Here is a 121,896-nt window from a genome sequence, read left to right on the forward strand (position 1 = left end):
TGGAAGGCTGATGCAATCTTATTAAAGGCTGTGATATACAGCAACTATCCATCCAGCGACTATTAGCAACTTCTCACCAAGATGTGATTTATTATTATTATTATTATTTTTTTGGACGGACGGACGGACGGGGGGGGGAATTGAATAAAAAAAAAAAAAACACAGGATACAGGATTTGTATCTTAAACTCTAGGAAACCCAGTGACCCTTTCCTCGGAGTTCTGCATGATAATAGGGATGTGCTGCTGTTCAGTTACAGTCACACAGCCTTCTCCGTCACAGCTCAGCACAGTGATCTCTGAATGTGAGGGTAGAGGAAAATTCATATTGACCAAAGAAGGCACGTAAACCATTATACGAAGAGAATTAGACCATTCACTACCCATCTGCTACCCCTGACCACAAAAAAGCCTGCAATAGTATTACTACAAAAACTATGCTACACGTGTCCGCCGGAGGGGGTCAGGAAGTGTTTTGACACAATGGGGGAGCTTTATTAAAGGGTGTAAAATTTAGACTGGTGCAAACTGCCCACAACAACCAATCACAGCTCCTCTTTCCTTTCACCAGAGCTGGAAGCTGAGCTGTAATTGGTTGCTGTGGCCAGTTTGCACCAGTCTTCCCCATTTTGTGTAACTTCGATTGACTTTAATGGGATTTCCATAAGCAGCATAGCACAGTGAGCAGAGCTGTTTCTGTAACTTTAACATGTTTTCCTTGTTGTTCAGCGAACAGCAGAATGAATATATTTGGCAATAACAGCAATACATTACTATACATACATACACCATCACCTGTCCTTGGTCCCCCTTCATTGCTGCTCCTGCAAGGCTGTGAGCCCTGGGATAGGTGCGTATAACTTGTTTGTTATATATAAACCATCCCCTGCTGCCCTGCAATTTTGGATTTTGCCCAGACAACCCCTTTAAATGGGTATTCTGGAGCATCTATCTTTTTTATTTAACTATGCTTAGGGTGCACATTTAAAAAAAAAAAAAAAAACAGTCACACAAAAAAACACTATGCTTACCGTCCACCACCACCACCTCTCTGCTGGCCCCCGCAACTGCTTTCTGCTTAGGCTAGGTTCACACTGCGTTTTCAGCATCCGTTTAACGCATCCGTTTTTTGAAAAAAACGCATAAAAAACGGATTGCAAAAAACGGATTCATTTGTGTGCATCCGTTTTTCCATTGACTTCCATTATAAAAAAAAACGGATCCGTTTTTTTTGACGGACCAAAACAGACAAAAAAACGTTGCTGACCCTATTTTTCTGGACGTTAAAAAAAACGGATCCGTTAAACGGATGCTGAAAACGCAGTGTGAACCTAGCCTTAGCTAGTCAGTGGTTGCAGCTATGTTCTGTCTCTGCTACTGATTGGCTGAGCAGCTTGGCGCTTATGCAACACAGACACAAAGAAGTGTGGTACCTACACAGAGAGAGCTGTGGCGAAAGGGGGATTGAGAGGGGTAAAGATAGTTTTTTTTCCCCCAATTTAACTGCACCCTGATGACTGGTAATTCTCTCCAGACGACCCCTATAAAATTACACTATATCAGTTTAGGGCACCTATTGTTATATAACTAAAAAGAAGGGAGGGGGCAATCCACTGCTCTTCCTTCAGATTTAATGCTGGATTTCAACAGTAGAACGATATAAAAAGAACTACTAACCTTCTCTTTGATTTGCCAGGAACTTCCTTGTGGATACGGTCTCTTTTCCCACAGCAGAACCACCATTCCACGGGCTTGTAGTAAACTGGCACATACATCTCTTGTAAGTCTAGACACTCTTGAAAGTTGGCACAAGGAAAAACCATCAAGAAACCCTGCAACATGTTGCAGAACCTCATAAGGCAAACTACTAAAATGATCAACAAGTGGTCCTTGCGAAGTACTCCTTGTAGATTCAATGTCACTGGGTAAATGAGGTTGAACCCCAAAGGATTTCAAGTGTCTATCATGGATAATTTTTGATCCTTGTGTTGAAGGACAAAACCTACGTTGGGAATAAGTACATCCATAATAAGCTAATGGACACCTCTGTTCCATCCAGCCGTTTAGGCCTGCGTGAATATCGCCATGAACATTCTTAAAGTGAGAAGAAAACTCATCTCTTCTAAATAATTGTCCACATACAAATGTAAACATTGACCTCTGTTTCGTTTGGTATCTCGCAACACATTCAAGAACCAAGTCCAGACCAAGCGTCTGAAAGGGGCTAGGATTGGATAGTTGAGGATTGGCATGATCACAAGCAGAAGCTGAGGCTATCTCCCCTACCATGGTATTTGTTGCCAATATTGCAGAAGGAAATGAAAAAGTTTGTGTTCCAAAGTCAACGTGGTAACCATCTACATTTCGGCTGTCTGAAATCCCCCTACCACCAGGCGAATCCCCTAAACAAAATAACAAAGCAGCTGTGATTAGGTCGATACCATTCAGTCCCATCGGGTCTTCTTGAACTTCCAAGTCAGACGTGTCCACCGCTTTATTGTCCGTTCTGGCTTTGAACCAATAGGTATCAACCAAGAAAGGACGTCTTCCAAAAATGGCAACATTTCTCAATCCTTGTTCATCTTTTTTATCTAATATTTGTTCATTAGAACCATTTACGCATGGAGGAGGTGAGATTGCTTCGGCACTAGGCAAGGAACTACATTGACTGACAAGTTTTTCAACACCTTCAAAGGTAATGACAGCACCATTTTCATTAGGTCCCACAGTCAACATATTTTCTTTTCCCTGAGGAGCAAGTGTGCCGTCATCATGGAAACCGTTGCACAACACTGATACCTGGCTCACACTACCATCGTCATCACTTTCCAGCACATAACTACCATTGGTTCCTGGATAGAAATCACTTGAACCATTCTGATACTTTTGTTTTATGGAACTGCACGCTATTCCACTAGCTGCCCCATTGCTTTCATCATCATCTAATTCCTGATCCCTTATGGAATCATTTCTACAACTGTGGTCGGAGAGCTGGAAATTTTTGTTCATCTCACAACTTGCATCTCGTAGTCTTCCATTAAGCATTGCAATGTCCCTTGTGGCATTGTTTAGGATATCGAGAGCGGCAGCTAAACTTTTAGTGGTCTCCACTGTTGCTTGATAAAGTGCACTGTAGGAATCTTCATCACCGGATACACCATTTGTCATCACCTTCTCCTCCTCCTCCTCCTCTTCTCTTTTAATAGTTATTTGTTCAGGAGAATCAAGTTTTTCTGCATTTTTGGATATCATTGTCGCCACTTTAAGGGACTCTAAGAGCATCCTTTGATCTTGCAATGCTAGGGCCATATCTAGCTGTTCTACTTCATCAACGTCTTTGCTTAAATTTTCATATGATTTTCTATCTGCGTAGCTCACCGGCCACCTATTCCATTCCATAGTGCAGCAAACTACACTTGCAGGGCAGATCTGTAAATGTTCAGCTAGTTTATTACGGGTCATGACGAAAGGGCATCCAAAGCCACTGTTTAAGCAAGGTACTCTTTCTAGGGGACATAACATTCGATGTTCATCAGCTTTGCATGAGTGAAAGACTGCCCCGCAGACATGTGGACATCCTATCAGATCACAGGATATGCCAGTCTCTGGTCTTATCATACAGCGTCGACTGACACAACATGCACAATGTGAATGTTGATGTTCTTCATCCATGATGAGGCCAGGTCTACAATGGAAATAAGAAAAAAAAATTACTATTTTTAATGAAATGATTTACACTATATAACACCAATACAGCATAAATATGTGTTACAGGTACTGCAACCCAGCAAAGCAAACAGTCTATGCCTATGGGACCGAGACAGTGAAGAAAAGCCTCAAAGGCTGAACAGTATGGCAGGTTGCTACTCCAATCAAACCAAGGAACAAAGATGGTGGACTTGGGAACCTTCTTATAGTGACTGTTTAGTGGGCCGGGGTTGGGTGGTAATATAATTGAGAAGCTATACTTACCTATGAATATTAACCTTTCAGCGCAGCACCACCGCTCACAGTCACCCGACAGCCCACTCAGCTAATCAGTGATTGAGGGAGGACATCTCTGCAGTCACCAACTAGGTAGTTAGGAGTGGGTAGTTTCTGCCAGGTCATGACAACACAGAAACAGGAGAGAAAACTGGAGACTGGAGGTTGACAGTGAGCTGGGGGATGGGGAAGTATAGCTTTTTTTATTATGTTCCCACCACCCCCTGCCCACCCTGGATTTTTACATATTTCTGAAGTTCTCATTTAAATTTTATTACATTGCCAATTCTTCCATACTTTTAGAGACAGAGTGCACAATCACAAATGACATATAGGACTATGTAATAAAACCCCCACCTAGTAAGTGTGAAGTCCATCCAGAATAAAATGACTGCTTGGGAAAGAGGGTCTATCACTGCTGAACGCCTTAACTAAAGTGTACTTTAAAAAACTTCTGACATGTTATAGCCAAATATCAGGAGTTTGTATTGGTGGGGGTTCTAAAACCCCTGCCGCTCGCTAAAATGAAGGAGTAGATATGCTCAGCAATGTGCGCTCTTTGTCTTACTCCTCATGTAGCAGTTGATGGAATTATAAAGGAGTTTATAGCACTTGCAGTAGATGCAATTACCAGAAGTTCCATAAGCTCCACTATAATCCCATCCACTGATAGTTTACCAGTTAGAGCGGAGATGAAGGAGCAGAGATGCTAGACGCTAAAGTAGATAGACCGCTATTGGCAACAGGTCCTTTTTAAATAAGGGACTGGCTTATCATCCGGGGTCACTTTTGTTTGCTCCTCACAGAATCTGAACCTCTTTGGAAGAGATGTTTTCTAGGAAAGCTGATCCCCAGGAACAGGATGGTTCTAAGAAAACTATAAATAACATTGTTTCCTCAGAGATGTCCATGTTCATTAAACAGCTTCCATGAAGAGATCATAGTTTTTTGTTAAGTCATCTGAGCAAATGGTTCTAAAAGGGTATTTCCTACACTGAGCAGAGGCCTCTTCGTCCAGCTGCCTGACAACACCTCATGACAAGCAGCTTGTGTGTGTTTATACCAGGACAGGATTGTGCAACACATCAGTCACTAGCAGAGGACTAGAAATCTCCCATCACTCTCTGTGTGTATTCACATAGGCCTTAAAGGGAATTTATCACCTAGCCTTTTGTTTACTGATTAGAGTCAGATAATAAAACCTTTTCTATTCTGAGTCCTAATTCACACATCCGTTGTTCTGTCCGCAATTGTGGACAGAACATAAAACCAACGTTATTTTATGGGGGTGCGATCCATGCTGCAAAAAACCTGGACATGTTGTAATGCGGACCATTTCTCACTAGAGTAATAAAGTACACATTCGTAGTGTGGGCCGTGGCCCTGTGGTCGCGAACTGCACTACGGGTGTGTGAATGAGGCCTGACTGTCTTTTTATTTCACTTTTTGTGCATTGTTATGGGGGCTGCCATCTTGCCTAAGCTGTTGATAAAAGCATTTAGTGACGTGCTTTACAGCAAGGTTAATGGACATTGACAATATTACAAAAGTCTGTCCCCTTGAGATGAATGTGAAACATTAATGAGCATACTCTGCGATCTTTGAAGAGGTCATTCCACAGGGAGCTGTTATTGTCATATACTGGTGCTATCCACTGGTTTCACCGGCCACCACAATGCTGTACAGATCACTTTACAGCATCCTCCTATCATCATCATAGAACAGGAAGTCTCAGATTACAGAGGCTAGGCTAGCTTACAGAGCCCATTTTACAGCTTGGTTATTGGGCTGCACGGACCTCATTTAATAAAAAGTAATAAAGTTTCACTTACCTCTCCATGCTCCCTGGTGTCCTTCTGCCAGTTTCCTTCTGACTGGAGCCGCTTTTGAAGCTTCTACACTCGTCTCTAAAGTGATAGGCTGCTCAGTCAATAACTAGCTGCGGCACTGTCCCATCTCTGTCAGTGTTTGGCCAAGCAGCCTGTCACTTTAGAGACAGCTCTGGTCAGCAGGGAACTGGCAGGCATGAACAGGCAGGCGGACATTGGCAAAACGTGGACAGATAAGTACACATCTTTATTATTTTCTACATACTTTAATCAGCTATATTTTATAATATAGTAAAGTTAAAAAAAAAAAAAAAAAATCACCACCAAAAAGAATATAAAACATAACATTTGATTAGGTTACTTTGTCATGAGGTAATCTCATCTCAAAGTGATGGCATATTGTCAGGATGTACCTTCCTCTTATAATCAGTAGGGTCTTTGGCCCCTCGACAAATTCTGTGAATAAAGGGACCTCCTGAGTCTTTCCATGTACAGTGGGCATCACACTTACACAATTCAAGCGACTGAAATCAGATAGCCAGGACCACAATATGCTAGAGAAAATCCTTAATGTGCAGCACCCGCCTTATTGTTAGGATTAGGGGAGGTCCCAGAGGTTATTCCCTTTACCACATAAAAAAAAAAAAAAAAAAAAAAAAAAAAACACACACACAAAACCCATCACTTTTTATGAGCCATTAATAAAAGAAATAACATAATATATTACAGTTTATACTGTATGTATCACAATGCAGGCGCATGGACTGACCCGGGACCTAGTTCACCCCCCCAGACACAGCTGATGAGGTCTGCTCTACTTGAGAACACTTTTGGCTTCATGTATTGGACTTCTTGAGAGTTGTCAGGACAAGACCTCAAGAGTGTATTTAAGGACACGCCATCGCTAATCTCAGATTTCAGTATAGATCAAGCCGGCAGCAACAATGAAGTGACAAAGGACTAAACACGTTAGTAAAACTTTATTCTAATTAATCTGACCTAAATAAAGTGCAGATTATCAGAAGCATGAAAATCGGCTTATTTGTCATCACTTAAAGGGGGTGGATCATCTGATTTTTTTTATTTTTATTAAACCACATACTGTCTGGTCATACGTGCTTGTAAGCAGGTCCCTCATGCTGTAATGTCCGATTATGTACATACCACCAGAATTGTTAGAGGTTTTACAGGTTGCCACTGCTACACCGGAAAAGGCTAATAAAGGACATCCAGTTCACCCCCACTAATAACTGCACTACTGACCACCACAGACAGTCCATAAACTAAAGTCCACACACTGTCATTGGGGACCATCACCACTGCAAGGTCACCCTCCCTGTTGCACACTTAACATTAGGGCGGTCTAGGCACTGGGCACCAGCGATGATGAACGGGTGGAGGGGCAGAAGGTCTGGAAAAAGCAACAGTGCAGGAATAACCTAGCTGGAAGACGCCACAGGTCTTCACCAACCTTTGGCTTGGCTGTTGGCAAGAGATGTAAATCATACTACTACATAAACAAGCCAGGGGGTACACTAGACGGCGGACATGTACCAGTTATATGCACAAATATACTAAATTAATAACACCGTCTTCTGTCGGGCCTTAAAAGGAAAGCAACAAGATTTCCTGCACATTCGATTCTGGGCAGCGGACCAGCTACATTTCCAACAATGATAAACACGGCCAGCAAGGGGGGAGAAAAACCTTACAAGACAAACTCAGATTAGTGCTATGCAGTTATAGCCATAGCATAGTATAAACCTGCACTGAGGACAAAAGAGCCACCATAACAGGGCCACCAAGCTTCATACTAGAGAGGATACAGCGGGTCACAGTACAAACCACAGGGGAGAGTTATCAATGCTCTCCGTTGCCCATAGCAACCAATCACAGCTCTGCTTTCAAATATTAATGAGTGCCGTTAAAATGAAAGCGGAGCTGTGATTGGCTGCTATGGAGACAGACGCGTCCTAACTTTCCCCGGCTATAAAAAGGAGAGGTGAAATGTAGACGATAATTATGTGACAGAAGTCCATTCTGTAAGGAGTAGTGTAGTGTGCCCCTGTCAGTCTGCTGTAAGGATCAGTACAGTACAGAACGGCCAATGATTTACTGAGACATCTGAACATTCCTCCCTTTACCAGCCCTCCCTGCCATTTGTGGCTAGGACAGCTGCCGCTCACACTTGACCTGGGGTGCGGAGAGACGAGGATAAGGCGTGTATGCTGAGGCCCTGCTGCTTTCCAGAGTGACCAGCTGATGCACACAGGGGATTGTGCAGCAAGTGTTAAAGAGATACTCCGGGCTGGGGTCATTTTTTTTATTGTACGACCTGGGAGGGGGTGGATATCAAAGCTGCAGGTCACTTACCTGCCCAGTACCAGCATCGGGTCCCGGATCGCCGCCCCATTCTCCCGTCCGGCTGCCACTTACTGGTCTGAGCTGCGGCTTGAGACCTGACGTTTTAAGGCAGCTCGGCCATTTAGCGGTCGTAGCCGCGTTCCGCCTTGGCCACTAAATGGCTGAGCTGCCTTGAGATGTCACGTCTCAAGCCGCAGCTGAGACCAGGAAGCGTCAGCCGGACAGGAGAACGGGGTGGCCCGATCCGGGACCCGGCGCTGGTACCGGGGAGGTAACTGACAGGCGCCTTCTATATCCACCCCCTCCCCGGCCATAAAATAAAAATGACCCTAGCCTGGAGTACATCTTTAAGGCCCTATTAAACAAAGTGATTATCGGCCGTATTTGACCGATAACCGCTTTCTGGAATAAAAGGGCAACGATCACCTAACATGTACGATGTCAGCTGATCGTTGTTTGTCAATGTCTTTCAACATGTTGAAAGACAAATAAGCGCGACAGCAATTATCTGCTGCCATCGCTCCGTGCAATAGAGCGGCCAGACGATCTAACAATTGCCCAGGCAGACGCCCAGTGCTCGCTTTCTCTGAAGATCGCGCCGTGTAATAGTGGCTTTAGTCAACTTTCCTATGTAAGGATCCCTGCCAACAGAACCCCTTGACAGCGCCAATCAGTGACTGATCTTCTGTCCTCTGGATAGTTCATCAGTCCATTTTGCCTAGAAAACCCCTTTAAGTTATGTTACACTTGATCCTGCCGTTCACACAAATGGTGCTTTGACACACAACACTTACCTGAACACTGTTGCAGACTGAGGGTAGCTTCACACGTACCGACTCACAGCATTAATAACGCTGCAAGTCGGCTAGGTCCTGGCAGATCACTTTCACTACATACACACAGCGGTATGAACGACCGCTGCGTGTGTGTAATTTTGTCGGCCGCTTAACCCCTTCAGCTGCCTCCCAGCTCCCGCTCTGTATACATTACCTGTCCCTGCTGCACGGGGTACCGTCGTACTGCTCTCCCGCCTGGCCAATCAGTGGCTGCGGCAGGGCAACACACTGATTGGCCGGGCGGGAGAGCAGTACGCCGGAACCCGTGCAGCAAGGAGAGGTAATGTATACAGAGCGGGAGCGGAGCAGGAGCCAGGCGGCAGCTAAATGGGTTAAGCGGCCGGCAGAATTACATACACGCAGCGGTCGTGTATGTAGTGAAAGTGATCTGCCAGGACCTAGCCGACTCGCAGCGTTATTAACGCTGCAAGTCAGTAAGTGTGGGGCTACCCTAAGTGTCCTATTTTTCTTTTCTTCAGATTAACGATAATTATCGCCTATGAATTATTATTAATAATAAATTATAAATCAATTACAAATTGGACGACCTGAAATTGTTTACCATAATACATGGAACAATAGTCATTAGTTACATTAGTAATTACGATTGTTTGTCTACGAACAATTGTAATAAAAATTTATTTTTGTTGTGAAAACCTGTACTCTAGCTGTGTCCCTATGACAACACTTCCAGTAACCCATGGTCTATATAGCACATTTAGAGTCACGGCACAGCTGTCCATCTCTTCTCTCCCCTGAAAACTCTATCCCTGGAGGTCACATACTGCCAGTCCTTCTATAAAAGCCCCGTACAGGCCCTAAGTGATGCAAACCCAGTAAAAACATTTTCCTGGTGTCTCATGGGCAGAGAATAGATAGCACTGGCGTGTCTGATTTCAGAAGGCGGGTTTTTGTTAACAGTTTTCTAAAAATAACATTTTATTTTTGTTTCTTTTCTGCTTTATTGTAGCTAAACATAGTGCAGGGACTGGTGAAGGACTGAGGTGGTGAGCCTTGAATGAATGGGAGCAAAAGGAGTGTGATGCTATTTGCAAAAATAATTCAAACTAATGTAAATCGTAGGAAAAAAACTTCTGCTCTGCTTGCTTCTCAGGCTCCCAGCTCCCTAACATCAGCCAATCAGTGGGTGCGGTGGGGCAGTGCACTGATTGGCTGAGCGGGACACCAGGGAGGCGGGATAATGAAAAGCAAGCGGGAACGCAGCCAAGTTATGTGTTAGCCTGGCAGCTCTGGGTTAAGTGGGAAGAAACTTTACATACTTACAGCGAAATGAAAAATCTGCCATAGAAAATGACAGTATGGGGAATCACAGCGGATTTGCAGGATTAAATCCCCTGCGATTCAGTACGTGTGAAGCTACCCTAAAAAGGCTAGGTAGGGGACTGTAAATTGCAGAACGTAAAGGTGGCCAGTCACCTTTCATAACTGATGGCCAAGCGTTCAGCTGTCAAATCTCCCGCCCGCCTGTCCTCCCCATACACACTTCTGTGTTTTCTATAGCGAGGGTTAAGGGCCCTATTAAACCAACAGATTATCTAACAGATTTTTTTGAGCCAAAGCCAGGAATGGACTATAAACAGGGAACAGGTAATAAAGTAGAGACTAGATTTCTCCTCTTTTCACATCCATTTCAGGCTTTGGTTAAAAAAAAAATCTGTCAGATAATCTGTTGGTGTAATAGGGCCCTAAGACTCAGTGAAAGTGCTCTCGCTGCGGCTTATCTCTTTCTGAACAAAGGGGTCGGGCAGTGATTTTCCGTTACAGCCGACCCCTATCACCACCGACATCATCTGTTGGTGGTGGTGGTTCAGAACGACCCCATACATGCTAGACTGGTGACCAAAACAGCCGCAACAATAGTCTAAAGTGTATGGGGGCCTTAAGACACCTAGTGGCCAAGAGTTTAGAGCTTTTTTTTCTGGGGTAAGGATTTATTCTTGGTAAATAAAGCAGCGACAATTCAAAGTTGTTTTCCCACAAAAAGCGACCAAGTGGTAGAGCTTTTACTAACTGCAATGATATTGTGTTCCCTAAGGCTAAATGGAGCAGCGGATGGACGTGTGCGGCTGCTACACTCAACACAAAGCTGAATACTGTACATGGCTACCCTCCTGAGGTCCACTGACTTGAATGGAAATCAGATTGCATGCTTCAAACCCCCCTTGAACTATACAACATTCTAAAAGGGCAACTAAGATTGAACTAAACCATGTCATAGTGACATGTCTTACATTACAGAAACAAATAGCCTTCAGCTATTATCAGCTTTGCCCTGTTCAACCCTGAGATACATGCAGAGGTATATAACGTATACTGTACACTGCCATGCTCACTTTTTAGAGAAAAGCCGAACAAGGCTGCTCAGATGCAAAGGAGCCGACGGCTTCTGCCCCTTCGTTTCAGCATCTCATAACCTGGAGCACCACAGACATCTGACGTGTCGGAGGTTAGTTACCCTTTAATACCAGTCCCTGTGATCATGTGGGTGCAAATTGTCTGAGAACGCTAAATATTTACCTGCCTAATCTGCCCTAACCTCCGCTCTGCGTGTCCACGGGATGAGCAGCTTAACCTGAATAGTAATCCTTATTAGGTAAAGTCATTTTATTTCATGCCACTTACAATGGAATTTTGCTGAGCAAGTAGTGTAGTGTGTTATTAGGACGGCCACAATACCTTACTGTTTAAGAGGTGAGGATGCAAAAATCTATCAAAAGGTAAAAATTTGCAATTTACACTGATAAAGACCTGTTAATCATAGTTTTTTTAAAGGAGAAATCCAGCCATACCAAACATTTGTCAGCGGCAGAGACAGGGAAAAAAATGACCATCACTGATCTCTTACCTCTTCCAGTACTCGAGATACGCCGCCTTACTGACCAGGGGGGCCCCCGCCAAAAGTCTACTGAGTTGGGAGGACTGTAAGGACTGGCTGTACCGGCACATGGACAACCTGCTCGGCCAATCAGTGACTGCAGCGGCATCCCGTCCCAGTCACTGACTGGCTGAGTGGGCTGTCAATCAGCCGGGTCATGACATCGGCTAAGCAGAAGATCCCCCTTCCCCGTGCCCATGTTGTTTGGTATAGAATGCTACCCCTAGTGCGCCAAAGCCTTTCATTAGCATATGAAATAACCTACAAATAACCAAAAACTGTGCTGAGGATCAAGGTAATAAAAACACCTTCATCCTCAGCACTGTGCATAATAGGGACATACAAGCTGGTTAAATGTCACTAAGCTGCTGTTAGTTTTCCTTTAAATTGCGGGAATGTCTTCTGACAGGTCTCCATCAGTGAAAAACACCTATTTTTACCTTTATAGATTTTGCAGCCTCAACTCCTAAATAGTGGAGTTTCCCTTTAAATGGGAACACTATTAGAATCTTGTTCCCCTTAGCAAGCATTCATTATGGAGTCCTTCACATTCCCAAGAACGATCTCTGTAAGCAAAGAGCTTCCTAGGCTACATGTGAATGAGTTGTGGCAACTGGCTGGCATAGTTAAGATCAGTTTTCCCAGTCTTCTGTAGCTGTGCTGTAATAGAGATGGTCACTGGTCTGCCCCTAGAGAAAAAAGATGCACTGTGATTGCTTGCTACGGCCTACAAAGCCTGTGTTAGGAAAGCGGATGCCATTGGCTCCTACTCAGCAGCCCCTTTGACCCGGAATGCAAGCTGCTATTCAAGACTGGCTCTGGCAGACTCAACCCACCTGGTCAGGGTTTGGATGTACACCGATTTCTGGAACGAAAATGGGAGAAGCGCATGTCAAGATCTGCTGTTACCTCTTACCGGGTGCTCAGTCCATCAATAATTTCCCATAGAGTTCCATTATAAATATTGACAGACTGTCCTGCTGGCTGGGGATTGCATCGCGTTTCCGGATTATTTCCCCGGATATATTTTCTGATAAGAACAGGTGTCAGCAGTAAGACCCGCTCTGATCAATAATTATTGACGTCAGATAAAATATCAAACTTAAATTTTAGTAACATGTACTCTTTGAAGGGGCACGTCAGGTATAAATGTATCTATCTGGGGATGCACAGACAATGATAATCAATACTTACCTAACACGCTCTCCTTGGGTCTTCCTGTTACACATTCAGGTCCCCCCACTGAATGCTCTGGACGCTGCTTCAGAGATGGACTTGCCAGTGACAGCCCGATCAGCCATTTATTGATTAAAGTGGCAGCGCTCCGTGTATTGTGATTGGCTAAGCAGGCTGTGACTGCCTCAGAAGTAGTAGCCAAAGCGATCAGCGGGGGACCCGAAGGTGTCACAGGAGGACCCCTAGGAGCAGGTTAGGCAAATATGGGTTGTTTAGTTTCTATGTAGCTCCAGCAATATATAGAAGATTATGAATGCCCGGAGTTCCCTTTTATTAGGTTGCACAATTAATAAATCCTTGCAAACGCTCTGCAATCTAGAGCTGATCTCGCTGATCGTCGCTTGCTTGTGACGATGCGTCAGCCTTAATACAGACTCTGCACACATCTTATTCAGTTAGGGCCCTATAGCTGATGTACTGAGAACCCCGAGAACACAGATGAGTTGAGAGGTCAATCCTTCCTGGAGAACAGTAGATGAAAAGACCATGAATGTGCACTGGGCAGGGCTCTGAACGCCATGTGTCATCCTGTATTTGGTGTTGGCGGACTTGGTGGTTTTGTATATCTACATCAGTAGCGCTCACTCACTGATAAGTACGGAGCAAACAGAAAGACAATGATAAGTTTATTGTCCCTTCCATGATTCATACAGAAGGGGAGGATATGTGGCTATCCTGTGCTCTGCTAAAGGGGCCGATACACCTTCCATCACATCAGATCTCTAGAGGAGACTCAGGTGCTTTATACGGACAGCTGAAGCCGCTGCCAGACATTTGTATAAAGTCTATGGGGATCTTATTTCCCTCTATGGACCAACACAGTCTTCAGTCTATTTTTCACTCTACTTCAATGGGATCAAACCCATTCTTGTCTACCGGCCAATGCACCTGGCTGTAGACGCCACAGCCCATACATCTGCAGTGCAGGAGGCCTTAGGGTATGTTCAAACCACGGACATGTCTTTGGGCGGACGGCAGTTTGAGCTTGAACTGAATCAATGGGACAAGCAGAATTACAAGTCCTCGGCACAAACTCCTTGCCGATTCCGTAGTGTGAACATACCCTTAGGGACTGTGGTCATGCAGCTAGGTTTGCTTGTGTCTCTGTGGACGGGACATGTCCATCCATCAATGGGATCAGTCTCTATAGACCAGTGATGCAGCATTTAGCAGCAACGACTGGACAATGAGGTCGCAGCAACCAATCGTCTATGGATACCAAGGATGTCAGGGGCACAAACAATGGCACTAAGAGAGATTGCTGTCAGCTGCAGAAGAAAACAACCCATGATGCACTTCACCATGCTGGCTAGGTTTTCTCTCCTATTAAAGCATCTAGCTCTCGTCTATGGCAGCCTCAGGCCCAGACCACACAGACTTGTCACAGGACAACTGTTGTGTAACCTCTACAGCAACTGTGACACTGCAAATGCGTATAACAGAGAGTCCAGATCACAGGGAAGTCTCGATATAGTTACACAACACGGAGCAGAGCGCACAAGAGGGGACACGACACCGGGGGGGGGGGGGGGGGGGGCAGTCGGGGGCGCACAGGAAGGTACACGACACCCGGGGGGGGGAGCGCACAGGAGGGGACACAACACTGGGGGAGCGCACAGGAGGGGACACAACACTGGGAGGGGGAGGGGACACAACACTGGGAGGGGGGGGGGGGAGCACACAGTAGGGGACACGACACCCAGGGGGGGGGGGAGCGCACAGGTGGGGACACGACAACCAGGGGGGGGGGGGAGCGCACAGGAGGGGACACGACAACCAGGGGGGGGAGCGCACAGGAGGGGACACGACAACCAGGGGGGGGGGGGGGGGGGGGGGGGGAGCGCACAGGAGGGGACACGACACCCGGGGGGGGGGGGGGGGGGGAGCGCACAGGAGGGGACACGACACCCGGGGGGGGGGGAGCGCACAGGAGGGGACACGACACCCGGGGGGGGGGGGGGGGAGCGCACAGGAGGGGACACGACACCCGGGGGGGGGGGGGGGGGAGCGCACAGGAGGGGACACGACACCCAGGGGGGGGAGCGCACAGGAGGGGACACGACACCCAGGGGGGGGGAGCGCACAGGAGGGGACACGACACCCCGGGGGGGGGAGCGCACAGGAGGGGACACAACACTGGGGGGAGCACACAGGAGGGGACACAACACTGGGGGGAGCACACAGGAGGGGACACAACACTGGGGAGCACACAGGAGTGGACAGGGCACCCGGGGGGCACACAGGAGGGGACACGACACCCAGGGGGGGGGAGCGCACAGGAGGGGACACGACACCCAGGGGGGGGGAGCGCACAGGAGGGGACACGACACCCAGGGGGGAAGAGCGCACAGGAGGGGACACAACACTGGGGGGAGCACACAGGAGGGGACACAACACTGGGGGGAGCACACAGGAGGGGACACAACACTGGGGGGAGCACACAGGAGGGGACACAACACTGGGGAGCACACAGGAGTGGACAGGGCACCCGGGGGGCACACAGGAGGGGACACGACACCCAGGGGGGGGAGCGCACAGGAGGGGACACGACACCCAGGGGGGGGAGCGCACAGGAGGGGACACGACACCCAGGGGGGGGGAGCGCACAGGAGGGGACACGACACCCAGGGGGGAAGAGCGCACAGGAGGGGACACGACACCCAGGGGGGAAGAGCGCACAGGAGGGGACACAACACTGGGGGGAGCACACAGGAGGGGACACAACACTGGGGGGAGCACACAGGAGGGGACACAACACTGGGGGGAGCACACAGGAGGGGACAGGGCACCCGGGGAGCACACAGGAGGGGACAGGGCACCAGGGGAGCACACAGGAGGGGACACCAGGCTCTATCTATAAAGTCTTGCTGTACAATACAATCCCAGTCACCAGTAGTCTATAATGCAGATCTATAGGCCCGCAGCCTGTAGACAACTTCCAGTGACGTCACGGGTGCCCCATTATATATAAACAACGCCACAAAGTCCAGGCACAGACTCCGCCGTAGTGAAGTACAAGCGGCCTAGAGGTCTCACCTCGTCCCGCCTGGGCGCAGGGTACAGGAGCCGGGCACAGAAGCTGCGGCCTCCGCTGGTCTGGCCTCCTCCGTGCCGCCGCCTCGCCACTTCCTTATAAGCCCGAGCTGTGCGGTCACCGCTCCCCCTGCATCTGCTCAGCCCCGGCACTCGCTTCTCTCCCAGCTCTGTTTCTCCGTCGTCCTTCCCGTCGCTATGTCGTCATCACCAGCGTCACCGAATCTCCTCCCACTCCCCTTCGCCCTCCGAGTCTATCTCTATGGAGGGGGCGATGACGTCACGGCCTGCCCTCAGATGTCGCTCTGCAGGCGCTGGCGGCCATTTTATTGGCAGGAATGAGTGTGTGGCTTCTGCGTATTATTCTCACATCGTCACCCTGTGTGTATGGAATCAGATAGGAAATAATACCGGCACAGAAAGGACACGGGACATATATTAATAAGGGGATTTTATCATAACTATAAGGAAAACTTTTTTGCCCATAGCAACCAATCATATTGCAGCTTTTATTTACCTGGGTAGCCTGACAAATAAAAGCTGCTCTGTGATTGGTTTGCAGTGACGTTTCTGATAAATTATGCCCATTGGCATTTAAAGTGTGCCTGTTATAACTTTTAAAATCTAAATCAACAGTAGATGTGATATAAAGCAAGTTTGCAATTTACATTTATCAATCTGGTGTAACGTAGAATTGTCTTAGTTGCTCCTAGCAACCAGAATCCACTTTTCTTTTCTTACAGAAACTTCAGAAAATAAAAGGAGGAATCTGATTGGTTGCTGGGACAACTGGGCCAGTTCTACTTTACACTAGTTTGATAAATCTCCCCCAAGAAGTCTCAGTAACCTGCGCTCACTGAAGAAGATTATTTGATTGATGAATACATTGAGCCCTTCATGTGTTTATTCTCTTTTATTAGTCTTGGGCTGGTTGAAAAAAAGAGACTTAAGGCCCTATTCCACGGAACAATTATCGGCCATATTCGGCCGTTACGGCCGATAATCGTCCCGTGGAATTGACAGCAACGATGAGCCGACATCGTTCATGTCAGCTGATCGTTGCGTCGTTTGTCTTTCAAACATGTTGAAAGACAAACGACTGATACAGCAACAATCTGCTAGACACTTCTGTATCCTTTGGGATGCCCGAACGATCAGCGATCAACCGGGCAGCCCCCCCCCCCCCCCCCCCCCCCCCCCCCCCCCGCAGCTCAACGCAGGCCTTGGAATAGCGGCAGAAGTGAGCGGGGAATGAGAGGAAAACGAGCACTAATAGCGATCGTTTGCTCCTGTCAGTCGGCCCGTGGAATAGGGCCTTTAGGGTCCATTTACACAGAAAGATTATCTGACAGATCTGTCAAAGATTTGAAGCCAAAGCCAGGAAGAGAGTCGAAAAGAGGAGAAATCTCAGGCTTTCCTTTATGACCTGATCTCTGTTTATAGTCTGTTTTTGTCTTTGGCTTCAAATCTTTGGCAGATAATCTGTCAGATAATCTTTCTGTGTAAATAGACCCTTATGCTGGGTTTACACGGAACGATTATCGTGCGAATTTGCACAATATCGAATTTAAACGATAATCGTACGCAGCGAACGATCGCACGACGAGCGAGAAATCGTTCATTTTGATCTTTTAACTTGTTCTTAAATCGTCGTTCGCCGGGATTTGAAGACCTCCTACGCGAGCAGGTAACGTATGCTCGTGGCCGGGGCGGCGGGGGCGATCAGAGCGGCGACGGCGGCAATCAGAGCGGGGGGCGATCGGAGTGGCGGCGGGGGTGGCGATCGGAGCAGCGCGGGTGGCGATCGAAGCGGCGGGGGTGTCGATCGGAGCGGCGGGGGTGGCGATCGGAGCAGCGGGGGTGGCGATCGCAGCAGCGGTGGCGGGGGTGTCGATCGGGGCGGCGCGGGGGGGCGGGCTGCGGGTGCGCGATCGCAAAACGATTTTTCCGTACGATATATCGTACTGTCTAAACGCTGATCGTTGTTAAAAAAAAATCGTTACTTCGAAATCGTTAATTGTGCGATTGGGCCAATTATCGCTCCGTGTAAACTTAGCATTATGGTGCGTTTACACAGGCTGATTTATCTGACCAATTTTGGAAGCCAAAGTCAGGAATGGACTTGAAAAGACAGGGAATCTCAGTCTTTCCTTTATGACCTGCACCCTGTTTATAGTCTGTTTCTGGCTTTAGCTTCAAAAATCTGTCAGATAAATCTCTCTGTGTAAACACACCATAAGGCTATGTTCCCACACAGTATTTTGGTCAGTATTTTGCTAACAAAACCAGGAGTGGATTGGAAACACAAGATAGGCTCTGTTCACACACTGGTGAAATTGAGGGGATGGCCGTCATTTAATGGCAAATAATTGCCGTTATTTTAAAACAGCTGCCGTTTTTTGCCTGTTAAATGTCAGCCATCCACTTAATTTCAACAGTGTGTGAACATAGCCTTTCTGTGTTTCCAATGCACTCCTGGTTTTGGTAGAAAAATTTTGACCAAAAAATACTGTGTAGGAACATAGCCTAAATATGACAATAACACTAAGCGCTATTGTCTACCTCTTTCCATATCAGGAGTTCCCAGCACCATTCTGTGGACATTTCATATCTTATAAAGGATAATAAATAGATAGATTCATATCTTATAAAGGATTTCTTGGTGGTTTCTCCCCTGAATAATGCATGTTATTGTTGGTGGACAGTGCCTTAGGGGCGGGGCTTAACAGCTGTGGAACCTCATATCTCCACTAACATCACCAACGTAGGCCCCTCCGTGACATCATAGGTATCTAGGCTCCACCCCCACAGACCTTGGAATAGGCCGACCTAGAGGCCTAGTAGGCGGGGTCTATACGCCAATTACATCACATGGGGTGGGGCCTATGGCGCAGCTGGATTTTTGAGGGGACAGACATATAAAATGTCCGGAATATAAGCTTTAGAATGGTGCTGAGAACTGCTTATATGGAAGGGGGGTGACAGTATCACTTTAATTCAAAGACAAAACTTTCACCTATATCACCTGTAAAATATAACCGCCTTTTAGCCTAGGTTGGCATTCTCCATGTGACTGCGGTGCCGGGGTGGACACCTCATAAATGTGCCCAGTGGTGATCTGTTGTGGTCACATAACATGTATAGTCATGGCCAAAAGTTTTGAGAATAATACAAATATTAATTTTTACAAAGTCTACTGCTTCAGTTTTTAAAATTGCATTTTGCATATACTCCAGAATGTTATAAAGAGTGATCAGCTTAACAGCAATTACTTACAAAGTCAATATTTGCCTAGAAAATTAACTTTATCCCCCAAAACACTGCCTTAAAAGGACCAGCTAACAACGTTTCAGTGATTGCTCCATTAAGACAGGTGTGGGTGTTGATAAGGACAGGACTGGAGATCAATCTGTCATGATTAAGTAAGAATGACACCACTGGACACTTTAAAAGGAGGCTGGTGCTTGGCATCATTGTTTCTCTTCTGTTAACCATGGTTATCTCTAAAGAAACACGTGCAGTCATCATTGCACTGCACAAAAATGGCCTAACAGGGAAGAGTATCGCAGCTAGAAAGATTGCACCTCAGGCAACAATCTATCACATCATCAAGGAGAGAGGTTCTATTGTTGCCAAAAAGGCTCCAGGGCGCCCAAGAAAGACCAGCAAGCGCTAGGACCGTCTCTTAAAAGTGTTTCAGCTGTGGGATCGGGATACCAGCAGTGCAGAGCTTGCTCAGGAATGGCAGCAGGCAGGTGTGAGTGCATCTGCACGCACTGTGAGGGGGAGACTCTTGGAGCAAGGCCTGGTCTCAAGGAGGGCAGCAAAGAAGCCACTTCTCTCCAGAAAAAACACCAGGGACAGACTGATATTCTGCAAAAGGTACAGGGAGTGGACTGCTGAGGACTGGGGTAAAGTCATTTTCTCTGTTGAATCCCTTTTCCGATTGTTTGGGACATCTGGAAAACAGCTTATTCGGAGAAGACGAGGTGAGCGCTACCACCAATCTTGTCTCATGCCAACTGTAAAGCATCCTGAGACCATTCATGTGTGGGGTTGCTTCTCAGCCAAGGGAATCGGCTCTCTCACAGTCTTGCCTAAAAGCACAGCCATGAATAAAGAATGGTAACAGAATGTCCTCCAAGAGCAACTTCTCCCAACCGTCCAAGAGCAGTTTGGCGATCAACAATGCCTTTTCCAGCATGATGGACACCTTGTCATAAAGCAAAGGTCATAACTAAATGGCTCAGGGAACAAAACATAGAGATTTTGGGTCCATGGCTTGGAGACAGGCTCGGACTGGCCCACAGGGGAACAGGGGAATCCCCTGGTGGGCCCTACCCCTTGGTGGGCCCCTGGCAGGAGGTGGGCCTCCCAGACTGACTCTTTGTACCAGAGAATAAAAACATATTCTATGCTATAGAATCAAAGACAAATATATTTAAGGTACCATGTGTCTTCTTGACCTAACAGCATCTACCAGTGTCAGCAGTTTGGAACACGAATTACAGCTGACAGAAGTCTCGTAACAAATGATAGGCAGGCAGTGGAGTGTGGGAAGATAAAAAAGAAACTATACTCACCAGTCCCTGTGCCCCTGGATCGCTCTCTCTCCTACAGCTGCTGGAAGTCATTTTCGAGCAGGTTCTGTGTATGTCACGGCCCCAGCTCAATGTCACATACTCTCCTGATGGATTGCCTGCTCAGCCAGTCAATGACTGCAGCGATGTCCATGCTCAGTTAGTGATTGGCTGAGCAGACGATCCATAATCCAAGTATGTGATGTTGCAGCTGGAGGAGCTGTAGGAGGCCGGTGACTACTGGATATTATTAAGAAAGAGCTTCGGGGGCACAGGGATGGGTAAGTATATTTTCTTTATTATGTTCCTGCACCCTCCTGCCTACCTGAGACTTGTTAGTTTCATGGGATTTCTCCTTTCAAGAAACTTAAGTGGCACGTTATGCAGTTTACATAGAGTGACTGAAGAGTTACTAGTAGTGAGCTGGCATCGCTGGTCACATACACAGCTCTGTGCAAAGTCGCTATAGTAATGTGAAAGGTTTGGTGCTTGTTATATCTGGTATATGCAGGGTGGGCCCCTAGAACCAAATTCCCAGGTGGGCCCAAGGTACCCCAGTCTGACACTGGCCAGCTGGTGCTCCTCCTAAAATCCATAGGATAGGAGATATCAAGCTAAAAAAAAATCTTTTAAATCAACTGGTGTCAGAAAGTTATATGGATTCTTAATTTACTTCTACTAAAAACCCTCAAGCTTTCCAGTACTTATCAGCTGCTGAATGTCCTGCAGGAAGTAGTGTATTCTTTCCAGTCTGATACATTGCTCTCTGCTGCCACCTCTGGACAGAGGTAGCAGCAGATATCACTGTGTCAGATTGGAAAGAATACACCACTTCCTGCTGAACATACAGCAGCTAATAAGTACTGGAAGACGAGATTTTTTTGATAGAAGTAAATTACAAATTTCTGTCATCAGTTTATTTGAATTTTTTTTTTTCTGGAGTATCCCTTTAATACTGTGGACTATTTTACTTTTAGGGTAGCTTCACACACACCACATTGCAGCGGATCCGCAGCAGATACGCAGACTTGTTCTAAATAACTGAACACAGCATCAAATCTGCAGCGGATCTGCTGCAGATCCTGTACGTGTGAACGCACCCTTAAACAGCTTGACAACCTCTTTTGCACAGTCAATGCAGTTTCTCCATTGATTACCTACTTAGGTGGTGACCGATTTCCTATAAAAGCCTGGGTAATATAGTCCTACATGCCACCCATACTGTCTTTATTCTAGAGGATTTCCAGGTAGGGATCCCCTCCTTCTCTATTCATTTCAGCAGCTTTATTTATAATACTCTTTGGCCGCCCTTTCCACATACAATTACATCAGATTGTCAGCAGTCTCCTTCACGTTAACAAATCCGCCGTATATAACCTTATACCAGTGGATGCTAAACTGAGTGACTGGAAATGCTGGGAACTGTAGTGTATAGAAATGTTTGTGAACCACAAGTGTTCCTCCAAAAAGTTGGGAGGTATGGAGGAAGGGCATCATCATCATCATCATCATAAGATTTTACAGCAATGAAGCAGCTTTATCAATCTGCCAAAGACAAAACACAATCTGATTTGCCCATAGCAACCAATCACAGCTCACCTTTCATAGCTTAACAAGCTCTTATTAAAGCTGAGCTCTGATTGGTTGCTATGAGCCACATCAAACCATATTATTTAGTGATCTTAGTGTGGCCTAACCATAAGCTGTTTGCTTGTTCACAAGTGTGTTTAGTGACCTCTGCAGTAAAGTGCATCGCCAGTCATTAATGGGTTAATGCTTTATATGTGTTTACCTGCAGTAACCATAGCAACCGTGCACTTTGATGACAAGCGCTTATGTCATAAAGAAGGTTCCATAAAGCAATGCACCGCACCCTGATCAGTGCCATCTTGGATGTGCCAAAGGACCTTGAGCTTGACCACTTTACTGCCCTCTACCATTGATGCAATTTGGAGGTTCTAGCAGGGGAAAAGGGGTGGTCTGCTTTAGACTACCCCTTCATCAAGTCTCCACCTTCTTGAGAAGTGGACCTGGATCTGTGAAGGAGAAAAGATACAGCCGCCTAGCCACCAATAAGGTGACATATATCGCAGCCAGATTTCTCTCACATCCAGTTTATTATATTTATAGTATGGTATTACCCTCTAAGCCCAGGGGAGGGGCAACTCTCCAGCCATGGCTCCCTCGAGGTTTCCCCCACAGGGGGTTTTTCCTCGCCTGAGTGCTGGAGTGTGACTCTTTGTGAGTCGGGGGTCTGCCATTTTCAGAGTCATGTAATTTTAAATAAAATTTGGCCCCTTTGACACCTGATTACAATGTGTTGTGTCTTTATTTTGCGTTCTTTGGTTTAACTTATTATGCTTGGCAGTTGGGGATCCATCACATATAGCAGAGTCATAAAGCTGGACATCTGCCGGCTACACAGATCTATCACCTGCACAATGAGCGCAAGTAGGGTGGAGCAGTGGCTGGTGGAACTCCTGCTTGTATGTGCATATCCCTAGATTAAAGGCACACTCAAATCTTGAAGAAAAAACATGCATCACAAGGTTTATACCTACATCTACAAGGTTTGTCAAAAGTTTTTTTTCAAGTGACAATGTCACACCAATCACAGCATATAATAGCAACATGGACACCACCATAAATATATATCATATATACTCAACACAGTGGCTTGTGTCTGTGGGCAGCATAAGGGGCAAGGCAGAGTATTGCACCCCTTACACCCATACATGCAGGTGTGGGCTAGGTAGCTTCCCCCTCCCCCTGCAAAATCCACAGGATAGGGGATATTAAGCTGATTGGTGGGGGTCCCAGTGGTCACCAGAATGTGGGGAACGTGTCCCCCTCAAATAGTAGCGACATTGCTCCATTAATTCTCTGTAGGTCTTGTTATCCCTTATCCTGTGAATAACTTTGGGAGAGGGGTATGTTCTCATGTACTATATGGCTGGACCCAGTCTAGGCTTTTTTCAGAAGTATGGCATATGGCATTTTTTGGGGTTCAAAAACGCAGAGACCAGATGTTAGCAGATAGTCAATGGGGAAAAGCAAAACGCAATACCCATAGGACATTTTTCTGCTATGCTTTTTTTTTTGTGTGAAATCATAGCATGCTATATGTTTGGTATTTTGGAAATACAGTGGTACCTTGGTTTAAGAGTAACTTGGTTTAAGAGCATTTTGCAAGAAGAGCTCACAGTTTTTCAAAATTGTGACTTGGTTTAAGAGCATTGCTTTGGTTTAACAGCTCCTGGTATTGGGTGGGAGCGTGAGTGGGGGAGGGGCATGGCCTGCATAGTGGGGTCTGCAGCACAGTACTCTGACCCAGGAAGTCTCTCTCACCTTCCAATTTATAGCAGATCCACTTCAGGCTGGGGCTTGCATCAGGGGACAGGACTGTGGGGGTAATCTCTTTATAGCTTTAACCCCTCTCTCCCCGGACAGAGAGTGCTGCTATACTGTGTCCACATCTGCCCTGCTCATTCCTTCATGCTCCCTGCAGTCTCTATCAGTCCTTGTGTTTCCCATCCTGTCCATTCCTGCTTTAATGTGCTTGCACTCACACTCAGCTATACACACTGCTGCTATAATGTGCTTGCACTCACACTCAGCTATACACACTGCTGCTATAATGTGCTTGCACTCACACTCAGCTATACACACTGCTGCTATAATGATTATAAAATGATTTTTGGGGTGTGGAACCAATTGTCTACATTTCAATGATTTCAATGATTACAAGCACGGTCCCGGAACGAATTATGCAAGGCACCACTGTAATCCAAGGCACCACTGTATTGTCATGTCTATATGGAAATTATTGTTTTTCCCCCAGTTCTTCAACAGCAAACCTGGAATCACATGATAAAGAATCACATGACTAGTACTGAAAAAAAAAAAAAAAACACAGGTTAATTTATGCTTACAGTAATTTACACTAAATTGGGAGAAAAAGTGCCTGAAAAAAACACCAAAAAGCAGGAAAATGTGAACAGTCTTATTCTTAGTTCAGATTTATAGTGAATTCAGTAGAATTAAATGGGTACTCCGTCAAATTTTTTTCTTTCAAATCAGCTGGTGTCCGAAAGTTATAAAGATTTGTATTTCACTTTTATTTAAAAATCCAGTACTTATCAGCTGCTGTATATCCTGCAGGAAGTGGTGTATTCTCTCCAGTCTGACACAGTGCTTTCTGCTGCCACCTCTGTCCATGTCAGGAACTGTCCAGAGGAGGAGAGGTTTTCTATGGGGATGAGCTACTAGAGATGATCAAACAGGGCCGATGTTCAGGATCGTACGAACCTGAACCATCGGCATTTGACCCAGCTGCCTTCCCCTTCCGTGGGGAAGGTGGAGACAGTCCGCGTACTGCCTGGAAAACAGGGATACAGCCTATGTAATAGGCTGTATCCCCATTTTTCAGACGGTACTCGGCGGTAAATGAAAAATGAAAATTGCCTCTGTCCTTAAGGGGTTAAGGAAGCGCTACGAGGGAACGGGAATGGGTAAGTATACTTTCGTTATTATGTTCCCATACACCCCTGCCTGCCTGAGATTTATCAGTTTAACGGGACTTCTCCTTTCAAGAAACTTATTTGGCACGTTATACTGTTTACATAGAGTGACTGACGAGTTACTAGCAGTGAGCTAGCGTTACTAGCAGTGAGCTAGCATTACTGGTCACATACACAGCTGTGTGCAAAGTCACTATAGCAATGTGAAAGGTTTAGCTCTGGTTATATCTGGTATATGTAGGGTGGGCCCCTAGTATTAAATTCCCTGGTGGGCCCAAGGTACCCCAGTCCGACACTGCCTGGAAAACCCCAGTTCTTAATCCCTTTGAGAACTTGTGGTCAATCATCAAGAGATGGGTGGACAAACAAAAACCAACAAATTCTGACAAAATGCAAGCATTGATTGTGCAAGAATGGACTGCTATCAGTCAGGATTTGGTCCAGAAGTTGATTGAGAGCATGCCAGGGAGAATTGCAGAGGTCTTGAAGAAGAAGGGTCAACACTGCAAATATTGACTTGCTGCATTAACTCATTCTAACTGCCAATATAAGCTTTTGTTACTCATAATATGATTGCAATTATATTTCTGTATGTGATAAAAAACATCTGAAAAACACACATAAAAAAACAGAGGGCAGCAGATCATGTGAAAATATAATATTTGTGTCATTCTCAAAATTTTTGGCCATGACTGTATTCTGTTGACGAAATTGGAAATCCTCTTTACTAACACCACATATACACAGCAGACATGCAATAATAGGTAAGATGGATGTGTGACTATTTGCCATGACCTAAATTCCAACATATTTACGACTACATTTTATTGCTTGCCATATCTTTTTTTTTTTTTTAAGCACTAGTCCCTACCCGTCAGCATCCTCTGTGGAGATGATTGACAGGCAGAGAGACCGGTTAGTGGCTTTTTTGCCTGTCAATCATCCCCGCACTGCACCTAGACTGGCAGGGAGCAATGACTAGTCACAGCCAGCTCCCCGCCCAGATGACTTAGTTGCTTTTTCCCCCATGTAAATCTACTGCTGCAGCCATGGCTGGTATGCTCTATGAGCTGCACAGTAGATCTATACTGTGCTGCTGGGAACCGTATCAGCAGAATTCAGTGCTGATTGGTCCCCTTTAAAGCGTACCTATCATTTTAGCCAATGTCATGTCAGAGGTTTGTATCGTTCGGGGTCCGGGTGCCGAGATCCCCGCCAATCACTACAACGAATGGACAGACGTGTGCTCTGCCTCTTCACCTCTATCTCACTGTCTCATTCTACCAATCAGCGGGATTCTCAGCACCCGGACCCCAACCTATACAAACCTGTGACATGTCGCTAGGAAATGTCAGAAATTTGTTAAAATGTTGAAGTGTCACTGTCGTGAATTTTTTTTTTTTTGCAGAAATCAATAGTGCAGGCGATTTTAAGAAACTTTGTTATTGGGTTTATTAGCCGAAAAATGCATTTTTATCATGAAAAAGCAGTTTGAAGCTTCCCCCCCTGTCTTCATTGTTCTCCTATGGAGAGAGCTAAATAAAAGACCAAAACAGGACAACAAAGAGTTAATCTACAAATACATCACCCTCTATCTCCTCTGACAGTCACCACTGACCTCTCTGAGCTCTGATTGCAGCTGTCACCCAGCTCCGTGCCTGTAATCCTCTGCTTTCTGCTGTCAGCTAACCCCCTCCACCCTCCTCCCCCCTCCCCTCTGCCTAGAACAGACAGGGTTGTGTCTGATGCAACAAGTCACAATTTCCTGATTTTTTGCAGTGAATGGAAAAGAGGAGGGGGGGGGGTACTGGGAAAAGGCTTTTTAAATGCAGATAATGGCATATTTGGCTAATAAACCCAATTATAAAGTTTCTTAAAATCACCTGGACTATTGATTTCTACAAAAAATAAATAAATACGACAGTGACTCTTTAAGTACGCTTAAAAGAGATTTCACTGTACTTACCCATGCCATTCTGCCTTCATGTCCCTGGTCCTTGTTCCTCATAATCCTATGCAGGGCCGCCGATAGAGCAGTACAAGTGGTACTGCCGTATGGGGCCCGAACCCTAGGAGACATGGGGGGGGGGGCGCCGGCCACCGCCCCCCGTCCGCTACGCTAGGGGGGCCCGCACGGCCCCCTTGCCACCTGTTTTTGAGCATCCCGAGAAGCTGCGGCCGCGCAGCTTCTCGGGATGAACTGATTGTTTTGATGTTCCGCCCGCACATTGAGCGGGCGGAACATTAAAGCGATCAGAATACAGGAGAAGGACCTGTCAGCGTCCTCCTCCTGTATTCTCTCCCATAGGCTGCCGGCACTTCATACCAGCAGCCTATGGGAGGCCGGGACGTGACCTCTCCGGCAGGCGTGATCATGTGACGTCATCACGCCTGCCGGAAGTCCCGTCCCTGCGGCTCGCAAGATGGAGCCCGAAGAGGAGGAAGAGAGCTGCTGCCTGCAGCCACACAGCGCGGATTAGGTGAGTAGGATGTTTGTTTTTTTAGGGGCACCTCTGGGGGCATTATTAGCTCATGGGGGGCACCTCTGGGGGCATTATTAGCTCATGGGGGGCACCTCTGGGGGCATTATTAGTATATTGGGGGACCTCTGGGGGCATTATTAGTATATGGGGGCACCTCTGGGGGCATTATTAGTGTATGAGGGCACCTCTGGGGGCATTATCAGCTCATGGGGGGAAGCTCTGGGGGCATTATTAGTGTATGGGGGCACCTCTGGGGGCAGTATCAGCTCATGGTGGGCACCTCTGGGGGCATTATTAGTATATGGGGGGACCTCTGGGGGCATTATTAGTATATGGGGGCACCTCTGAGGGCATTATTAGTGTATGGGGGCACCTCTGGGGGCATTATTAGTGTATGGGGGCACCTCTGGGGGCATTATTAGTATATGGGGGCACCTCTGGGGGCATTATTAGTATATGGGGGCACCTCTGGGGGCATTATTAGTATATGGGGGCACCTCTGGGGGCATTATTAGTTCATGGGGGCACCTCTGGGGGCATTATTAGTTCATGGGGGCACCTCTGGGGGCATTATTAGTTCATGGGGGCACCTCCGGGGGCATTATTAGTATATGGGGGCACCTCTGGGGGCATTATTAGTATATGGGGGCACCTCTGGGGGCATTATTAGCTCATGGGGGGCACCTCTGGGGGCATTATTAGTATATGGGGGCACCTCTGGGGGCATTATTAGTTCATGGGGGCACCTCTGGGGGCATTATTAGTATATGGGGGCACCTCTGGGGGCATTATTAGCTCATGGGGGCACCCCTGGGGGCATTATTAGTATATGGGGGCGCCTCTGGGGGCATTATTAGTATATGGGGGCACCTCTGGGGGCATTATTAGCTCATGGGGGCACCTCTGGGGGCATTATTAAATCATGGGGGCATCTCTGGGGGCATTATTAGTGTATGGGGGTACCTCTAGGGGCACAGCAGGGAATCCTACATGCAGGGGGCACAGCAGGGAATCCTACATACAGGGGGCACAGCAGGGGATCCTACATATAGGGGGCACAGCAGGGGATCCTACATACAGGGGGCACAGCAGGGGATCCTACATACAGGGGGCATCCCACACAGCGCAGTTACTATGGGAGCCGACAGGGGGGAGAAAGGAAAGGAAGCTGCTAGAAATGTGCGGAGCCTAAATTGTTTGTCTCGCAGGTTCTGAAAAGATGAAACATATCTGGAAGAAATCATTATGGAGGTCTGGGCCGGATGGAGAGGAAAAGGGAAAGTGACGCCTCAGATCAAAGAAGACGTCACCTGTGAGTCACTGTATGACACTTTTCTTTTTTTGTAGAACATTATTTAGTAGGGGTGCCCCGAGGTGACAGCTACTGCATTATCTGTACTCAGAGATATCACTGTGTTATCTGTGGTGTTACATAGGACTGCAAGTGACATCTACATTATCTGTACTCAGAGATATCACTGTGTTATCTGTGGTGTTACATAGGACTGCAGGTGACTACTACATTATCTGTACTCAGAGATATCACTGTGTTATCTGTGCTGTTAAATAGGACTGCAGGTGAAATCTACTACATTATCTGTACTCAGAGATACCACTGTGTTATGTGGTGTTACATAGGACTGCATGTGATATCAGGTGATTTCTCCAGGTTGCAGAAGTTCAAACTTCATCGTGCCCTGGTGTGCTGGTGTCTGTATACATGTGTGCTGGTGTCTGTATGTGTGTATACATGTGTGCTGGTGTCTGTATACATGTGTGCTGGTGTCTGTGTGTGAGATCAATTCTAGAGAACTGACTCATATATCCCATTTTCCTCAGTGGCTTAAAATGTAACCTCTGTTATACAGTTATAAAATTGTAGAACCTAAATGTGAACAAGGTTCAATTCAAATAGACACTTACTTGTATAGCTGTCTCTTGTGCTCTGTATGCAGTGCATTATATTCACCCTTGCAACGTACAATTTATAGCGTGTCTACAAGCCCAGCGGGGCTCATTATGATGGAGACTAAAACTTATACAAGAGTGGGGTAGGGGTTCCCCTGTATTCAGAATGCTGTTGAGTGCTAGACAATGCCCTGTCTGGGATTATTGAATTTCGAGGGTCTATGCAGAGCAGGATAAAGACACCTCTGCTGCACAAACAGGATCTCCTAGAAAGCGTTCTCACCGCCATGTATTCGCTATCACTGGCTTGGGTGAGCTAAACTAGTCTGCCTGGGCGGGGGCGGGGGGGGAGTGATTTGTATATGCTCACTAACATGGAACAGCCTCATTATATTAGCCTTATCAACATATTCTATGTTAGTGAGCATACCGGGGGGGGGGGGGGGGGGATATTGGTGAACATATACAAATCAAACAGCCCCCCCAGACCCTCGAAACTCAACAGCATTCTGAATACAGGGGAACCCCTACCCCACTCTTGTATAAGTTTTAGTCTCCATCATAATGAGCCCCGCTGGGCTTGTAGACACGCTATAAATTGTACGTTGCAAGGCTGAATATAATGCACTGCATACAGAGCACAAGAGGCAGCTATACAAGTAAGTGTCTGTATGGTGACATTTAAATTGCACCTTGTTCACATTTAGTTTCTACAATTTTATAACTGTATAACAGAGGTTACATTTTAAGCCACTGGGGAAAATGGGGTATATGAGCCAGTTCTCTAGAATTGATCTGAACCAAATTATACCTCCCAGCAAGGCGTGGGGCGAACACACAATTTTTTTTTTTATTAATGTGGGAAGCCCAGACACTTTGGTTGTATGGGGCCCCGAAATTCCTGATGGCGGCCCTGATCCTATGACATCTATACAATGGAGGTTTGGTGCTGGGACCATGCTGATGTCACATAATCACATATAGCTGATAAACGAGAACGATCAAGACAAAAGGTGCAGGGATAGGAGAACCTGTAAGGTTTTACAATGACTAGACTAGACAGTATGTGTGCCGTCATCATGTGGTGCTTCTGTGCAGCAACATGTTATGCCAGGCAGTGGAATTCACCACACATATGATTTCCTTTGAATCAAAGAGAAATTATCTCTGTGTGTCTTTAAATTGGACCGGGCCAATTTCAATTTTTGGGTTTTCGTTTTTTCCTCCTTGTGCTTAAAAGGCCATAGCAGTTGCATTTTTTCACCTAGAAACCCACATGAGGCCTTATTTTTTGCACCACTAATTGTACTTTTGCATTACAGCGCAGACTCCAGCTGGTTCCGGATTAAAGGATCGCCTCTTCATGACTATGTCGCGGGGGGGGGGGGGGGGGGCGATCTGAAAGCTGCATCTGAAAACTTGATTAGCGGGCACTGCGATTAGACCATGGCCGCTAATCGCCGTGGCCCCGGGCTACATGCCGCGACGCGTGGCGCTGCTTTGAGGTTACCTAGGTGACCTTGGGATGTACAGGTACACCCAGGGTCGCCTAGGGGTTAAAGGGAACGCATAACCAAGAAAATGCCACCTAAGCTATCAACATCATGTTATAGAGCAGAAGGAGCTTAGCGGATTGATACAGTATATATCTTTATGGGAAAAGAGTCAGTATAAGTTGTTTCCATGCTAAAGACTCCAGTGCATTGAGTGACACCGCCCACTGGACTCCTTAACACAGACTGAGCAGGGATTTCACTCAACATGTTACAAGTTATACTGAATCTTTTGCACAAAGATATATATCAATCTGCTCAGTTCTTCCTGCTTTATAACATGATGATAGATTACATAGCATTTTCTTGGTGACAGAAGGAAAAATATCATCACGGTACTACCTACGAACCTATATATATACCTGTATATACGAACTTTCTGATATATACCCATAACGGCAGAGGTCTTCTAATTTCCCTCCATGACACCGTTTTTTGAGTAGTAAACATCTGAAGACAATATGTAAATTAGCCAGTTTGTTGCAATGGGGGTGTTTTCCTGCCCACCCACTCATACATCCCTTCCTACTCATGCATATTCATGTCTGTCCTCTAGCAGCCTCAGACTTGTGCGGTAAATGGTGGTTTTACACGGAACGATTTATCGTTCGAATTTGCACAATAACGGTCGAATTTGAACAATAATCATACGTGTAAACGCAGCGAACGATCAAGCAACGAGCCAGAAATCGTTCATTTTGATCTTTCAACAACTCAAATCGTCGTTGATCGTTCGCAAAAAATTCGCAGATTGTTCCATGTAAACAGTCTTTCAACGATTTCACCTATGTATGAGATAGGCTTAAGCGATCGCAAAACGATTTTTCCGTACGATGTATCGTTACGTGTAAACGCTGATCGTTATGAAAAAAACATTGTTCATTCTAAATCGTTAAGGCTGCGTTCACACTACGTATATTTCAGTCAGTATATGTATATTTCAGTCAGTATTGCGACCAAAACCAGGAGTGGATTAAAAACACAGAAAGGCTCTGTTCACACAATGTTGAAATTGAGTGGATGGCCGCCATTTAATGGCAAATATTTGCTGTTATTTTAGAACAACGGCTGTTATATTGAAATAATGGCCGTTATTTACTGTTATATGGCGGCCATCCACTCAATTTCATCATTGTGTGAACAGATCCTTTCTGTGTTTTTAATCCGCTCCTGGTTTTGGTTGAAATACTGAATGAAATATACTGACTGAAATATACGTAGTGTGAACGCAGCCTAATCGTGCGAATTATCGCTCCGTGTAAAAGTACCATAACACTGCCCCTACAAGTCTGGTTAGTGAAGGTAGGCAGAATCTGTTCCTGCTTTCAGCTGAGAAGTTCATACCATTGTATCCAGTCCTGGCAAAGTTCTGAGATCTAAAGACATCAGCACTAGCCCATAGTGCATACCACCGACTCTACAAAGAGGAGCAGAGACTGTTTTTCCCCATACATCAAGCTCCTGAACTACCTTAAAAGGTGATCCATACAGTACTCAGCGCAAATGTACATTTACGGGGGAATTTTTCATTGAGTTAGGGCTGTAGGGCTGATGACTTGATGTAAGGGAGTGCCAATCTGCTAAATCGGCGCTCGCTTACTGAGCCCATATATGGCCCAATAATTGTGCAGCAAGGGCTGTATATATATATATATATATATATATATATATATATTTATATATATACACGTCATTAGCGATATCCGTGCAGCCGTTGCCTGAAGCGACAGGCCGCTCAGCCAATCACCGGGACAGTGCCATAGCCAGTGATTGGCTGAGGGACCTGTCACTTATACAGTCATCATCCGGTGGCTGATGATTTTAGGTCAGCACCTAAAGATGCGATCAGCTGATTGTTCTCTTTATTACATGGAGCAATGATCTGCCAAATCGCCCTGATTCAGCAGATTATGGTAATGCCTATAGATCTCTGCCTTGTTAATGTAGTAAATGAGTGGCAATCCCTATAGTACTCTGCTCCATAAATGTAGTGAGTGAATAGCGATGCCTGTAGTACTCTGCCCTGTGAATGTAGTGAGTGAGCAGCAATGCATATAGAACTGTGCCCTGTGAATGTTGTGAGTAGCAATGCCGTACTCTGCCTTGTGAATGTAGTGACTGAGTGGTGATATCTATTGTACTCAGCCTTGTTAATGTAGTGTGTAATGCGGCAATGCATATGGTACTCTGCCCTGTAAATGGAGTGAGTGAGTAGTGATATCTATAGTATTCTGACTCGTCAATGTAGTGAGTGATGCGGCAATGCATATAATACTCCGCCCTATGAATGGAGTGAGTAGTGATATCTATAGTATTCTGATTCGTTAATGTAGTGAGTGATGCGACAATGCATACAGTATTCTGCCCTGTGAATGTAGTGAGCGGCAATACATAAAGTACTGTGCCCTGTGAATGGAGTGAGTAAGTGGCGATGCATATAGTACTTTGCCCCATGAATGTAGTGAGTGAGTAGCGATGCCTATAGTACTGTGCTCTGTAATTGGAGTGAGTGCGAGGCAATGCATATAGTACTGTGCTCTGCTCTGTGAATGTAGTGAGCATGAATGTAGTCAGTGAGTGGTGATATCTATAGTTCTCAGCCTTGTTAATGTAGTGAATGATGCAACAATGCCTATAGTACTCTGTCCTGTGAATGTAGTGAGTGAGCGGCGATGCATATAGTACTGTGCTCTGCTCTGTGAATGTAATGAGTGAGCGGCGATACATATAGTACTGTGCTCTGCTCTGTGAATGTAGTGAGTGAGCAGCGATGCATATAGTACTGTGCTCTGCTCTGTGAATGTAGTGAGTGAGCGGCGATGCATATAGTACTGTGTCCTTTGAATGGAGTGAGTGAGTAGCGAAGCATATAAAACTCTGCCTCGTGAATGGAGTGAGTGGTGATATCTATAGAACTCTGCCTCGTTAATAAACAGTCATGGCCAAAAGTTTTGAGAATGACACAAATATTATATTTTTACATGATCTGCTGCCCTCTGGTTTGTATGTGTGTTTGTCAGATGTTTTTATCACATACAGAAATATAATTGCAATCATATTATGAGTAACAAAAGCTTATATTGACAGTTAGAATGAGTTAATGCAGCAAGTGAATATTTGCAGTGTTGACCCTTCTTCTTCAGGACCTCTGCAATTCTCCCTGGCATGTTTTCAATCAACTTCTGGACCAAATCCTGGCTGATAGCCGTCCATTCTTGAACAATCAATGCTTGTATTTTGTCTGAATTTGTTGGTTTTTGTTTGTCCACCCGTCTCTTCATGATTGACCACAAGTTCTCAATGGGATTAAGATCTGGGGAGTTTTCAGGCCATGGACCCAAAATCTCTATGTTGAGCCATTTAGTTACCACCTTTGCTTTATGACAAGGTGCTCCATCATGCTGGAAAAGGCATTGTTGATCGCCAAACTGCTCTTGGACGGTTGGGAGAAATTGCTCTTGGAGGACATTCTGGTGCCATTTTTTATTCATGGCTGTGTTTTTAGGCAAGACTGTGAGAGAGCCGATTCCCTTGGCTGAGAAGCAACCCCACACATGAATGGTTTCAGGATGCTTTACAGTTGGCACGAGACAAGACTGGTGGTAGCGCTCACCTCGTCTTCTCCGAATAAGCTGTTTTCCAGATGTCCCAAACAATCGGAAAGGGGATTCATCAGAGAAAATGACTTTACCCCAGTCCTCTCCCTTTACCTTTTGCAGAATATCAGTCTGTCCCTGATGTTTTTTTAATGGAGAGAAGTGGCTTCTTTGCTGCCCTCCTTGAGACACTTTTAAGAGATGCATGTGTTTCTTTCAAGATAACCATGGTTAACAGAAGAGAAACAATGATGCCAAGCACCAGCCTCCTTTTGTGTTATTAGTGTGTTATTATCAATAAAAAGCCCCCTCCCCTAATAAAAATCAGAATCACCCCCCTTTTCCCATGTTATAAATAAAAATAGATAAATAAATAAACATGTTTGGTATCGCCGCATGTGTAATACCCCGAACTATTAATTAATCACATTCCTGATCTCGCACGGTAAATGGCGTAAGTGCAAAAAAATCCCAAAGTGCAAAATTGCGCATTTTTGGTAGCATCAAATCCAGAAAAATTGTAATAAAAAGCGATCAAAAAGTCGCATATGCGCAATCAAGGTACCAATAGAAAGATCACATCATGGCGCAAAAAATGACACCTCACACAGCCCCATAGACCAAAGGATAAAAGCGCTATAAGCCTGAGAATGGAGCGATTTTAAGGAACATATATTTGCTAACAATGGTTTGAATTTTTTACAGGCCATCAGATACAATAAAAGTTATACATGTTACATATTTTTGTAATCGTAAGAACTTGAGAAATATATATAACATGTCAGTTTTACCCCAGGGCGAACGGCGTAAAAACGAACCCCCAACCCCCCCCCCCCCCCCCCCCCAATTAAAAGAAATGCGTTTTTTTTGTGTGTGTTTTTTTTCAATTTTACCACACATTGAATTTTTTTTCTGGTTTTGCAGTGTACTTTATAAAAAATTCAGCTTGTCATTGCAAAGTACAATTAGTGATGCAAAAAATAAGGGCTCATCTGGGTTTCTAGGTGGAAAAATGCAAGTGCTATGGCCTTTTAAGCACAAGGAGGGAAAAACGAAAACGCAAAAATTTTAATTGGCCCGGTCCTCTAAGGGTTAAAGTGTCCAGTGGTGTCATTGATCTCCAGCCCTGTCCTCATCAACACCCACACCTGTGTTAATGGAGCAATCACTGAAACAATGTTAGCTGGTCCTTTTACGGCAGGGCTGCAATGATGTTGAAATGTGTTTTGGGGGATAAAGTTCGTTTTCTAGGCAAATAGTGACTTTGCAAGTAATTGCTGTTAAGCTGATCACTCTATAACATTCTGGAGTGTATGCAAAATGCCATTTTAAAAACTGAAGCAGTAGACTTTATAAAAATTAATATTTGTATCATTCTCAAAACTTTTGGCCATGACTGTAGTAAGTAATGTGGTGATGCATAAAGCACTCTGCCCTGTAAATATAGTGAGTGAGCAGCAATGCATATAGTACTCTGCCCTGTAAATATAGTGAGTGAGCAGCAATGCATATAGTACTCTGCCCTGTAAATATAGTGAGTGAGCAGCAATGCATATAGTACTCTGCCCTGTGAATGTAGCGAGTGATGCGCCGATGCCTATAGTACTCTGCCTTGTTAGTGTAGTGAGTGATGTGGCGATTCATATAGTACTCTACCTCGTGAATGTAGTGAGGGAGCGGCAATGCATATAGTATTGCATATATAGCAAGTAATAAGCTGGGACTAGGATCAGCCCAGTGTACATTCAATCCAACACTGCTCACCATCAATCAGAGACTCTCCACAGATATGGGTAAATAGAATCCATGACACCCACTGGAATATAATCCATAGATCACTTTATTTAAAAGCTTCTTTGGGGCCTGCTGAAGTGCCTGCGGATGTGACATGGCCGTAGGCTGAACTTACTCCCTTGCTGTACTTGGAGCTAAATATAAAGCGGTCTGTGGATTATATGCAGATAAGTGCCATGAATTCTATTGTCATTGTGTTTACCCAGTACTGCATATATTGCTGTTCACCTATATTAACGCGTTGTCATACCACCACCATAACATTGTTGTGTGCCACATCTGTAGTTTGGTACAGTGTATCAGTCTGTAGTCCAGGCCGTTTTATTCTCATTGTGCTGCCTACATTACATGATATTTTATTCTATCAAACAGTGAGGTCCCAGCAGTCGTCCACCCCCACAGATCAGACACTTATCACCACCGGACAGATGATCAGTATGTGACTTTGGAAACCCCCTTTAAGTAGTAACAGTAGATGCCCTCATAGTTCTGTACATGAACTGAGATTAGTTGTTGTGCTCCCCCTTGTGGTTATAACATGTATGAAAGTTTAAAAAAATTGGGTGGGGGAGTGGATGGATACAAAGTGCAACAACACAACATGCATCAGTGTAATATTTATCGGACATTTTTGATTGTAACATTGATTTTACACATTGGATTCATTGACAGGTACACAGAATACACGTCTGTTCATTTTAATTTTCTATAACCTGAGCTCCACAAAATAATAGGAAATGTAAGTAATCACATTATATAAGAAATAGGTATTGCTCCTTCATTGTATTAAAAATATAAAAATATATATTATTCAACAGTATGGGCATTATCCATCCACTTTATGCTTGACTTTGTCACTGACTACTCTATTCACCGTCTTATATGTTTCTATCATGATGCCACCTCTGAATGGTGGATATTGGCAAGCGTTAACTGGGCCTGCATGGCAGGGTACGATCTCCGAGAATTAAGTATGAGCTTGCCGAATACTCCAATGATGACTAACACCACTGTCAGAACACAGACCAGGATCATTGTCTCTACCGGAATGAGTTTCCCTCGAGCTGTAAAGCAGAAAGCAAAGAATTGTTACTGGGGTCATTTATTAGTAATATGAGCATTTTGTCATTCATGTATCTTCCCAGGGCCTGAAATGCCCATAGACGTCATCAACCAACTGTCTGCAAATCCTAACTGCAGGGATGTACACAAGAATATGCCATATATACCACTGTATAGCTACTTATACAGCTCCTATTGAACTCATTGGAGGTATAAAGTAGTATTCAGTGTGCGCCACCTAATGGTCACTGGAGGCAAATACTATTCATGAACCATTAGGTCCAGTCTGACTAATGCCATTGTATAAGGCAGGGGTGGAGAACCTCCGGCCCGCGGGCCGCATCCGGCCCCTGAGACCTCCCGATGCAGCCCGCAGCTCCCCTGTGATGCGCGCCGCTCTGGAGGAGGAAGGAGCCGGCATACACAGCATCCTCCGGTGTCTGTGACAGCTGCCGGACACAGGAGGATGCTGTCTATGCCAGCTTCTTCCCCAGCAGAGCGGCGCGTGTCTTCAGTCTCCTGCGGGCCCCGCGCGATGACGTCATTTCATCGCGCGCCGCCTGCAGGAGAAGACCGGCACAGAGGACCTGGGACAGAAGAGGACATGGGCAGCGTGGGAGCGGAGGTAAGGTGAGTGGGATGTTTAATTTTTTATTTGGGGGTTAACTAGGCCACCAGGGACATGCCTGATGGGGGTTAACTAGGCCACCAGGGACATGCCTGATGGGGGTTAACTAGGCCACCAGGGACATGCCTGATGGGGGTTAACTAGGCCACCAGGGACATGCCTGATGGGGGTTAACTAGGCCACCTGGGACATGACTGATGGGGGTTAACTAGGCCACCAGGGACATGCCTGATGGGGGTTAACTAGGCCACCAGGGACATTCCTGATGGGGGTTAACTAGGCCACCAGGGACATGCCTGATGGGGGTTAACTAGGCCACCTGGGACATGACTGATGGGGGTTAACTAGGCCACCTGGGACATGACTGATGGAGGTTAACTAGGCTACCAGGGACATGCCTGATGGGGGTTAACTAGGCCACCTGGGACATGCCTGATGGGGGTTAACTAGACTACAAGGGGCATCACTGGGGGGTTAACTACAATAGCAGGGGAACTAGGGGAACAATACTTTGCCTTGCCCTGGGTGCTGCAAACCCACGCTACTAACTGCCGCACACGGTATGCGGCCCTCGAATGATTTTATTAATGCCCGACCGGCCCTCGACATGGAAAAGGTTCCCCACCCCTGGCATAAGGCCTTATTAACACGTTTCATAATTGTGCATGCGGAATTATGTAGGTTAGTCACATGATACTTAGTTTGCGAGTACAGAATCCGATCTGGAAAAAATAAGGATTTGTCCTATTTTCTATGTATTTTATTGAAGTCTGCAATGTTTTGCAGATGTGCGCAAAAAAATACGGATCTTTATGTATTTTCACAGGCTTAAAGTAATCATGTGACCTTTTTAGAGGCTGGGCTTCCTTTTTTAATAAGTTCATGTTTGTTAACAAGCACTGTACATTTTTTGACTGATTGTAGATGTGTTTATTTACCAAACTTCCTTCCTTCTGATAGGCTGCTCCTTCCATTGTTGACAGATCGTTTCCTAAGTTACAGACCACCACTCTGCTCTATAACAGTGGCATACCTGGTGTATATATAGCTATAGAGTAGATGTATAGAGATCTAATGTATGTATATTATATTTATTTATACACCAGCCAGACCACTGCTTTTAGGGCAGTGTGGTGGTCTGTAACCGTGTGTGCACAGGCAACGATCAAATGACGACCGAAAATGTGTTTATGTGTCGTTTATTGGTGACCATAAAATGATCCTTGATCGCTCTCAAATCTTTCGGTATATGTACACATCGTTCATTTGTAATTATGATTGTTTGTATACTAGAGTGTATGAAAGATCAGAATTATGATCATAATTGCAATCGTAACCAATGACTATCGTTCTGTGTATTATAGTGTACAATTTCAGATCGTTCCCATAAGCGCTCGTTTGCGATTGTTTATCATTAATCGGAGACAACTATCAAAAATTGATCCCTGATCCCCTGTTCTGATCAAGTGCACAAGGTCCCGTTCCCCCTGTGTACTGTATATTCTTATATACACTATCCTGGAGGAGGCTGCCCAACATGATCGCTGTGTGCAGGAGCTTCTCTACAGCAAATAGTGATTGGTGGCTCAGCTAGAAGCACTACCAGGGCGAGCAGTAATAGCAATCACTGCTCACTGTGCAGAGGCTGCTACACACAGCCAGGGTCGGCCTTAGGGAAATGGCGCCCTGTGCGAAACCTTTTTTTGATGCCATCCTCCCCTTAAGGTAACATAAAGCTCATTCATCCTCCCACAACTCCAGACAACAGCCATCACCTGACCCCCCCCCCCCGCCATACAGACAACTACCCCCCCAGCAATTCACACAGCTACCACCCCCAGCTCCCCACATAGCTACCACCCCACCCCCAGCCCTACCCCACACAACTGCCCCCCCCAAACAACTACCACCCCCAGCCCCCCCAAACAACCATCACCCCCAGCCCCCCCCACAACTAACCCCCCCTAGCCCTTCCCCACACACACAACTATCACCCCCAGCCCCCAAAACACAACTATTACCCTCAGCCCCCCCAAACAACTACCACCCCCAGCCCTCCCCCCCCACGCACAACTATCACACCCAGCCCCCCCCCCACACAAACTATCCATCCCGCCCTATCCCCACAAACAAACTATCCCCCCCACACACAACTATCACCCTCAGGCCCCCCCAACCCAGCCCCCTCCCCCACACAACTATCACCCCAACCCACTCCCACACACAACCATCAACCCTGCTGAGAGTTCTCTTACCTGAGCGCCGGCATAGCATGACTTCACTCAGACCACACCTTCCCTTACAGATTGGCTGGACGTGCGGTACGGGTGACGTCATGCTCCGGCGCTGCGCAGGAGAGGAAAGGAGCTAAGCGCTTCTGGAGGGGGGCGGCCAGGGGTGCTCCGGCAGAGAGATGCACTGCACATCTAACTACAAATAGATGTTAGATGTGCTGTGTTTCTGCCGGAGCCTGGGAGGAGGGAGGGGCGCTCAGGCAGACACACAGCACATCTAACATCTATTTGTAGTTAGATGTGCAGTGCATCTCTCTGCCAGAGCACCCCCTAGGTGGCCGGGGGTGAGGCGCCCTGTGCAAGCGCACCTTATAGGCCGGCCCTGCACACAGCAATAGTTTTAGGCAGCCTACAGTAAACGAGGGGGAATGGGATCCTGCAAGGCTTAGACAGCCCTGCAGTTCCTGACACAAACATTGGTGTTGCCCCTTACTGCTGTCACCCAACTAAGGTTGAATGGTCATTATATTACAAAGTACATGTATTTTTTTGAGTCTTTAGAGTACCCCTTTAGTGTAAGCGTCCTTTCACATGTTTATGACCTTTATAATTTTTTTTATTTATTTTGAATAGACAGTAAAAATCTAAGAATACTTGCAAGTTAACCAGAGCCATAAATGTCTGGATATCAAGCCTGTGAGGGAGTCCAGCACAGTTCTTAAAATTTACTTTGCAGGGTATGTGACTTTCCTATTCTTATTATTGGCAGTGTTAAAGTGTCAGAATGATCACACACTGAGTTATCTCCCAGTCCTGGCTGTACAAATTCTTCTTAGACTGAGGTCATTGACATTACTCACAAATGACCATCATTCTTAAAGGGAGAGGACACCTAAGGGAAAATCCACCCAAAACCAAAAATAAGAAGGTGTGTAATATGTTAAATAACAGGATTATAACTTATATCATTTATTTTAAAGTAAAGATTAGCAGTGAAATCATTGTATGTCCAGGCTATGTTAAAAAAAAAAAATCCAATGTATTTCCAAATCAGAAATCTGATTCTGAGCCATAGATTTCTACCATGAACGTGCTGTATATTAACCCCTTCAAGACTGAGCCCCTTGATGCACGGATTTCCGGGTCAAATTATTGCAATGTTCCTCCCCACCTTCTAAGAGCCATAGCACTTTTATTTTTCCACCTACAGGGCTGGTTGGGGTGTCATTTTTTGCGCCATGATCTCTAGTTTTTATTTATATCATATTGTTGTTACAGAAAAATTTTGATCGCTTTTTAATAATTTTCTTCTGATATGAAATTTTTAAAAATATGCATTCTTGATGTTCTGTATTTTTCTGTTTACGCTGTTCATCGTGCGGGAACAATAATGTTATATTTTAATAGATCGGACAATTCCACACAATACCATATATAATATGTTGTTTGTTTTTTTAATATTTCTAGTTTTATAAAACATAGCATATGCCATAGCATAGCAAAGATCAGTGTTATCGGCGATCTATGCATAGATCCTGCCTGAGAGCAGACTCTATGCATGGATGGCCGATCCGACAGGACGGAGGTAAGTGCCTTGCCCCCGCCTGTCGGCACAAGCGATCGGGACCCCCGCAGCGTATATACACGTATATGTTAATTCCTACTGCACTGAGTATGTGCAATAGGAGCGTATATATATATATATAGGGATTGCTGACGTGAAGGGGTTAAGGGCTCACTCACACTTCAGTAGGTTGGATCTGTGTTATTTCTGTTTTATTCACTTTAAGGCTATGTTCACACAATGTTTATTTTATGACAAGAACAGCATTCTTTTCATAGGAAAATATGCTGCATTGAAGTCAATACAAACGACGGCTGTTGTTCACAAAAGGTAATAAACAACGGACGTTGTTTGATACAGCTGTAGAAATAGTGAGCATGTAAATTATTTCCAGCTGTTGTGTATTGATTTCAAAGCAATGTTCACTGAAAGCAACGGCCGTTGTTTGCGCGTTGTGTGAACATAGCCTAAAAACAAAGCATGTTCCATTGGATTAGTATTGGTGTTTAAACACATGCAAATCAATAGGATTTATTTAAATGGCAAAACAGCAACAAAAAAAACAAAAACAAACTATAAATCTATAAAAGGTAACAAAAGCCTAAACAAATTTTAAATGACCATTTTTGCTTTTTTTTTCCTTCTTGCATTCTAAGAGCTATAGCGCTTTTATTTTTCTACAGGGCCATGTAAGGGCTTGTTTATCTTCTGGAACAAGTCTACTTTGTTATGGTGCCTTTCAATCTACCATAAAATGTATAATGGAACCCCTAAATTTTATTTAGGTAATTGGTGAAATTGGATAAAGAGCAATTTTGTAAGTTTTAAAGGGGTATTCCCCTCAAAATTATTTTTGCATTAATACATTGCCCACCCGCAGCTTTCCATCTTTCCAATATAAAGTTATTACAGATTCTGCACAGTTTTGCTGTTATCTAGATGCACTCACCCCCACAGAATGCCTAGAATCATCAGATCCCAGTCCACCCCGACACGCTCCCTGCTCCTGGCCCCCGACCCTCCGAGACGGCACCACGTGTCCTCACTCTCTTCAATGCGCCGGGTTAGCGCTTCTAACCCAGTCCACTGAAGGGAGGGAGGACAGTGAGACGCCGACAGCAGCTGCTGCTGCTGTTCAATGTCTCCCTCTCTGAAAGCCCGCGACCCCCTTCTTGCATCTTATTTGGTGACAGCCCGCGGCAATTCCCCCCCCCCCCCCCAATCTGGTTTCAGCCCGCCTGCAGCTATGCGCCACCCCACCCCCCACTCCACTGGTGACAGTCCGCGGCACCCGTCTCCCACACCCGCCCGCATCTCACCTGATGTGGCACCTGGCTGGTGAGACATGCACTCCAACCCCCGCATCTCACCCGGTGGCAACCTCCATCTTACCCAATAGCCTGCCGCCCGCGACACCCTACACCACCCCCCGCCCCGCATCGCACATGATGCGGTAGCTGACTGGGGCGAGATGCACACTCCAGCTCTCCCTGCCCCGCATCTCACCCGGTGCCAGCCTGCCTGCCCCCCCGCATCTCACCCGGTGGCAGCCCGACCGCCCCCCCGCATCTCACCTGACAGCCAGTCGCCGGTGCCACCCTAAGCCCTACTCCTCCGCCCGCGCATTACACAGGATAGCCGGCCGGACGGTCGCGGCACCTCCACACCACACATGATATCCATCTGGCCGGCTGCGCCAACCCGAACCCCCCCCCCGCCAGCCGGATCTCACTTGACTGACTGCCAGTCGGACGCCCGCAACACACATGATGTGATAGCCGGCCGCGGCCCCCCCCAGGATCACAGGTGATAGCTGGCCAAGGCAAACCATCCCCCCGCATCTCACCTGATAGCCGAGCCCCCCCCAGTATCTCACCTGGTAGCCGCCCCCCCCTATCTCACCTGGTAGCCGCCCCCCCCGTATCTCACCTGGTAGCCGCCGCCCCCCGTATCTCACCTGGTAGACGCCCCCCCACCCCGTATTTCACCTGGTAGCCGCCCCCCCCGTATCTCACCTGGTAGCCGCCCCCCCACCCCGTATCTCACCTGGTAGCCGACGCCCCCCCGTATCTCACCTGGTAGCCGCCCCTCCCCTCTGCTTCTCTGCTTATGTGATTCTTCACCTCCATCATCTCAGCTCGGCTTCAACACCATGTCAGCTCTGCTACATCATCTTCAGGCATAAGCATTGCATGATGGGAAATGTAGTTTCCTATCTTGCATATAGACCATCTTTTAGAAAAACTTGTAACTCAGGAACGGTGGCAGCTAGAACGATAGGAGACGGCTCAAAATACTCAGGGGGACTGTGTGAGTAAGACCAGCTAGGTTTGGGAGTATTACATTTTTTTAGCTCTTGGGGGGAATACCCCTTTAAGGGTTCTATGGGTTTGGGTGTCTAAGTTATGCACTTTACAGTAAAACGGACATGATATCTTTATTCTGTACATCAGTTTCAATGCAAAGATAGCCATGTTTACATAGATTTTCGAATGTTTTACTATTTTTTAAGAGTATTTTTTTCTTTTTTGCAAATAATTAGGATTAAAATTGCTCTATTGTGATGTCATTATTGGTGCCATTGTCTTTAGTTACTATTGGTATCAAATTTGTGTAGATTAGATGTTTTTATCACTTTTTATTATTTTTTGATATATACAGTAGTGCCTTGGATTACGAGCATAATTTATTCCGGGACCTTGTAATCCAAATCCACTCTTAAAGGAGAAGTCCGGCGAAATTTTTTGTTAAAGTATTGTTTTGCCCCCGAAAAGTTATACAAATCACCAATATACACTTTTTATGGGAAATGCACATAAAGTGCTTTTTTTCCTGCTCTTACTACTGCATTAAGGCTTCACTTCCTGGATAAAATGGTGATGTTACAACCCGACTCCCAGAGCTGTGCAGGCTGTGGCTGCTGGAAAGGATGATGGCCGAGGGATGCTCAGTGTCCCTCCAGTGCCCGGTGTCCCTCAGTGTCCCCCTGCCATCATCCTCTCCAGCAGCCACAGCTGCACAGCTCTGGGGGTCGGGTCGTGACTGCAAGTTAATTTCCTGGCAGGTCCTGTGCACACATACGAGTATGTAATGCAGCCGCCCCCTTAACCCCTTCTGCTGCCGCCTGGGTCCCGCTCTCTGTATACATTACCTCTTTCCTGCACAGGTCCCAGCATCCTGCTCTCCCGCCCAGCCAATCAGTGTGTTGCCCAGGAAGTGTGCAGAAGAGAGTTAACGGGTGGACGTACCCTTAAAGGTAACCTGTCAGCCCTGACAGCAGGCCAGAACCCATCCTACCCTGGGATACAGTGTGGGATAGTCACCCTCTCCCGGCAGTCCTGCTCCAGATGCTGGTTCTGTCACATAGAATTCTCTGCTGCGTTCATTATGCAAATGAGCTGAGTCCAATGCCCATAGGAAATCACTAAACGCTGATTTCCTATGGACATCGGACTCATTTATACTCATTTGAATAATGAGCACAGCATTGATTTCTACTCAACAGGCTCAACAGGCTCAACAGGCCCTGTATCCAGAGCATGACTGCCTGGAGAGGGTGACTATCTCAAGGTTACGATGGGATCTGGCCTGTTATCAGGGCTGACAAGTTCCCTTTAATGAAAAGGTCCATGCTTTGCGGATTTGCACTTACAGGCGCACTAATGAACGTATGAATGAGGCCTAACTCTAGACTCAAAAACACTGGAAACACCATGGTGCATGGCATTTGGTGCATGGCATTTGGTGCATGGCATTCTGCGCAAGATGTTAGTTAAGAGTCAATGGGGAAAAATAAAAAAATGCAATACCCTCAGGATATTTTTTGCTGTAGCGATACAAGGATCCAAGTGTAGCCTGGCCGATCGATATTTTGTGCTGTGTAAAGGCACTGCAAATGAATGCTGATTTAACTAATTGGTATTTGTTTGCTTCCCAACAAATCGTGACCTTTGGATTAACCCATTAGGCCAATTACAGTCTGAGCTGGGTCCCCACTGTAGCCAATGACTGACTGAGCAGGGACTCCTACATAAATGAGACATCGGGAAGATGCATGGCAGTGGGAGCAGCGTGCCGTCAGAATGGCAGCGGCAGGGGATCGGGGCAGGATTGGGTCAGAGCAGGATCCTGTTATTTATGTACTGTATACAATTTGCTTCTATATGAATATCTAGGGTTAATTGACATACCTAAATCAGCCGCCATGTCATCTGACAGCTTCAGCTGAATGGGCCCATAGGTCACAGTATGAGAAGCCGGCAGGTCTCTCCTCTCTCTGACCGCTCTTCTGTGGTTAGTGCAGTTCTATAACAGGAATAAAATAAATATACACCAGATGTGTTGTATTCCCGTGAAGAAGTAGAAACTAATAATCCAGAAATACAAATACTCACTGGTTTGCAGATAGACTCTGTGTTGTGACATATCTGCACGCTGCAATGCAGGAAGACATTGTTATAAGCCAGACCCACAAACTTGAACATCTGAATCCTGAACATGGCTTCTGCGCTCATTCCATTCATGATGATGGACAAGGTCTCGTCCAGAAACACATGGGAACAGCTGTAATAGATACATACTGTACATAAGATAAAGATTTAGTATACATGATAGACTGCATTATTATCTAGCAATGTTTCTATTTGCCTCCTAATCCAGAAGGACCACATTAGTTTCGTTTTTCTCTATACCTTAAGTGGGTAACAATAAAATAGGGGCATTGCAGGCCTAGGGCACGGATGCTCTAGACCTCGCCTCTTTGACCTTGCACCGCCAAAATAAACGTTTTTTACCGGAATACTGGCACCAGGTGGCAAACAGACCCCGGCGCCAGGTATGGATTGAGTCAAGCTAAGGAATGGTCCAAGTGGTTTGGGGTAAGTACAGACTCATTTTAAGGCTATGTTCACACACAGTATTTTTGCTCAGTATTTTGGTCCTCATATTGCAACCAAAACCAGGAGTGGATTGAAAACACAGATAGGCTATCTTCACACTCTTGAAATTAAGTGGATGGCTGTCATTTATTGGCAAATAATTGGCGTTATTTTAAAAAATTGTCCGTTGTTATGAAATAACAGCCATTATTTGTCATAAAATGGCGGCCATCCACTAAATTTCAACAGTGTGTGAACATAGCCTTTCTGTGTTTCCAATGTGATTAGATTTTTTATGCTGTTTTCCAGCGCAAGACATACTAACTAAATATAAGAAGACATGTAACATAATAAAGACTAGACCACAAACATCTGATATACGATATACATTTCAGCTTGGATTGAGTACTATTACATTTTTATTGTTGTATCCTGAAAAACAAACCCTTGTCCAAAACCGCAAACTCCAAGAAGAATAGACATGACATATTTACTTCTTCATGGCAGGAATCACAGTAAGAATTATAATAACAGTGATATATATATATACATTTTCCATATGCTCACCTATCCTGAATAAATGTGTACTGCACAGGGTGAGAAGGGTCATTGGTTGGTGTGGCCCAACATTTCTCCAATCTTATTACCAAATGCCCTGGTATCTGTAAAATAATAAGGTAGAAGTCATTTTCCTTGTCACTGATGTTGTGCCTGCTTATAAGTGAGAAACACATCTCTACCAGGAGGGGGCAGCAGATACTTATAGTTACAGACTAATAGACACCTGATCTACACTTCTCCCCATTGGAAATGGTGAAGCACATTAGTTATTCTTAAATTGAATCCAATGTCAATCTTTTTATTGCTACGTTTATGGACATTTATAGAGATATGTAGTCTTGTGACTATGTTCAAAGTAAGTAAAAAAAGAAAAAAAAAGAAAAAAAAGAGAAAAGGCGCCCACTTTTGCTATTTAAAAAGAGAGTCTGTTGTTGTTGCATTTTAATTGACCTTAATGTAATGCACTGAAGTCAGTGGACGGACGTCTATTGCAGAAAGTTTGTTAAGTTACTTAAACTACTAAAATAGTTAAAAATCTCCAGTCTTCCAGTACTTATCAGCTGCTGTATGTCATGCAGGGAGTGGTGTATTATTTCCAGTCAGACACAGTCAGGGCCGTCTTTCCCATTGGGCAGGGTAGGCGGCTGCCCGGGGGCCTATGACTCATGGGGGGCCCCAGTGGCAGCCGCCTACCCTGCAGAAATGAAGGGAAGCTGATAAGCCACCCTGTGCCCCCTCTCCCCAGTACATTACAGGGCCGCACTACGCTGCGCACTGCCCCAGCGCTCTCCTCTCCTCACATAAATAAGCTGCAGGGCCGGTCTGTGATGTGGGCGGCGGAAGCTCCTCCCCCCTCCGTTAAGCCCCGCCCCCTGTGGACTGCTCCCATGTTCCTCCTGGCCTGGGACTTCCTGCCCCCAGCAGGCCTTGGGATGGTTATGTGCGGGGCCTCACAGCAGCTGCAGCCTGTGCTGCCATAGCAGGAGACCAGCAGTGTGGAGAGCAGGAGGCTACAGGCTGCTAACCTCCAGCTACACAGCGGCCTCCAGCTACAGGGCTTCCTGACCATCCCCCTCCTGTCCTGGGCTCCACTGCAGGAAATGTCAGGTACCTGGGGCTGTAGATAGCAGGGAGGTCGGGACAGAGAAGAGGTGGGAGTCTGCAGATCTGGGCTGAGAGAAGAACACACACACACACAGCCCTACCCCTGTTCCCCCATAGCTGCCCCCTCTCCCCCAGGCTGCTTTGCCCCTGTCCACCTGTAGCTGATCTGTACCTCCCAAGCTGCAATGTGCACCCCCTCCCCCCCAGACTGCTGTGTTCTCCCCTTCAGGCTGCTGTACCCCCATACACTTGAGGCTGCTGTACCCCCCCCCCCCCAGACTGCATGTATGGCCAGGTTTAACAAAAACAAGCCTAACATGTGTAAAGATTATTTATATATATATATATATATATATATATATATATATATATATATATATCGTTACACATGTTAGGCTTGGTTCCTATTTGTGGTTTTGTTTTGTTTTTTCTGCTCCTGAGCATTGAAAGAGAGGAATGAACAACCCCCCCCCCCCCCCCCAAAGATGCTGCAAAACTGCTCCAGACAGAAGGATACACACATACAGAACAATATGCATCCATACAGAACGATGCACACCCATACAGAACCATACAGTACAATATACACTCATGCAATACAATATACACCCATACATAGTAACATAGTAACATAGTAACATAGTAAATAAGGTTGAAAGAAGACAAGAGTCCATCAGGTTCAACCTAGGAAAATCCTACTGTGTTGATCCAGGAAGGCGAAAAACCCCTATGGGGCAGAAGACAAAAGCCCCACCACAGGGAGAAACTCCCCCCCCCCCCCCCCCCCCTCCCCCGACTGCAATGGCAACCAGAACAATCCCCGGATCAACGTATCACCAGAAATCTAATGCCCATAACTTGTAATATTATATTTTTCAAGAAAAGCATCCAGGCCTCCCTTGAACTTATTTACTGAATCAGCCATGACAACATCATGTGGCAGAGAGTTCCACAGTCTTACCGCTCGTACAGTAAAGAACCCGCGTCGATGCTGATGATGAAATCTTCTTTCCTCTAGACGTAGAGGATGCCCCCTTGTCATTGTTACAGACCTAGGAGTAAAAAGACCACTACAAAAATCTCTGTACTGTCCATTCATATATTTGTACATTGTGATCAGATCGCCCCTAAGACGTCTTTTTTCTAGCGTAAATAACCCCAAGCGTGATAACCTGTCCTGGTACTGTAACCCACCCATTCCCTTAATGACCTTTGTTGCCCTCCTCTGCACCCGCTCCAGTTCACCTATGTCCTTCTTATATACCGGTGCCCAAAACTGTACACAGTATTCCATGTGTGGTCTGACCAGTGATTTATAAAGAGGCAAAACTATGTTCTCATCTTTAGCATCTATACCTCTTTTGATGCATCCCATTATTTTATTAGCCTTGGCAGCTGCTGCCTGGCACTGATCACTAAAGTTGAGTTTACTGTCCACCAATACCCCCAGGTCCTTTTCGGAAGTAGTTTTACCCAGTGTTTTATTATTTAGCACATAACTGTACTTATTATTTCTATGGCCCAAATGCATAACCTTACATTTATCCACATTAAACTTCATTTGCCATTTCTCCGCCCAAGCCTCTAGCTTCTCCAAATCCCTCTGTAATATGATATTATCCTCCTCTGTACTGATTACTTTACCCAGTTTAGTATCATCTGCAAAAATGGAGATTCTGCTCTGTAGCCCCTCTACAAGATCATTACAGAACCATACAGTACAATATACACTCATACAATACAATATACACCCATACAGAGCCATACAGTACAATATACACCCATACAGAACCATACAGTACAATATACACCCATACAGAACCATACAGTACAATATACACTCATACAATACAATATACACCCATACAGAGCCATACAGTACAATATACACCCATACAGAACCATACAGTACAATACACACCCATACAGAACCATACAGTACAATATACACCCATACAGTACAATATACATCCATACAGTACAATATACACCATACAGAACCATACAGTACAATATACACCCACATGGGGCTGCACAGCACAAGGTTGGGGGTAGGGGGGATGCGGGGACTTGATCTTGGGTCGGGGGGCCCAGTTCACAGCTATGCCCAGGGGCCCATCGTTTTGTTAAGACGGCCCTGGACACAGTGCTCTCTGCTGCTACCTCTTTCCGAGACAGGAACTGTCCAGAGCAGGAGAGGTTTTCTATGGGGATTTTCTACTGATCTGGACAAATCCTGTCTTGGACAGAGATATCAACAGAGAGCACTGGAAAGAATACAGCACTTCCTGCAGGTCTTACAGCAGCTGATAAGTATGGGAAGACTTCAGGTTTTTAAATAGAAGTAAATTGCAAATCGATGTAATTTTCCAAAACCAGTTGATTTGAAAGAAAAATATTTTCTCGCTGGAGTACCCCTTGATCAAAGGGCAATTAGTTCACCCAAGCCAGAATGATGTACCAACAGCCGTCATTGCACTCACGGGCGGCCAAATCGCAAAATGACAGACTTCATTTTTTTCCTTTTAAAAAAACGGACAGAAAAAATTATGTGTATTTATGCCCAGGTATAAAACAGAGCAGACATTTTTTTCACAGGCTCTCAGGGAAATAGGATTTCTGAGCATGAGAGACTGGCCATTAGATTCACTAACATTAAACTTACCATAAAAACTCTAACAAATATATTGTCATCAAGTTTAAGAGATGGGACTGTGGTCCACATGTCCTGGAAGTCTTCATCTTTGTACAGCATCATGGAGACAGAAAAGTTGCCATCTTCTGTACTTAAAGTTATGGTTCTGAAAAGTAGGCGTACGCTTGTATGAATAGACAATATAGTTAAAGGGGTATTCCCATCTAAACTGACAATGTTATACTTGTAGGGCTTGTCAAGTTAAAGGGAAACTATCAGCAGGATAAACAAATCAAACCTGCTGAAAGCTCCCTATTGCACACGGGGCACAGAGGATGAAGGTATGTCTCTTACCTTCATCCTCAGCGCAGTTTCTGTGCATTTGGTTGTTCAATCCTGCTTCTAGTAAGGCCATTTGGAGCACTGGGGGCAGGGCTACCACCTCAAGAGCACTGAACTGGCCCGCCCCCAGATGACCCACTCAGATAATCATTAGAAGGATGGGGCAGGTCGGCAGTCGCACGATTAAACTTTAAACTGCACAGAAACTGTGCCAACAATGAAGTTAAGAGACCACCAGCCGCCACCTCCTCCAGAATGATTGACAGCCGAAGGAGCCAGGGCCTGAAGTTACAGACAGCGGAGGACTAGAGAAGCCAGATGCCAGATCATAAGCAGCGTGGATGATAGCTATAGACTGCTTTGTGATCTGGAAACTGATAGCATAGATATATACATATCTGTGCTGTCAGTTTCCCGGGCTGCATAAATGATACAAGGATTGTTTGTGCACCCCAAGCCCCTCGATTTGTTGTGCCACGTAAAGCCACTGCTAACGAGCACCGATTGAAAAATCTGTAGGTATAAAAGGACCTGAAATCAAGGCCACCGGCTGCAGTAGTAACCTGAAAGGTGCAGCACCTGTATTTTGGACATTTGAAGCAAATCCTTCCTCCCCTGACCACCTATTGAGCTGGGGGCACTGCTCAATAGATATCAATAAATCATTCTGAATGAACCTTTTTCACCTGAGCCTGTGTATTAAGGAGCGGCCTGTCAATTTAGGATGAGTTCATCTTAGAAGTAGCGGCTGCGGTCAGCGGGGGATACCGGAGACACTGCAGGAGGACACCGGGGGAACGCAAACAGATAAGCATAGGCTCTTTACTATTTTTTATAACCCCTTTAATCCCCCCATAAATGACTATTGGGAAGCTGATTTATAATATATAATCACTTACCTAATATCAACACTGATCCTGCTCTCCCCATTTGGCTGCTGCACCATGTAATTGATTGGGTAGCGACAGGAAAATGTAATATTGATGTAAGACCTTGTGACCACATCAGAGGAATTACTGTGTATAGTGTTAATAAATACAATATGGGAGTCGTCGGATGCCTGAAACACAACATCATAGACAGTTAGTGTCAGCTGACGCTGCATTATCTGAGGTCCGGGATTAAAGCTCATGGAAAATGGGATTACTACAATGCATTCCTATATGTCTAACAATTAACAGAGATTCACATTGCAACACCCTTTGGAACAATGGTTACAAGTAGGTGACACCAGGAAGCAGCATATGAGCATCTTGCAATTGTTTGGAGGGGAAAATGGCCAAATTATGTATCAGGCTGAAGACGGCCAAAAGACAGGATGAAGAAGAGACAATAGAAACAGATCTTGAACTAACCTGCATCCTTAGGCCTTATTCACATGTTTATTGACTCTTTAGGCCCGCTATTTTTAGGCTACATTTACACGTCCTGTAAAATTGTCCATGGTTGCAGATCCCCACCCATGGACAATTTTAGGAGCCATTCACACGATCTGTGCCGCGACCCCCACCGTCATCTGCACTGCAAAAAAATAGGACATGTCCTTGTGCAGATCACCGCATGGATCCACTCGCCGCCAGGCAGCAGAGATGACTAGATGACAAGACAACTGGTTGTCTTCTGCACTCCTGTCATCTCTACTGCCGGGCGGCTGTTGGGGGATTCGTGCTGCGATCCTCTTCTGGTCATTGCGGCACGGATCGCTGTGGGGGTCGCAAAACGGATCATGTGAATGAGGCCGTACCCCGTGATCCGTGACAAATAGTCCGTAATAGCATCACTGGTGCATCCGCAAAAATATAACATCCGTGCATCCATGATAAACACGGATCCCATAGACTTCTTTTGGCGAATCCCGATCCGCACTAGGACGTGTCTTTTCTTTTTAATGGAACGGATTGCGGATCCATGAAAAAGTGCAATGTGTGAATAGCACAATAGAAATCAACTGGCAAATCAACTTTGCAGGAAATGTGAATCTGTGTTTTCATGGACGTCGCAGATGTCACATCCGTGTAAAACACAGATCGAATCAAAGCAAACTAGTTCATTTATTTATTTTTGTTTACCAGTTCAACATTTTTGGATGCACTGCGGATGCTTCTAAATAATATGTGCAGATACAGTGTTCGGTCCGCAGATCTCTCCGAGGACCAGAAGAGCCAGGAAATAAGGCGCACACCGGCTTCAGAATACGTGGTTTCAAAAGATGGATTTTAATAGTCTCATAGAGGCAACGCGTTTCGAGGTACCATGTACCCCTTTATCAAGCAGGGGTATCATGTCTCTCCTGCTTGATAAAGGGTACATGGTACCTCGAAACGCGTTGCCTCTATGAGACTATTAAAATCCATCTTTTGAAACCACGTATTCTGAAGCCGGTGTGCGCCTTATTTCCTGGCTCTTCTGGTCCTCGGAGAGATCTGCGGACCGAACACTGTATCTGCCTTTCTCCTTTCCCGGATCCTTGGCTTGGATCGCGGTATCGACAACCGGAGCCTGGCTGCCACGGCCATTATCATATCTACACTGACAGCGCTCAGAGGTGTTGTGGTCTTAGCACAACACCACCAGGTGAGCAGTTTTATTTAAAACTGTTTTTTTCTGCCCTTTAATTTACTATATTACCCTATGGCGCCTCGTTTCTCACCTTCTTTTTAGCCTTCTTTTCCTAAATAATATGTGGAATACAGCCCCAAGTTTTTGACAGATCATTGATCAATGGTAAACAAAGCATTGACAACAGATCTTGGGGTCTTGAAAAATTCCTTTTTTAAATGGTTTCAGGCTGGTCAACAAAAAACAAGAAAAACAAACAAACAAAATAAACAAACAGGAAAACCAGTACTCTTGGATCCATTATGCTTGCCAAACCATTGCCCCCTGTTGATGTTCACTTCCTGGTCCCATCTTGACATGAAGGAAATACCTACTCAGCCAGTTACTAGCTGCAGTAGTGATCTGCCAGTAATTGACTAAGAGGGCATTGGAATGGCAGCCATAGCGGATCAGAGAGGTGAGTGCTACTTTTTTGTACTTAGTCTGACTTAAAAAAAAAAAAAAAACCCGCATTCCACTGGACAACCCTTTTAAAGTCTTCAGAATGATGTTATAACATATATAATACGAACTGGAGAGAGTGGAACGGCTGCACATCCCATCTATGGCTGATACTAATGCCGCTAGGCCTATATTAAAAATCAACACCAGAGTGTCTGTATATGAATTGATCAAGCCATATTGCCCCGTGTACCAGCGCGCAGGTCCTCTGGTCCACACGGGTCCCTACGCTAACTCCACACTGTGTCGGTCAGCGACCGCCAACCCCGCAAAGCGTGCACATGCAGGGAAGCCTAGCGGCACTAGTATCAGCCATAGGTGTGAGGTGCAGCACTCTGTTTCTTCCCTGAACCGCATTTTGTTTCTCTCCTTTCTCCGTGTATTGCACTCCTCCTGGTGAGACCCACATGACCGCAATTAGCAGGAGACACCTGAGTGCACATGGTTTTAATCCCTCCTGTTTTTTCCCATTCTGTTTGCTGCAGCTATGGTGAGTGCAATACCTCATCCAGACTTGTGCTGTTTGGGGGCGACCTTCTCCGCCGGCGGTGCTGGCCGGGTTCTGGTGTGGTGTTTTTGGGTCTGGTCCTGTGGCATGGGGGTCGCAGGGCCGTCCCATGGCCCCCGTTCCCTGACTGTGCACGCCTGCGGGGTTGGTGGCCACTGACTGGCACGGTGTGGACTTAGTGTAGGGACCCATGTGTATCAGATACCGGCACGAGGTACATGGGGCAGTATGGCTTGATCAATTCATACACAAAATTCTGATGTGTTTTTTATTTAGCCTAGCGGCACTAGTATCAGCCATAGGTGTGAGGTGCAGCACTCTGTTTCTTCCCTGAATAACATATATAATATTGTTTATTGTAGAATTTTACCAGTATAGTCCCACAGTCTGAGAAATTTGTCAGAATGCTGAATATATAGAAGTCATCAGCTTCTCTTCCGCGACATTCTGGGTCGTTCAGGTGCAGATCAGAAATCTGAAGGAGACATTAAAGATGTTAAAGATTCATGCTATATATATATGTGTGTGTGTGTTCAAAGCATGCTGCTTTTGCTGAAAAATGCCACAGGCAAACGAGTAGAGACAGATAATACAGCAGATTTTGCAAACATGCTGTATAGAGAGATAGTCTGTTGTGTAGAGTGATGTTCTGCAGAAGCTCTTGGTGGGGAATTGGCAGAAGTGCTCTTGGAGGAGAGTTTGCAGGGTGATACCGAGCTGGGAGATAGCCATGAATTCTGGGAATTGTAGTACAGATCAACTGCTCAAGGAGGAAGTAGTGAGAGGACATCTTAAGGGTGAGTATTACAGACACATAAATCAAATAGTTTGGTGGTTTTAGAACAGGGGAAGACAGGTAATCAATGCTATATTTTTTCATTGCATTTGTATTTTTTCTTTACCTGATGTAGGAATACTCCTTTAAGAGTTACAAAGACTATCCCAAGGAGTGTTTATACAGATTGTGCTATTACACGCCAGTATATCTTTGTTTAATCTGTAATAAAGGGGTACTCCAGAGTTTTTTTGTTAATACATTGCTTAAGGTATAATAAATGTATTCTTTTTTCTTTATATACCAACACTTGTTGAGTGGCAGCAGGAGGGGGCAATCACAGGGTGAGGGTGTATGGGCGATGTTGGGAAATCCTCCTGACATTATACCTCAGACTGAAGCCCCAAATGTGATGTTGTCAGTGCCTAAAATAGATCAGTAGACTGGAATCTACATACACCGGAGTCCATGCATGTGAATGGGACTTAGCTGAGCTACAGCATCAGACACAGCTGCAAGGAAAAAACACATAGGAATATATATACAGTATATATATATATATATATACTAATATATATATATTTATATAGTTCCCAAATATTCACATTGATTTGAAGGAGAAGTCCGGGAAAAAAGTTTTATTAAACTATTGTATTGCCCTCTAACAGTTATACAAATCCCCAATATACACTTATTACAGGAAATGCTTATAAAGTGCATTTTTTCCTGCACTTACTACTGCATCAAGGCTTCACTTCCTGGATAACATGGTGATGTCACTTCCTGGATAACATTGTGATGTCACAAACCGACTCCCAGAGCTGTGCGGGCTGTGGCTGCTGGACCATTTTATCCAGGAAGTGAAGTCTTGATACGGTAAAGTTTTGGGGGGCAATACAATACTTTAATAAAAATTTTCGCTGGACTTCCCCTTTACTGTTATGACAATATAGAATTCATTGAACTTACATAAATCGGAGGGCTCTTTGTCAAGAAAAACCTGCTTGGAATCTCCACTTCTATTAAGTCCTTTGTGCAAATGACTGTTTCATTGATTTCTGCATAAAAAATTATATTATATTAGGGTAGTTCCAAAACAAACAAACAAAACAATAAAAACATACTGTATGTTACTATGTTCTCAAGTGGGTTGGGGCTTTCCGCCAGGTTTTCCTTAAGCCTTCCTTAAGCTATGTTCACTCTAAGTTTTTAGGCCATTTTTTTCTATTCAGTGGGAAAGCGTCCCTTAAATCTTACTCAGATTACTTTTTGTAGGTAATTGTTATGGACATAGAATAAAGTGCCAGATACAGTTTTAAAAGGGTATTCCAAGCTACAGGAGGTGGGGAAAAAAACATACTTACCTAGCTCTGGTCCTCTGCTGCTCACCCACAGTTTCTGCATGTTTCTTCATCTTCATTCTTATGAGTGCTTAAAGAGTACCTGTCATTTAAAATAACTTTTGGCATGTCATCAGGCACATAAAGAGACCTGTTGCAATCAGGAGATATAGACAGGGAGAGAGCCCTACCACTGTGCAATCCACTCCCCGCCTACTAGTTTCTTCCAACAGTCATAGACTATATTGAGACTAAACTGTTGGAATTAGCAAGCGGCTGGGGAGTGGATCTCACAGCCATCCCGCTTTCTCCCTGGCTATATCTTCTGATTGCAGTGGGTCTCAGTAGTGAGGCCCGCTGCAATCAATAGCTTTTTGCCTGAAGACGTGTCAAAAGTAATTTTTAATGACAGGTACTCTTTAAAGTGTCACTGTCATCATAAAAAAACTTTTGACATGTCAGAGAGACATGTCAAAAGCTTTGATGGGTCTGGGTCTGAGTGTTCAGATTGTACTTCGCTGTAGCACGGTCCGGTCTCCGCTCTGTGTCAGAGAAATCAGGGCTCCAAAGGCTTACATAGATCAGCTGGAGCTCGACTGATCATGTGCCACAGAGCCATAAGAGAACCATGCTGAGTGCGGCCTTTTGCCAGCTCATTCCCTGACATGGTAAAAGTTTTTTATGATGACAGTGATACTGATGTACCATCAGAACATTCACTTTAGGTCTTGCACATGGATAGGACACGACTGGTACAGGGAAGCCGGTGCCGTGGTCCTTTTTTTTGAACCACGGCCTGGTTTCTGCGTACAGCACCGTTCTACTCCCAGGCACCAGCCAGGGGTGAAGCACTGGAGTTGGGCCGGCCCAACCCCAGTGGGAGGAAACCCTGGCCCCTCTATGATGCGGCTTGATTGATTGATTCTAATGGAGCCGCATCATAGAGGGGCTGGGGTTTCCTCCCACTGGGAACAGGTCAGCCCCCCTCCAGTGCCTCAACCCCGGTGGTGCCCAGGAATAGAACTTCGGCAGTGGTTAAAAAAAGGGCCGTGGCACTGGTTTCCCTGTGCCGATAATGGTACATTCGCTTTAAGGATGAGCACTCGGGAGCAGGATCTGCCAACCACTGGCAGCATCAGTGTCCCATCTAGTCATTGGGTGAGCCAGCAGGTCCTACTCCCAAGCCTTGTCTCGGAACCAGGAAGAGGAGAGATGTTCAGAGGACTGAATGGAGGCATCATACAGGAGCTTGGGGGGGGGGGGGCAATGGGGAATTAAAGCCAGGTAAGTATGTGCCAAATATGTTTGTGAGGGTCCGACTGCTGAGACCCTCCACAATCTCCAGAATTGGGCCATAACTACATTGCCTTAAATAAAGTGGTGAGTTGCGCATGCGTGTCCTGCTCCATTCATTGTTCACTCATCTGATGAAGAGAGCCAATTACAGTGCTCCGTTAATAAAAAAAAACAAAAAAAACCCAGTCAGACCCCATTCTCGATATCATAGTGTGGGGGTCCCAGCAGACTCTCTGCACTCTCTACAAGTATCCCTTGTCCTGTGGATAGAGGATAACCTCATTTAACTTGAAACACCCCTATAAGTCCTTAGCACCAGACACTAGTTGCCTGTAAAACAGGTGTTGTTTTGGTGCTCAAAATCAGCTGCAAAAGCCGTGTATGCCTTACCATTGCAACAATGGATAACCAACAGAACCCAGATGGAGCCTATTATCGGCCAATAGTAATGTAAGGGTATTAGTTGCTTTGCTCACGTCTGTAAAGACACTTTACAATAGACCTCCTGACAACGCTAGTATCTCTTCATTGAATAGTTAGTGAAAGTTGTCATGGGCACCAAGTTTATTGGGACCATAACAAAAGTGAAGACTTTCACAGTGCTTGTTTTATGTACTTTGTTCCCATAAGGCCTCATATGGTTACTAATCTTGTTTGCTGTATCTCTTAGACGTAACATCCTTCATTTTTTGACTTTATGTAGTAAGAACTCCCCTTTTTTCAAGAAAGTTTTTTGCAATATGATTCATTGTCAATGTTTGTTTGTTGAATAAACCAGAAAATTTCTTTAAAGGGGTACTCCAGCGAAAAAGAAAGTTATATAGATTTGTAATTTAGTTCTATTTAAAAATCTCAAGTCTTCCCATACTTATAAGTTGCTGTATGTCCTGCAGGAAGTGGTGTATTCTGACACAGCGCTCTCTGCTGCCACCTCTGTCCGAGACAGGAACTGTCCAGAGCAGAAAAGGTTTTCAATGGGGATTTGCTCCTGCTCTGGACAGTTCCTGTCTCGGACAGAGGTGGCAGCAGAGAGCACGGTGTCAGACTGGAAAGAAAACACAATTTCCTTCAGGATTTCTGTTCATAATACCTTCACAGTCATTTATCAATAATATGCTAATGTGTTAATTGATGAACCTTGGGACACTATCTGCTATTTAATAAAAAGTTTGTTCTGCTTTGTATTTTTGAAATGTGTCCCATATGACTTATTATTAAACAATACTTTATACTCACATTTAAAATAATGTATCATGCAACTGCTCAATAGAAAGTTCTTCTCCATTAAAGCTATAAAAGCCAATGCCTATTCAGAAACATTAAGCATAATATGATTTTTTTTAAAGAACAAGAGGGACCAGAACTACCACTAAGGGGGCAGTCACACGTTCTGTGTAAATACGGGAGATTTGCTACGAAATTGAATTTGGAGTTTCCAGCGTCATCATTAATTATGATGCCGGAAGCTCCTAAACTGTTTAAATCTTTGTGCTACTGTACTGACACAGTACAGCACGTCAGTACAGTAGCGTAAAGAGCCACTGGCATCATGATGAATGATGAAGCCGGCAGTTCTGAATTCCGATCCCTCACACATTGTCTGTGCACGGGCTGCAATTACAGAACAGGTGAATTCACCCTTAGGCTATGTTCACACAACGTCAAAAAAAAAAAAAGGCGCCCAATTTTAATATTTAAAAAAACGTCCATTCTTGCCGCGATTTAACTGACTGCAATGGCAATGCATTGAAGTCAATGGGAAGACGGACGTCCAATGCACACAATGTATTGAATAACTGACATTTTTACCGCAGACGTCAAAAAAATGAACATGATCATTATTTTCGGATGTCTTTTGCAGTGGACGTTTTTTATTAGTTGTTCACATGCAGTTTTTCTTTTTCCACCGTCCTTTCTCCATTTTTACTATTAAATTCAATGGACTTTTCAATTAAGCCGCATCCAAAGGCCAATTAGTAACCCTAAACTAGTATAATGTACCAACACCAGTCATTGCACTAAGGGGAGGTCAGGCTGCTAAATGACGTCCGTTATTTTAGACTCAAAATGACAAATGTCATTTTAAACGGAGCTAAGAAAACGTTGTGAGAACATAGCCTTAGAGAAAAAGAATGAAGTTTCCTATAAACACGTTTTTTTGTTCTATCCTCTCAAGGCGACAACTTTTAGTTGCTCTAGGGTGTCAGCTACATTTAAAAACTATTAGATTTTTTTTTATCTTACCTTGTTGATAATAAACATTATTATCGTATTATCTTTATTGATAATAAAGATTATAGAAATACTGGCATCTATAATTTTTTCTGGCTCTATTTATTATTTACGAGGTTTATTATTATCGTATTATCTTTATTGATAATAAAGATTATAGAAATACTGGCATATATAATTTTTTCTGGCTTTATTTATTATTTACGAGGTTGGTTCCACTTTGCTGGACTCACATTGTGACTTTCCAAATCACATATCATATTCTGCATGGGCCAGAAATCTAACTCTCTATGGACTTCTTTGAGATGCTTAGAGGGTTTATCCAGGATAAGAGGAGCATAGCTGCTTTCTTCCAGAAACAGTGCCACGCTGGTTGTGTTTGGTATTACAACTCATCACCTTTGACTTCAGAACTAAGCTGTGAAACAAGAGTGGCAGTCTGGATAATTCCTTTTATGTTAGTCTCATAGGAATGCATAGAGAGACAGATTTTCGGTCCACAAAGATGCTGATTCAGGGTATGGGTCATGGGGTATAAAAGAAGGAGCGGAGCCCATAATTTATTAATAAAGTTGCCGGTAAGAAATTTAATGGTGCTATCATTTATATCATATATATTACTGACAGGACAGAGAATAAAAACAATTCCTGGAGTTCTCCTTTATGTGCGTTCACACGTACAGGATCTGCAGCAGATTTGATGGCGCAGATTTGAAGTTGCAGATGAAAGCTTCAAATCTGCACCATCAAATCTGCTGCAGATCCTGTACGTGTGAACGCACCCTTAAACAATATATTGAATAATATACAGTTGTTCAGTTTTATCTAAATAAATTAATCATTTTATATTGAAAAGTTTGTATTTTACCTTCTAACCATTTTGAAGATCTCCTTGCTGTCAGTAAATGGGAACATTCTTGTTGGCTCAAAGACGATGTACAGACCTAATACTTCTCACAGCTAATGCGTTTTCTTTATTTGTATTGCATATAGGAAACTCAAATATGGCTTCTGGAAAACATGGATACAGCCATAGGCCATAGGTCCACCTTTTCCGGAACTCCCTAGGGCTGCATCCGACTTCTTCAGCCACCAGTAATCACATACAGCACACTGGCGTTCAGACAGACACAAGCATGCTCGACATGCGCTCATCTCCAATGAGAACCAATATATTTGCATTGAATTTTATTCTCTGAAACTGAGCAAGAATATTTCCATTCCACAACTGAGCAGTATTAGGAAGCTGTATAACTTTTCATTATGGAACAAATGCCTTCTATTTATACAACGCTGGATATTTCCTTTACAGTGTTACTGTCAGTTAATAAAAAAAAAAAACACACTTTTTTTTTTATAATTTATGTACTGTAGTGCTTTAAAGGGGTCTTCCTATCCCATCTAATATAGTTATACTTCTGGGGACATCACCCTAAATATGTTTGCAAATACATGAATTCAATTTAACTAAATGAAACGCCTTAATTTTAAATGTAAATACAAAAATATTCTTTATTTAGTCAGATATATATAAAAATCATAAAAAAGTCAAGCATGTATACAGACATGATAGGGGTAAACAGCAAAGAGCTGGAGGGCTATAACAAATCAAATTTCATAAAATACTGAGTATAACAATATATATATATATATATATATATATATATATATATATATATATATATATATATATATATTATATCAACATAGGCTGAATGGAAACTGTGTAGACTTCTGTCTAAAATAGAGCTTTTAGCTTGTGGGTGCACATCCCAAAGTAGCCAAACTCCAGGCTCCACTGTATAACAAACTATAAGGAATAGGTGGCACTACAAGTTCATAGTGGAGAAGGTGCTTAGTAAATTCACCCATCAGCATGCAACATTTCAACTGCCTATTCCTTAACATTCTTATTGTTTGAAATATATATATATCTACCAATGGGCACCTATACTATGTCTTATATGTAATGCAAAGTGCTAAGGTAGACCTCAGAGCAAATGTCAGGGATAATACCCAGCGCCCCCACCCAACATGTGTTTCGCCTATTTTGCTTTGTGTTTTGCCTATTGACACTTTGTCAGTTAATTTAGTAAACTTGCCTCCTCCCCTGATATGATGCTATTTTCTTCCCATTGTTGACAACTAGTTGTCTAGGTTACAGTCCACCTCTCTGTTCTAAAAGCAGTGGTCTGGCTGGTGTATATATAGATATAGGGGGAGATTTATCAAACATGGTGTAAAGTGAAACTGGCTCAGTTGCCCCTAGCAACCAATCAGATTCCACCTTCCATTCCTCACAGACTCTTTATAAAATGAAAGGTGGAATCTGATTGGTTGCTAGGGGCAACTAAGACAATTCTGCTTTACACCAGTTTGATAACTCTCCCCCATAGTATACATATTTATGTATATTATATAGTATATACACATTATGTCGCTGTACATCTACATTATATCTATAGGTACACCAGCAAGACCACTGCTTTTAGAGCAGAGTGGTAGTCTGTAACCTAGACAACAAGCTGTCAACAATGAAAGGGAAAGAGCAGCATATCAGGAGAAGGAGGCAAGTTTGGTAAATGAATGCATTTGCTAAATCATTTATCTTGAGTAACCCTACAAGTATGACTATATCAGTAAAGATGGAACTACCCCTTTAATCAATACTCAATTTAATATGTATAAAAATGAAACATTTTAGTATAAAATAAAAGTTTGTGCCCACCACAGATATTTGGAGAATTGTTTTACTTACCTATCTCGACATTGGTGTTTGCAGTTACTGGATGGACGGTAAACAATGAAGCCTGGATCACTACATAGAATATGCGAAAAGGCGACATCATGGTGGACACTCTAGAAGCTCTTGACTCATCGATGGCCAGACGTCCAATGGAGACTCTCACTGTCAGTTCCTTGTGAGTAGGTGATAAAGGAAACAACCGCCTAGTCTCAGTTTCTTCATTTTACCACCTTTGCCGTGATGAGAGCCTCGTACTTGGACGAGGAACAATAAATTTAACAGGCAACAATGGGATTCCCTAAATTCACAAAAGCCTCTAGTGGAAACCAGGACAACACACACAAAACTTTCACATTTCTCTTTTAAGACCAAATTGTCCAACAATAGAAAGTAGAAAACAAGACATTTTCACTTGTACTATAGTAGCAGCTTGATACTGTGTTATTTATTGGCCTGGAGTGTGGACCCCTTATGATGCCCCACTTCATTGATGCCTGTAAAATGTTATAGTGTTTGTCCGGTCAGCTATGAACACTTGTGAGTGGGAAACACCATGTATTTTATTCCAGGAAACTATAAATACCACGTAGGTCACACAATAGTTCGGGACTGGAAAACATACGAAATTTCTCTTTTTCAATAATATGGGTAAATACTAGTGTTTTGCTGTAAGTTTACATAGGAAATGGAGGGAGGGAACTCCCTGGATACGAGGCTGTAGTAGAGGCGTTTTAAAGAGTGCTAAACAATTTATAGTGTGTTTTTAATACACAGAGCCATATGTTCCCCAGAAATGCAAGTAAAGGACATACACTGATACATATATAGTTACAATACCAAGCATCCCCAATGGCTGGGCAATGACTGACCTCAGGGCTTATAACCGGCATGGAGTGCATGTCCACCACTCCCAGAGATGCAGTTACTCATATGTGCTGCTTGTAGTAAAAGAACAAACTGCATAAAAAACATAGAAAACTGCAACTGGATAGGTGATGTGATTTGTGAACGTTAAAGTCTGAAGGAATTTTTTCAGTATTTCAGTCTCTGCCTTCTGATATTATTAATGTTATTACTGTTTATCTTTTCTTTTTTTTTTCCAAGTTTTAGATTCTTTAGATCTCTAGTATGTAACCTTTTTAGGTATATGTGTATTTTCAAGGGCAAAATACATAAAAAAGCTAATTCTATTTTGGCCAGTATATTGCAGAATTGATAGGCCAGAACCAGAATTGTGACCTAAGCAAATAAAGGATATAATAGATATATGTGTACCGGCAGTGGCAGGTTAAGTGTACCATAGGCCCATAATGTTATATTGAAGTAGCTCAGACATCTCTACATGCAGCAAAATTGATTGTGTTCAATTTGTGTTACTTTTTCAGTCCTGGGACACTGGTCACCTTGCCTCCCTAACCCCCCCCCCCCCACACATACACGCATATTCTGGTAACCCTACCCTCCTTACATATTAACCCACCCCCCACCCCACACACACATAGGTCACCCTGCCCTCCTTACACATAACCCCCCAACACACACAGATAGGCTGGCCACTGTGCCCTCCTCACATATAACCCCCCCCCCCCACACACACACACACCCAAACACACACATAGGCTAGTCACCCTGCCCTCTTTACATATAACCCCCCCCACACCCACACACACACACATAGGCTAGTCACCCTGTCCTCCTTACATATAACCCCCCCCCAACCCCCCCACCCCACACACACACGCTTAAGTCCCTATTACACAAATCGATTATCGGTCGTATTTGGCTCTGTGAAGGCCACATAACGTAAGTCCGTTGGAGCAACCCGCTCACATAGACAGAGTGTGGAGAGAGGCGTGTTGTAGCGTATGTCTCTCCCTGCTCATTCTGCACCCCCAATATCAGATCTTTTTGATCTTTGTAGTTATCTCTATTTAGAATACATAAAACACAAAGGCGTTATTATAGAATTGCAGGTCTTTATTATGTAGCACTACCCGGATTCCTTTTTTCATGAAATGTTGATTCATGATAGTAAAGCGGTGAACTGGGTCAGAAACATTTAAATATTTTCTCTTGTATTGCTTTTTTTTTCTAATACCAATTCCAACATTTCACAGTTAAAATTTACATTAAAAAGTTAGTAATTTTGTTAACTACTTGCTTAACTATGTATGATCTTTGGGTCACATTTATGATGGAAAAGGCCCAGAATATTGGGCAAACCACCCAGTTTGTGCAACCATCTGCACCTTTTCTGGGGCATATGGCCTGCCCATTTGGTGCACTTGGAGCAGTACCGTATTCCTCATTGCACTGAAACTGCCACTCACCAACTCTTCTAGTCACAGTACCCCCCTGAATAAGCAAATTAGTACATTATTAAAAATCTTAGCACATGCGTCGCCTCAAAGTGGTATTATGTTATATTTTGTTAGAATTCCCTAAAGGGGATGCTTCAGAGAAAAAAAATGTTTTCAAATAAACTGGTGTTAGAAAGTTATAGAAATGTGTAAATTACTTCTATATAAAAATCTAAAGCCTTCCAGTACTTATCAACTTCTGTATGCCCTGCATGAAGTGGTGTATTCTTTCCAGTCTGACACAGTGTTCTCTGCTGTCACCTCTGTCCATGACAGGAACTGACAAGAACAGTAGCAAATCCCCATAGAAAACCTTTCCTGCACTAGACAGTTCCTGAAGTGGACAGAGGTGGCAGCAGGGAGCACTGTGTCAGACAGAACAGAAAACTTTACTACCTGCAGGACATACATTTTTTTTCACTTGACTACCTCTTTAAATTCTTCTTCTGTTGCTTGGTTGTAAAGGCTGTATACATGAAGACTTTTTGACCACATGCCTGACAGCGGAATGGAGTTAAACTGTAGTCTGTTTCCATGGGCAACTTGCAGAATTTTAAAAACAGAAAAGTAACTCAAATACTAAACAAGAATTAAAGCAACAGTACAAACTGAAATGTTGAATGCAGAATAAGGCTTTGACGCTGTTGTAAGCACATTATACATAAACATTAGCAGGTCGAAAAATCAATCCTCGAGATGTAGTTCTTGTTAGTCAAACATTGGCATATATCTATCTAGTAGAGATATTATGGCAATAAGGTAGAACAGGTTATATATTGACCAATGCAGCTAAGAGAATTACAGCTTAACCAATTGTTTAGATTCTAGTTCAGATGATGCCTGACTCCATGATGTGTATTAGTTCTGTATGTCAGCACTATTTCATTTGTTGAATTCTTTTGTGCTGCACCACCTCCCCAAAACCCCCTGGAAAATACAATCAGAAGTATATTATGAATAAACATTAAAGTATGTCACATACTTTTACCCCATTTTGAGACTGTGTCCCATTGGGTGGTGGGTACAACCTAGGGTCTGGGCATTGCAGCTATATTTAAGGCCTAATGGCCTAATAATTTCAAACCAATGCTGTATGTAATGCAATACCTAAAGCAGTTTCCCCCCAAAGACAAAGTAAGAAATTTCATACTTCTCTAGTCAAAAAAATGATCTTTGTGTTTCTGTGTGTGATGTGATGCTGCACTTTAAGCACATATATTTTAATGCATGTTTCCCTTTAAGCTTATTCAAAGTCTTCAAGCACGCCATCTACAATTTAGGTTTGGGGCCAAGCATCCAACGGGAAACCAGTTACAGGTCACTTTCTCCATACAAAGCAGCTGAGAAGCAGGAATAATCGAGGGCTCCAGGCACAGAACCACGGCCTGTGTATTGTGGCATCTTGGATATACAGTATTGGGCTTGATCTGGAGGAAGTTCTCTACGAAGTTCATCGGCTAAAATGTAAGGCTGGAGAGAACAGAGAAAATAATCATGTACTGCAATGACAAAAAAGTTTATAGGCTGACTAAATGGGGAGTTGTCTCAAACGAATGAATGGTAAGACATCTGCCCAATGTTTCTCTCTGATAAGGAGAACACGTGATGACTTATAGGGCATTCAAGTTCTACTTGGAGTTCTGTGGAAAAGCACACGCAAGGCAGCTCTCTGACATTAAAGGGGTACTCCGGCCTGGGGGCTTTTTTTTATATGGCCGGGGAAGAGGTGGCTGAGGGCAATAACGTCCACTCACCTCCCCGCTTCCAGCGGCGGGTCCCGTGTCACGGCGCTCTGGTCCCCACTGCCCGGCCGCTTCCTGGTGTCTAACGCGGGCTTGAGACATGACGTTTCAAGTCCGCTCTGCCTGTCAGTAACAGAGGCGGGATCCCACCCCCGCACTGACTGGCTGAGCGGACTTGAAACGTCACGTCTCAAGCCCGCGTCAGACACCAGGAAGCGTCCGGGCAGCGGGGACCGGAGTGCCGCGGTACGGGACCCGCCGCTGGAAGCGGGGAGGTGAGTGGACGTTATTGCCCTCAGCCGCCTCCTCCCCGGATATATATAAAAAAAAAACAAGGCCGGAGTACCCCTTTAACCCACAGGATCCAAAATGATGGCCCCCCCCAGCCATTATTCTACTCTGTACTGACAAGGGACAACATCTGCACCCCCGGAAGTGTGGTGCATAATACTCAGATAATCACTGACGACCCCGGCCGCCATCTTGGAACAATGATGTAATCTTCAGAAGGCTGGCCGGACCACTCCAGCCCTCCCTCATGTCGGCCCCTCTCTGGCGCGTCATCAGCTGCTCAGCCGTGATTGGCTGGGCAGCTAATGACGCGCTAGAGGGGGGCTGGCAAGAGGGAGGGCTGGAGCGGTCTGGTTAGCCTCCTGAAGATGACGTCATAGTCCTAACATGGTAACCGGGGTCGACAGTGATTATGTGAGTATAATCCACCACACTCCCGAGGGTGAGGGGAACACACGGAAGGGGGCCATTCACCTAAATAACACACATTACAAAGTTGTATAACTTTGTAATGTGTGTTATTTAGTGAATAAATGTGAAGCACCGCACTACCTCTTTAATCTGATTTATGGGTGGGTTCACACTGAGGAATCTGCATGGAGAAGTCCCTGTGGATTCTGTCGCTCACCCACACTCACGCCCACACGCATTTCTGCCCATCCCCTAGACTTCATTCAATGGTCGGACGAATTCCGCTGTCCGCCAAAGAATTGACATGGAGAAAACTCCATGCATAGAGTGGAGTCTATGACACAGGCGGAGATGCGCACAACCGCGAGCGCAGGAATCCACAGGAACTTCTCAGTGTGAACCCCAAGGCTTTTCAGAGGTTTCAAACATTGACTTGAAGGGAAAGCTACCTCCAAACGATATCAATAGAGAGCTGCTTTGCTTACCAGAATAAAGAGTAATATACACAAATTAATTTTTTTCAATAGTATATGGAATAAGGATATGAGCTTAATCAATTTGTCATATTGCACAATCATCATTTCAACACTTAGGTTTAAAACGATAGTCCTAATAATTGTCAACCTATAGGTGGAAAGCACATTCTATGTAACAGCCTAGGGAAAAATGGCTGGTCTTACATTGGATGGTGTCCTTTGAGGGGCCTATAGGTGGTAACACCCCAACATAGTATGCTCTCTTAGGCTATGCTTTCACAACGTCTTTTTTAGACAAAAAAATGTTTTTTTTATAATGATGCCAATTAATAAGAATCATGATGATTATTTACGGCCACCATTATAGGATAATAATGGCCGTTATTTCACATTAAAAGACGTTGTGGTTATATAGTCATACAGTGTAGAAATAACCATACTATAAGGCGCCTAATCATAAGTGCTAAACAGTAACAATACTAGGCCCAAATAACATATCATACAGTGCTTAAAGGGGTTGTCCAGGATAAAACAACTGATTGTCTATCCGCAGTTAGTTCAATTCAATTTCTCTGTTCCCCAAATGGAACAAGGCTCTGTTCATGTAACTCTGTCACAAGTTATTTTGAAGGATTGGGGTGGAGTCCTGCATGCAGTAATTTTTTTGTCTGGTCAAATCCTGCTGAATAAACGGACACCAGACAGAAAACTGACAGACTTTATTGAAGTCAACAGTATCTCTTTGCCAGCATCCATTGCTGAACAGACCATCCAGCTCCATTTTGTGGCACTAAGACAGAGCCCCAATGCAAGTGTGAACCTAGCCTGTTCGGTACATTTATTAGACAAAGAAGTAAAAAACAAAACAAAAAAAAGACACTATTTTACCAACCTTATCAGCAGCCAGAATCCTGAATGCAGCGATAACCTGCTCTGCTGAGTCCGTTTCAGCCGTCTCCCTTGTCATAAAATCAATAAATGACTGGAACGACACTGTTCCCGAATTATTGGGATCAACCAGAACCATAATCCGAGCAAATTCTGCCTCTCCCTAACAGTAATCACATATGACAAAATATTATTTAGTTTCATACCATATTGGATAAAAAAAAACAGTTTATATATTGGAAATGCAAAAATACAGATTACCTACCAGATCATAACCCATTGAAATGAGGCAAGCTCTGAAGTCATCATGATCCATCATCCCCTTTTTCCTCTGTTGGTTGATTGAGAGACATTTTATGTCAGTAGCTGCATATTGTATTGTAATTATTTTAAAACTGGATTTCCATATTTCAAAGAGGGAGATATGATATATCACATGTAGTAAAGAAGAACGTAGAATGAGTTATTACAATGATAAACAGAAGGTTACCATCTCACTAAAAGGAAACAGCAAGGGTTATGCTTTCACGTAGGGCCCTATTTGAAGGACTGATATGGGGTAAGAGAACTAACACCGATCTCACGGATCAAAAAAAGCAACAGGATTCCTTCAGCTCAAATAAAATATTCAAATTTGTTTTCTAATGTCTGCACAAAAGATACGATCAGAGAAAGAGCGAATTCCGCCCCCCCCCCCATTTCACTATGTTTTTGTCTTAGAATATACCTTTCAAAATGAGAGGGGTACCATATTGTGAACATTGCATGCCTGTAGAACACCTGCATGCGGTGACCAATAGCCACACCAGATTGCCAAGGCTGTGTTGACATTCTCTGCATGCAGTGTCCGGATTTGCCCGCATGCAATGATCACAATAGGGTACACACCCTCTTTTGTCTTAGAAGGTATCCTCCAGAGAGAAATGCAGGATGGAAGTGGAGTTCCAGGGAGCAGGAATAGGTAATACATTTTTTTCCCCACAGACAAGCCCTTGAAGAAGACGAAAACTGGCTCAAAATGCGTCAGTTTAATAAAAGATTTTAATTAAATTTGGTGAATCTCATACACTGTCAATGCACCTGACTTAAAGGGGTATTCCAAGATAAAATAACTTTTCCCTTATCCACAGCATAGGGGACAAGTAAGAGATCACAGGGGTCTGACCTCCAATCCCTCTGCGATCTCCATATTAGCCCACGGATTCTTTGTGGATAGGAGTACCCCTTTTAGCCGACCTGTTAGCTCACTTCCTCCTCGTTCCTCGCTCACTGGCTGTGCACCCCACCTCTGAGCTGAAGCTAATTTCTGACATAAAATATGACAATTTCTAGCTTAAAGGGAGCCTATTACCAAGACAATGCTATCTAAACTATCAATATAATTTATTATAGACCAGGAAGAACTGGGCAGATGGATATATATCTTTGTGGCAAATATTCAGTATAACTTGTAACTTGTTGATTGAAATCCCTGCTCAGTCTGTATTAAGGAGTCCAGTGGGTGGTGTCACTCAGTGATAGCATCACTCACTGGACTCCTTATTATGGAAAGATCAGAGATTTCAATCAATAAATTACAAGTTCACTAAATGTTTTCCAATTAAGATATATATTATTCTGCTCAGCTCTTCCTGCTCTGTATCATGATGCAGACAGCTTAGCATATTCATGGAGACAGGTTCCCTTTAGGTTATTATAAATTTCTCAGACGGTGCGAGGCTATAACCTTCCTAAAATGCTCCATCAATTTTTCAGAAAAGTGGGGATGGACAATGGCCTCAGTATACAAGATTTTTTAACATACAATGGTTCTTTCTGGACCATCGTAACTTGATACGAGACTCAATGTACAATGCTACAGACAGTCAGGGGCTGTGTAAATAACTAGATGATGGACTAATAATGCAGTGATTGCCTGTCTAGTGGTGCCTCTCTACAGAACAGTCTATAGTAAGAATATACAGTAGATGGACACAACCTTAAATGCAAATAATATCTCCATATGTCTAGGGGTGCTACTAATACTTAAAGGGGCATTCTGCTCAAACATAACTTTTGATATGTTGCTGCCCATGGTGAGACTAACAATTCCTGGAACTGGGAGAAGGAGACTGAATAAATAATAACAAGTATGGAATCAAAGGAGAAGTCCGGTGAAAATTTTTATTAAAGTATTGTATTGCCCCCCCAAAAGTCATAAAAATCACTAATATACACTTATTATGGGAAATGCTCATAAATTGCTTTTTTCCCGGTACTTACTACTGCATCAAGGCTTCACTTCCTGGATAACATGGTGATGTCATGCCCCGACTCCCAGAGCTGTGCTGCTGTGGCTGCTGGAGAGGATGATGGCAGGGGGACACTGAGGGACACAGGGCACTGGAGGGACACTGAGCATCCCTCTGCCATCATCCTCTCCAGCAGCCACAGCCCGCACAGCTCTGGGGGTCAGGTCGTGACATCACCATGTTATCCAGGAAGTGAAGCCTTGATGCAGTAGTAAGTGCAGGTAAAAAAGCACTTTACAAGCATCTCCCCTAATAAGTGTATATTGGTGATTTGTACAACTTTTGGGGGACAATAGAATACTTTAATAAAAATTTTCACCGGACTTCTCCTTTAAAGTGGCATTCTGCTCAAACATAACTTTTGATATGTTGCTGCCCATGGTGAGACTAACAATTCCTGGAACTGGGAGAAGGAGACTGAATAAATAATAACAAGTATGGAATTAATTGTTAGTCTCACCACAAGCAGCAACATATCAAAAGTTATGTTTGATTGGAATACCCCCTTAAACCAAAGGGGATAAAAACAAAGCACCACAATGTAGCACACCACTGTAATAAAATAGCTGTACTAAAAAGACAAACTAAGGGTTAAAAACACTTAAAAAATTAATCTTACTACACAAAACAATACAAAGTGCAATATTCCCTCCAATTCAAACCAGGTAAGGCTATAAAGTAACATCAATTGAAATGACTATAATAAAGTGCTGTCTATTATATCAGGTAGAGGCTGAAATCATCCCAGACTCCCATTTTGGGATGACATTTTGGGGGCTTCAGAACCAATTACCAGTTTTCCATAGAGTTTCGGTCTCAGGATACAATATTTTCAACATATAATGATCATCCTGGAACCAATTAATATTGAAATAAGTTGAGGGACCACTGTAATTTTCTCCATTCCATGCAATGAGACTTGATAAAAATAGCCTTGGCATAATAGTATCTCCCCATGGATTGTCAGTCTATAAATACCACTAAACACAATGTGCACAGCTTTATTGTATCACCCTTGAAATAGCTAGCCATGAAAGGATTACTTCTGAAGTCATACAGATAAGGCTGCATTCTATGCAGCACAACAGATGGAGGTAACATATTCTGTGCCAGTCTGAGATTACCAGGAAATTACAGAAAAAGTCTCATGAGGGTTCTGAACGGGTACTCAATGATACTTAGAACTGATCAATAATTGTACGGCCTGCGGGCCACATCCGGCCCGCTAACTAGCTCTGACCGGCCGTGTCAGAGTGGCTGTGCTGCTAAATCACTCATAAATTCAGAGTGTCAGCAGTACCCTGAACATTATGCTTACGCCATACAGGATTCATTGGATTCAAAACGCAATGTTTAGAGTGCTGCTGACACAGTGTACGCAGGTGTATGGGCTGCTGCTTTCCCCCCTTTTCACATGGTAACATACTTACCCCCACCCTGCCTGGTGTATAACCCTGTTGTTCGTTCTGCCATCTTACTGGCATTCGAGTGACATCACTCGCCGGAGAGCCAGGGGACTATGCCAGGCCTGGTAAACATAGGGGCAGCAGGCAATGCCGGGTGCTTGTAGCACCGCCTACCGGGGGTGGGGCAGTGCTGTTGGAGTCTGCAAGGGTCACCCTGAGACCCTGTGGGAGCCTGGGTGGGAGGCAGGGAGCACGCGCCGGCCCTTCTTAGATGCCATTCCGGGGGTTTGGTGGCCCTCGAAAACCATTCCAATTTCTCATGTGGCCCCATGGGAAAATGAATTGCCCACCCCTGCTGTAGATGATGGAAATATAGGATAAAGCCACATAAAATAATTCTGTGTATTACCTTGTCAAAATGATTGAATGAAGAGCGGAATTCATTAATCTGTTCCTGAGTTATGCCTTTGGCGTCCCGTGTAAGCATCTGAGTTTCAATTTCATTGATTGTTCTCGCTATTGTAGTTAGGAGGAGCTCCCAACCCACTCGTATGTGCTGCGCAAGAAAACAAAGTCTGGTCAAGTTCTGATACAATAGCCAAGCCATGTGCAAAATGTGCAGATCGATCTATCTATCTATCTATCTATCTATCTATCTATCTATCTATCTATCTATCTATCTATCTATCTCCTATCTATCAATCTTCTATCTATCTCCTATCTATCTATCTATCTATCTATCTATCTATCTATCTATCTATCTATCTATCTCCTATCTATCTATCTATCTATCTATCTATCTCCTATCTATCTATCTATCTATCTATCAATCTATCTCCTATCTATCTATCTATCTATCATCTATCTATCAATCTATCTCCTATCTATCTATCTATCTATCTATCTATCTATCTATCTATCATCTATCTATCTATTATCTATCTATCTATCTATCTATCTATCTATCTATCTATCTATCTATCTATCTCCTATCTCCTATCTATCTATCTATCTATCTATCTCCTATCTATCTATCTATCTATCTATCTATCTATCAATCTATCTCCTGTCTATCTATCTATCCATCTATCTATCTTCTATCTATCTATCTATCTATCTATCTATCTATCTATCTCCTATCTATCTATCTATCTATCTATCTATCTATCTATCTATCTCCTATCTATCTATCTATCTATCTATCTATCTATCTATCTATCTATCTCCTATCTATCTATCTATCTATCTATCTATCTATCTATCTATCTCCTATCTATCTATCTAAATCAGAGTTTGTTGTATTACAGAATCTGACTGTTCAATGCCGGCTGCAGTTACATCCACATGAAATAGCTGTCGGGTTATTCACAGAACCTATATAGATCATTGAGTAGAAAGGATTACAACTTTCATACCTCCATAGTGTAATTTGTGTGTTTGTTATCGAAGACAAGCGACTCCTGAATGATCTGGTGATCGCCTTCTAGTTTGTCAATGTTGTGCTTGTAATTGATAATGTTGTGTTCTTGCTGCTTGAGGTTGTTCATCTGATCTTCAAGGGTTGCACTCAGGTCAACAGAGCTGCGAGCGATTTCCTGTACATAATAGATATCATCCCATATCAAGAGTTCTACATTTATTTTGCATATTAATATATTATCCTCCAAAGTATATAAGTGCTAAATAACATTCTGCTTTAATTTAATGTTATCATCCTGAAAATCTGAGTTTAGCTTAGTATAAGTTTTCATTGTAATCTTTTGAATGTTACTTTGTATGGATATATTTACATTTTTTATATATATATATTTTTATTAAATTTTCACAATTTCTTTCCAAAATAATTTTTTTTTACCTGCATCTTGTTCTGAATCCATGGTCCGATGACATTTGCTTGAGCAGCAAACTGGCGGCGCAGGCGTTCATTAGCTTGTTGTCGTGCCAGTTCTTCTTGCAAAGACTGGTCTCTAGCAGGTACAAGCCTTTTCACCTTCATAGACAAAAGTGAGATTTATTGATTTCTTAGTGAGTAAAATGGATCAAAAGTCTATTATATGTCCTGTATAAACTAGATAACCTAACATAAACTAGATGACCTTAAAGAGGTACTCAGGAAAGTAACGATTAAAAAAATAAAAAATATTTAATAAAGTTATATTAGTTGGTAATATAACTTCATGTGGGAAAGCATGTGGGACAAGTAACATGTCATCTTTTTCCACATGGTTCCTTGTCTCTCATTAAATTCAGTTTTTTTGTTTTTTTGTTTTTGATAGACAAATGAGATATGATCACACAACACAAAACAAAATTTTGTGTCTTTCATGCAGTTTTTTTAAACAGCTTTTTAATAACTGATAAGTGGCACGTTATTTCCTTTTCTGTATGTTTTTTTAGAAGTTTTTTTTAAAAAAAACAGGAAGCTATTTTTTTTAATTCCCTGTTGTAATCATTGGGATATTTTGCACATTTTTTTATGCAGATGTGGACAAACTCTAGAAGTTCCTACTGACAAAAACAGCAAGCTGAAATCTTAAAATCTATGAAGCACTGATAATGTAATGTATAATTGAAACTATAGAATAGTGTTCAAGGATAGATGTACATAGTAGAAATAGCTTGCATCCATTTATAGCAATAAGCCAGAGAAACAACATTTTATAGTTGTGATGATTTCTAGTGCTCTCGCTTACCTTCTCCCATTTGGTGCGGAGTTCATCCAGGGTAATAGAGCTATATGGGTTCACTGAGGATACTCTAATGTTATAGCTCTGAATCACTTTCTCCACCTCGGTCTGAATGCCTATAATGGCTTGTCTCTCCCCGTCTGCTTCTGGCAATGTGGCTTTAAATTGTTCATGAGCCGTGATTAATTTCTGAAAAATGTAAGTAAATGCAGATTATACTATACATCAACACTGTTTATAAGAACTCAACTAGTGACAAAGCAAGAACTACATTATAGTTTATGTGTTATTAAATCTTCTGCAACAAGTATGTAGAATTATGAATGCTACATTTTCTATTATTTATCATGTGTATTGTATACAGCCATACGTGACCCACCTGGATTTCCTCCACACTGTGGACAATAAACATGTCCTGGAGATCCTCCATGGCTCCCTCCATCCAGATGTTGAAAGGTGCCGCCCTCTTGATAAACTCCAGGTGAAGATGATTGACTGTTTCTAAAAGCTTCTCAGTTCGCTGTATGGGAAAAACAAGAAACCTCTAAAATCTCCAATGAGGTTAAAGAAAACTATTAGATGGAAGCCATAGACTACATCCATGTTTTACAGGACTCCCTAGGGCTGCATGCACCTTCTGCAGCAATAAAAGGCCACATGCCTTATGAGTATACTTGAGAGTCACTCATGTCTAAAAACTATACATATAGGGGGAGATTTATCAAACATGGTGTTAAGTGAAACTGGCTCAGTTGCCCCTAGCAACCAATCAGATTCCACCTTTCATTTTCCAAAGAGTCTGTGAGGAATGAAAGGTGGAATCTGATTGGTTGCTAGGGGCAATTGAGCCAGTTTCACTTTACACCATGTTTGATAAATCTCCCCTATAGAGCAAGTACTTTTTACATTAGAACATCTGTACTAAGGAGAGCCCAGATTTCCAGAAGTTGTTCAGGACTCCTTTGTTGAGATAAAAGGTTAAATCATCACCCTATAAAATCACCAATTTTGGCCATTTTGCCCAATCTTAAAATTATATGTGATAGCAGAGAGCACACTTTTTCTTCCATCGCAGACTAAGAATATAGGTGTTTGGCATGATTGACTGAATTTGGCCAATTATTTGCCAGTTTGCACAAGCGTGTCTTGATAAGTAGGTTAGTATGAACAATCCCATTAACAATGAATTGGCCCCATTCTGACCAATTGGAGACTTGAAAATGACCAACTGTTTAAATAATTTTTAGGTTAACATTTTTTTTTAAATCATTTTGGTGATTTTCTTTCAAATTTTCAAATTTACTATTTATATTATAAAATAATCCTGAAATCTTGCACTTTTTATTTTGGCCAAAGGTGCAAAAACTAAGCCTCCCCCTCCACGTGGAATGGGCCACAGAACATGCTTATAAATGTGTCCCATAGAAAGAATAGGGTCCGGAGATGTTCAATGTGTCCATAAGGGTTGCTGTTAAAGGCATACACATAGAAAATGAAAAAAAAAAAAAAAAAAAATAGAAAATATATTAGAAAAAAAGAACATATTCCCATTGTCCGTCTCTAACCAGTAAAAAAAAATCCCCTTTAAGTCATGAATGTCAAACTAGTTTATGGTACCATTTTGTGCTGTAATAAGTAACATTGCAGCTTGTGAGCTGGTATCATAAGAATCCTCCTTGTTTCATGCTGGGCCAATAGGGAGCACCTGCCATCCAATTGTCTAGTAAGGTCACATCAAATATACCAGGTTATTTACACCTTCTATAAACGTGTAGAACAGCTATTAAAATGACAACTTATAGAAATAACTAGTGAAATTCCCCCACATGTGGAACATCTCTCATAACTAGAGATAAGTGAGATAGAGGAGAGGATGTGGGGATATGGGTATGTATGTATTTCCTACCATCCAATGTGTAAGGAGGCCTCCTCAATCTTCCCCAATGGAAGATGTCATGGGGGACAATGGTCTGGGAATATGCTATGTCCCCACCCTCTATTCAGAACACAGGCCAGGCCAAGCCACGCCAAGCCTGTTGTTTCTTGTTTCTAATGTCCATTTAGAGTCCATGGGGGGAAAAAACAGATAAAAAAATGGATGCAAAAACAGATGCAATTTCTGGTTTCAGAAAAATTATATAGATTTGTAGATTTATAACTTTCTTCTATTTAAAAATCTCAAGTCATCCCATACTTATCAGCTGCTGTATGTCCTGCAGGAAATGTTGTTTTCTTTTCAGTCTGACACAGTGCTCTCTGCTGACATCTCTGGCCGAGACAGGAACTGTCCAGAGCAGCAAAGGTTTTCTATGGGGATTTGCTCCTGCTCTGCACAGTTCCAGTCTTGGCCAGAGATGTCAGCAGAGAGCACTGTGTCAGACTGAAAAGAAAACAACAGTTCCCGCAGGGCATACAGCAGCTGATAAGTATGGGAAGACTTGAGATTTTTAAATAGAAGTATATCATTTTCTGAAACCAGTTGATTTGAAAGAAAAAGCTTTGTACATATGAAAAGGTTGGTGCATAACAAAAAGGAGCCAGGAAATGTGGTGAAATATGGTGCACTGCAGTGCTGACAAACAGCTCCAGTGTCAGGTGATCACTACAGAGCACAGTGTTCTTTCCTAGAGCAGCACTGGCCTCAGATGACACACATTACTAATGCTCTATGAAATAGCGGATAAGCAGGTCATCTACAACAACTATATAACTAGAACTAGTTTGCTTTCCTTTCTACATGTGAATACGTAAAAAGAAAGTATCTTTGTATGCTAATGCACAGGCCTCCTAACAAAGATCTCCAGTGAGTTGTATAGTCAGACAGTGATGAAGTCAACAATTTATTGCATATTTTCTCTTTAATGATTCCAGGATATATGTCTTGTCTAGTTACTAAATGTCATTTAAAAATCTATTGATAGGAATGATATGAAAGCTGGGCGTCTATTCACTGGGGGCAATGCACTCCAGCCCCTGTTCCAGAGCCAAATGCAGAGTGTAATTTATGAGCTGTATTCATTAAAGCGGAGGAAGAACATTTGCATATCATTTCCTATTCTAGCTATGAAAGCCTTGACGGCTATTAAAACTCTGCCCTGGTTATTTTGATTTGCAGTCCTATCAGTTTCCATAAATCTTGCATTCCTATGTGTATACGATTTCTGGAACGTTATTAGATTGATTTCTTTAACTTTAAGCAAATTATTTCAGCAATGTGCTTGGGATAGTTCTACAATACAAGTCTACGTGTAAAACGTCAATGTTCAATGTTTCCTGTATCTGAATCCTTAAAGTGTCATTGTCGCTATAACTCAACAACTAAATAAAAAGTAGATATAAAACAAGTTTGAAATTTACATTCAATATATGTTTTAGTCATAAAAAACACGGGGCTTCCTGTGTTCTGACTTCTTTTTTTTTCCCCAAAAAAAGTCTAAACACAGGAAGTCCTGGGTCTCCCAGGTCATCTGAGTGCTCAAGGCAGTCTTGTGATTGAGGGACACACTGAGTGTCTGTACTGGCCGGAATTCCTGTGTTTAGTCTTTTTTTTTAAACCAGCACAAGATCAAGACCAAGGACTAAAAGTTGCAAAGGTTTGCACACAAAACTTTAAGGCTAAGTTCACACAACGTATTAATTCAATTAATAACGTTCATTGTTGCAGATTGCAACACCGGCCGTCATTTATTCAATAAATACATTGCATTGACTTCTATGAAAGCACGGCCGGAGTGTATACACATTGTATACACTCTGTCCGGGATTCCTTGCGGCCGCACAGAAAACTGACTTGTCTCTTATGTGCGGCCGCTATTCATTGAATAGTTGCCGCACAATTCTGACAGAGCAGACAATGTGAAGTGCGGCTCAGGCTGCACTTTACTTTGTGTGCTATGGTGAATCAAAAGAAATTAAGTTCATCCGGTTGGTACTGCAGTCTCGGCCAGGATGCACTTCACACGCCGTGTCACAGAATGGCCAGTGTCATACATAGTGTGAACCCAGCCTGAAACTTTTTAAGACACACACACAAAAAAAAAAACTAACTACCCTGTTGACAATTTCCCCTGATTGTATTTTCTGAACTGTATATAAAAAAAAACAACTATTTTATATAACTTACCTCAAGAGCTTCCCTCCTTTTTTGGGTTAATGTCCCAAGTCTGTCCCACTGGTCACAAATCTTTTGGCATCTTTCATTAACTCTGGCTGCATCATGGTAGTCCAGCTCACTGAGTGGAGAAAATGATGAGAAATTCATTGTTCTCCATAACTAGACCAAACATTTACAAATTTTTAACATTATCATATGACAAGACTGGGAATCATAGGTCCTTGGCAAGTTTATACCTACAGTAGGTAACCCGCAACATGGACAACATTCTAATAGAGAGATGACCTTTAAAAGTTCAATTGATTTCCATTAATATTGTAAAACAAATGGATAAAGATCAGTTTAGTAGAGGAACCTAGCATCCAATCCATGACCACACTACAGGATCTTTCAGCCATCATTGCCGAAGGCCGTCAAAAAGATATACAATATTTGTCGATGATGGCAGCCTACGATGAGCATTATAGACGACCGTCATTAGCAAATATTGGAAGCCTTTTTGACAGACGTTGGCAATGACTGATGAAAAATCCTGTAGTGTGAACTTAGCCCTAGGCTACAATATAGCTTTTGATAACAACTGCGTATCATTAAAGTAAAAAAACAGAGGGTATTGCCATATATACTTTGCACTTATTTACGTTGGGTTTTAGATACTTTTTGCCTTACATATGACCAAGCTAGACCGCCCCACAACTATAAAACAAATGGTAATGGTAATTAACCATAAGCAAACGGTAATTTATGATGCCGATGTTTTTTTCAATTACTTTTACTGCTGTTTTGTTGCCTTATTCTTGAGTTTGTTACTTTTCCATCAGTGATTTATCTTTTGGGAGTGGTAATTGATTTTTGTAACTGATCTGTTATATAATGCAGTTTTTTTTTTACTTTTATTGCTGTCAAAATAAATTAATGTGTGAACAGGTGAAAAAAAACTTCAGTTTTTATGATAACAACAAGTTGAAAATAATGAGCCTGGTCATCATTTTTATGGCTGTGCTCAATTATGGTAGTTTTTCTCTACCATATGACCAATTCCCTTTAAGACTTCTATGGGGCACATTATTAGGCTATGTTCACACTATGTAACTACCGTAGTGATCACGGCCGTGATTACTACAGTACTTGCGTAGTGCTGCACCTGAGGGAATCCCGGCCGGAGTGTATACACATGGTATACACTCCGGCCAGGATCCCTAATGGCGCTGCAAGAAACTGACAAGTCAGTTTTCTGCGGCCGCTATTCAGTGAATAGCGGCAGCAGAAAACCTGTCAGTGCGCACAATAGAGCTGCTCCATTGTGTGCAGCAGGGAATTCGGATGCGGGCGCGCAAGGATGCGCCCGCATCCGAATTCAGCAGAAGTGAAGTACTGGCCGGGATGATCTTTTCTGACACTTGCCGTTCCATGACCCGGCCGCGTCACGGAATGTCTGGTGTCTTACATAGTGGGAACATGAAAAAATTTTCATTTAAAATTACTGCCGTATTTTGGTATTATTTTACTGTGTGTTAACATAGCTTCATGTTTGGGTTATGTTCACACATTTTTTAGGTAAAAATATGGCCATATTTTGATAAATAATAATCATATTCTTTATTTACGGCTGTAACTATAAAACTACAGAGCTATTTTCGCCTTAAAAAACAGAATAGGAGCAGAATTTGAGCAGAATTCAAGCAGAATAAGGGTGGGTTCACAATACTGAATCAGCATGGATAAGTTCCGGCAGATTCCGTGGCAGCTGGGCCGATTCCGCCTTCTGCTGAAGAAACTGACATGTCAATTCTTTCGGCGGACAGCATTGAATGGTGTATATGGCACGGGCAGAGATGCGTGCCGTCGCGAGTGGGTATGAGTGAAGGAATCAGCTGGAACTTATTCATGTGGATTCCATAGTGTGAACCCACCCTTAAAGCAGAATTTAAGCAGAATTAAAGCCCAATTGACTTCTATAGCATTCCTCTAGCAGAATCCATCCAAAGAATTAACATGTCAATTCTTTGGACGGAAAGCGCATCTGCGGCAGAAAGTTCTGCTCAGAAATTCTGCAGTGTGAACAACAGAGTGGAAATTCCATTGAACACAATGGGACATTGCTCTGTTCATATTTTACAGGAGGAATTTTAAGCGGAAATTAAAAGCGGATTCCTCTTCAATTCCTCGCCTATTTCTCAGTATGAACGCACCCTTAGGGCCCTTGCACATTACGGCAGGTAACTTGCGCCCGTCTCCCTTCGGTAATTCCGTCTCTCGCCCCCCCCCCCACGCTCCCGCCTGACGTTCCGTCGGTCCCATAGGCTCCATTCTATGGTTAAGCAGATTCCGTCGTCTGCCCAAAGAAGTGACATGTCAATTCTTTGGGTGGACGGATGAATCTGCCCGAGCATAGAATAGAGTCTATAAGACAGACGGAGAGTCAAGTGGGATCAAGCACGGAATCTGCAGCAAGTTATCCGAATGATTTCCGTAGTGTGCAAGGGCCCCTACAGCATAAGTTCTAGCAGAATCGCTTTTACAAGAACTATCTGGGATTTTAATATTATTAAGAAAACTAAAAAAAAAAAAAGTTTAAAATGGCTGAAAACGTCATTGACAGCTGCCAGTAATAACACGGTGGAATAGAGTAATAAAACCAAATGGCCAGTGAGTCATTTGTATAAACTGAATGATTCTTAGTAAGGACTAAATTTAGCCACTAAAAGAAGAGGGTTTTGAAAAGCCCAAGATAATATTCTTACCCAACTATGCTAGGAATTCTTTTACAGAGTACCTATGACACTATTGGATGCCGCGGAAATAGTTTTATCAGCTAAATGTCAGCAGCTGTGAGACTGTGGAACATACTTCAGCTCCTGGGCGATGGCAGCAATCTGCTCCACTCGGTCTTGGCGGGAGGCCAGCTCGCTCTCAAAGGCCTCATGTTTCCTCAGTAGTGCGCGCACTTCTGTCAAAGATGAGCTCTCATAGTCTTTTTGTGTTAGCATTTGCTCCTTTCCTGGAGACAGAAAGTAAAAAAAAAAATGTTTTCTTTTAAAGGACAACTCCGACGAAATTTTTTTTTAGCTTATTTAACACACATTACAAAGTTATATATTAACTTTGTAATGTGGTTAAATACCCGGTCTGGCCCCCTTCCCCCACTTTCGGACCCCTGACCCCCCCGCCCGGAAGTTAAAGAATGTATACATTACCTATTACGGTCGTCACGGTCCTCTTCTCCCGGGCGGCATCTGGTGACGACGACGTCAGAGCCGGGGGGCGGTCCGGGTCTTCTTCCTCCTCGGCGTCTTCATGGAGAGTGAATGGGACGGAAAAGGCTGCTGGTGCACATGCGCACCAGCAGCCTTTTCATTGGCTGGAGCGCATCACATGGCTTCCAGCTTGCTCAGCCCAGATTGGCTGAGGTTGCTGGAAGCCATGTGATGCGCTCCAGCCAATGAAAAGGCTGCAGGTGCGCAAGCGCACTGGCAGCCTTTTCCATCCCCAGGACCCGGAAGTCAGAGACATCGCTGGACGGCGGACAGCGGTGACGGTGAGGCGGACGGCGGGCAAATGGAGTGGCGATCGTCACCGGAGGGATGGTGAGTATGCTGTCTGTGTGTGTCTGTGTTTTTTTTTTTTTTGGGGGGGGGGAGTGGCACAACTTTCATTTGCTGCACTATAGACTCTCTGAATATAGTTACATAGTTAGTAAGGTTGAAAAAAAGAGTCCATCAAGTTCAACCTACAGAACCCCTACTGCGTTGATCCAGAGGAAGGCAAAAACCCTTATGAGGCAGATGCCAATTGCCCCATCGCAGGGAGAAAATTCCTTCCTGCCTCCAATGGCAATCAGAATAATCCCTGGATCGACGTCCCATAACATGTAAACTAGTACACATAGGCAGGGCCGTATTAACCACTAGGCCCCTGTGGTCCGGTGCCTAGGGTAGCACCTTGCAGGGGGCAGCACCAGGGAGCAGGGGGAAGGAAACAACTTTTTATTTTTGTTTTTATTTTTTTAATCTCCCACCTCCCATTCAGACTTGCCAGTAAATCTGGTGACTTTTTGAGAGGGGGAGGTATGACCAGGTCTGGTTTGGTAGTATTGTTCAGGTCTGGTCTGGCTGTGACACCTGGAGCTATTACCTACAAATCCTGTGGTGAGAATTCCCTTAGACAATATGCAGACGGCTCTAATCATTCATTCAATGTGGAAATTTATGTTTTGAGCCGTTAAAAACCATGAAAAATGCGATTAAGATAATGTTTCTACATGTAGAGAAATGCATATGGTCGAAACCACGCTCCCCCACACTCCCCAAGATGGGGCGTCTATAGGTTTAGTACCTAGGGCAGCAGCAGCTGTTAATACGGCCCTGCACATAGGGGGAGATTTAGGAAAGGGTGTAAATATACACCTGGTGTAAACTGCCCACAGCAACCAATCACAGCTCAGCTTTAAGCTCTGGGAGAATTTAAGAGGAGCTGTGATTGGTTGCTGTGGAAAATTTACACCAGGTGGGTATTTACACCCTTTCATAAATCTCCCCAATAATGTTATATTTTTAAAGAAAAGCATCCAGGCCTCCCTTGAACTTATTTAATGAATCAGCGAGGACAATTTCATGTGGCGGAGAGTTCCACAGTCCCACTGCTCTTACAGTAAAGATTCTGCATTTGTGCTGGTGGTGAAAGATTGTCATGGTTACAGATCTATGTGTAAAAAGATCACTACAAAGATCTCTGTACTGTTCATCCATATATTTGTACATTGTGATCAGATCGCCCCTAAGACGTCTTTTTTCTAGCGTAAATAACCCCTTAATGACCTTGGTCGTCCTCCTCTGCCCCCGCTCCAGTTCAGCTGTGTCCTTCTTATATACCGGTCCCCAAAACTGTACACAGTATTCCATGTGTGGTCTGACCAAAGATTTATAAAGAGGCAAAACTACAGTATGTTCTCATCTTTAGCATCTATGCCTCTTTTGATGCACCCCATTATTCTATCAGCCTTGGCAGCTGCTGCCTGGCACTGATCACTAAAGTTGAGTTTCCTAGGAAAACATTCCTCCGTAGATATGGAATGTGATGGAGTATACCACTGCAGAGTAAACTATAAGCATTTAAATGGAGTCATACAGAGGTTCAAAAGAGACCCCTCTATGGCAGATATATATGGCAACTATACAAAATGCCTGGCCTGTAATGTGGCTGAGTGCATAAGTGATAGTAACAACAAGGTATATAAAAGATTCCTTATAGCAAGGGCCCAGTTAACTATGTGAATAGAAATCTAGATCAAGGGGATTTCATCAGTATGAGATAAAAAAGGGCCTTATTTTTTTAAAAGAAACAGCACCATTTTGGCCATAGACTTGTAGGTGTGATCCTAGATATCCCTCAGGAAGCTGAGATATAGGCATCTCAATGTGGCTGCACACTATAGATCTGCCACAGCTATCCCTGAGTCAGTATCCTTAGCAAGATGAGATTGTGATAGAATGTTTAGTATTTGGGGTTGTTATGTTTTGAGAATTAGGCTACATACACACATTTTGTATTTTTGTCCAAAATTGCAGATCCGCAATTACCGACAAATTAAGGGCTTATTGATTTCAATAGGGCTGTTCACACTGTCTGTATACTTACAAATCCGTAATCTGCAAAAATTGCTGCCACAAAAATTACTGACAAGCTCTAATTGCGGCACAGATTGTCCCATAGAAGTCTAGGGGAGCATCTGTAGTTTTTGCGTATCCCTAATTTTTGTGGAAGAAAAGTCCGTAACGTCTGCAAATCCATAGAAAATACTGATGACAAATCATTTTAAACCATTTCCATTTATTAACCTATCACCTTCCCCTTCCTAAACAAAAAGAATATGGATGCATTATGGAAGAATTTCTTGTGGGATGCAGACGAAGATTGTAGACATCATATACGGTCCTGAAAAACGACTGAACGTGTGAATGTAGCCTAAATTTAAAAACTTGAATAAAACATATTTCCACATTTCTAATCCTTACCAGATGACCACGTCTCATGTATGGTTGCCTTCTGCCTGAATTTCTCAGCCAGGTGGTCAAGTCTTTGAAGCCTCCTCAGCTCATTTAGTAGCCATTCCTCATACCCCTTCTCACCCTGCTCCAGCCTCTGCCAAGCATTTGCAATGTCCTGCAGGAGGAATAGGACACTGTGTTACTTGAAAATAAGGCATGAAAAACAATATCCTAAAAAATATCTCACTATGTTCTATCAATATACAGTACTTTAGACCATGGACGGCTTTACTTACTGAAACCATCTTGCCTTCAGATGGCATAAACGCTGGTCTATTGCTTATTCTCAGCTTAGTCTGCAAAGTATTGAAGTTTATTTCTAGCTGGCACTTTTCCTGCACTCGAGGAGGTTTGTGCTTGCGTCGGTAGTCGCGGAAATCGTCCAGTTTTTTCATCATGGCCTGTAAACTCTTCTCAGGGGTACGGTTTTCCAGCCACGGTATTGTGCGTCTGATCCATTCCAAAAGCTGGTCCCAAGGAAAAAAATAAAAATAAAAGCCAGAAGATATAATTCACATAACATGACGCGATAACATAACCTACTTGTCGTTTTAAGTAACTTCAGGATAAGCTGTCCTATGTGTGCCCATGAGGAGCAGCACTATTTCTCATCATTATATTATTTGTATATGACATTTTACAACAGTTTTCTCCTCTGCAGGCCCCATAGCTAATGTTCAATTGTCCCTAAAATAATAGGTGGAGTCTAACTTCTATGGTGTCTATCATACAATGCACACAGGTAGAAGAGGAGATCCTGCTTCTCTTTATTTCTATAGTATACTCTCAGGAGCAGCAGCAGCATGGAGGGAATAATAGAGCAGTCCCTTCCTCTACTTCCTGAATTCACTCCCATCTCTGTTTTCTCCCCTCCCTTCTCTGTAGAATTGTATTGGCAGTGTGTAATCTGATCTCTCAGGAAGCTCCTAGTCCTATATTCCCTTTCACCACTGGTTTATGTAGGGATTGAGATTCGTATTAATTTCTAAATTACCAAAATGGTTCCAAGTGCCCAATCTTTAGTCTTACTAAGGTTATAACTCCACAGATAGAATTATAATGTACACATAAAGAATATTCTTTTTACTTTCAAATGTATAACTACTCTAAGGTTCCAGTCTCCACTAATAATAGGGGTATTGCTCTAATATAGTCTCTCAACATATATGTGTCCTGTTTACATAGAGGTTGGCCCTCTATCACCTTTCGATGGGCCCTAGGAACAGCAGTCAAGCACTCTGTGCAGTAGCCTGGTGGCTATAATCTGTCACAAAATTACAGTCAGAGAAAAGGAGCAGCCCTCAAAGTATATTAATTTATTTCTAGGTAGCTGACGATAAACAGCGACTTTACCTCACTTGCCAGTCTCTCATACTCTTCCATCATTTTTTCATTTTCCTGATTCACAGCGAGCACTTTGCAGATGCGATTAGCTGCCGTCTCTGCCTGTAAAGATCCATTGATAATAGGGATGAAAGGTTGTAGAATGGATGTTCAGTTCTCTGACATTATAGGCCCTGCACTAACCGTCACTGATATTTCATTTTCCCAACAATGTAATCCGGCTCCATCAAACACTTCTCAGAGTACACGAGACGGTCAGACAGATAACCATGCATTTCCATGCAAGTAAATAATTCACTGTTCCCTTTAAAATCCTTCTGGAAGGTTAAAGAGGGTCAGACAGGACTATGAGATTACGGTCCTAGCTTCTGAAATGTCGGTCTTCCAATGGGATTTTAATGCGAACCAATAATTTACTTTTATGGTAAACAAAAGTGATGACATTTTTGCTCACTGATATTTCACGCCTTCTGTGCATCATAAAATGTTTTGAAATCAACTGCTGTCAGAAAGTTATACAGATTTGTAAATTAATTCTATTTACAAATCTCAAGTCTTCCAGTACTTATCAGTTGCTGTATGTCCTGCAAGAAGTGGTGTGTTCTTTTCAGTCTGACACAGTGCTCTCTCTGCTGATGCCTCTGTCCATGAAAGGAACTGTACAGAGTAAGTAGCAAATCCCTATAGAAAATCTCTCTTGCTCTGGACAGTTCCTGACATGGACAGAGGTGGCATCAGAATGCATTGTATCAGACTAGAAAGAATACACCACTTCCTACAGGACAAACAGCAGCTGATACGTACTGGAAGACTTGAGTTGTTGTTTTTTGTTTCAATAGACGTAAATTTACAAATCTGTATAATTTTCTAATAGCAGTTGATGAAAAAAAAATTCTGCAGTATTTCTTTAAGAATTAAACAAAAATTTTCTAGGGTATGTATACATACTGCAGTCAATGGCACTGTTGTTGTTTTTTTTTTTTTTTTTTTAAATCACATTAAGGTTATATTCACACAATGTTGTTTGAGGTTAAAATACAGCCTTATTTTGATAATTACGGCCATAAATAATAGTGATCTTTATTTATGGCCATAATTGTCAAAAACGGCTGTATTTTCGCCTCAAAAACCTTGTATAAACAAACCTTAGGCCTTTATAACTTACCAGTATTTTGCATCATTATTAGTAAGCCAAAACTAGGACTGGAACCTACCGAAAGAGAAACTAGAATGGAGAGATTTGCTGCTCTTGTATTTTTGGCCAACTTGACATACAAATACTGATGTAAAATACTGTGAAAGATGCCTAACACAATGCATTACATACAAAGTTTATCATGTATCTGTTGTGGCCCTAAAGTCATCACTGACAAACTTTGGGATGTGCAGCCAGTAAAGATGAGCGACTCTCGAGTGTGCGCTATTTGAATACCTGGGCTGAAGAAGGAATCCTTAGGGAATCCTGGAAAACATGGATACAGCCTATGGCCTATGGGTGTATCCATATTTTCCAGGCAGCCTTAGGGCTGCATCCAACTTCTTCAAATGCTCACACTCGAGATTCTCTCATCTCTAGCAGCCAACAATGATGTTAGTAAAACGATAAATGAATGATCCAAACATTGTTCCTGTGGTGCTTCGTCTACAATGACCGGACCATGTAAAGACTCCTTTTAAAGGGGAAGTCCGAGCAAAATAATTTTAAGATATGTTACTGCCCAACAAAAGTTATGAAAATTACTAATAGACACTTATTATGGGAAACACACCTATAGTGCATATCTTAGCACTTACTACAGCATGGCGTGTTCAGGTCTCTTTAAAGTTGGTGATGTCACGTCACATAAACTGCCGACACCTGCTGCTCCAGTCTGTCCCACCGCTGCAGCAGGTGTCGGCAGTTTACAAACCGAGAGTCTTTCAAAACTTTGCAAAGTTCGAGTTTGTAAAAAAGGTTATGCTCACCTCTACGCCCTTCCCCGATGTCCTTCTATGGGTCTCCAGCCCGCCCAGCCAATCACTGACTGAGACGGGACAGCGCTGCCCCCAGTGATTGGCTGCGCGAGCTGAAGGTGGCTGCGGGAGACACGTTAGACCAGAGAAGGAGGACAGCGAGGAAGTGCAGAGAGTTAGGTAGAGATCAGAGAACTTGCTAAATCGCATTAAAACAGCTAAATGACTGCAATTGTTTAGCTGTTTTAGCATAGTTTTTTTTAAGGTTTAGTTAGGACGAACTCAAACTTCTTTGTAATGTTGGGCGAACCTGAACTTTTGGAAATTTTGGTTATCTCTAATACCTTTTGTGTAATAGAAACTACTTGGACATGAGATCTAGTTATGATACATAAACAAACCCACCGTACCTGCTCTGCTCCAGCAAATGCATGGTAAAAACACGATACGTAGGTCATGATAGCTCTCTCATCAGGCTTTGGAGTGTTTACAATATCTGAAGGAAATAGGAGATACACAAGTTATGAATCACCACAGCCTCCAAGGTTACCTACAGATACAGTCAGTCTATCATCATTTCTTTCTTATACCTATAATATAATTTTATGTACTACTTATATCCTTAAAGGGGTCATCTCTTATGAGTCCTCACATGGATATGCTATAAATACCTCTATCAATGAGAGGTGCAGGCTCAGTCTCTCTGTGGCTGGTGTAGTCTCCATAGAGGAAAATAAAGAAGTGGTACTCCTTACTTGCCTCTTGCCTATCTCTAATCAAGAAAGAAGAACAACTATATATCTAAGATGTGGGAACACCTCCTTAACTTTTTTTTTCTTTAAAGAGGTACGCCAGAGAATTTTTTTTCACGTCAACCAGTATCAGAAAGTTATACAGATTTGTAGTTTACTTCTATTCAAAAATCTTAAATCATCCAGTACTTATCAGTTGCTGTATGTCCTGCAGGAAGGGGTGTATTCTTTCCGGTCTGACACAGTGCTCTCTACTGCAACCCCTCCATCTGTGTCAGGAACTGCCCAGAGCAGAAAAGGTTTTCTATGAGCATTTGCTACTGCTCTGGACAGTTCATTTCATGGACAGAGGTGGCAGCAGAGAACACTGTGTCAGACTGAAAAGAAGACACCACTTCCTGCAGGACATACAAAAGTTGAGAAGGACTGGAAGATTTAAGATTTTTAAATAGAATTAGCAAATCTGTATACCTTTCTAACACCTTTCTCCAGAGTGCCCCTTTAAGGCTGTTCTGAAAGCTTCTGTAGCTATCCATGTTGTAAAAACTGGTAACATAGCACTTCATATCTTACAATGAAGAGTCAAACAGGAGATGGTCAGCCACATCAGTGCCACAGTCTAGCACATCTTATTGCTTTCTTCCCCCTCTCCCTCTGTCTTTCTAGCACAGGGGACTGCCCGCCCGATTATCAATGGGAGGGGGCCGGCCAGGTGCGAGCCGGATCGGTGCATGAGGCAGCAGCCCCATCCCCAGTGCTCCTGCTGCCATTCCTCTGTGGAATAGGAGCGGCGGCGGCAGACCGCCGCTATCCTCTATGGGTTGCCCGGACAGCACTGCTGACAGCGCTCATTTGCCCCATGTAATAAGGGCTTTACTACTGTATCAAGGCTTCACTTCCTGGATAAAATGGTGATGTCACAACCCGACTCCCAGAGCTGTGCGGGCTGAGGCTGCTAGAGAGGATGATGGCAGGGGAACACTGAGGGACATAGGGCACTGGAGGGACACTGAGCATCCCTCTGCCATCATCCTCTCCAGCAGCCACAGCCCGCACAGCTTTGGGAGTCAGGTCGTGACATCACCATTTTATCCAGGAAGTGAAGCCTTGATGCGGTAGTAAGTGCAGGGAAAAAAAGCACTTTATGAGCATTTCCCGTAATAAGTTTATATTGGTAACTTGTATAAATTGTCGGGGGCAATACAATACTTTCTCTTTTAAGGACCCTTAACAGGTCATCTTGAGGATGTGCTATGGGGTGCTAATATTGCTTAAGTGAAGATATAATGACCCCAAGGAGCTTCATGGGCTGCAGATATCTATGTCTCTCTCAAGGTGTTTATGTGTTGTTCTTAGTGTGATGATCCAGATAGAGTACGTAGGCTCCTAGCAACTTTGCTCTCTCTCGCAGTGCGGGTGTAATTGGAAAATTCTGACCACTCTGCTCATCCCAGGTAACAAGGACTGGGGCTTGTTTCACCCTCTAGGACGGGTTGACTGACACTGGTGGGCAATAGGTGGCGCAAAGACCCAAAGAGTCAAAACACGGGCACAAGTAGTCTCTCTACTCTCAAGTATTCTACTTATTCTCCTTCTAAAGTTCCGGCAGAGCACACTTCTACATTGGGTTGGGACTCTCTTGACATCCTCCTCTTTACTTCTCAGAACTCCTACTACCTCTCAGCACGCAACTCAGTTGGCACGACTGTATCTCTCTCTTACAACTTCCCAGCACTGTTCGAGTTACTAAAGATATTATAAAGATCTTAAAATATATATCACTGTGTTGAGGCTTCCAACAGTAAAGAAGAATTTATTTATTTTAACTGGACCAACTGGAGTGGTTATTCATTAAGCACCTACACAGCCATTGCTTCCTCCTTGGGTCATCTCCCCTTTCTGTGGGTGGCGGTACCAATAGTCCGGATGGGCCATGGCTCCACTCTGGACCACCGTGATAAGCCCCCAAGGGACCCCCTTACATGGGGGCAAAGGATATAGCCAGCCTCTTTAAAATAAAAGCAGTTGTGCCAGCATACCTGTGTGCCCAATTGGCTGAGCTTTATTCCGACCAACCACCATAGAAGTGGTGCCACACGTTACCACCTAGCAAGTAACCGGTTGAGCATACACATTAGCATAAAAGCCAATCGTAGGTGTAGCACAATAACCAAGGGTGAGCATAGCCACAAGGGCATTTTCTTCACTCCTTGTTATACAATCCTCTCTTAGAAGCTTATTAAATCATCTTGTCAATATTAAGGAGATCCTTTACATGAATGGATCGGCAGTGGCGCAGTTCTTTTTTTTTGCGGCAGTTCCAGCACACATTGCCAGTCTATTCCCGAGCACTGGCCCGACATGACCCACTGGGGCTTCTAATTCTCCCATCCCAGAGGGGAGATTGTGAGGCTCGCCCCCAGTGCTTCATGCCAGGCCGGTGCTTGGGAATACCCTGTGTGGTGTGTTGATGTAAAAAGCCCAAAGCGATGATAGTACATTCACTTTAATTCTTCCTTGAGGAACAGATTAGGAAACATTATCTTAAAGCAAGAGAGGACTTCCTACCTTCGGCATCTAACATCTTTGGTATATCAAGGAACTTTTCTGCAACGTCCATTGCTAGGTTAATGTTTCCCACCGGATCATCCTGTTTAATAAAATATATACATCATTAGCTGAAATATTGTGTATGTGCCTTTCTTAATGTTGCTATTGCTATATTTACCTTCTGCATTACCAGGATTAGCCAGATTCATGTGATGTTAATGCAGTTTGGTTAATTGCTCGCAAACCACTCTGGAAGTAATGCGACATTTAGTTGGTTAATGTTATTAAAATTATTGCACGGTTTAACTGATCACTGCATAAGGGCTGTATATAGAATACAGTGGAGGAAACAATGTACTGATTATACATGCCTCTGAAACCACTAGCTAATTATTATAGGGGTATACATGTAATTGTTACCTTTCCTTGTTTTGTATAGTGTTTACCATAACACTAACATATTTTTATAACAGGACTCTATGTAACATTAGTTACTGTGTCAAACCCTCAATCATATTCTTACTATGTCTATTATTTCCTTTTTAGACATCTGAATAACGAAGTATTTACGTTTAGATTGGGATTGCTGTGTTTTAATCCAACTAAATCCAGTAAAAAAAAGAAAAGAAAAAACAAACAAACATTAATTTGGTACATATTGAAGGTTATGTTCACACACTGTAAAATAAAAAAAAAATAACGTCGTAATTTTGAGGCTAAAATATGGCTGTGTTTTTTTAATATAAGGCTTAATTCACACAATGTATCACAGCGGCCATTCTGTGACACGGTCAGGTACTGCATGAACTTTGAAATGCGGGTACATACTGGTGTGCCCGCGTTTCAATTAGCCATTGCAGACAATGTAAAGTACGGCCGGAGCTGGACTTTACATTGTCTGTCAGTTTTCTGTGCGGCTGCATGGAATCCCACCAGAGTGCATACAGAGTATTCTGGGATTCCATAGAAAACAATAAAATGTTTTTTTTTTTTTCAATAAATAGCGGCCGATGCTGCAACAGCCGTAAGTAATTGAAAGAATTACGGTGGTATTTAGCTTTTCTTTTACTGTGTTTGAATCTAGCCTAATCATAAAGGAAAAAATGCCATAGGGGGTATCTATCATTGAATTTTCTCTGTTTCTTGGCTAATACCGGATGGCTAAAATTTTTTATGCTGTGCACAATATTCATCAAGCAGTATTTGTTTTTTTTCCTTCTTGTTTTCACCAGGTTCGCCTCCTTTTAGGTTTTCCACTCGGAGGGGGTGTGGCTTAATCATGATTTATGTGAAATTTATCATGTACGATATTTACATTTTTATACAAAAAAAATAGTGCAGCAGTAATCCTTTACCCTAGCATACTGTATTAGCCAAGCTGTATTAGGCAAAACAATTTTTTTTAAAAATATATCAGTTCATGCGTACCTAATATTAAATTTTGCATAAGGAAAGCAAGAATATCCACATTGTCTAATAATTGACACCTGTGGAAAAAAATGCACAAATTCCCCCTACAATGTTATTTTTGCTATTCAGTGAACAGTGTAAATATAAAACACAAAAGGTAAATGCTGAATCTATGACTATTTATAGAAGAACAAAAAGTTACACTGCTTAGAAGATGATCATGGGATGACTAAAAAAACTTTGGCCATTTGTCATAGTGGTAAAAAATCTGCTAAGATGCTCTTAGGGTATGTGCACAGTGTGGAATCAGCAAGGAATTTCAAGAATTTCAAGGAGTTTGCGCCATGGACTCTGCTTGAAATTCTGCCTTTCCAATTAATTCAATTGGATTTCTCAAGTGCAATCTGCCGTCCGCCCAAAGAATTGACTTTTCAATTCCTTGTTGATTCCATAGTGTGCACATACTCTTGCAGAGAAAAGATACAGATGATACAAAAGTGACCAATTTATTAAGGATGTGCCAAAACCATGCCAAAAACGGCATAGTTTCAATGTATTACCCACAATGGGTACTGTTCCAAAAACCATGTGATTTTAAACAAACAGCTCTAATAAAAGAAGTGGCGTCACATTAAAGGTCACGTGTGAAACTACATCAGCAACACAGCAATTTTTACTCTGATTATGGTTTGAGCGAGCTGAGCGGGCTGTTGTGGGAGTTCTGGAAACAGTGAAGCCCCATAAGCTATACTGTTTATGTAACTCCCATTGTCAATGGCCATTCAGCCTCTATGTAAACAGCATAGCACTGGGAGGGATTTATCTTAAATTAGGCCCCGCCCCCTTTGCGCATTCAGTTTCACTATAAGGACCACGGCCAGCGGGGTGCCCGAACCTGCCTCCTTCCGGACTTGCCGTGCCGACCGAGCCCCCCCCCCACCGCCTGCCCACCAGGCGAGCAGGGAATACAACAGGCGTACACCAGGGAGGAGGGGCAAATCAGCGCTTCTTCCTGGCATACACCTCAGACGGGACCTTTGTAAAGGTCCCCCTAGGGCCTTCTCAGCTTTTATCAGCTTTACAATCACCCTCAGCTGACACAAGCAGGCCAAATGGGGCTGGGGACCCTTCATCTGAGGATAGGTGCGGATCCCAGAGCTGGAACCCACATCTATCAGAAATGTATAGCTTATCCTGGTGATAGATCATAAATGTGGAGAAAGGAATACCCCTTTAAATATAAAATGTGTGCTTCTACAAGGCTGCCCTGTGGGATGTAGTTTAATCTATTATCTGACTTGGGTAAATGCTTTAGTCCTCTTTTAGTATTATCTGAGCCTCTAGTACCAGAGAGAGGGGAAGATTAAGGAGCCTCAGCTGGGATTATGTCGGACAGACAGGCTATGATATTAGTCCTGCCAAAATGCTTTAGTTCCTAAAATAGGGTAGTGATGTGGAGGGAAGCCTGGCAGGTCAGAATACAATGAAGTAATATATAAGTTAAGGCAAGAACGCAAGAGGGGCTGTAGGCATTACAACGCTATATACTGTACTCATTCCATCTTGGTATTTCAGTTTTTAGTAAAACAAATTCATGTTTTCAGAATAAATAAATAAATAAATATATATATATAATATAATATAATAATAATAAAAAAAAAAAAAATATATATATATATATATATATATATATATATATATATACACACACTGAAAGAATAGTTCACCTTCTGGCAGGTGTGCTGCAATTAGTATGTATGACTGGCAGGTCTCCGTGCCAGTCAGTCGGTCCTCTTCTCAGGGATTGTGGTGAGGCTCAGGGGGCCAGTCCAATCCCATTCTGGACTGGGCCCCTGACCTCCTTTGTTCTCCTTATCGCTGGCTATAAGTCTTTCTATAAACGTTCTAAGCGAACCCTTGTTTCCATATTCTCTGTTTCCCTTTACCTGGTTTTGTGATCTTGGCTTTTGTACGTCTGACCTTTCTATTTGCATTGTGCCTTTGTACCACGTTGCCAGTTTGGTTTGACCCCGGCCTGTACGACTACCCCTTTGGGTTTTTGTTCATCTTATCTTCGTTTCATGTTTTACACCTTGGTCACAGGCTAGGGACTGCCGACCAGTTGCTTGCAGCTGCCTAGGGCTGCATGAGGCAAGTAGGCAGGGACAGCTGACGGGGCAAGTTCAGGGCTCACAGTCTGTGTCCTCCCTGTTACTTCTCTGGTTGAACTCCACCTCCTGTGCTGACATATACTTAAAGTGTGCTTTAGCTTTCAAATAATTTTTCAGGATAAGTTGTTGTGTGCACATGAGTTGTGCTATTTGTAGTAATTATAGTAATTTTTCACCAGTTGTCTCTACTTTTCATTTATCACTGAGATAGTTGGTGGAGATTGGTTGAAATGATGTCTTCCACACACTACAACGAACCACAGAAGAAGCGATGCTGCTCCCCTCCTCTATAGTACAACCTAAAAAGTAGCAGCAGCTTTAACAGATTTTCATAGAATATATTTAGTTTGGAGTGTAAGAGACTTAAAAGTGATTTAAGATGTTTTCTATCTGGTAAGATATATTACATGGTTTCTCAGATTGGCTTCAACTAATAGTTGGTGGAGATTGGTTGAAATGATGTCTTCCACACACTACAATGAACCACAGAAGAAGCGATGCGGCTCCCCCCTCTATAGTACAACCTAAAAAGTAGCAGCAGCTTTAACAGATTTTCATAGAATATATTTAGTTTGGAGTGTAAGAGACTTAAAAGTGATTTAAGATGTTTTCTATCTGGTAAGATATATTACATGGTTTCTCAGATTGGCTTCAACTAATTTATGCAAAGTTTCTAATATGGAGTATAGAAAATATTTTGTTGTAATTAAAAGTTAAATCAGGTGTTACATGCACAGTGTTAGTCAGTGTCAGTAGAAGTCCAATGGGACTGTATGGTGTTGACCTTATTAAGCTTGGAGTAGTCAATGAGATCTGGCCGATGTCTGTGGATCAGGGCACATAGGCCAAGGCCATCTTTCCAGCTTTATCATATGTAAAGCAAGAAAAAGAAAAGTTACATGTTTTAGAAAACAAACAAAATACCTGTGATAAGACACTGACAGACACATCAGAAAGCTGCTACGCATAGCCTCTGCTTAAACAGTAGGAAATAAATTGTCTCCCATAATATATAATGGTAATCTGGCTTCAATATAACCTGAATGTCTGATTAGTTGGGATAGTCAGACATCATGGAAAAAGTATACACAACTCACTTCTAAGGATAAAGAGCATTCAAGAAACAAGTCCAACACAATATATAAGTATATATACTGTGTCATTAGACATGAGGCCAGTGGGTATTATAGGTGTTTGGAAAACAATTTCTCTGAGTTGTATCTGGAGCTTCTCCCACCCCTTTCTGTAATGATGGATAAAACATACACATGGCTCCACCTTCTTCACAGGCACCTCGAAATATAGGGTTACTCCAATAAGCAAGTAGAAGAAAATGGAATTGACCCTACTGTATTAGGGTATGTTCACACTGAGCAAATACGGCGGAATTTCGTAAGTAGAACACCTGGACTCTACTTGACTTAGGGTGCCTTCACACCTACCGTATCGCAGTAGAAAATCTGCTGCGGATCCGCAGCAGATCCGCAGCGGATTTATCTAAATGAATAAACACAGCAGTAAATCCGCACTTACAAATCTGCTGCAGATCCGCAGCGGATTTGACAGTGCGTATTTAATGCTGTGTTCATTCATTTAGTTAAATCTGCTGCTGATCTGCTGCGGATCCGCAGCGGATTTTCTACTGGGATACGGTAGGTGTGAAGGCACCCTTAAAGTGGAATTCCTGTCTGAGCGAGGTATTCAACGGAGTTCAGAGCTCAGAAGCATTCGGCGGCCCCACGGTGGATTCTCAGGCATGCTGAGCGCTACGTAAACTGCAGGGTGATTGGGAGGTCGGACTCCCAGCGATCAGCTTTGTCCACAGGATAGGGGAATGCCCCATTAACTTAGAGGAACATTAGGCTCTATAGTAATCTAAGTTCAATATGGACTCTAAAATGCCATCCTATATAGATCTAACACTTATAGCCATATAAAACAGGCTTGAAAAACATTGGGTGAGGTTCATATAACAGGACTTTAAATCAGAACAATATAACTGCTCCTTGACACCTGGCTATTGGTTTTCCATTATGTTGCGTTTGGTTGGTTGTAGATATAGTTTTATGGGAACATGGCTTTTATGCTAGGATAGCTTTGGGGCCTCTGATCTAATAATGTTTTAGCAATGATGTAATAAATGATATCATGTATCTGGTATAGAGAGTACTGTTACATTTCTTCCGACGTTGCAGTTGTTTGTCCAGGAAATATCACCGAGGTCCAAATGTCACTTAGAAACAGACAGTCAAAACAGTGCTCAGATTTCACTGCCATTTGCTGTTAGAGTTAGGCTACATTTACATGTTCCGTAATTTTGTCCGTAATTGCAGATCCGATCCAATTGATTTTAATTGGGTTATTCACACTGTCTGTATATTTACGGATTGGCAATCAGCAAAAATTACTGGAAACTGTAGTACAGACCAAAATTGCGGCACAGACTGTCGCATTGAAGTTTATGGGATGTCTGTAATTTTTGTGGATCTGTAATTTTTCACGGATGAAACTACCGTAACATCAGCAAATCCGCTCAATATAGGGATGAGTAATCATTTTAAATCATTCCCCCAATTTAACTATCACTTTCCTCTTCTTTGCTGATCCGCAAAAAAATATGGATTACGAATGCAATATGGATGCATTACGGATGATTTTTTTGTAGATTGCAGACGAAGGTTGTGGATGATTTTGACATCATATACAGTCCTGAACATGTGAATGTAGGCTTAGGCTACAGTTACACATTCTGTGGTTTTTCAAGACTGTATATGTCTGCAAATGTCCGCAATAGTAGTATGTAATATTTGTTTGCAATGCATCCATATTGCATACATAATCTGTATTTTTTTGCGAATGAGCAAATAAAGGGGAAGGTGATAGTTAAAAAAGTGGAAAAGGATTAAAATGATTACTGACAATTTTTACGGATTCGCGGACGTTATGCACCTTTCTTCCATAACAATTACGAATCAGCAAAAATTACAGATGCTCACACAGACTTCTATAGGACAATCTGTGCCGCAATTACGGTCTATACTAGAGCTTGTCAGTCATTTTTGTGGCAACAGTTTTTGAGGATTACAGATCCCCCCAGATGATAGTTTGAACAGCCCAAATTAAATCAATGGGCCCTAAATGGGCAGATCTGCAATTACGGACAAATTTACGGAATGTGTGAATGTAGACTTAGGTTATGTTCATAAAACATATATTTTCGTGAAAGTACGGCCGTTGTTGAAATCGACAGCAACGGCTGTACTTTTCACGGAAATATACGTTGTCTTGTCTTGTATGGGATCCCGGCCGGAGCGTATACACATCGTATATGCTCCGGCCGGGATCCCGCGCGGCGCCCCAAAGAACTGACATGTCAGTTTTCTGCGCCCGCTATTCAGTGAATAGCGGCCGCAGAAAACCATGTCAGTGCTGCGGCCGCAAGCTTCATTGTGTGCTGTGGGAAGTTCTGATGCGGGCGCGCACGGAGGCGCCCGCATCAGAACTCTGCGGCGTCAAAGATCATCTGACTGGTACTGCAGTACCGGCCGGGATGATCTTTTCAGAGACCGGGTGCTCCATGACCTGGCCGGGTCACAGAACGGCCGGTCTCTTACGCCATGTGAATATGGCCTTAATGTGTATGGATGTGATCATGATTCACCTCAGCTGTAACTTATTTAGATATGGTATCAAAAATATAAGAATAGAAAAAAAAATTGCCAGCAGGGGGAAAAGTATTGAATTATCTTTAAATGAATGGCCAATTACCAATGCAGAGTTGCACTAAATCTACCCGAGGTCTTTGCAGCAGCCCATATGTTCTAATAGATCATAAAGACAGGTGATGCCCAATTGGGACAGCTGTTTTACATGAAGGATGCTGTAGTCTATATATTAACAGTCAGGCTGACTAAAATCCTAAGCAGGAGTGATACAAAAACATTTGAAAAGCTGAACATTATAACACAATGCTGATCTACCTAGTCCTAGACATTTGTCCTGGGGGCTTTCTAGGATTAATGTTTTCTATTTTGCCATTTTGCCAGTTTTATTATTAATTTGTAACTGCAACTTCTAAGCGTCTACTGAACCTTGCTGCTATAGCGTACAGTATCTCGAAAGAAAGTTATAAGACATAATGAAATGGCTGGGAACTTTCTAGATTGGGATTGTTCCTAAAAGTACTAAATTAGCTAAAATGTGCTGACTAGAGATGAGCGCAAGCATGCTCGGGTCCGATCATTCAGCATTTAAATACCGGTGGCTGAAGAAGTTGGAAGCAGCCCTAAGGATTTCTAAAAAAACACGGATACAGCCTATGGCTTGGTTCACATGATGTAAAAATGAAAACAACGGTCGTCATTTAGCAAATAACGTCCGTTATTTCAAAAGTATTGGATGTTATTTGCGCAATGTTGGCCATATTTATGAAAGACATCTGTTTTTTTCTATATATATCTTTATTAACAGATTTTCAACATAAAAAAATAACAATTTAAAAAAAAAAGTTGGAAAGTCTCAAAGTGAAAATTAAGGGTGACATTCCATACTCACTACGTAGACATAGACACTACGGGGTTGCAAATTAATTTTAAGCTGTTAGACAGGTGTTTATTTTACGTACGCTTGACGGTCTTGAGTCACTGGTTTGCACCGGGAGCTGCATCAATATTACAATGGCGTAATATAGTAAGTAAAATCGGCCAATATGAAAAAGTCTGGTTTGCCCGGAAAAAGAGAGGTGATAGACAATTCCAGGCTACACATTACAGAGTCGACAATGATGTCATAATCCCGACTAACTGCCATTCCAAGTAAATTATACCATTCTCTGCATCCCCTTGGGACTAGCATGGGTTTTACCACATCCCTTTAGATTTTAGTCCGCGCCTGGCTATAAACTACACATTTCTAAACTTGCAAATGGGGAAACAGAAAAAACACAGGGCAGAGCGCCTCATAGGGTGACACTGTATACTCAAAAGCACTGTAGCGATGAAGTTGCACACAGGTTTAAGCTCACCTGTGAGAAGCCACAACCACTATAACAGCATGTAAATGGTATAATGTACACTTGGCCGCTGCAGGAGACTCTCAGCCGCAGAACCCTCGGGTATGCGTAGTCATATGTAGAATCCAAATGAAAAAGGGAGATATGTCCCTGCGCAGACCATAAGTATAGAAGCAAATTTTATTGGTGTATATCCACAGGTAAAACGTTTCGAGAGCGCTGGGCTCTCTTTTTCAAACCTCCAGGATACTTAAAACATGGTACACATCGAGATATGCTAGAATTGCTCTGGACTTCCACGTTGGTGTAGGACCTTTGCACATGTGCACTCCGATCAGCACCATGGAGTGCACATTTGCAAAGGTCCTACACCAACGTGGAAGTCCAGAGCAATTCTAGCATATCTCGATGTGTACCATGTTTGCGCTACAAAAACATGGCCACTTTCTTCCAGAGACAGCCCCACTCTTGTCTCCAGCTTGGGCGGGGTTTTGCTGCTCAGTTCCATTGAACTGAATGGAGCTTAATTGCAAACCGCAGCTGAACTGGAGACAAGAGTTGTGTTGTCTCTGAAAGAAAGTGGCCATGTTTTTGTAGCACTGGATAACCCCTTTAAGTATCCTGGAGGTTTGAAAAAGAGAGCCCAGCGCTCTCGAAACGTGTTACCTGTGGATATACAGCAATAAAATTTGCTTCTATACTTATGGGGTGCGCGGGGACATATCTCCCTTTTTCATTTGGATTCTACATTTCTAAGCTTATCATTGTGTTAATTTGCCTGATGGTGTACCCCTTACTTAAGTCTAGGGAAATAATCTAAGTAACTAGACAAAAAACTAGCTACTATTGGGCCAAGGGTCTATTGAACTAGACACCCGTTATTTTATTAGTGTGAACCTTGCCTACGGCTGTATCCATGGTATCCCCAATTCCCTAGGGCTGCATCCAACTTCTCCAGCCACTGGTATTCAAATGCTTAATAATCGGACCCGAGCAGGCTGAAGTTGCGCTCATCCCTAGTGCTGACGCATGCTATGGAACTGCAAGGCTGCAATAATGTTGGGGATAGTTTGGAAACAAAATGGCTTTAAAATGAAAATCACAGTAAGAGAAAAACTAAACTAATATGTTGTCTATTAAAAATGAGAATTGATTTCAGAGGGTACCTGGTATGGAAATTCTGAATGTTCACATTGCGGTAAGGGGCAGTCTTCCGTTGGCACCATAAAAGTAATCCTTCTTTTGCAGAAGTTTCTAAAAAAAAAAAGTAAATATAAATTAATTACGATCAAACAGCAACACCAACTAATGGCTGGAAGGTATGTGCATGGCAGGTTACTACAGCAGCAGCCAATGAAGCTTTTTGCAGGGAAAAAATATTAATTCAACTTTATTGTCAAAAAGCGCTGCAGAATCTCTTGGCGCTATACAAATACATATTATTACTATTATTATTATTTTCCGCCAGAGACAACATGAAAGTAGCAGTAGTTCCCAATACCAATCAAATGCCTCGTATTGTACCTCTTGTATACTGTATACTTCTTCCTGTATACTGTTATACTATGAACAAAATTATAATACCATTCTAAACAGTTCCTTATAACAATTGGCAATATCTATGGGGCCCAAATAACAGTTTAATATATCGAACAACACTACCATGGTGAAAGAACTGTAATGTACAATACATTTACTGCCTCCTTAGATCAAGGCAGGGAGGGGTGGGGAGGGAGGAGGTGTGCATGCTGCAGCTCAGCAATACCTCATTGACACTTTGAGCCCTATAACAGCAGACCAAAACAAAATATATTTTCTTTCCTCCAGGACTATATCATTATGCTATGCTAGAAACAAATGTGACATTTTACATCTAGTCGAGCTAAGTGCATTGTTCTTCCACTGTAGAATAGGTGTCACATAATGAGAAACTAATCTGATTATATAGTATAAGTGAAAATGTAAAACATTTAAAAGTTTTTCCCCATGAGCAAGAGACAGCTACGTAAAACACATTACCTTCTACTGATATGTCTTGGATAGCAAAACGAAGGATAATTGTCCAGATCATACCAAGTGTCATTTTCACATTTCCATCGACAATTTCTAAAGAAAACAAAACAACATATAGCGTTTAAGCAGCTTTAGGAACTAACATGTACATGCCCCCATACAGTAATACTGCTCCCAAACAAGGGACTGCAGCATCATGGGGTGCTTGGCGTTACAAAGTAGGTAGCCTCTTTGAAATACACTAGTGCATCTGATTTCCATCAAACTTTCTGATTTGTTTGCTTTGTTCTGGTATGGCAATTAATGCCCCTACTATACGGGCCGTTGCTAGAAACGCTTCTTCAGCAGATAGCCAGCATGTGTAAAAGTGCCACCGATCAGCCATGGAGCAGGAAAGCGCTGATCCTTGGCTGATTACATATTTTGCACTACTTGAAATTTATTGCTATCGGCCGCACATTTCCCTGTGTAACCAGGGGATGTGCGACGGATAGCAATATATTTAAATTGCTGCAGAAACAATATAGTGGTTGTTTGTGTGGCCTGGCCCCGTGAATAATTGTGTATTCTGAAGGCACTGCAAATGAGCGTCAATTCGCTGATTGGTGCTTTTTTGTGTCTTTGCACGGCCCCATATCAGGCTGTGTAAAAGGACCCTACACAGGCCGATTATTGGCAGACAGGAATCCCCACAGCTGATACGTAGTTGCCTGCACTTCTTCCTGGGTAAATGGGAACCTTTACTATCATAAAGTTAATAGCCTGGATGAACAATTGATCGATTCTCATAAAGGCTTTGCAAAGTTTTGCCAATTTTAACCTTATAAAAGGGCCCTAAGCTGCAGTAACAAGTCAGGGGCTACACTGCCAAATGCTACAGGCTGCAGTAACATTGGCTCCAGGGGATGTTTTGTCCATTGGTCTGTGTAAAAGCCACCAATATGACCATATGATACAATATGATGATACTATGGAGGTATCAGTACTGTGGCCGAGGAATCACTGCATGGAAATGTAGTTTCAGTTAACCAGCAAGTAGTTTTTGTGAGAAGATCAGGACTATTACAAACATGATGTACAGGTTATGTGATATTAGAAATAAAGAAAAGCAGGTTAAAGGAAAAAAAAACACTATCCTTAAAAGATAAAGAAATAAATTACCTTCTGCTCCAATGGAAACCAACTTGACTCCTTTGCTGGCAATATAGTCCAGAGCTTTGTTGACATTGGCAATCTTATGGAAACGCATTTTGCCACGGTCTGGCTTTGGCAGCCTCTCCCCTGTAGGAAGAATGTACAACAGTCTCAATACACACCATGATATGTTATACTATTTATAGACACCATTAACATTTGTCCAGGTTAAGAGACCCAAAAACCAGTGACACCCCACAAGTTGTGAGTGGTATTGCCACTCAGCCCTATTTAATTCCAGTCCTCAGGCCTGGCTACTATATAAGAGACTATGGGGGACGGTTGGCTACTATATAAGAGACTATGGGGAGAGCTGGCTTCTATATGAGACAACTGGGGAGTGCTGGCTACTATATAAGAGACTATAAGGGAGGGTAGCTACTATATGAGAGACTATTGGGGAGGGCTGGCTACTATATAAGAGACTATTGGGGAGGTCTGGCTACTATATGGGAAACTTGGGGGGCTGGCTACTATTTGGGCACTATTGAAAGGGCTTACTAATATGTGGGGCAATTTTTGGGGGATTGGCTATTATATGGGTTGGGGTTTAATCATGTCATGTCATTTGTCATAGTGCACGGGGCTGGGAGACGCACACCACTGACAGTGCCAGGAACACCGCACGCTGCTCTGACAGGGCCAGCACCGCAGCATTCGCGCTTCAGTAATTATCAAGGTTGGCCCACCACTTTGTCCAATTTTTTTATTTTGGCCCACTGTGTATTTGAGTTTGACACCCCTGATCTACACCATCACTTGTGTTACATGCTTGGTGGAATTTGTCGCACAGCAATCACACAAACAAAGTGACAGCACAGACATCAGAGAGGAGCTGCTACGTCCTGGACAGTTATTGGCAGGAGACATGGCAAAAGTACAAAAGGAAGCGAACCTGAGATGACTTCAAGTAGCAGCATTAACTTCAGTCCATTTCTGAAGTCTTCTTCAATGTTTTCAATCTCTGTGCCTGCTTTTCGTAAATGTGAATTACACCAAGCTGTGAAGGTCTGTACAAATATAAAAAGACAAAACAACAGTGTAGTTTAGATTAGAAACTGGGTAGACAAACAAAGTGTATGAATAAAATGTGATCCAAATTGTGTGAGCAAGTGTTAGTGTGACTGGTCCCAAACTTATGGATGAGCAAGAGTATATGACTCTGGATGAACAAACATCCGTCCCTAGCTGTGAGAGTGGGTGGGGATACACCTGACGCTGAATATCTGGATTTTATCTGGTCTTAGATAACTGTGCGTGTGCCTCACTATAGTTCTGCCCTAGATGTCTAGTTGTGGCTAGCTTTGGACATCCTACATAATGTGCAATCTAACCTGATTCTGACTGACGAGTTAAATTGTACCTGTCGTTGATTTTCTTTTTAAGAAATCAACAGGGGTTGTGATCGCATGCAGTTTTGCAGTATGCTGGTTTAATTTATTTTATTTTAAGTTTTTTATGTTTAAATCAATGTTATGCATATGTCCAAACTGTGGTCCATGCTCCCTCTGTGCTGATATTTGGTCTTTTCCCTGTTCCAAAAAAGAGACCATTTCTTTGTCCGCCCACGCAATAAAACACACCTGTTCATCATGCAGGTTGTAGATCAACTGAGGGCAATTAATTTAAGCTAATTATATTATTAACTTTAGCTAATTATATTATCAACTCTGCAGCTTACCAGGAGACAATGCTCTGTGTTATGCAACAATTCATTCAGTATAATGTCCTTGTGTGGTTACAGAGGTTTTGGTGCTAAGTGACAGGAGAGCTGACCATACAATGCGGGCACCCCCAGGAATCTCTGCTACTGAATTTGGAGGCACAGCAGCTAGAGTGAAAGGAAAGTGAAAGTGTACCCCTGTGTGCATGTACTATGTATGTATTAGTATGTACCACTGTGTGCTTGTACCATGTATGTATTAGTATGTACCATGTATGTATTAGCACGTACCACTGTGTGCATGTACCATGTGTGTATTAGCACGTACCACTGTGTGCATGTACCATGTATGTATTAGTATGTACCATGTATGTATTAGCACGTACCACTGTGTGCATGTACCATGTATGTATTAGCATGTACCATGTATGTATTAGCACGTACCACTGTGTGCATGTACCATGAATGTATTAGTATGTACCATGTATCTATTAGCACGTACCACTGTGTGCATGTACCATGTGTGTATTAGCATGCACCACTGTGTGCATGTACTATGTATGTATTATTATGTACCACTGTCTGCATGTACCATGTATGTATTAGTATGTACCATGTATGCATTAGCACGTAGCACTGTGTGCATGTACCATGTGTGTATTAGCACGTAGCACTGTGTGCATGTACCATGAATGTATTAGTATGTACCATGTATGTATTAGCACGTAGCACTGTGTGCATGTACCATGTATGTATTAGTATGTACCATGTATGTATTAGCACGTAGCACTGTGTGCATGTCCCATGTGTGTATTAGCACGCACCACTGTGTGCATGTACCATGTATGTATTAGTATGTACCATGTATGTATTAGCACGTAGCACTGTGTGCATGTACCATGTGTGTATTAGCACGTAGCACTGTGTGCATGTACCATGTATGTATTAGCACGTAGCACTGTGTGCATGTACCATGAATGTATTAGTATGTACCATGTATGTATTAGCACGTACCACAGTGTGCATGTCCCATGTGTGTATTAGCACGCACCACTGTGTGCATGTACTATGTATGTATTAGTATGTACCACTGTGTGCATGTACCATGTATGTATTAGTATGTACCATGTATGTATTAGCACGTAGCACTGTGTGCATGTACCATGTATGTATTAGTATGTACCATGTATGTATTAGCACGTAGCACTGTGTGCATGTACCATGTGTGTATTAGCACGTAGCACAGTGTGCATGTACCATGAATGTATTAGTATGTACCATGTATGTATTAGCACCAACCACTGTGTGCATGTACCATGTATGTATTAGTATGTACCATGTATGTATTAGCACGTAGCACTGTGTGCATGTACCATGTGTGTATTAGCACGTAGCACAGTGTGCATGTACCATGAATGTATTAGTATGTACCATGTATGTATTAGCACCAACCACTGTGTGCATGTACCATGTATGTATTAGCATGCACCACTGTGTGCGTGTACCATGTATGTATTAGTATGTACACTGTGTGCATGTACCATGTATGTACTAGCACGTACCACTGTGTGCATGTACCATGTATGTTAGTATGTACCACTGTGTGCATGTACCATGTATGTATTAGTATGTACCATGTATGTATTAGCACGTAGCACTGTGTGCATGTACCATGTGTGTATTAGCACGTAGCACAGTGTGCATGTACCATGAATGTATTAGTATGTACCATGTATGTATCAGCACCAACCACTGTGTGCATGTACCATGTATGTATTAGCATGTACCACTGTGTGCATGTACCATGTGTGTATTAGCACGCACCACTGTGTGCATGTACCATGTATGTATTAGTATGTACACTGTGTGCATGTACCATGTATGTACTAGCACGTACCACTGTGTGCATGTACCATGTATGTTAGTATGTACCACTGTGTGCATGTACCATGTATGTATTAGTATGTACCACTGTGTGCATGTACCATGTATGTATTAGTATGTACCACTGTGTGCATGTACCATGTATGTATTAGTATATACCACTGTGTGTATGTACCATGTATGTATTAGTATGTACACTGTGTGCATGTACAATGTATGTACTAGCACGTACCACTGTGTGCATGTACCATGTATTTATTAGTATGTACCACTGTGTGCATGTACCATGTATGTATTAGTATGTACCACTGTGTGCATGTACCATGTATGTATTAGTATATACCACTGTGTGTATGTACCATGTGTTTATTAGTACGTACCATTGTGTGCATGTACAATGTATGTATTAGTATATACCACTGTGTGTATGTACCATGTGTTTATTAGTACGTACCATTGTGTGCATGTACAATGTATGTATTACTATGTACCATGGATTAGCACATACCACTGTGTGCATGTACCATGTATTAGCATGTGCCATGTGTGTGTGGTGCACTACTGTGAGGCTCGACCGGTCACTTGCCAGACGGTATTGTGTGACGCCACTACTGTGGTGGTTGGTCAGAGAATAGCTCAGCCAGATAGTAGGTTGTGTCTGCCGGTGTCGGTTGGGCAAGCAGGTATGGGGGCATACCTGCTTTTAGTTTAGGGGGGCTGGCTATACCCTTTCCCCTGTGGTCGGTGACCTGCCAGGTTGTGAGAGGGTCCCTTGGGCGCTTATCATGGTGGTCCGGAGGGGAGTTGTGACCTACCCAGACTATCGGTACCACCACCCACAAAAAAGGGGAGATGACCCAAGGAAGGTGCAATCACTGTGTCGGTGTTTGAGTAATAATCACTGAGTCCTGTTACCATAAATAAACTCATCTCTACTTCAGGAATACTTAATACAGTATTAGACAATAGATTTCTGACTTGATAATATACCCTGGAGTTGACTGACAAGACTTGTGCTGAGAGATTGAGAGGTAGTATAGCCGTGCTGGCTTGGTTGCGTGCTGAGAAGTAGAGTGAGTACAGAGAAGTGGAGAGGAGGATATCATGAGAGCCCCAACCCAAGTAGTAATGTGCTCTGCCGGAACTTTAGAAGAAGACGTAGTAGTAGAATACTAAAAACTTTAAAATAGAAGTTTACTTGTGCCCATGTTTCAACCTTTGTCGCTATACCACCTTTTGCCCTACAGTGTCGGGTGACCTGTCCTCCTAGGGTGACACAAGCCCCAGACCTCGTTACCTGGGTTGAGCAGAGTGGTCAGAATTTTCTGGTGGCAACTTTGCTCTATCCCGATCAGTTCCTCTTGTTTCAGGATACTGTCCTGCACCTTTAGACTTGTTCTCGGTGTGGGCTAGGATGTTCTCTGACTTTGTCCTCTCTGGGAGTGTTTAGCACTGCATAGTGAAAGAGCGTCTGTGCTTCCCATGTGAGTCTGTCCACTTCCTCACTCCAGACTAGACTACACTGGACTGTAACAGGGGACCTGGCATAAGCCAGGACCCAACTTGACTGCTTAGCAACCGTTCTGGCTGATGTCTTCTCTGCACAGGAACCAGACAAAAGACTGACTAAGTTTGTGACTACACTTCCTCTCCCCATGTGACAACTTTCTACAGGGTATGTAATACCTGCTGTGAGTGGGTGAGAAGAGAGTGCAAATGAAGAAAGAGAACAGGGCTAGGTGGAGAAGAGGAACGAGCTCTCATTGGTGCACAAATCACAAACAACAATAACCCCTTGAATATCACAGCTGTGCAATACTTAGACATAAGATATACATACTAGCGACCTATAGTGGCAAAACTTAGGTACAACTTCATTACCACTTTTACTTAGAGTACAGGCTTTTGCGAGGGGTGTATAAACTAGTAACACCCCTGGTGGGACACTACATGTGTGTTAGCATGTACCACTATGTGCAGGTACCATGCATGTATTAGCATGTACCATGTATTAGCACGTACCACTGTGTGTATGTACCATGTGTGTATTAGTACGTACCAGTGTGCATGTACAGTACCATGTATGTATTAGCATGTACCATGTACAGTATGTATTAGTATATAACACTGTGTGCATGTACCATTTATGCATTAACATGTACCACTGTGATACATTCAGAACATCTTCTGACCGCCTGATGAAGTTTTAGGTTTATTCCAATAATAAATCATCCCAATATCCTGAATATTTCCAATATTTGTACTCACCAAATAGGAATAAATACCCATTGAATCTTTAAGTTTTATAAAAAAAAAAAATGGAACTGTCTGCCTCTGGTTTACTGAAAATGCCCATAAAGTCTTATAAATAGATATCAAAGTCCAGGCAGAGGGTATTACTCATAATGTAAAAACTACAAGACTGCACGCAGTGCTTCCAGCAGGATTTACTGTACTGTGTACTTAGTTACAGAGTCTCTTCCAGCACAGCGTACCAGGGATGGATGCTTCTCCGGGATGCACCATGTAGACAGGCCAGTGGCATTTACATGTAAGAAAAGGGGCTGACTCACTGAACCGTGGAGACGGAAATAAAATTATACTAATAGAAAGAATAAAAGGCCACATTTTGTAATTTAGTTAAGTGCAATAAAGTTATATGCGCCCATATATGATGTACTACAACCATACACCCATAGCCTCCTATCGTAATGTCACTTGTCAGGCCTCTTACTGGCAGAGCAGGATGTGTAAATGCAATAACACTACAGTAATAACAAGTGTCTATTAAATTATCCATCGCTACTGACAAGCTTTGCTGAACTACAGTGATAAGTGTCAGATAACTGTAATGTTTTTTCTTTTCAATTAATTGTTTTTGCATTGGTGTATTCTTTCCATTCGGACACAGGGCTCTCTGCTGCCACCTCTGTCCATGACTGGTACTGACTAAAGCAGAAGCAAATCCCCATAGAAAACCTCTCCTGCTCTGGACAGTTTCTGTCATTGACAGAGGTGGCAGCAGAGAGCACTGTGTCTAACTGAAAGGAATACACAACTTCCTGCAGGACATACAGCAGCTGATAAGTACTGGAAGATTAAAAATCTATATAACTTTCTCACACTAAATAAATAATAACATTTGCCAGAGTACCTCTTTAATTAGAGAGATATTGTCAACTCCCAATTCATGTGCAGTTCTTAGCACCAGTGGCCCATTCAGATTAAGTCATGGAAGGGGTGGGCACTATGGGGCCGACACTGGTGGGAAGGCGGTGGCACAATGGCCGTGAAGCCCCCACCCAGGTGACACTATCCACCAATGACAAAGAGCATTTTTGGCTAGAAAGACAACAAAGACATGATTTATACAGGTAAATATTAACTGTGCAGCATTTAAACTAAATGGTGCCGGGAACTGCACATATCGATAGGGGGTGACAGTATTACTTTAAAGTGTCACTGTCGTTTTGCAAAACTTTTGACATGTCATAGAGATGTGATAAAAGTTTTAATCGGTCCGGGTCTCCCCCCCCCCGACTCTGTGTCACGTGATCAGTTGGGCTTATAATGGAGCTCTATGGCGCCCGACTGATTATGCTGACACAGAGCGGGAAGAGGATGCGCTGCAGGGTGGTACTCTCCCCGCTCATTCTCCCGATCGGTACCAGTGTGAACAGACCGATTAAAACTTTTGACATGTCTCTATTACATGTCAAAAGTTTTCTTAACAACAGTGACACTTTAAAAGCAGGAGAGGGAGTTATAGATGCCATCTTCCTTTTGGTCATGTATAATGATCTTTTTTTTTAGGTCTTCATGCATGACTTAAGATATATAGAACAGTTGGCCAAAAAAGATATACTGTACTATTCACAGAATAGAAAACCAGTGAACATTATCCTACATTGATATTTAAAAATCCCACCAGTCAGTATGACGTAAGGTATACTCTGAGAACTGGGACCCTTTAAAAAATAGAACCAATAACTTTTGTGTTGAATATATTATATAACTTTAGGATAGGTCTTCAAAAGTATGAACAATGGGGTCTGACCCCCTGCAGAACATTGTTTATCCGGGCACAATGCTTTATATAGTAGTGTGGCTGACTATACAGCTCAGCCCTGTGCAAATGGTGACTGGTGAAAATACAGGGGGGTTAGACCACCCAGGGATCATACAGATCATCAATTGAGTTGTCTGACTGTCGCCAATAAATGACCTTAGTGATATATGGCACAAGACTGTATACTGCTAAAGCCAGTGAGGCTGCAGCACTATTGTGCCTAACTATAATAAGGGGAACCCTCATTTACCTTACAGGGGTCAGGCAGAGGCCAGGATCCCACTGGCCAGATATTGATGACAATTACCATATCTTAGACCTTGAAAATTACAAAACAATCTAAACCCCAATCAGTTAATCCTAAATAATTTTGTTTTTTTTTTCCTTTGGAAATTTTACATTGAGAACAATAAAAAAAAAAATTCGGGATATAGTAAAAGTTTCTGTGTCTATGTGCAACTGGCAAGTTGTTTCAGCATGTAGCCAAGAGCGTGATCAGCTGATTATCCCAGGTGTTGTCTGGGGAGCAGAAAAAGACGGCTGACCCCTTCTGGTCCCTGATCTCACTTCCTGACAATCCCCGTCTCGTGAGTAAGCCTTCCTAGATTCATCCACAATTAAAATCTAATTACAACCTGGAATATAACATCCATCCTAAGGTGACATGATGAACATGACCATATGTGAATGGTAACATTTCCTGCATCTGCCATGGAAGTGATAGATGACATCATTACCTAAGCTGGGCACGGTATGCTGGCTGTTAAGGAAAGTGTAATTGAGGACTGACTGTGCAAGGTCACACCAGCAGCTCTGCTTTCAGTGCAAAACTCTAATGAAATTGATGAAGTTATTATTAAACCTAAATTAAAGGGAAACTAACAGCAGGTTAGAGGCATCTAACCCGCTGATATGTCCCTATAGTGCACGGGGCACTGAGGATGAAGGTAAGTTTTATTACCATGATCCTCTGCACTGTTTTCGGTAAATTTGTTGTTTATACCCTAGGCAAATGAGACGGGTTGGTTCACAGGGAACAGGGCTACCACCCTCAGTGCACCAACCCGCCTCAGACGGCCCACCCTCCTAATGAATATTGAAGCGGTGCTCCTTAGTGTCGTCACTCATTTATTAAGATGGGCAGGTCGGCTGGGTTGGATCGGTGTACTGAGTGTAGTAGCCCCCCCCAAGTGCACCAAACCACTTCATATGCATAGGGAATAAAATAAAAGTTAGTGAAAATGGTGCTGAGGAGCAAGGTAAGGAAACTACCTTCATCCTCAGCGCCCTGTGCGCTATAGGGTCATAGCAGGTTAGATGTGTCTAACCCGCTGCTCGTTTTCCTGTAAATATTATAGTTTTCTTAGCCTATTTAATGGGTATTCTTGAAACTATTTTTCTGATTTGTTGAGAACAAATGAGTCCCTTGTTTTCAGTAAAAAGTTGGACAAACTTGCACATAAAACGGTTTTAAGCGACTGTAAAACTTTGTAAAAGAATAATCTAAGACTAGAGAAGACGACCTCTTTATCTAGACCAGATCTCCCGTGAATTTTATTCTTATAAATAATTTAAGCTGGAGGTCCACTCCATTCAAGTCTTCTTCATCACTTCACCTTTACACCCAATTCTTACATTCTTACAGCTACAAAGGTTTGGAATCCAACTGGAAAGACAGTCTCTCACTCCCACAGGGACAGTTGTTAATCTGTGATATTCAATGGAAACTGAAATTTTTTTTTTTTTTTTCTATCACTACCTAGTAATCTCCAGCCTGATATTAGATTTTAGCTTCACTAATGTCTATCGGGAGAATATATACCGTACAGAAACTGGTACCGAAAGCAGAAACAAAGAACAAAGCCACAGTCTGTGAATTATGGTTACAGTCCAGTATGGGATGATCCACAGCCATATGGATGTAGTCCACAGAGAAATTCCACTTACTGGCCACAAGGGACAACAAAGTTCCACGTACTTCCCCTGATAAGTGTCCCTTTATTATGTTAACTTCAAAAGTACAGTATCAATGGGGCTTTCACTCAAGGCTGGGTCCAGGTTCTTGCGGGCTCTTGGGTGACAGAACCTCAGCGGGCCCCTCCTCTCTGTCGGACTGATCTCCACACTGTGAGGTTGAGGACCTGCAGGTCATGTGATCAGGTCCTTCACCTTTTTTCTCTCTCTCTGCAGGTCCTGTTCCTTTCTCCTGTGTCTTCTGATGTTCAGTGCTCACCTGCACTACAGTGAGAGGGCTTAAAGGGAACCTGTCACCCCGGTGCCGGGGTGACAGGCTCCCAACCCCTCGCTACAGCCCCCTATACTCACCTGATCCCGCTGGGTCCCGCTTCTGGATCCGGTCGGGTCACGGAGATATCAGCCGCTGCAGCCCAGAGCGTTGGACTCTCCTGTCATTCTCTATGAGCGTTGGGCTGATCTCTCAGCGCGCGCGCCGGGCTGCAGCGGTTGATGTCTCCGTGACCCGACCGGATCCAGAAGCGGGACCCGGCGGGATCAGGTGAGTATAGGGGGCTGTAGCGAGGGGTCGGCAGCCTGTCACCCCGGCGCGGGGAGTGACAGGTTCCCTTTAACATCAGAGCTCTGGGCCCCGGCAGTTGCCCAGGTAAGCCCTGTGCTGACGCCAGCCCTTCACTGTCACAAGAAGATGCATCAGCTCCCCTCACAAGGTCTACCTGACTCTAAATAAGGTGCTAGTCCAAGCATCAGATCAACATTTAAGTTTCTCCACATTCATAGCTTATGTTCTTAAATGAGAGAAGAGGCATCTGGGACAGGTTCTAAATGCTCTCCCCAGATAGTGATACAGACAATAATTGGGATACAACAGAGGGTGTCTCCAGCATCCAGCCTCTGCCAACACGGCCAGTTCCCACAGGACACAGGAGATGTCCACACCCCCAATCAATGACTGAGGCGGGTCACCACTCCAGCCAGTGATTGGCTGAGCAGGCACTTCCTGTTTGCGCAGAGAATTTTAAGGCTGATGCTGTCCTTGCTGCAGCTGTGTAACATACAGGGCTGCCTCTACATTACAGACTGAGAGCGAGGAGAGGGACATGTACTTTTTACATACAATACAATGATGTTTAGTTAAGTGGACACTGTGAGGAGTGAGAATACTTTCTTTACATACCTGAAAAGTTCATTTACTCTTAATAAGGAACACTATATCTCATAGGGATCTATTTAAATGTATAAGTAGTTTAGGTAGTTGCCGATTGTTCTAATGTTTTCTCATATATAGTGGAAGATATTTATAGTCACTTGGATGTACTAATAGAAATGTTCTTTTACAAAAAACATTATGAGGTTGAGTTACTAGCAGAGATAGGTAACATCTGATATCCCTAAAACAAAGAATCTGATCGAAAGATGTCGGGATTACCGCAGACCTTACACGCTGAAGTTATAATTAGCAATCTCATCCATTGTAATCCCGCAGACTTCATCATTTGCCCGCAGCATCTGTTGACAGATTTCATACCAGGCATATCAGCTGAATGGCAACAGTCTAGAGTCTGCTGCCCACAATAGCTGCACAGGCAGCCTCATGTCTCTCCTCTTCCAAGAGATTGTCTCATAGGACATACATGTCTGCAGCCTGCCAGGAAAGGCTGACCGGCGGAGCAGTTAAATGTGATAGATGGGGACTGCCAGCAGAATCCATTTCAAACATACACATTGCTTTTGAAATCTATCTACTTCTATACATAGAGACTGCCCTAATCCATACTGCCAATCTGACATGATTTCTACACCAACCATAATATAGGTCTCATGTAATAAAATAAACTGTATAGTCCCTGCAATATACCTGTATGACATGGCCATACTTTCCAATTCCGTATTACCTAGTATTACTGTAAGTATATCTCATGTCCTGCCATTAATCTCCTGCTGACAGGCAGAGCTCCCAGTGCGCAGTCTTATGGATTTATTAAAGGGAAATGAACCTGCTAACAGCTCCTTGCAGCCACGTACCTCAGCTTTCTGGCGAGAGGGAGATTAGTTGGCAGCAGAGAGCAGAGAACAAAGGATTACACAACAGGAACTGTGTGAAAGACTGTATTCAGAGGTCAGAGAGGTCAGCGCTGACTTAAGAGGAGATAGCCCAGTGATGTAGCTGTAAATTAACTCTTTGTTGGCCTGTTTTGGTGCCTCATCTCCCTCCACCCCTCCCCTCTCCATAGAGAACAATGAAGACAGGGGGGAGAGCTTCAAACTGCTTTCTCATGATAAAAATGCATTTTCGGCTAATAAACCCAATAACAAAGTTTCTTAAAATTGCCTGTACTATTGATTTCTGCAAAAAAATAAATAAATAAATAATTAAACGACAGTGACACTTTAAAAATATTTCCCCAGAGGAGTAACCTGGGACTAGAGATGGGCGAATTTATAGTATTAGTGAAGCAAATCGCTCCATTAGCTCTGTGGTTGGCTTATCAGCCAGCTGCCTTTAAACTCCCTGCCGCTCCTCCCCAGGTGCCTGGAAAAGCTGGATCCAGTCCTGGGGAACAGGACCGGATCCAGTTCTCCAGGCAACCAGGGAGGAGCAGCAGGGAGTTCAAAAGCCGGCTAATAAGGTGACTGCCGAGCTAACAAAGTGCTTCACTTACAGTATACTGTAAATTCACTCATCTCTACCTGGGACTCAAATGAAAAATCGGTAATTTCTATAAAATATTAAATTTCCTGCCTACTGCATATGTGGCTGGCATTGGTTCATGGGTAATTGTCCCACTTATTTATTAGTATTATGATATTATGAGTTTATCGAGCTGTCTTATAATCATGCAAACATTGTACTGTATATAACCAACAATAAAGGGCTTGTGTATGAAAAACAGCTAAAGAAGACTAATAATTTGCCATTGTACTCACATTATATCATCTCCTCCTTTCCTGCCATTTACTATGTCACGTGATTGTTTCTTACTTCGGCTGATATTATGTACACTGCTCTCAGCATGTATTGCAGGGCAGTGTACATTTACATCAAGAGAGAAGAAAGGAAAAAAAAGTCAATTTCTTGCTACTTTGATACTAAGCATGTGCTGCTTGCCTTGGCAGTGCATGCCCAATGTGAAAAGTTTGTCATGTCTGCTCTGTTCATCTTAAATCCTTGACTTTTGGGTGACAGTAGCACATATATGACACCCATGCAACAGCCGCAACATGTCTTCCAACCTGTGTTGCAGAGGAGTGTACCTGTACGTCAGCCCAGTCCCAGCTACTAGCATACTGAGCATGTGCTGCTAGTCTGGGAAAAGGCATGCTCAGTGGGGACTCTTCAAAGCACCTATGCCACTGTTTATCTTGATATGTGAGTACTCGGATATCTAGTGTGCACTCACCACTCCATACCATTTCTCAGAGTGGTATGTCCACCAGATATGCAGGTACTTGTATCTTGTATATCACAATATATAGTAGTTCAGGTCCTTTGAAGAGTCACAATGCAACTTTGACAAACAGAGCGGGCATGATGAACTATCCATACGAGGCTTGGACTGTCAAGACAAGCAGCGCATGCTCATTATGAAAGCAGAAATGGACATTTTCTTTTCTCTCCTCATGTAAAGGTACACTGCCCTGCAATGCAATGTTTTCTACCTGTAAATCCTAAAGCAGCTGTTTTTCCTAGTCGAGCAACCCCATTTAACCTAAAAGATGAACAAATATCAATAAATGATGTTAATGCAAATGGTGTGACAGCTGAACATCCATGTATTTCATTACGGTGTAATACAGCTACTGTATGTCTGTCATAAAATGGGAATTCTCAATGAATATGATCAATATCCTTGCAGCTAAAAAAACAAAAATTGAAACAAAGCGTTCCACAGAGCACACAGTGGGCTTCCCACACTGGTCCTCCAGTGTAAGAGAGTCTTTTTGTAGAGAACACTTGGCTCAGGAACTATGGTTTTGAATGAGGGAACCCCTCCATAGAGTGTTGGTTCATACCAGAATTCTGATCAGTATTAAAGATGTTATCCAGGATTAGGAAAAGCGCCACCCCCAACCTGGATGCATTGCAATTCTTTTCCATTCACTTCAATGGACAACACCTTAAAGCGAATGTACCATCGGGTACATCGCTTTGGGTTTTATACCTTAATGGATCGGCGCTGGCGCGGGGATGCCGGTGGTGCGGTCCTTTTTTTGAACCGTCATGCGGATCCCGTGCACAGCGCTGATCTTTTCGGGAGCACCAGCCCAGCATGAAGCACTGGGGGCAGGCCCGCTGCCCCACAGTGTAACAATCTCCGTGTGACAGAGGGGAGGGGGTTTCAACACACTGGGGGCCGATGCTCCCAATAAGACCGGCGCTATGTGAAATGATGGATATCTTTTTAAGGACGGAGAGGAAAAAACGTTGTTTGAACATAGCCTGTAGATCAACTGAGGACAATTATCTTAGGTTAATTATGTTATTAACTTTTGATAATTATATTATCAACTCTGCAGCTTACCAGGAGACAAGGGGACTGGGACTTCCTGTGTTTGGTCTCTTTTTTGGAACAGAGAAAAGACCAAATATTGGCACGGAGGGCGAATAGAGCACAGTTTACAACCCTTATTGATTTCTTTACAAATATTTTCGCAACAGTGCCTCAATAAATTTAAACAGATTTAATTACTTTTTAAGTACTTTTTTTAATATTTTGCACACAAGGGGGGGGATTTATAAAGACTGGTACACGGAGTACACTGGTCTTAAATTAGGCCCTGTTACCTTTTTTCCCAGCCGGAATCAATAAGAGGTGCACTCTTTGTAAATTCGACTGGGTGCCCGGGTGCAGGTGTAGATTTGTATCGTAATTTACGCCTCCTCCCCGCCTTACCGTCCCTCCTGCCTGCCCATTAGGCGAGCAGGGGATACGTCAGAAGTATGCCAGGGAAAAGGGGTGAATCTGCTCCTTCTCCTTGGCGCACGCCCCTGCCCGACTTTTCATAAATGTCCCCCAAGAATTTTTATCAGTACACAGTATTTTGTAGTGGAGTGTCATTTTTGCACATGTGATCTTTATTTTATACATGCAAATGTAAATGATCCTGCTGAGTGTAAAGGTATCAGAACAAGGCTTTATTAACCTACAGTGCCACCATGTACTTATTGCAGGTGGTGGTGAGTAGGAATATGATGCATTTTTGATATGCATTGGTTTCTCCTCCTTCCTACTAGCTCCCACCGGTAATTGACAGCTCTCTCCATCAGCAGTGTGAGGGAGGAGTAACCACCTCATGAATTCATCAGTTTCATGCATATGAATTACCAGCACAAAGTATAGTATATAGCACAAAGTATAGTACGGCACAGTAGACTAATGAAACTTCCTTCTCACGCATCAAAAGCCTGAATCATTAAACATTCATATCTGTATAGTCGTCCTTTTGGGGGAAAGACACAATTTTTCTGCTGACAGGCTTTTTTCCTTCTCCGTACCATCTAATGAATTTTTTTTGTCACTTTAGCAGGTTAGTGATATCTGGGCTGATGGATGACCCTGTTAGATCCACCTTTTGTTAAAGGCGTTATCAATCACAATATAGAAAACGAACAGACTGGTTATATGGAAAAGGTCCAACTATGAAAGTGTACGAATAACATTAAATGACGTGATCCTATGAAACAGATGTGAGATTTGGAATAACCAATATAGTAGGCACAGAAAGATTGACAGCACTCACCAAATTGTTGCGTGGTCATTTATTGTAGATAACAAACACGATAACAAACACTACAGGGGTGCCTGTAGAGCACCCCAGCACTTATACTGTCTTCCATTAAGTTCAATGGTGTTTGTTATCTACAATAAATGACCATGCAACAATTTGGTGAGTGCCGTCTATCTTTCTGTGTCTACTCTACTGGATGTTTGAATGCTGCAAGGTCACTCGATTTCACCCACTAAGTTGGCTGCAAGTTTATACCTGTACAAAGAGTGAAGGTGTTAACTAAGTACCAAGGCTGTGCTGGGATTCAGCTGTATCCTTCTATGAGATTTGAAATAACCCAGTACTTAGTTTTCCTACAATATACGTAGTGTAACCCAATAGCCTGGAACAGACAGCATCATAGATGAATATATCTCAGTGATGTCAGTGCTCAGGGCTATACATGCCTCTCTAAGAGAAGACACTTGTAAACAGTATGTGCTTAGAGTATCTATAAGGTCCCATGTACAAGTGGGCTTATAGTGCCAATATCCATTATACAAGAACGACAAAAACACGTCGGAACTAATACTGTTTATATATATTTGTTTATCGCTGCTGATCTTTTAAGTGTTTTTTTGGGTGTTTTGTACACATACTTGTCACTACATCACATGTTCTGTCTTTCCTTCTTCTCCTTTTTTTGTTTTCTCCTGGGCACTTGTGATAGGTGAGGGACCGTCATCGTGGTTGGAGCCACCCTGTTAAGGAGGTGGGTACCCCAAGAGGTAGGGAGAACTATCTAGTATTTTTAGAATAGGGTGCACACTACCCCTCTACCCCTTCCCTCCCATCCATTCTCTAAGTGTATCAGAGGTTATCTCCCCCTGTTATGCAGGTGTCTAAGAGAAACAGTCACTGTATGTAGAGCACGAATATGGTGTCTATATTTGTTACATGTGGACCGTGTTTTTAATGACTCAATAAAAGTTATGTATTAATTGTCCTACGGTGGTCTCCATACATCGGTGAAATATTTATTTTCCCCAATATTGTGTGGCAATATTCTGGGCAGCGGCCATAAAAATAAATGAAAATTCAGCATTTTCCATCCTTGCTTTTTCTACTGGGACCATTACCAGAACTCCAAGTTACACAAATAACATGCAGATAACAATGTAAATATTATATATATCGCATACATTACACTGGGGTTCACACAGGTATTAGTTTACATCTGCACTCTATAGGCTGACCTTTCGTTGCTGCTTTTCCCATGCTGGGTCTAAGAGCATGTCCCGGTCCCATTCATCCTCTTGGTTCATGTACACATTCTCTTCATACGTGTAGGCGTACATGTCGTTGGTCATCACTTGGGTCATACTCCTTGAAAATGAGTTTAATAATGAGAATCTGGGGAGTTCTTCTTTTCAGCGTTGTTGATAGATGAAGTTGTGATGCTGCTTGAGTTAGAAAGATGACCTCTGTTACCCTTCACGCTGAGCTCAGCCTCCTCAGCCTCTGTCCCGGACACCCCTGTGCCTGCTAGCCCAGTGAGGCTCTGGCTAGGCAGCTGTCTATTATCCCCCAGGATCACGTGACAGGCCTCTTAATAATGCCAGATATGAAAGCACTCCTACTGCAGGCTATTTTGGAACCTGCATTTATCACTCTTAATATCTGAAAACAATTCACTGCTTGCACAATGGCCGCACTCCAGAGTCCCGATAATCACTGCGGGGCTCATGTGTGCCAACTGTAATAACTTAACCCTGTCTTACAGTACACTGACAGATCACCTTAATCCTGATTACTCCATGCTGCCAGTAGAATTTATAGAGGCGCTATGCTGGGAGGCTTTCCTAGAAATGGCAGATATTATTTATTTCATTCACAGTAGGACATGTACAA

At 43.2% G+C, this 121,896-nt stretch overlaps 3 protein-coding genes across 4 annotated transcripts in view; all 3 read right to left on the reverse strand.

The window, feature by feature from the left end:
• FBXO30 (F-box protein 30) overlaps positions 1–16,381 on the reverse strand; it is a 22,067-nt gene extending 5,686 nt beyond the window's left edge. The window contains exons 1-3 of one of the 2 annotated variants that reach the window (XM_069954360.1): positions 16,181–16,381; positions 12,745–12,773; positions 1,677–3,684 (exon numbers count right to left, since the gene is read on the reverse strand). In XM_069954360.1, the coding sequence (XP_069810461.1) occupies positions 1,677–3,671 (1,995 nt within the window). In that variant the 5' untranslated portion in view covers positions 3,672–3,684; positions 12,745–12,773; positions 16,181–16,381. The remainder of the gene's footprint in view (positions 1–1,676; positions 3,685–12,744; positions 12,774–16,180) is intronic. The other variant, XM_069954359.1, reaches the window with a different exon arrangement.
• Positions 16,382–37,276: 20,895 nt separating this feature from the next.
• Positions 37,277–57,365, reverse strand: LOC138774016 (pancreatic secretory granule membrane major glycoprotein GP2-like). The gene is made up of 9 exons (XM_069954558.1): positions 57,326–57,365; positions 56,931–57,019; positions 55,557–55,661; positions 52,518–52,678; positions 51,307–51,442; positions 47,544–47,638; positions 46,494–46,662; positions 46,290–46,404; positions 37,277–37,675 (listed from the first exon to the last, which is right to left on the reverse strand). The coding sequence occupies exons 1-9, from the start codon at positions 57,363–57,365 to the stop codon at positions 37,503–37,505; spliced, it is 1,083 nt and encodes a 360-aa protein (XP_069810659.1). The 3' UTR covers positions 37,277–37,502.
• Positions 57,366–65,531: 8,166 nt separating this feature from the next.
• On the reverse strand, positions 65,532–121,537 carry ACTN2 (actinin alpha 2). The gene is made up of 21 exons (XM_069955356.1): positions 121,242–121,537; positions 105,582–105,696; positions 104,654–104,773; positions 103,499–103,585; positions 102,646–102,733; positions 97,253–97,331; positions 92,906–92,987; positions 89,996–90,081; positions 87,642–87,734; positions 86,525–86,755; positions 86,256–86,403; positions 83,092–83,242; positions 80,251–80,359; positions 76,507–76,647; positions 76,134–76,316; positions 75,296–75,430; positions 74,856–75,035; positions 73,850–73,996; positions 70,009–70,074; positions 69,748–69,906; positions 65,532–67,405 (listed from the first exon to the last, which is right to left on the reverse strand). Exons 1-21 carry the CDS (start codon positions 121,365–121,367, stop codon positions 67,247–67,249), a joined length of 2,685 nt encoding a protein of 894 aa, XP_069811457.1. The 5' UTR covers positions 121,368–121,537; the 3' UTR covers positions 65,532–67,246.
• Positions 121,538–121,896: the final 359 nt, after the last annotated feature.

This window comes from Dendropsophus ebraccatus, chromosome 15, assembly GCF_027789765.1.
Source record: "Dendropsophus ebraccatus isolate aDenEbr1 chromosome 15, aDenEbr1.pat, whole genome shotgun sequence".
Taxonomy (NCBI): Eukaryota; Metazoa; Chordata; class Amphibia; order Anura; family Hylidae; genus Dendropsophus; species Dendropsophus ebraccatus.

Coding starts and splice junctions, on each gene's coding strand:
- LOC138774016 (XM_069954558.1), bottom strand. CDS start 57,365: ATGCAGAAACTGTGGGTGAGCAGCAGAGGACCAGAGCTAG. Junction 52,679..55,556: donor CAGACTGTGGGACTATACTG/GTAAAATTCTAC, acceptor GTTGTGTTTCAG/GCATCCGACGACTCCCATAT. Junction 46,663..47,543: donor TACACATTTATTCAGGATAG/GTGAGCATATGG, acceptor TATCTATTACAG/CTGTTCCCATGTGTTTCTGG.
- ACTN2 (XM_069955356.1), bottom strand. CDS start 121,367: ATGACCCAAGTGATGACCAACGACATGTACGCCTACACGTATGAAGAG. Junction 102,734..103,498: donor CCAAGACATATCAGTAGAAG/GTAATGTGTTTT, acceptor TTTTTTTTTTAG/AAACTTCTGCAAAAGAAGGA. Junction 69,907..70,008: donor TTTCAATGGGTTATGATCTG/GTAGGTAATCTG, acceptor GATTACTGTTAG/GGAGAGGCAGAATTTGCTCG.